Source organism: Pan troglodytes, chromosome 16 (genome assembly GCF_028858775.2).
Source record: "Pan troglodytes isolate AG18354 chromosome 16, NHGRI_mPanTro3-v2.0_pri, whole genome shotgun sequence".
In the NCBI taxonomy this organism is placed as follows: Eukaryota; Metazoa; Chordata; class Mammalia; order Primates; family Hominidae; genus Pan; species Pan troglodytes.
The window spans coordinates 69942563-70085952 of NC_072414.2; the positions used below are offsets into that span (position 1 = coordinate 69942563).

The 143390-nt window shown below is 47.7% G+C and overlaps 3 protein-coding genes and 1 non-coding gene across 7 annotated transcripts; 2 read left to right on the forward strand and 2 right to left on the reverse strand.

Annotated features, from left to right (window-relative positions):
• Window positions 1–347: 347 nt before the first annotated feature.
• Window positions 348–83118, reverse strand: TBC1D2B (TBC1 domain family member 2B). 3 transcript variants are annotated; one of them, XM_054667067.1, is made up of 14 exons: window positions 82685–83118; window positions 59348–59501; window positions 50192–50360; window positions 35323–35486; window positions 30583–30821; window positions 29479–29862; window positions 23169–23279; window positions 21863–22056; window positions 18142–18636; window positions 14322–14439; window positions 8642–8827; window positions 6957–7078; window positions 3537–3697; window positions 348–426 (listed from the first exon to the last, which is right to left on the reverse strand). In XM_054667067.1, the coding sequence occupies exons 1-14, from the start codon at window positions 83042–83044 to the stop codon at window positions 359–361; spliced, it is 2925 nt and encodes a 974-aa protein (XP_054523042.1). In that variant the 5' UTR covers window positions 83045–83118; the 3' UTR covers window positions 348–358. The 3 variants fall into 3 exon arrangements, with proteins under 3 accessions (XP_054523042.1, XP_016783191.2, XP_016783192.2); XM_016927702.3 differs by having other exon boundaries at window positions 348–3697; XM_016927703.4 differs by lacking the exon at window positions 82685–83118 and adding an exon at window positions 71430–71651 and having other exon boundaries at window positions 348–3697.
• On the forward strand, window positions 43849–43913 carry MIR1827 (microRNA mir-1827). The gene has a single exon (NR_035693.1). It is a non-coding gene; the product is annotated as a microRNA mir-1827 (primary transcript).
• A 14984-nt stretch (window positions 83119–98102) lies between the features above and the next one.
• SH2D7 (SH2 domain containing 7) lies at window positions 98103–109888 on the forward strand. The gene is made up of 6 exons (XM_016927717.3): window positions 98103–98326; window positions 99680–99769; window positions 103480–103645; window positions 103935–104147; window positions 106463–107122; window positions 109027–109888. Exons 1-6 carry the CDS (start codon window positions 98151–98153, stop codon window positions 109075–109077), a joined length of 1356 nt encoding a protein of 451 aa, XP_016783206.2. The 5' UTR covers window positions 98103–98150; the 3' UTR covers window positions 109078–109888.
• Window positions 109889–110217: 329 nt separating this feature from the next.
• On the reverse strand, window positions 110218–137001 carry CIB2 (calcium and integrin binding family member 2). Of its 2 annotated transcripts, XM_510523.8 has the most exons (6): window positions 136721–137001; window positions 129265–129299; window positions 116735–116846; window positions 114808–114955; window positions 111309–111504; window positions 110218–110896 (listed from the first exon to the last, which is right to left on the reverse strand). In XM_510523.8, the coding sequence occupies exons 1-6, from the start codon at window positions 136769–136771 to the stop codon at window positions 110875–110877; spliced, it is 564 nt and encodes a 187-aa protein (XP_510523.1). In that variant the 5' UTR covers window positions 136772–137001; the 3' UTR covers window positions 110218–110874. The 2 variants fall into 2 exon arrangements, with proteins under 2 accessions (XP_510523.1, XP_009427907.1); XM_009429632.5 differs by lacking the exon at window positions 129265–129299.
• Between the last annotated feature and the right edge of the window lie 6389 nt (window positions 137002–143390).

A 143390-nucleotide genomic window follows, 5' to 3' on the forward strand; every position in this document is an offset into this window, starting at 1 on the left:
GCATGGCACAGTTGGCGGAAGGAGGCATGCCTGTTCTTTGTGGCTGGGCGGGGGGTTATCCGGACACAGGGAGTCTCCAGCTTCCGGCTTTCCCACCTCGGTGCCCCCAGCCCACACCTGCAGCTTGGCCATGGTTCTTGGGGCCTCCCAAGGCTGCCCCTGCTGGCAAAGGCATCCTGACACACCCGCCCCAGGGTGAGCCAAGGGCAGAGACACCCAGAAACGCCAGGCTGGAAGGTCAGAGCGCCCCTCCTCGCCCCCCGCAACACCAATAAGCCCTGCCCCACACTCCAAGCCCTTGGGGTGAGCCCCATCACCAGTGACTATAACTGAATTTCAAAGCAGAATATTATACAAATTAGTAGTTTATTTCTTCCTTTAGTATTACAGTTCCAAAACGTAACTTGAAGGTCAGCACAGGAGCTGCTGTGATATAAAAGGAGAGAGTCACCTGGCGCCCCCTGCAGTCTTCCAGTTGCCCAGCAGCGGTGGGACGCTCAGTGGCACACACTGGGTCTCTGTATGGCCTCCCACCTGCAAGGACTTCCCCGGGGGGGGAAGCCCCGGAACACACAGGAAGACAACACTATAGGATGGCAGGTGAGGATCTGTGCAATACAAACATGTAGCTAGAAAACCCAACCGAGGATCTGTCTAGAATACTTCCGATATCAATATACCGTAGTTGAAACCAGAACCGTCTCCAGCTGTCAGCAGTCTTGGTGGCTACTGTACAGCTGTCAGCATGACTACAGGCAGCGCCCGAGGCTACCTGGGGTAAGAAGTGGGCCCGCACATCACATCGGTGAGTCAGTGAGAGGGCCAGAGGGAAGAGCAACTCGAAGGCTGAGGCTGGCACAGATACACACAAGGGAGTCACACACATAACATAAGAACTTGTTATATAAAATAGATATGTGGAATCTAGAAACACCTTGAGAAAATAGCCTATAAAAATATAAACTGTAGTGAGAGTGTACAAAAGTATTAACAGAGGTTCAACCCATAAACAACCCCATCCATTTAAAAGTTGGCAATTCCTAGCAGGTGTGGGGAGGGAGCTCCCCTCGGTCCTGGTGCACGCATTTGGACAGGCCTTTGGGTTTCCCAGCTGGCAGGGTCCCCCTTGCAGGGGCCACGGGCTGGGTGTTGGGGTGAAGGTTCAGAGGAGGAACAGCAGCATGGGGCAGCCCCTGTCAGAAGGGCCCCCTGCCATGGCAGCCAGTGGAGGCCAGGGACCTTCAGGGCACTGGAGGGGACAGAGCAGCTCTTTCCTCAGTGACCCGAGGGAGGGGAAGTGTTAGCGCAAAAGAGTGGGGCCCCCAGTCCTGGAAGGAGGAGTTGGCTCCGTCCCGTTCCCAAACTTTAACCAGGCGGAGCTGCCCTCTCTTGCCTTCTGGACACGCATCACTTGATTCCAGGCAGGAGAACCTCTGAGAAAGTGTCCCCAGGCCCTTTCCTCCAGGAACTCTCCTGCTGTCACACACACACACTGCCCGGCAGCTGCTGACAACTGCCTGGAAACACTAACATACCACCGTGGGTTGCACGACGGGCCCCTGGTCAGGTGCATCTCTCAGGGCAAACTGGACAACACGAGCCTGTCCCTAAAGGCAGCTCTTAGCCCCAGGACATGGCAGTGTGTGCTGGCATGTTCCAGGGGCCATTGGCTTGGAAAGTAAAACCTGAGGGCCCAGCCCCATTCCTGCTGCACCTCCTCAGCAGCTGCCCCCCAGGCTGACAGCTGTCGTTTCACGATGGGCTGAGGGGTGCGGGGGGGCGGGGGTTCCAACACTTGATTCGAGCAGACTGCAATGCCCAGCTCACAGGACAACTAAAGGAGTCAGACCTCAAACTGCTGCTCTCAAAGACAAAGACAATGACAAAACCCATTTTTGATGCCTGAAAAGAGGCAAAGGCTTCTGGCTAAATATACAGGCCAGCTCTGTCTACCCAGTGAAACATTAACCAACTCCACTAAAGCCACAAAGCCGGAGCTCACTCTAGCATGTGCTGAAACACCAACTTTGCCGTGGCATTGCCAAAAAGTTGACAGGAAAAATACTTCTTAAAACTGCATTGCTTCAATTCTTAGTCTCAGTGTGTTCACAACAAAGGATGATTTCCAGTTTTTTTCGGGTAATATGAAACATTCCACTGAGACCATTTCTCTTGTATTTTCATAACACTGTGCCAGAAAACATCCTCTCACATCTACGCATCAGGGATGGTCTAGAGGGATTAAGCAAAAACAAGCTCCTTGCTCAAAGCCTCTCCCCAGCCTTCAGAAAGGCAGTCCTCTGAGTTCCCAGAAACTGTTGTGTCAGAGGCAACAGTGCCCCTGCATCCTGGCAGAGAACAAGGATGCTTCCAGGCAGTGGTGGGGTGGGCACATATCTGGGAGAGCTCGCCCAAGCCTGCCCCAAGCAAAAAAGTTTCCCAGCCCCAGGCACTGGCAGCCGGCCTCCTGCACAACCCAGGCAGGTGGAGACACCAGGAGCACTGGCCATCCCCGAGGAGGCCATGGTTTTCAGCTGTCCAAGAGCGTTCATGCTGCGGCTGCACCACTGCCCTGCAAAGCACCCCCGAAAACATTCCTCCATCCCCTCAACCAAGGCCAGCCCAGGCGTGGGCCTGCTTTGCAAAATGACGGTCCCCTGTTTACTTGGAATCCCATCCCATCGTACTTGGTGAATGATTTCCACAAGTCAAGAAGGGCATTCCACAGAATCTCTCAGAGCCATGCCTGGCACGGGGCAAACTGGGGACAGAGCAGCCCAGTGATCTGCAAACACAGGCTGGCCATGAGAAGTGAGGGTGGGTGTCTGGGCAGCCAGGCCCTCCCCATGCAGGCTGGAAGACACATGATGGAAGGGTTGCGTGTGGAAGAGCAAAGGCTATTCTAGAAATGGGGCATGGCTGGCAGCTTAAAGCCACTGGTGGGAGGTTCACGGGCTTTCTACAGTGGCCATTTCTGAACAAGGGATGTGCCTGCTTTTCTAAGGCAGCCCCTTTTCATACCAACCTTATGCCTGAGGCAGCAACCCTCTGGCCTACAGGTGCCTGAAGCACAGCTGGCATCCTTTATAGCACTGCCATTCAAAACCACACACCACTGCCCACTATGTACAGGAGAGAGAACATGGGGAGATGCCCAGCAAAGCAAGGTTTCAGAGGGTCAGAGCACCGACAGGCTGACGGAGGCTGGAAACAGGCTCTTGCAAATAGCCACTGGTAAGCCTGAGGATCCACCAACCAGGCAGAAAGCGTGACTGAGATACGTGTAACCAAAAGCATGGCACGGAAATGGCTGTAAACAGATTAGACCTCCCACCCCTGCCCCCCGCACAGTGGGAAATGAGGAAGGGCAGCCTGGCTTGGGACATCTGCCCAGCAGATCCCCAGAGGCCACACACGTTACATTCTGGCTTTTAAGTGCACTTTCACCCTTTGGGCACACTTTGGTTGTGAAGGAAGGAAGAGCAGCATCCCGGAGCCCACTCAGGTATCCTCCTCCTCGTCACTGACCAGCTCACCCTTGTCAGGGCTGGTGTCCCGCTCACGCAGGAAGTCCTCACGGATGGCCTCCAGCTCGGTCAGCTCCAGCCGGACTTTCTCCAAGTGGTAGGCGCGTCGGTTCCGGATCTGGCGTAGGGGGAAAGGGTTCAGGTCCCCAAAGGAGATACTGATCAGCTTCCTGGCAGGGCACAGGGGAGAGACGAGAATCAGCGGCGCTCCAGAGAGTGCTCACACACAGCCCTCACAGGCACAGCAGGTGGCCTGGGGCAGGGTGGGAAGAGCGCTGGCCAGGCTTGGGGCCTGATGTAGGGGATGAGGCCCACCTTCTGTAGAGAGGTGACAAAGCACAATGGCCCAGCCAGGGGCAGGCTCAGAATGACGACCTGGACTCCAGCTCTGCCACATGCTTGCTGTGTGACTGAAGTCACCCCCCTTTTCTGGCCTCTGATCTTCATCTGCACACTGGGGTAACAGTAGTGCCACCTCCTAGGGTGTGGGATTACTCGTGTTCCCACACATAAGCGCTGAGAAGAGCTCCTGGCACTTGCATGGTGATGGCAGGTATGTCTTCATCCTTGGGCAGGCATGAGGCCTGGCACCGGGCACGAGTCCGGGACGTCTGTGTCCCAGGACTCATTGACTGGGAATGAACACAGGCCCAGGCAGTCCTGGCGATGACTGTCAGACCCAGTCGGCAATGTGACAAGTGTCCAGATGCAGTCTACAGAGAAATGTGCAGCTTGTGGGTTTCACATCCCCAGGTCAAGGCTCCAATTTTCAATAAAAATGTTAAGGTTATGATCCACTTGCTCCTAACCACTGGTCAGTGGCTTAATAAAAACAAAACCAAAAGCTGTCCTGAGGCCTGGCTATGGATTTGTAGCACTAATGGGTCAGCCACACTGGTCTCTGGGGATCACAAAATAGGCCAGTTCCTAGGGCCACCTTCTTCCCCTCTCTGGATTCTGCCAGGCCCCAAATGCTTTGTATCCACCAACATGGGCTCATGCGCTTCCCTGTCAACCAAAGGCCCAACAGACTCACCAGCCCCAGGAAAAGCTGTGATGAAACAGAAATGCCCCGAAGGACTTCCTGCCTGTCCCCATCAGAGCAGGCCATTTGCTCCTGCTGCTGTCGGCTGCGTGGGCTCCTTTTAACACAAGGCACACACGAGGGTGCAACCTTTTATGTTTCAAAACACCCACTACTACCTGGACATGCTTAACTCTCGTCCAGAGGCTTAAGGTCAGAAAGGCCAGCTTTATTTAAATTCCGAATTCCCCAGTGTGTGTTCTGGAACATGGGAGCACCAGAGAACAGAGAACGCCCAAGCACAGGGGTCCCCGCATGTGGATTTCTCGGGTTCCGCCTCCTGCCTGGCTCTGCAGACCGGGCTGCCAGCCCCAGCAGGCGGGAGGAGGCTCCGTGTGAACGGGGCACAGGGTCCCCACCACCAGTCCTTTCTCCCCAACAGCTGTCAGCTCACAGCCCCCACAAACCCCAAACCTACGGCGCCCAACCCTCCTGTGCTGCAGAACACGAGCCCGAAGTATAATTCTTCATTTGCTCCTCAGTCAGGAGCTGACAGAGACCCCTCAGCCCAGGCTGGCACCCAGGAAGCCAGACCCCACCTCTGCCTCAGGCCTGGAAGGTTCCTCTGGGAGATGAGAAGGTGCCCCATGGTCAGCTAAATTTGGGAGACGATGCTCAGTGCCTTAAAAGGCTCCTAGAAGTCCTGCTGCACAACGTGGTTCAATCCTGTGTAACTCCCGTCTCCTGAATGCAGCTGACCACACAACTCCCTCCCTGTGTTTCTGAAGGCCGATCGCTGTGCTGCAGGACTGGCCTCCTTGCAACCACTAGTCTGGGGAGCTCATTAAAACACTGAGGCTCCAGCCCAGAGGCGGGTTATGGGCCCCTGCAGTCTTGATAACAGCGGGGAGCCTGCCGCCGCCTTGGCACTCCTTAAAGCACCTGTTGGTGTGGCGACCCTGCTTTCTAAAGCAAGCTGCAGGAGACCGTACCGCGAGCCGCTCAGAAGGAGGCGCTGCAGGACCATGCAAGGCCCAGCAGTGTGGGAGGGGCCAGGTCGGCCTGCGGTGCCAGGGAAGGGCGGGCACTCGCCAGAGCCACGCCCACTCACCTCCGCTCCTCCTGGCAGTGCCTGGGACCCAGTACAGAACTGAGGGCAGCGGCGCTCCCAACACAGCCCTAGCTGTTGGCATGGGCGAGCTCACTCCCTGTCACTCTCGGCAATCCTGACCCAACACGAGATGAACAGAAACCCTCCAGGCTCACCCCAGGACTCAGAATCAAACTTTCCCCAGCAAATATGATTCCCATATCCTTCCTCATTTGGCAGAAATCAGGGCACTGTTGTTGGTGCTATTAGTAAGCCTGAAACTATTACAAACCCACTCCCCAGTAAAAGACTCTAAAAATAGTGACGACCTCCAGGAAGCCTGGCATGGCCTCAGCCAGCACCTCAGCTCCCACTGTCCAAATCGGCTCTCAGGGTCAGAGCAGCCAACAGCTGCAGTCCAGGGGACATACAGACGAGGATGGCCCAGAACAGGCAATGACTGTGTGGTCAGGGAGGGTTCCTGAACACCTGGCCTCCCAGGCCAGAAACTCAGGGGTCCTCCAAGTCAAATTCCTCCCTCCCTCTCTTCAATCTACCCCCCTTCTCCATCTGTGGGACCACCTCTCTCCAGGCCACCACCTCTCCCCCTAGAGCCCTCTAACAGCCACCAGTCCTGCCCCAATCTGACCTATCTGTCTCTTGCCTAACCCTGCAGGACTTCCCAGCACTCAGGATGAAGCCTCAAGTCCTGAGCGAAGTCTGCAATCACCCTGACAGCCCAGCTCTGCTATGGCCCAGCCACACTGGCACCAGCCGGGCTGAGCTGCCTCCACACTTCCCCAAACACATGTGCCCCACAGCTCTGCGCCACCACTCCTGAAGGACCCCCTGTCCCCATACTGTTTCCTTGCTGCCCCTTGCCCAGCTTATTTGGCCTTTCTCCGGCCTGGGATCCCTCTACCACAGCATGGATCAAACGATGTGCAGCAGTGTCCCCAGCAAGGTCTTCCAGGACAGGCCTTACTCTCCATCTGTCATCCTCAGTGCCCAGCACAGACCCTACCACGAAGCAGGTACTCAGTAAATGCTTTCTAGACAAATGAAACTATTGCTGTTGGTTGTTGGGATTTATGTTTGTAGGATAAAGGAAAGAATCCTCATCTCAGTTCCTCCTAGGTAAGGCTACTTGGGGCTCACACCCCTTGCTCTCTTTTCCCTGGAAAGCAAGGCCCTCTCCAACACTGTACACCGGGGATGGCTCTGAGTTGGAAGACAGCAAGGACAGGCTGCTCTCAAGGAGGCAGGGGCCAGGCTTCCTGCTCTCCTTGACATCTGAGAACTCCCCAGGACTCACCTAGCATCAAGGATAGTGCGAGTGAAGTAGCGGAGATACTTAAATATAGACATCGAATCTTGCAATTTCAAAATCTCCTCTTCCTTGTACTTAAAAAGTGCCAGAGCAAAACGGAAAATAACCTGTGGAATAAACAGGGAAATCTGTTAGTGGAAAAACCCTGTGGGTCCAGGCACAAGGCTGGACTCCAGGGGGGTGCTGGCCCTACTGGGGACAGGGGGACATGGCTTGCACGGTCCCCGCCCTGGGGAAAGACTATTGACCTGAGGGGCAATTTTCACTGGCTAGGCCAAGACTCCTTTATTACAGGAAAATAAACCCTGCTGGTTTTCAACAACACATCAGCCCAAACCAAAAATCTCCTTATAGGAGATCTTTGTGGAATCCTTTCATACTCAGAAAACACTTCTAGTCAATAAAGCATAAGGAACAAACATAAGGAATCATTTTAAAATAAAACCAAAATCAAGGTTTTCTGATTCTGAAACTCTTAGAAAGTCCCACCTACAGAGGCTGTTTCCATCTCAACTGGTGCACTTTTGAAGATAGCGAAGGAGTTTTTTTTAAATTTTATTTTTATTTTTGAGATACAGTCTTGCTCTGCCGCCCAGGCTGGAATGCAGCAGTACAATCTTGGCTCACTGCAACCTCTGCCTCCCAGGTTCAAGTGATTCTCCTGCCTCAGCCTCCTGAGTAGCTGGGACTACAGGCGCCCGCCACCACACCCAGCTATTTTTGTATTTTGAGTACAGATGGGGTTTCGCCATGTTAGCCACAATGGTCTCCATCTCCTGACCTCATGATCCGCCCACCTCGGCCTCCCAAAGTGCTAGGATTACAAGTGTCAGCCACTGTGCCTGGCCTTTCTTTTTTTTTTTTAAATTTGTGTTTGGGGTACATTAGAGGTTAGAGGGAATGGACTCCTGGTAGTCTTGCAAGTTCAAGCAGCTTTGGAACAAACTGCTTTCCCCGTATCTAAGGGCCTGTACTTTCTCTAATTTAGTTTGTTTTCTGGGTCTTGCTGTGTTGCCCAGGCTATATTTTAACTCCTCAGCTCAAATGATCCTCCTACCTCAGCCTCCCAAGTAGCTGAGACAATTGGCACATGCCACTGTGCCCGGCTAAGGTAAAGAATAAATTGAGAAGAGTAACTAGAAGACTAGGGAGGGGCCTCCACTCCATTACAAACACCTGTTTATACAATTAGGGTTTAATATGTAAATATATTCCTTATTCAAAAACTAATTTTTAAAAAACATACAACAGAGCGGGTGGGAGGCTCATGGGCAGTAAGGCTCTGAAGTTGGCTCCCCCAAGTTAGTCCCCCTCATTAGCCCCCCCAATCCCCTGCTTATTAGATCTCTGGGCCTCCATCTCCTCCTCCATATGATGGGGTAACACCACCAGCCATTTGACAGATGGTGAGGCTCAGGCTCAAACTGTAAGCCACAGCTCCCAGCGCCTATCACAGGGCTTGATGTGGGTTGAATGTTTCTGATACATGAACAAATGACTGTGGTTTCCTGATACCCTGGACCCAGATCTAGTGCAGGCCGTGCTGAGATCCCTTGGGCACCATGGTAACCCTCATAAGTTCCAGGTGAGCCAGCCGCTCTACCGCCACCAACGCTGCTGACGGTTGTCAAGTGTGTATATCTGAAAATAGCTGAGCTGAGCTAACTCACCTTTGGTCCTTCATAAAGGAAAGAGTCCCATATTTTAAAGAGGATGTCACTAACGACACTATCCACAAATACCACCAGAAACCAGTTGAAAGTGATGAGAGTGTAGTCGACTTTGTACTGTTCAAAGTGGCCATGCAACCGAGGCAGCTTCTCACTCATAAGGTCTCTGAACACCCGCTGGTCCACCTGGAGAGGGAACAAAGGGGAGAAGTGTATCAGGCCTGCCAGGTCACCGGGTAAGCAGACGAGCAGACGCGCAACCTGAGAGCCTGGGGGTGGAGCCCAAGTGACAGCAGCACAACTGTTCCAAATGCACCGTGGGGCCCATCACGGAGCCAGACTACTATGTTCCAGCAGCGCTGACCTCGTGCACTGCAGGTACACACCGAGTGTCCGCTGAACAGCATGCTTTCCACAGGGCATGGGAGTAGGGGAGTCTGTAACCTGAAACCAACTCCTGCACTCAAAATGCCCTGGGAAATAGGCCACTGCAAGCAGCAGGTGGGACAGTCAGCCTTGCCAATCCACAAGTAAGTACGTGAGATGTTGACACAAAGGGCCACAAACTAGAATCCTGGGCAGATGGGAGTCTTGAGTCAAAAAGGAAGCAGCATCACCACATCCATTCAACAAACATTTGCTGGGCTGCATGTGCAGTGGGGGTGGCGAGGACTCCGGCGTCACATGAATCTGAGTCTGAATCTCGGCTCTACCACTTACTAGCTGGGTGGCTTTTAGCAAATTATGCTCTAAATGGCTCTGTGCCTCATCTGGAAAATAGTTAATTACCTCTCTCTTACTGGACTACTGTGAGGATTAAATGAGGCTTATATAAACTACCTGCGCACGACAGACGAGCAATACCTGGTTACTGCCACTCTGTGTCAGGCACGGGGCCAGTGCTGGGCAGAGCGTTGAATAAAGTTCAACCCTGACCTCCAGGAGTTAAAAGATGAGAAGGGAAGGCCAGACACGTGGACCATCCTAACCATGGCCAGGCCCTGGTAACAATGTGTTCATACAGCCCTGTGGAACCATGGACAAGTCCCCGCCAAGCACTGAGGAGAAACCGCTCCTACAGCTAGAGCTCAGGCTTCCAGGCAGGAGGGCTGGGAGGTGAGGCAGCACAGCCAGGCAGAAGTTGGTCACAGACACCCCTGCGTCACACTGAGGAGTCAAGACGCTATCCTGTCAGCCAGGGGCTTTCCTAGCCTTTGTCTATGACTCACAAAAAAACATGCATCTTCAACCATCACCCACTCCACGTGAACCGGTATGCACGTGTACAAAACAGAAACAAATGTTTCACAAAACAATACTTAATCTCACACAGTGGACTACACTTTGATGCTTTTAATTCTAATCAATTGGATTTTATGGGAAAAAAATAAAAATAAAAACCTAGTACCAACCTACTAAACCAATTTCTCTATCCATAGTGTAAAAAACAACTATAGTCATCCCTTGGTGTATACACAAAAAGCTGGCCCTCCGTATAAGAGGGTTTCACATCCTGTGAATACTGTGTTTTCAATCTGTGTGTGGTTGAAAAAATCCACATGTAAGTGGACCCATGCAGTTCAAACCCACGTTGTTCAAGGGTTAACTGTACATATTTTCCTATACTTCATGCCCAGCCAGGAGCTGCCTTTAAGGAGCTGTAAAGTGGCAAGGGAGATGGACAGCTCACTGTAAGACCAGCTAATGATGATGTAATTCATTCAGCCTGGAGTATCCAGCTGCAGACGTCCAAGAGGGAGGGGCATATCAGCTGGCCCTGACATGGGAAAAGATCCTTGTACACATCTCTTCTCCCAACTAGGAGGCAGACTGTGCCTCACTCTTAAGGCTGCCCGGGTGCTTGGCGGAGGGCTGGTGTGGAGCAGGCTGCCAGGAAACGCTTGCTCTGGCCTCTGTTCAAGCTCCCTCCTCCACTGAGCTCTGGAGGACATGGAATGACTGTGTCATTCATCTCTGTGTCCTCAGCACCTAGCAAGGTCCTGGCACAGAACACGCACTCAAAGGATGGAATGAATGGAAAAGCTGACAAGCATGTGGACTGCAGTAGCAGTGGGCACGGGGCTCGGGCACTTGGTTCTGGCAGGAGGCAGTTTGACAGTGATTGGCAAAGCCCAGTGCTCAGGGTTGACAGCACACACAAAGCTATCCGCATTTTAAGAGCCACCTTACGCAATGGCCATCGATAAGTGGGAGGATAATTAAACACATTCTAGCACCCACCTGATGGAATATTAGGCCACCAAATAGGATGGGTACACAGTATAAAATGACATGGGAAAATGCTCATGCTATAATGTGAACAAGCCAGGATACACTGTGCTCTCAATTTGGATACCTATGTGAACTAGGGGGAGAAAAGCAAAAGGAAATACATCAAAATGCTAACCACGGTTCTCCAGTTGGTAGAATAACAGGCAATTTTCATTTTCTTCTTAACATCTTTCTATATTGCCTGACTTCTGTTTAGTGATCATCTATTACTTGTATAGTCAGGGGGGAAAAAGTCTCCTTAGATTTTACATTTATGTTTATGTGACAATGTGATGCAAATTTTATCTTAAATCCAGACATTTAAAATAGGTCTTCCCCTATAACAATACTACCAACTTTTATTGAGTTTTTACAATGTTCTGAGCATTACATTCAACTTTTTTTAATGCATCATCTCAATTCAACCTCAAAAGTCTATGTGAGGGGGGTATTACTCTCATCTTACATATGGGGAAACTGAGGCACAGAGCTGTTAAATGATGTGTCCAAGCTCCACAGCTCACAGGAGGTAGGGCCTGGGTTGTGACCTACTACATGTGACCCTCCCCCCAAGTTCCTAACCAATGTGCTTGACCACACCTCAATGGAATTAAGAAAGATCAATGCTTCATTTTCCTTATTCTGAAACATTGAGTCATTTGATATTTTAAATTTGAGTCTTTGAAAGCTATTAGCTTTCAGGTGCCCATGAACACACAAAACTTTCTTTACTGACCCTCTAATCCCACCCGACTGACTGCTGCCTCTTCCCGTTGCTGTTCATTTCCTATACACCAACGCAACAGAACAATACATTTCTTGGGTAATTAGCAAGTGAAGCAATCACAGGGAGACCAGATGAGCTTCTCCTGGGATCCACTGACATCTGAGAAACTGGGACAGGGACCTGAAGGGGGCAGCTGTGGCGAAAGCCCACCCTCTGGGAAGGTCAGAGCTCCAGCTCTCTTGCCATCCTCCTGTGATGTTCTAGGAGGCCGTGGGCAGAGACAGGCAAGTTTAGGCCCAGAGTTGCTGAGGCCTGAGTTCAAACCCCAGCTCAGCCCCTCATCGGTGGCACCTCAGGCAAAATGCTTATTAGTGTCTTCGGCTCCCAGTTTTCTCCCAAGTCAAATAGGGATACTGATGGCTCAAGCGTGCAGGCTCTGTGCAGTTGTACAGCTGCTGGCACGGGGCCAGGGCTCAGTAAATGCCAACTCTCTTTCCCTGGTCAAAGAGTGGCTCATGTAAGTTCAAACATTTACTGTGTGGGGTGCCAGGCATACAGGAAAAGGAAAAAGAAAGAAAAAGGAAAGACAGGGCCGTGGCCCTCAGGTACCACTGACTAGCTGGAGGACAAGCAGGCACACAAGGATGATCCAATCAGGTGGCCACTGTCCCGGAGGCCTGCACCCGAGCAGCGGGAACAGCAGCAGGGGCCCATGCCTGCCTTGGGGCGGGAAGGACCACTCACAGAGGAGATGGCCTGTGTGCTAAGGCTGCACAGGAGCTTCCCAGGGAGATGAGCGATGGGATGTTGTTCCAGTAGAGGGATTATGTAGGAGAGTACCCAGAGGATGGGCATGCCCAGAGAACACACGCCCCATCAGCGGGCAGGAAGGAGGGCCCTGGCAGCGTTCGAAGGCATCTTTACCCTGAGGAGCCCCAGACACCAGCAGCAGAGGGATGAGACTGAATACCTGAGTGAGACAGAGGTTAAACTGGAGCTGTGGGTGAGTGACAGCAGGAAGAAAGGAGAGAGGCAACTGCAGTGATGGAGACGGGCCGGTGGCCCCACTGTGGTGAAAGGGACAAAAAGGGGACACAGATGTAAGCTTCCAGGCAGGCGGCAGCACTAGAAATGGTGACGACAGGGATACAGGGGAAGGAGGCAGGAGTCCAGGATGGCTTGAGTTTCCAGACTGGGGAGCTAGAGATGTGAGGAGCACAGGCGGAAACAGGAGGCAATAATGAGGACCCTCCCTCCAAAGGCAGAAATGCGAATGCAAAGAACACTTGCTCAGGGTCCAGCCAGGAAAACAGAAATCCCTCTAAATATGTGTCACAGAGTGAATGTCATCCAGGGGCTGGCCACACTGGTGAGAGAAAAGCTGAGAAGCCAAACAGCTGACAGTGAGGCAGCCCAGAGTTATAGCAAGGGCAGAAAGCCACCCTGCGGGGGAGCAATGAAGGGAGCCGGTGGGGTCAGCTGTTGGCACAGAGGACCCACTGGACAGGAGCTGGGCACAGAGGAGACAAAGCCACCTTAAGAGGCAGTGCCCGAGATGGGGAGAGGGAAAACCCCTTCAGTCCCTCCTGTCACCCTTCAGTCTCCTGCCAGCACCTCCCGCTGGCCTGCGGGGCCAGGCCTTGCGACACCAAGTGGTGCAGGAGAAGGGCAAGGAGAGGCTGTGAGCAGGCAGGCCAGGCGGGGGCACAGACCTGGAGAAGAGACACGAGACAGAGCAGGCACACACGGGGACAGCTGTGGCTAAGAGAGAAGCTGCCTGAGTCTGGGCCACATGAGAAGGGCTGGCTTACGGGGAAGCCAGTGCTGGCAGCCCAGCCCAGCCTAGGGATGATTCAAGGGCCAAGGATCTGGTCCAGGGCCAGGACTGTCCCAAGCAAAGGCAGAAACACTGGGCTCTCCCAGCCCTTATCACTCTGCCCTGGCCCCTGGCGTCAGACTCCAGGTGTGGATGGCATGAAATGCGCCACTCAGACTCCCACTGCAGGAGGTGACTGCAGGCCCCGCTGCTGCCCCTCTGGTGCATCACCACGTTCATTCCCAGCAGCAGGGCATGGGTGCGGCAGCGGCAGGAATGCAGCCCATCTGTGGAGGCAGGTGCCTTGGTCACTGCCCTTGGCTTGAGGGCTCCCCACTGGCCCTGCCCAGACTTCCTCAGGACTGCCTGGTGGTCACTGCACAGGGTCTGGGACTCTCCTCCCCATCCTCCTCCCTTCCTGGGGCTCGAACTTCTCTGTCCCTTGTCCTCCACAGGGGCTTCCCCCCGCCGAAGTCTCTGGTTTGTCTCATTCCAGCCTGACATTGCTTCTTGAGAGCCTGAGCTAACACACCAGTCACCCAAGCACACCTGGATTATGACTCAGCCCACTGGTAGGCCTGTGTCCGGGGAAGACAGTGCAGAGCAGTGAACACAGTGTTAGGCCTGCAGGACGGGTCTGTCTCTGCTGGTTTGCAGAGGGCTGAATGAGCCCAATTCGGCCTCAGTCACAAACAGCAGGCCATGACTGGGGACAGCCTCTGAGATGTGGCCTGCTGTCTTCAGGAATCAGTCTCTGAAGTCACATACACAAAGCAACCCCTCACCCTGACCGCAGGTTTAATTCAGGTCACATTTCAGCTGCAATTCTAAAAGTGGTGACTAAAACACAGAATTTTCAGAACTACCTGGGATCCTAAAAGAGTCTTTGTATAATAGTCTCGAGGCATGAAAACTTCCACTATGGTAACGAGACACCAAAAAGCATCTTCTTGTTCCAGGTACAGGAGGGCCACTGCCACCAACCTACAAGCAAAGGGAGGACAAGATGAGAGCCCAGGCACAGACAGCTGCTACCACAGTCTCCACAGAGACCATCTGCTTTAAGCCACTTTTTCTCTCATGGCCAAAATTATTTCTAGTTCTCCAATAAAGAATAATAAGGACCTGGCTTAATGGCTCACGCCTATTATACTAGCACTCTGGGAGGCCAAGACAGGAAGATCGCTTGAGTCTAGGAGTTTAAGACCAGCCTGGGCAACATAGCAAGACTCCATCTCTAAAAAAACAAAAAACCAAAAATCAGCCAGGAGTAGCGACGCACACCTGTAGTCCTAGCTACCCAGTAGGCTGAGGCAGGAGGATCACTTGAGCCCAGGAGGTGGAGGCTACAGTGAATGATAATCGCACTACTGCACTCCAGCCTGTGCAACAGAACGAGACCTTGTCTCATTAAAAAAAAAAAAGGGGGGGGGGTGCATTTCCTAAAATTTGAGAAGCAAAGCTACTTTTCCCCACTTTCATTTGGTTTTTGTTCAAAGATGAAATTGTTTCCCAATGATCAGCCAGCCTTATTAAAAAAAAGTTTTCATTATAAGATTTTTGCGGCTGGGCGCAATGGCTCACGCCTGTAATCCCAGCACTTTGGGAGGCCGAGGCGGGCAGATCACGAGGTCAGGAGATTGAGACCATCCTGGCTGACACGATGAAACCCTGTCTCTACTAAAGATACAAAAAAATTAGCCGGGCGCGGTCGCGGGCGCCTGTAGTCCAAGCTACCCGGGAGGCTGAGGCAGGAGAATGGCGTGAACCCGGGAGGCGGAGCTTGCAGTGAGCCGAGATGGCTCCACTGCACTCCGGCCTGGGCGAAAGAGCCAGACTCCGTCTCAAAAAAAAAAAAAAAGATTTTTGCAAATGCAGCTGATTCTTTGAGTTCATCAAGAAGTTCCAAATAACCCTTTTATGCACAAAAATTCCAGATGTGAATGTAAGTAACAAAGAATACAGAATGGTTTAAAACAGCTTTCCCAACACCATCCTGCTTCCAGGCTGAAGGAATAAAATGGGCTGCAGATGAGGGCACCCCAAAGGAGCTAACAGCGCTGTGCCCACTGCATGCACAGCAGGGGAAGAGGACCATGTGTCTCACTTGCTTTGTTGTTCATACCGGAAACTGGGGTCAGCTATTTACATGCTGTCACTAATCAACAGCCCTGGTGTGGCTCCAAGCGGGAATCTGGAGCAGCAGGATGGAAAGGAAGAAGTGAGAGAAAGGCCTCCCTCTACTCAGCTGAAACCCAAAACTTCTGCCCATCACACGAAGCTTATGAGCAACACTCATGGGAAAATCCCTGAAGCCATTTCTCAGAATATTTTTCTTAGATAAAACTATAATGAACTCATCTCAAATTAAATGGAAAAAAAGTCCAGGAAGGGGATGTCTCAAGTATGCAGGGATGGGATGGAAAGGAGAATGGTGACCACTGGCAGAGACAGAGGAGAGAAAAACAAGACACGCAAGCAGAGACACCAAATTGAGAGACAGGACTCGATGGCGCCAGGAGAAGGGGTAGAGAGTCTGAAAGCGACAGAGCCTTTGAGGACATTACTTAAATTCACCAATATTCCAGATGACAGGTCTGAATCACCATCATCTAGACAAGGCTACAGTTGTCCTTCTAAAGTTCTGGGTGCTCAGAAGGCATGGACATGTACCAAATACTGTGAAGAAAAAAATCCCAAAGAATTACAATTCAGTGGTTTTAACGGTGGTGAGGGCGGAGGTGTAGACAGAAAGCTTTAATTATCTGGAAGTGTCATTTATGTAGGAAAAAACTGATTCCATGACAATGCCAGATAAATGGAGCATTACTGTACCCCAAACAGGCATATTCAAGTCCTCACCAGGACCCTGAGTTTCACAGGTTTCCAGCTTCCAGGAATTTTTAGATTGAGTATGCAATGTGAATGGTGGCTTTAAGCAAAACAAAACTGCTTTATTAGGCAGGATCCTACTTACAGGCTTTTTAAAAGTGGAGACTGTCTAGGAGTAGCTATAGTCCCTTTCACCTTCTGAGGGCACATAGAGAGGCTGCCCTATCCTCACCACCACAGAGACAATGACTTACTGAAAACCATTTGGTTTCAGGTCTTAACCAAATAACATTCCAGCTTAAAATCCTTTCTTCCTGCAGTACTCTCATTTCAGACACAAATAGAAAACCCTTACCTGGAGGTCAATACCTGGCATGGAGCAGGAGCAAAAAAGGCCTGTGGGCAGCCATAACAAACGTCAGCACTCAGAACTCCAGCTCATGCATGGCTTACAGAATTCCTAAGGTACACATGCAGAACTTTTTCATTCTTACTTTATACATATCTTTTTTTTTTTTTTTTTTTTTTGAGACAGGGTCTCACTGTGTTGCCCAGGCTGGAGTGTAGTGGTGTGATCACAGCTCACCGCAGCCTCAACCTCCTGGGCTCAAGCGATCCTCCCACCTCAACCTCCCAAGTAGCTGGGATTAGAGGCACATGCCACCATGCCCAGCTAATTTTTTGTTTTTTTGTTTTTTTAGACAGAGTCTCGCTCTGTTGTTCAGGCTGGAGTGCAGTGGTGCAATGTTGGCTCACTGCAACATCTGCCTCCCGGGTTCAAGTGATTCTCTTACCTCAGCCTCCCGAGTAGCTGGGATTACAGGCATGTGCCACCGTCTGGCAAATTTTTGTATTTTTAGTAGAGACAGGGTCTCACCATATTGGCCAGGCTGGTCTTGAACTCCTGACCTCAGGTGATCCGCCTGCCTCGACCTCCCAAAGTGCCAGGATTACAGGTGTGACCCACCGCACACAGCCAATTTTTTTGTAGGGACAGGGTTTCACCATGTTGCCCAGGCTGGTTTCAAACTCCTGGGCTCAAGCGATCCTTCCACCTTGGCCTCCCAAAGTGTTGGGATTACAGGTGTGAGCCACTGCACTGGACCTTTATTCATATTTTTAACAAGCTTGCTTACCTACTTTCATTACACAGAAATATAAATGGACAACTGCAAGGACAGCAGTAAGCAGAAAGCGCGCCAGCCAGGTAAGAAGCAGTCAGAGCAAAGTCCAGTGACAGGAAGAGCTTTGTGGGGAGCAAACCTCAGTCCTCCTGAGGTCTTGTCCCATCCCTGCACAGCTCAGGAGGATGAGCCTACATCACCCAGAAAACATGAGAGGCTTTTCGGCGTCCTCTGCCTATGGAAGTAGGGAAGTAGGCAAGACCTGTTAAAAGTTCTAGTTTAAAAGGAAACAAGTTTAAGTCCAGGAAGGACTAAGTTTCAATCAGCTGAATAATTGTTTGGGGCAACCTCTTGATTCACAAAAAGATCCTGTATACTGCATAAACAACGGGTGACCACCAATTTCCACTCCATGCATTACAAACTAATAAAATCAAACTTCTGATCAAAACCCGAGTGCGATGAGAACAAACAGGAAAAAATGAGACTCCAAGTAGTTTCAAATGAATTTAACTCTTGTGTTCTTAATACTTTCTAAAAGCATGTTTTTTCTCTCAGTTCTTCTAGAACTGGGGATATTGTGTAATGAAAACTGGCTTGCTGCAACTACTTTTTTCTCTTAAAATATTGACTTTTCTTGGCCAACCAGGAAGGGAGGGAGCTGCCAGGCAGCACCGGTGCCTACAAGTTGCCTAATGGCAAATGGGAACATTTTGTGCTGTGCACCCACCTGTTTAGGCCTTGACAGTAGCCGATATCTGGATTCCGCCAGGAGAAGGCGAGGAGGACATTGCGTAACTTCTGTATGCCTTCTGAGGTGGGGCAGGAGTAATGTTTGTTGTTGGGCAGAGTTCGCAGCAAGTCCAGCTCAATCTGCTTGGAGGCTGGGTTCTGTTTCTCCAGCGCCTTCTGCAGCAAGGTCTGGAAGTGGCCAGGCTCAGTGTTGTCCTTGAACTTTCTGGTGTGACGGTCCACACACCACTTCCACACCTTGGAACGGTGCTCGTGGGGAATGCCCGCACGGATGAGGTTTTTTAACTCTGGAGAGCACATCATCTCCCTGTTCACTGTACTTGCAAAATAGTTTTCCCACTTGACCCCAGTGGAGACTTCCTGGTTTTCTGTGAGGTAGAGAGTCTTCAGATCCAACGCGCGGACCTTGGCAACCAATTTCTCTTCCTCATCATCCTCAGGTACAGTCCTGAACCCATAAATATCATATTCACTGTTGATAAAAACAAAAGGAAAAATTAAAATGACAAAGTTTTAACAACAAAGACCAATGCAACAGAAATAGAGAGTCTAGAAACCAAATCAGGCACACGTGGTACTTTGAACTATGAGAAGCATTTCAAATCAGTGAGGATATAATCGACTTCTCAGTATATAAAGCTAGGAGGACTGGCTATCTATATGCAAAAATTAAATTAGATATCTACTTGACACTATACAGGAAAAAAAACAATCCCAAACAGTTTAACACTGAAAATATGAAACACATGGAAGAAAACGCAGGCAACAGCACAAAAACAAGATTGATAAATTTGGCTACATTAATGTATGTGTATGTTTCTTTATCATATATATACACTACATATGTATAACTTTATGCTTAAAAATATCATTTTAAAAGATTTAAAAAAACCAAAGAATGTATTTATAAGCTATTAGGGATAAGGATGTTCACGTCCCTGTTAGTGGAACCTGTGGCTGTTTTACATTACATGGCAATAGGAATGTTGTTAATGGAACGTTAATGCAGTTAAGACTACAGAACTTAAAACAAGGAGATTATTTGGGATATCTGGGTGGGCCCAAATATCCTCATGAGCCCTTCAAAGTGGAAGAGTCAGTCAGAGAAACGTCAGGCAGGAGAGACGGGAGGTGTGAGAGGGGCTGGACCTGCTGCTGCTGCCCCGAAGATGGGAAAAGGGGCCACAGGCCAAAGAATGCAGGGGGCTCTAGAAGACGCCAACCACAGCTGACAGCCAGCAAGGAAATAGCGACCTAGTCCTACGAATGACTGCAAGGAACTATATTCTGCCAACAACTTAAATTATCCCAGAACCTTCAGAAAAAAATGCAGCCCTTAATTAAACTTGGATTTTAATCCAATGAGACCCATGTTGGGCTACTGACCTACAGAAATACTAAGTGACAAATTTGTGTTGTTTTAAGCCACTATGTTTATGATAATTTGTTGTACCAGTAAAAGAAAACTACTACAAAGGCCTTTCACACACTGCTGCTGAGCGTAAACTTACTCAAGCACTTTGGAAATCAGATCTAGCAAGCAGAGTTAAAGGTATGTATTTTCTGTACACTAGGAATTCCACTTCCAGTCTGCACCCTAGAGAAACTCTCTCACGTGGGCACATGGGAATATGGACCATGATGGTCCTTGCATCACTGTAACAAGGAAAAATGGAAAGAACCTAAATGTACTCCATGAGGGGAAGGAATAAAGACACCATGGTAGATTCATACAATGATGTTCTACAAAGAAGGTAAACATGCTCAGTCGTGTGCATCTGTAGTCCCAGCTATTTGGGAGGCTGATGTAGGAGAATTGCTTGAGCCTACCAGGAGGTCGAGGCCAGCCAGGGCAACAGACTGAGAGACCTCATCTCTTAAAAAAAATAGCTCAGGAGTAACTTGTATCAACCTGGATAATTTCAGAAAATAATGTTGAAGGAAATAAGTTCAAAATGATATGTATCTGGGATTAGTATGTAAAAAGGTATCATCAGTCAGAAATACACACTGAAGTATTTACAGGTGGAATGACGTGACGTCTGGCATTTGCTTTAAAATATTCCAGAAAAGGCTGGGCACGGTGGCTGACACCGGTAATCCCAGCACTTTGGGAGGCCGAGGCAGGCAGATCACAAGGTCAGGAGATCGAGACCATCCTGGCTAACACGGTGAAACCCTGTCTCTGCTAAAAATACAAAAAATTAGCCGGGCGTGGTGGTGGGCGCCTGTAGTCCCAGCCACTCAGGAGGCTGAGGCAGGAGAATGGCGTGAACCCGGGAGGCGGAGCTTGCAGTGAGCTAAGATTGCGCCACTGCACTCCAGCCTGGGCAACAGCGCGAGACTCTGTCTCAAAAAAACAAAATAAAACAAAACAAAACAATAAAATAAAATAAAATATTCCAGAAAAAAACTGTGGGGAGTGAGGAGGTAAAATGAAACTATATTGGCAAAACATTAACAATTGCTCAAGTTAGTTGCACACAGGGGTATATGTTACATAATTCTGTCTACTTCTTTGTATGTTTTAAATTTTCCATAAGAAAAAGTTGAAAATAAACCAATATACGTGGTTATTTCACTTATATATAAAATTTGAACACACAATATAAATAGTAAGAGCACAAAACGCTTTTGCATGGGAAGAACACACAGCACGTTTAGAAGCGCTCCAAGAGCTCACAGAAGTTAACAGCCACCACGATGAGCAAAGCAGCAATGCCCAGCGTACAGGTGGCGCTACTGCACCTGGGAACCCGACTATCCAGGATGAGGGCCTGTCCTCACCACTCACAGGCTGGGTGACTCTGGGCAAGTTATATCACTTCCATACTCCGCTTCTTCACTTGTAAAGTAAAGTGAGGATAAAAACACTCACCTCACTGAACATTAAGTACAACTCTGCACATAAAACCCTTAGCACAGTTCCTGGCACATGGCAAACATCCACAAAAGTGTTTAGTAAAGATGGTGTTGGGTACTTTCTGAGCATATTTCTGTCATCTGAGTAGCCCAAACAATGCAGGCTGGTGCTGTAAGCTCAGAGAAGGGAAAGGTCATGTCAAACTGAAGCAAGGCTTCACCTGGGCCTACAGGGGTGGGGCAGGAGAAGCAAGGAGACTGCAGTAAGCAAGGCCTAGACACAGGGCTGGTCCTGAGTCGTGGAAACAAGAGGCTGAACTGCGTGAATCTGTAGATTTCTCCTGGTTCAAGTATTTCATGAGTCTCATATTTTTTAGAAGACAGGTTATGAGAGGGTTCTTAATCCAAGATCCATCATTGGCTTCCAGATTTAGTGCTTTCCCCAAAAATATATGGGGTGTGTGTGTGTGTGTAAGCTCAGTTCCCCACTTAAGGGTCCCTTTGTTTTGAACCACCTGTGGGTAGGGCTATGTTTTAGGAGAAGGTTCCTATTCCTTGGAAGACTGGCTCCTCCTGAAGTAAGGAAGGATCAGAAGGAAGGCTCCCTTAGACGAAAAATAGGTCTTGCAATCAGAAGACCTGGGTAAGTCCCCGCTCTATGACTTGATTACTAGGGGAGAATGAAGACATTACCGTTCTGCTGACCTGACAGCATTTGTCATGAGCACCAAATGAGACACACAGTTGTGTACGGCTCTCTGCGAATGGTTCCTGCTGTTGAAAAAGGGACTTCAGAAATGGGGTGCACTACCCCCAACAGTCACTAGCACATTTACCTGACAAGATGAGGTTTAACAAATGCTTGCTCCGGCTGCTCTTGGCTCTCAACCTGCAGAGCATCCTCCAGCAACTGGGCTATGACCTCCCGGGTGGGCCCCTGGTCTTCTGAGCACACGGGTGTCTTCATTTCTTGGAGCAATATCAGGTATTTACTTTCTATCTGGCAGAGCTTGGCTTCCAGGCTAGAATACTGCAGAGAATGTGGTGGTTACCTCCATTCAGACAGAGACACAGGAAGAGCAATCTTTAGGTACTCAAATGACCAGTGAACAACAAACCCAAAACTATTAGGAAGTGAGCCAGAGACAGACTGTAGCAAAGACAAGAAATTAATTTATGCCACAGACCACCTTTCATGTTTAAAATGGCCTGCAGTGGGTTCCTCTCTTCCTTATAGAAGGAGTGCTGATAATCAGACCTCTGGATGCCAACAAATGCATCACCTCTGGACAGAGGTGGAGAGAGTAGCAGAAACCAGGCTACATGCCAATTACTGAGGTCCAGCTCGGTGCCATCTGGCACATGGCCCATGAGTGGCCACTCCATGCTATACCCATTCTTTCTGAGGACACTGTGGTCCAGGACTAGCTCCCATCTGCCACCTTATCAGACAAATCAAATATACCCTAGAAAACATGCAGGAATAAGGTCTGGGAAGATGCTTCAAGTTCTGTTCAAAAAAGTATATCAGGTATATAACAGCTGTTGACAAGTATCATTTGATTACAGCTCATTTGATGACAGCTGAAATGTTTGTGGTCCCATTACACTTTGTGCAAAGCCCCTTCCAGCCATAATCATATCTGACTTTCACACCAACCCTATTGGGTTCACAGAGGAGGCATTTACCTCACCATCTCCATAAATACAAAACTGAACAGCATAAATCAAAACCCAAATAATCTTAATTTAGGTGACCTTATAATTATGTACTTACTTTGTTTTCTTCAAAATCTATTAAAAATGCTTATGAACAAAGGTAACACACAAAGAAAGCAATACCTTATGTTCTTTTTTTAACTAGAGAAACTGAACACATTTTCTGTAGCTTCTCATTCTTACTTATCCAGTTTATGTGAAAAACTCATATCTCAGGGCATTTATCTTTGTCTTCATCAGAGATAATAAAATGAGACTAACTATACAGCTCTATGTACTATATGTATTTTAAATATATTTTGTTATCAGTAACCACATCTCTCCAAGCCTGGGAGTTGAACCGCTTTGTAAAGCATGCTTATTTTTAATGGTTTCCTAACCTTACTTCCCACCAGGTAATAGAATCCACCTATCCTGACCCACCTTTGCCATCAGATCCCTCTCTCTCCTTTCTGCATTTCTTCGTAGAGCTGAGAGTTCCAAAATCTCCTTATTTAGAAATTTGTTTTGGGTTTTGTACCCCTGTAGATTATCCTGTTAGAAAAAAAAAAAAAATCCCTGAATTCACATTGGTTGAATATTGACTAATTAATTACCCTATGTAGTCAGTAGCTTGCTGCTTCACCAATCAAATAGCCCTGCTAAGTTAGAGTAAGTTCTAAAGAACTAGAAGTTGTTAAAAGGCACTTCCTAATTAATCTTTTTGGCCATTTACAGTAGTAGAAGGCAGGCAGGCATGACCGCCGTAACGGAGATGGAGAAGATATTTTTATTTAATTGTGGTAGTTTTTCTCAACTGATGACAGGAGAAATAAATATGACATATTCCTAAATCTATGCAAATATTTTATCTATCCATATTCCATATTCATTGAGGTGGTTAAAAAAAAGCAATACCTTACTTTTTTTTAAACTAGAGAAACTGAACATATTTTCTGAAGGTTCTCATCTTCACTTATCCAGTTTATGTAAAAAAAGTCTACATACATATACAGCCCATAGCTAAAAATCACTCTTAATAACAAATCCTATGACCTAAAACGTATAAGGCACGTAAGAGAACATATTCTTCAACACTGAAAAATTTCAAACTTACAGAAAAGTTGAAAGAAAAGTACAATGAACACAATATAGCCTTCACCTAAATTAGCCAATTGTTAACCTTTGCCTATTTGCTTTCTGTCTATAAAAGAACATAACAAGCTGGTGACAAGTTCTGCCGAGTCCAACTTTGAGAGCAGGTCGGGGCAGGACACATGTCATATTGGCTTCAGCCCTTGAAACTCCAAGCAAGAAAGCTGAAAGGATCCAACAGCAACAAAAAGCAAACCAAAAAGGGGGTGAAGTGTTTTCATGTAAAACACTGAAAATGAAGCTCAGAAAACTTCCTTAGACTTTCCTAATAATAAAAACAATGAACTGAAGAAGCTGCTAAGGATACTAAACCGAATCACCTCTGAGCAGTGACTTCTAAATGTTCTTTACAAATTTAGTCTTTTATAAATGTGTCTCTTCTCCCCCAGCTTCTGTTTCTCTTTTATAATCTGACAGGCTGGTGTGTGAGGTTCCTAATCTCCCAATCACAGAAGAAATTATGTTCAAGACAGCTCAAACGGCAGGCCAGGGTAGTCAAGACAGACTCTGGTGATATCACAAGCAGGAGACTGCTGCCGCTCCCCAGAGATGCGGCTACAGAAATTCCCCATCGCCAAACAAGAAACCACCACGGGATTATACCACTTCCCCCATAAAATGCAGAAGAACTTAAAATGGTTCAATGTTCCCTTTAATCACTAACATTTATGGAGCACTTGCGATGGGTTACAGGTGCCCCGTGCTAGGCATGTGAGATTCCTAATCTTGTTTAAAACTCCAACTCTTAGGCAGCCATTCTCACCATCTTTATTTTTGAGGTGAAGAATTGAGCCATAGAAAGCTGCCCTATTACTGTCTAGCCTGCAAATCAGACTTCTGAGAGCCAGACCAGTGGGCTCTTAGCTCCATGGTCTCAGGCCCGACTCCCACTAGAACTTCGATAGGCATCATACTCAGCCTGAGCACATTCAAGTACTTGTCACGTCATGACAAGTACTTGAAATGTTGAATGTTGGACTTCCTTTTCTCACCTGAATCTCCTTTCTACTGGTGTCTTAAAAGCTTTTTTTTTTAAAGAAACAAGGTTGGCTGGGAATGGTGACTCATGCCTGTAATCCCAGCACTTTGGGAGGCCAAGGCAGGAGGATCACTTGAGGCCAGGAGTTTGAGACCAGCCTGGCTAACATGGCGAAACCCTGTCTCTACTAAAAATACAAAAAAAATTTAGCCAGACGTGATAGCGCACACCTATAGTCCCAGCTACCCTTTCTGAGGCATGAGAATCACTTGACCCCAGGAGGTGGAGGCTGCAGTGAGCCAAGATCATGCCACTGCACTCCAAACTGGGTGAAATAGTGAGACTCTGTATCAAAAAAAAAAGGCGGGGGGGAGACAGGGTCTCACTCTTGCCCAGGCTGGAGTGCAGTAGCATGGTCATAGCTCACTGCAGCCTCGAACTCCTGGGGATAAGTGATCCTCCCACCTCAGCCTCCTGAGTAGCTAGGACCAAAGGCATGGCCACCACACCCAGCTAATTTTTTTTGTAGAGATGAGATCTCACTATGTTGCCCAGGCTGGTCTCAAACTCTTGGCCTTAAGTGATCCTCTTGCCTCGGCCTCCCAAAGCACTGGGATTACAGGTATGAGCTATTGCATCTGGCCAAAGGTCTCATATTTGGAAACATTAAGCAAACATATTACTAAAAGGCAGGTCAGCCAAAGGAAAGCTGGCTAGAGGGCAACTGAAGAAAACATTCAACAGTGATGGATAATAGAGACTGAGTGATACAAGGTGGGTCAGTGAAAGCAAGTAACATCAGCCGCCATGTATGTCTTTAACTTAAAACTTGTGTTACAGTCTAAGTAAGTCCTGATCATTTATATTACAGATACTTTCTCTAGAACGATGATGATCACAGCAACAACACCTAACAGTGAAGACCTTATGAGGAGCCAGGCACTGTGTGAGGGAGGGCTTTACATGGATTACCGCCTGTAACCCTCACAATACCTATGAGGAAAATAAGCACTATGTCACAGACAAATACACTGAGGCAGAGACATGAATTCACCTGGCCAAGTCAGAGGTCCTAAGTGGTGATCTGGGTTTGAATCCAACCTGGGCTGGCTCCAGAGGCCATGCTCAATGTAAAGCATCACCCCACGCTGTTCCACATCCCCTTCCCTCCTGGTGCTTGCTCCAGTTGTCATTTTGCTTTTCTGTTTGTGCCTCTAAACTAAACTGTGAGGCCCAGGAGTGCAGTGCCTGTGTACCCGTGCAGAGTAAAAGGGTGGGCACACAGCTGGATGCATAGATGAGCTGGAAGAAGGAGAAGCTGTAGGCACGGAGGTATTCATGGAACAGCAAACGCAGGAAGAAAGACAAGGATGAAGTAAGTGATAACACAAAGGATGGACAACACTGAAATCGCTAATGAAAGCAACATGGAAGTGCTGGGGCCACAATGTTGAATGGAACAATCCGAAAGTCCATATACTTCAAAAATGGAAGAATTACGGAAACACAGAAAAGGATTGGAAGGAAACATGGAGAAATAATGACTTAAATCACTAGGGTGGCAAAATCCTAGGACCAATGTTTATTCCTGCCTCGGAATACTATAGAAACAAAAAGCATTAGACCACACCAAAAGAAGTTAACAAATTCCAAATGGCAGAAATCTTTACAGGCAGCATCCACTGACAATAAAGCATGAAAACTGGTCAACAACAGCAATAGCAAAAAAGATATATAAACATATCTTTAAAATTAAAAATATATAAAATATACTTTAAATAAATACATCTTAAATATATATATTTTTCCACTTAGACATTTAAATTTGGAATCAGAAGTAGGAATCAATATTTCTTCCTCAACCATACCCTGTCTAGAGCTGAAGGGCTATGAGGGAACACACACGAGAACACCCACTTCTGTCAGTGCGCTCCCTCTTTCTCCCTGGAGCCTTTCCAGTTCTCCCAGTGCCACTGCAGAGGAGACCTGCGTGAGGTGTGAACACCTTCTGCATTGCAGAGGGACCCCCAGCACTGGCAATAACAGAGCAATGTCAGAAAGCATGAGGTCATGGATCCAGGCAGGCCTCAACTGTCTCACCTGGAATCCACCTAACAACCACTTTGCCTCTTCATCATCTGTCGCCACATCACCTCACAGTTGTGATATGTTGGGGCCACAGGCTTGTTAAGTTGTTAAAAATTGCTAAACTTGTTAAGTTGAGAAATGTTGGAGGAAAAAAACTTCATGGCTCAAAACCACTCCACCCATTATGCTGCAAAAAGAAAAGAGGAGGGAATGTCCTGTTCTGATCAGCGCTGTATCCCGATCAGCTCCATTAGCTGTCTACAGAAGGAGCTGCATAGTCGCGACAGCCACGAAGCATAACCTCCACGCACACCCTGGCTCGCTCCCCGGGAAAACCTGCTCCACACGTCTCCCCCACTGTCAAGTGTCACGCACGCCCTGGAAACCCACCACTATAGTATTGTTCTACGCACTACAGAAACAGACACACTTGCAAAATAAAAATTTCACCTGTCTGCTGGATGCAATGGCTCATGCCTGTAATCTCAGCATTCTGAGGCCAAGGCAGGCAGATCACTTGAGCTCAGGAGTTCAAGACCAGCCCGGGCAACACGGCGAAACTCTGTCTCTACTAAAAATATAAAAATTAGCTGGGTGTGGTGACATATGCCTCTAGTCCCAGCTACTCAGGAGGCTGAGGCTGGAGGATTTCTTGAGCCAGGGAGGTTAAGGCTGCCGTGAGCTGAGATTGCACTACTGCATTCCAGCCTGGGCAAAAGAGCAAGACACTGTCTCAAAAAAAATAAATACATAAAAATAAAAATTTCTGTTTTCATTAAGTAATCCCAAAATGTGTATTATTGATGGGTATATATTTAGGGTCATGTATATTCAATGTTGTGTACATTAAAAAACCCAACTTCCATTGGCAATGCTAACCAAGACCTCTTATTAAAAAAACAAACAAACAAAAACCACAAAGCCTATTTTTTTTTTCTTGCAACGGGGTCTCACTTTGTCATCCAGGCTGGAGTGCGGTGTGAGGATCTCCGCTCACTGCAGCCTTGCTCTGCTTTCCAGGGCTCAAGCAATCCTCCCACTTCAGCCTCTTGAGTAGTTGGGACCACAAGCGCAAGCCACCATGCCTGGCCATTTTTTTTTTTTGTATAGAGACGGGGGTTTCACTATGTTGCCTACACTGGTCTCAAATTCCTGGGCTCAAGCAATGTGCCCACCTCAGTCACCCAAAGTGCTGCTATCACAGGCGTGAGCCACTATGCACAGCCAACTTTTTTTTTTTTAAATAGTAGATATAAGTGTAAAGTATTGAGACCAGAGGTTTTCTTGTTGTTTTGGATTTTCTCATTCATAAATCCTCTGGGCCTCACATATCCAATGGGTGTTGTCAGTGAGAAGTGGTCACTATGGGGACCATGTACATATTCCAGCCATGCTGCCATGATTCCGGTGTTTTTACTTCTGTTTTGGAATTATCTTCAGGGTCCCTAGCATGCCCATCATTCCCTCACTCAATGCATCGCCTGAAAGGTACTGCTAGGCATGAAGCAAATACTCAGTAACAACCTGGACAGTAGCAAACCTCTGCCCTCCAAGGACAAGCTCCATCCAGAGCCAAACACCCTCAGAGACACATTATTTGCAAGATGAGGGTGGCCAGGTGAGGGACGCCTTGGGGCTAGGTGAGACCAGTAGCTACAGACATGTCTGGGGTCTGCTGGGGTCAAACAGGCTATACTTGATGCCCCATGTCCTGGGGGCCACTTGTCCACCTAAAACCTCTCCCACAAAGTCTCAAGAACCGGTGGCAGCATGAATGTTATGATCCTCCCTGTGGCCTCCCCTCTGAATCATTAGGCTTCTCTACAGGCAAGAAGAGAAATGCAGGCTGCCCCCACCTCTCACAAATGCTGTGTGTTCCTCCTACTGCATCAGCTGGTCACCACCCCAGGCATGACTAGGAGGGTCACTTCTGTTCAGGCAATAGCCTCCCAGCCTAAGGGCTAGCCCAGAGAAGGACACAGGGAGGAAAGCTGTCCTTCCTACTAAGTGTCAGGACCCTCCCATCTTGGGTGTTGGGGGCACTGACTCTGAACAGGCCCTCTTCCCAGGCCTACTTGGAAGCTGGAGTCCGCTTCCCCAGCTAACCCCATACTAGCTGTTAGGAGCAATGCTCCCAAACCAGGCATCCACTAGGTCCTGCAGCAAGGTGTGCAAATTAAGTTTGTGTGTGATTTCACGCACACAGGAGGCAAGAAACAGCCTCCATATGATACAAGGGATAATGAAGTACTAAGGGTGGTATATATAGAAAGAGAAGTCTTAGTTGCCTGAAAACAAGGGAGGGGAAGGATTTGAAACTGTTCAAAGCAACAGCAAGAGTTTCCTTTTCCAAGGAAGCACCACAGAAGATTAATGATTATTTGATGGTAAGTCCTGTTACACTTGTGGGGAAAAAAAAAAAAGTGTGCAGCTGTTCTGCCATCACACCAAATCAGCTCACGGAGGCCAGGCCTCTGGGGTGACATCGGTGGTCTCTCATGCCAATCACCAGAGCCCCTGCCCCACTCTTACTTTCAGCCTGTCCAGTTCCAGCTGGTCCCTGGCAACAGGCACAACCGAAGGGGAGCTGGGCGCCACGGTGGGAGGAGGCACATTGCCCTCGCCCTCGCTGAGCTTGATGATGACCTCGTCCTTGGCTTGGATGGTCTCCATGAGCATTCCCAGCTGCTCGTTGAGCTCGCCCACTTTGCTCTTCAGCGTCCTCACTTCCTGCTGAAGACTCTCCTTCTCCAAGCTGAACCTCTCCAGCTGGCTGGTAAGGCCCAGAATCTGATCATCCTTTTGGTGCAGAAGCTCGAGCGTGTCCTTTGGGACCCCCTCACAGAGCCGGCTGCTTGTGAAATACTTGTCATACTGGGATGACCGGACTGTCTGCTGGAGCAGTCGAACAAGCTCCTGGGAGCCAAAAGGAGAATGGAGTGAAGGATGAAGAGAGCAAGGAGAGGAGGAAAAGCAGAAATCATGACATTACATGGAGTAATCGACAGAGTTTGAGGAAATATAGAAACTTTACTGGAAACATTTTAATACTGAACTTCCTCTTGAAGGATCTCAAAAATAGAGGAAAAAAATATTTACTCCATAAAGACTGTCTGTAGAGAACAGTAATAGGAAACAGGAAATAACGGACATGTCCACTATAATTAGCAATGGTATCCAGTAAATGTCATGGGTATTAAAAAACCTGTGCTCTAAGAGTCACTGAACTGCTGAACAATTAAATGTAATTAGATCTGATTAGTTCAAGAAACCGTTGTTGAATAGGATGCAGAAACTCTTTTTAATGACTGTTAAAGAACTCTGGGCTGAAACTGTGTTTAGGGAGATTCAACCTCAGGGGCAGGACTGGGCTGTGGGTGCAGACAGCAACCTCCTCTGTCCTCCTTTGAGAGATCTTCACTCTCCTTGCAAATGCAAACACCTCTGAACCAATGATCAAGCACAGCAGCTGTGCCTAGATGACCGCCATGGCAATATGAAACCTCCAGGGGAAAAGCAACTCCTGGGAAACAAAGCTGTCCCCAGAAAGACTCAGGGAAACATAAATTGGGCTTTACTCCTCCCGTCCTTGGCCTGCTGAGGTGGGGTAAGACAGAAGCCAGAAGAAGAAGTTACCTTCTGACTGGACAGGTCTTTCTTTAACTGTTCCAGCTCTTCCTGCTGGCTCTGGACCTGCAGTTGCATTTCGGAGGCTGGCTTCCTGATGCTGACGCTGCCACTGCCTGATGTGCCTTCACTTGAAGGGTCACCACTGCTGTGACGATTTTTGTACGATCCAATTATGTCTTTCAAAGGGCGCTTTCCTTTGTAGGGGTTACGTCCAAAATCAAAGGGGAATCCTGAGCCAGTTACTCCTACATAAAAATAAAACTTGTATTTTATTATTATTATTATTTTTTTTGAGACAGAGTGTCGGTCTGTTGCCCAGGCTGGAGTGCAGTGGCGCAAAGTCGGCTCACTGTAAGCTTCGCCTCCCAGGTTCATGCCATTCTCCTGCCTCAGCCTCCCGAGTAGCTGGGACTACAAGCACCCGCCACCATGCCTGGCTAATTTTTTGTATTTTCAGTAGAGATGAGGTTTCACTGTGTTAGCCAGGATGGTCTTGGTCTCCTGACGTTGTGATCCTTCCTCCTCAGCCTCCCAAAGTGTTGGGATTACAGGCGTGAGCCACCGTGCCCGGCCAAAACTTGTATTTTAAACAAAAACCACATCTTCCTTTTGGAAACTATAACAAAATAAAGCATCCCCACAAATCATCCTCCAGGGAGTTTGGCATTCACCACCTTGAGAACTACAGGAGATTGATGACTCTGCCCCCACCGCATTCTAGATAGTAACCAACATGCTTCAGCCAGAGATGATTGATTGCCCCCACTGGATCCTTCCTTGGAAGACTGTATCACAGGATCATTTTTCATGGAAAACTAAGACATACTAAGCATCCTATTTTTGCTAATTTGTCCTTAGCAAAAAAGCAAAAACACTCAAATGTATGTTGGTTTTTGTTGTTGTTGTTTTTTTTTAACATACAAACATTGCTATACTTTGAATGTGTCCCCCAAAGTTTATGTGTTAGAAATTTAATCCTCAATGTAACAGTATTGGCAAGTGAGGCCTAATAACAGGTGATTAGGTCATGAGGACTCTGCCCCTGTGAATGGATTAATGTTGTTATCACCAGGGTGGGTTAGTTATCACCAGAGCAGGTTTGCAATAAAAACAAGTTTGGTCCCCTGGCTCTCCCTCACTCTTGCCCTCTCTTGCTCTCTTTCTCTCTTGCCTTCCACCAAGGGACTATACAAAACAAAAGCTCTCCCCAGATGCCAGTGCCATGCTTTTGGACTTCTAGCCCCAGAACCATGAGCCAAATAAATTTCTGTTCATTATAAATTACTCAGCCTATGGTATTCTGTTTTAACAGTATAAAACAAACTAAGACATGCATGTTTTAAAGCATAACTAGATTCCCCTTCTTAAAAAATGGGTATTTGGGGATAGGCATGGTGGCTCACGCCTGTAATCCCAGCACTTTGCGAGGCCGAGGCAGGTGGATCACCTGAGGTCGGGAGTTCGAGACCAGCCTGACCAACATGGAGAAACCCTGTCTCTACTAAATATGCGTGGTGGTGCATGCCTGTAATCCCAGCTACTCAGGAGGCTGAGGCAGGAGAATCACTTGAACCCGGGAGGCAAAGTTTGCAGTGAGCCAAGATCACGTCATTGCACTCCAGCCTAGGCAACAAGAGCGAATCTCCATCTCAAAAAAAAAAAGAGTATTCGGGAATACTGTCAGGCCAGGCACAGTGGTATGTACCTGTGGTCCCAGCTATTGGAGGCTAAGGCAGGAGGATAGCTTAGGCCCAGGAGTTCAAGGCCAGACTAGGCAACACAGATACTCCATCACTAAAAAAGAAAAAAAAATACTATGGGATCTAAATAAATTTTAGTGTAGATAGATTGAAATATATATACTCACATTATAAAGAGGAGACACAAGGGAGCATATAAGTGTGATTTATATAGTTAGGAAACAGGCAGAACCAACCTGCACTGTTAGGAATCAGTACAGTGGTTCCCTGGGGCAGGGTAGTGACTGGAAAGGGCACGGGGATGGCAGCTGGTTCCTAGGGTGCTGGCATCGTCCTCTTTCTTGAAGTGAGTGGTTTCATGGGTGTATTCAATTTGTGACAATTCACTGAGCTATACATTTCTGATTTGGGGACTTTTCTGTATGTTATACATCAATAAAAAGTTTACTTAAAGATAGGGGAAAATACAAGGAAGGGTAGTTCACTTTCTGTGAATAACATGGACAAGTTGGAGGGCTGATTATTGGAGCCATTTCAGGAAATACCCATGAAGAGAGTAAGATCAAAGTCTAGTGACATCTTTGTCTCTCCCTCTCTATCACATAAACTCCCCTCAAAGGGGATGAAGGGCTAGGCACAGGGCTAAGAAGGCTGTCATCCGTCAAGAAAACAGTCTCCAAGGTGCAGGGAGTTTCTCCTCCCGTCCCAACTCACTAAGCACTCCCGATTCTTCCTCCCCAGTCCTGCTCACATTCATCCTTCTATTTCACCCTCAGTCTCTACTGGAAGTCACAGCCAACAGTACTTATTTTCAATAACCCAAATCCCCAGTTTTAATCTCTTTTTTTCCAGGTAGCATTATCAGCTCATACTGAGCCCCTCTTCTGGGCACTCCCACTGGCCTTGCCATGCATTAGGTAATTCAGCACATTCAGCGTGGCCACATTCTACACCATGTCACACTGGGCCAGTGGGTTCTACACCAGGATCCTATGGAGCACAGGTAAGCTCCCTCTCACAGCAAATCATGACAGTCCTTTTCCAGGAGACAGAAAAAATATTTCCTTTCCTAAGTGCTTACTCTCACAATAAAGGTTTCCTCAAATCCTGCACCCTATTCCTGCTGGCCCATGCTAGAATCAGGCATAAGGTGGAATTTCAAAATTATTTATTGTTATTTTATGTTTAAAACACCAATATTCTCCTAATGAATTAATAAATCTAGGACTGTGGCCAGGCACGATGGCTCACAGCTGTAATCTCAGTACTTTGGGAGACCGAAGTGGACAAATCACCTGAGGTCAAGAGTTCAAGACGAGCCTGGCCAACATGATGAAACCCTGTCTCTACTAAAATAAAAAAATTAGCCAGGCATTGTGGTGGGCACCTGTAATACCAGTTACTCAGGAGGCTGAGGCAGAATCGCTTAACCCGGAAGGCGGAGGTTGCAATGAGCCGAGATCATGCCACTGCACTCCACCCTGGGTGACAGAGCGAGACTCCATCTCAATAAATAAAATAAATAAATCTAGGATTGTAAATGAATGTTAAAAGCATCAGGCAAAAGGCTGATGGAGAATTTTATGAATGAATCAAGATGACAACCCTAAATCCTGACCAATCTTAATATCAAAAGAGAGAAACCAGACATGATGTGGCTTCAGATGCGATACGATAGGAAGCACGCAGCATCTCTCCACCAAAACAGCATTCCTGTCGAATCAGAAGTCAACCCTGAATCTGGGCAGCCCTCCGGCTCTAACTGCCAGTATACAGGAATTACATGGGACAGAGAAGCATGTTAAATGACCCCACAGAAATACAATCAGCAAACCCAGATGTGGGAGACTCCTCAGCACGAAGACCTGGTTTCTTCAACAAATGTGGCAAAGGAGGGGGAAGGGAAAAAAAGCCAGGGAGCTGTTTAGATTAAAAGAGACCTAAGAAGACATCAATTAAATACAATGTGTGGGTCTTGTTTGAATCCTCATTTGAACAAACTGGCTGTAAACAGACACTTAGGGAACAATTAAGGAATTAAATAATACTAAGGATTTATTGTAACTGTAAATATAATAAAGAAGTTGTGGTTATAATTTTTTTTTTTTTTTTGAGACAGAGTCTCGGTCTGTCACCCAGGCTAGAGTGCAGTGGCGCGATCTCCACTCACTGCAAGCTCTGTCTCCCAGGTTCACGCCATTCTCCTGCCTCAGCCTCCCAAGTAGCTGGGACTACAGGCGCCCCCCACCACACCCAGCTAATTTTTTTGTATTTTTAGTAGAGATGGAGTTTCACCATGTTAGCCAGGATGGTCTCGATCTCCTGACCTCGTGATCTGCCCACCCTCAGCCTCCCAAAGTGCTGGGATTACAGGCGTAAGCCACCACGCCCGGCCAGTTATAATTTTTCTAAAAGATTCATTATCTCTTAGAGGTACATACTATAGCATTTGCAGATGCAGTTGCAGATTGCAATTAAATAATATTAAGGATTTACTGTAACTATAAATATAATAAAGAAGTTATAGTTATAATTTTTTTTAAAGAGTCATTATCTCTTAGAGATACATACTGAAGTATTTGCAGATGCAATGGATTAATGCCTACAATAATAATCCAGCTGACAGTGGGTGCAGGGAGGTGCAGGAGCTTAGAGACGGAGAAGGAAGAAGAGAGACCATAGTTCACATTGTAGAAGCTGGATGATGTGTACACCAGAATTCATGAGACTATATTCTCTTCTTTTGTGTACATTTCAAATTTCTATAAAGTTTTTTAAAATCAGTATTTCCATAAAGAGGATCATGACTTCCAAGTCTGCTATCTCCCTCAAAAAACTGAGCCATTGGACTAGACAGTCATTTATTTCTTATAACGTTTATGAAATAATTTTTTAAGCTTTTATGTTTTAAGTCCGACAAAGAGAATGCAAGCCCCCATTGGTCCTTATGCTTCTCGAAATACCTGCTAATAATGTGTCTCCACATCACTGGTGGTTAACAGATGGCAGTACAGAGAATGACAGACAACAGGAAGTACATTGATACCTTTGTTTCCTTCAGGGGTCAGCTTCTTCTTTTCTTCCTGTACTATGGACTCCTCTAGGTCCTTAGGGGTTGGGTCTAAAAGTTCCCACTCTTCATTGGTATAAAACACAGTCCTCCGACTATCATTATGTCCTCTCCCAGGACGGAAAGAAGACATCGAATTCCTATTGGGAAAAACAATATGTGTTATTAACAAAAACAAAAGTAAAACAAAACGTAATCTCATGTATATAGGATTGGCAAAAATTTAAATATCTAATGATACCAAATGTTGGTGAGGATATGGAGAAATGGGGATTCCCTTTTTTTTTTTTTGAAATGGAGTCCCCCTCTGTCACCCAGGCTGGAGTACAGTGGTGCAATCTTGGCTCACTGCAACCTCTGCCTCCTAGGTTCAAGCAATTCTCCTGCCTCAGCCTCCCTGAGTAGCTGGGATTACAGGCTGCACCACCATGCCCAGCTAATTTTTTTAAAAATTATTTTTAGTAGAGATGGGGTTTCACCATGTTGGCCAGGCTGGGCTCGAACTCTTGACCTCAAGGTGATCTGCCCACCTCGGCCTCCCAAAGTGCTGGGATTACAGGCGTGAGCCACCTCACCCAATCGAAATGGGGATTCTTATACACTGCTGGTGGGATTATAAATTGATATTATTACCATGCAGAGGAACTCAGCAAGGTACTGTTAAGTTGAAGAGGTGCCTACCCCTAACACCCAGTATTTGCTAAAAGAAATTCTTACATATGTGCACAAGGAGACACAAGCAAAAACATTCACTGCAGCATTGTTCATATTAGAAAAAAATAAAAAGGTACAACAACCTAAACATTCATGAACAGGAGAATAAACTGTGGCATATTCATATAGTCAAGTACTATACAGCACTTAAAACTAACTCATTCATCCACCAATTATTGATTGAGCCTACAACATGCCAGGCAATATTCTAGATGCTTGGAATATTCCAGTGAACAAAACACAGCAAGATTATTATTCTTGTGGAATGTACATTTCAGCCAAAGCTATACGTATCATAGGGATAAACATTTTTTAAACACTGAAAGAAAAAGAAAATGGAAGAATTATAGGTACAGCATGATACTGTTTTATACCTTCAGATTATACTATTAACAGAGACTACTTATGGATACATATATATGTAGCAAAACTATTTTTTTAAGTCCACACATAAATTACAATTATCAAATACAGAATATTGGCCACCTCTGTAAAGGTAAAGAAGAATAGGATCAAGAAGAGAGGATTTAGCCAGGTGCCATGGCTAATGCCTGTAATCCCAGTACTTTGGGAGACTGAGGTGGGCATATCACCTGAGGTCAGGAGTTTAAGACCAGCCTGGCCAACATGGTGAAACCCCATCTCTACTAAAAGTATAAAAGCTGGGCATGGTGGCACGCAGCTGTAGTCCCAGCCACTCAGGAGGCTGAGGCAGGAGAATTGCTTGAACCTGGGAGGCAGAGGTTGCAGTGAGCCAAGATTGCACCACTGTACTCCAGCCTGGATAACAGAGCAAGACTCTGTCTCCAAAAAAAAAAAAAAAAGAGAGAGAGAGGATTTTAGTAATGTTCTGTTTTTAAAAATGCAGTAGAAATATGACAAAACTATAAAAATGAGTCATGGCTATCTGAGTAATCAATATACTTGTCTGTGTGCTAAAAATATTTCATTAAAAGTTTTAAAAAGTAGGTTAAGATTTCTGCTTCCAGTGAAGATGGAATAACAAGGACTAGATTTACCCTCCCCGGTGAAAACTAAAGAACTGAAAAAAAACTTAAAAATACAGGAAACCATGGTTTTCAGACATTGGCCATCAGGCAGCACAGGACAGTGATCCTGAGAGAGGGAAAGCCAATGAGGTAAGCCCACCTTACTGCCTGGAGACAGTTTCCAGGCCAGGCTGCAGGCAGGGAAAACCCAGGAGGAGCCCAGCATCTCTCTGAGATGAGAAGATAGAGTGGAGACTCTCAAGGCAGTTGCAGCTCATAGAGCAGAGTACTAGAGAGAAGAGAGCTGCACAGAGGGAGTGTCACGGAGATCTTAGATGGTATCCCCAAGTCTTCAACTGAGTACTGATTGTGGCTTCGATGTAAGAAAGCTATCCGAGGACAGGGAGAGAACCAACTGAGAGAAGCAAAGGAAACCATCCCTGAGCCTCACACAGGACCGGGAATAGTGCCTAGTCTCACCAGTCAGAGTGGAAAACCTCATAATTCACAGGGCATCAGAAAGATTACTGAGAAAGGCTACTGATGGTATCCCTAAAGCCTGTGCTCATCCTACCAAGCAAAGCTTAAAAGCAAACTTCAAAAGGATCAAACTGTTCCAGAGTCATTTAATACATCCGAGAACAAAGCCCAATAATATTTATAGCAATACAAAAAAAATATATATATATATCCAGCACACAAAAAGGTAAAATTCACAACATCTGGTATTCAATTTTAAAAATGACCAGGCATGCACGAAGTGGGAAGTACAAGTCACAATGAGGAAAAAAAATCAATCAACAGAAACAGACCAGAAACAACAAAAGATAAAATTAGCAGACAGGGACTCTAAAAGTTATAACTGTATTCTTTATGCTCTAAAAGCTAGAAAAAAAAGAATAAACATCTTAGAGACATAGAAAATTAAAAAAAAAAAGATTTAAATAAAATTTCCAAAGATAAAACTACAATGCCTACGATGAAAAACATGCTAAATGGGAACAAGAGCAGAGTAGGTATTGTGGAAGGAAAGACTAGAAAATTGGATGACCCTGCAATAGAAACAACCTAAAACAAAACAGAAATATGACCTAAAATGAAACAGAAAAACAACAAATGAAAAAAAGGAAGGATGGATGGACCAATGAGTCGGTCACTGAAGGAGACGAGAAGGGGAAGAGATGGAATAAAAGTATGTGAAGAAATAATGACCAAAAATTTTTCTAAATCTGATGTAAACCATCAATCCACAGACAAAAGAAGCTCAACAAACTTCAAGCACAAAAATCATGAAGAAAACTGTATCAAGGCATATCATAATCAAATTGCCTAATACAAATAATATTTAAAGTTTTAAGTATAACCCTAATTTGCAAAAGAAATAAAGGAAGTCAAATTTTTATAGTTAAACTGTCAAAAGGTAAGAGGCATGTGTTCATTATGAAGAGACATCTTAACTTAATTCATTTGAGCAGTCGGTAAGTGGAGTGGTGAGGAGAGGACATGCTCACATGAACCACCTTACTTATAGGCACACACACATACATACTTATATTCTCTTACTTAATAGATCCATCCTTATCCCTAAAGCAATAAAAGGAATGAAATACGAAAACACCAAACAATATAGGTAAGTCTCCAAAACGTTATGTTAAGTGAAAGAAGACACACAGGAGACTATAAGGAGTATGATTCCATTTATATAAAAATTTTTAAAACTCAAAGCTATAGTGACAGAAAGCGGATCAGAGGTTGCCCAGGGCCGGGTATTAAGGGAAGGGATCAACCGCAAAGGAACGTGAAGGAATTTTTAAAGGTGTAGAAATGTTCTATTTTTCTCTATTATGGAGGTGTTTACATCGCTGTGTATAATTTCTTAAATTCATCAGCCTATTCACCTAAAATAGGTGAACTTATTGGAGATAAATTATAACTCAATGAAGTTATTAAAATAAACATGCAAATAAATAAGGAAGAGGAAGAAATGTATCATTTGGTGTTTTCTGAGGTGGATTAAAGGAAAGGGGGGAAAAGGTGGCTTTACCTCTAGTTTGAATCAGACAGATGATATTCTCATGTAAAACAGTCATTTCTCAATGTGTTTTTTAAAGCATATTGTTTTTCCTTTTTACTTGTACTTTAAACATTCAGAAGAATACAGAGAAATTATATAACACGCTTATGTTCTCATCACGCTATCACAGTATATGGATGTATGGCCTTTGGCTAACTGCTTTAACAAAGAGTCACCAGAAACCAGCAATTATGCCTGTTTAGAACTGACACTCACTTTCTCATAGTTTATTTACTTAGGACCAACACGGAGCTGGTAAACGACGTATAGCATCTTGCACATGCTATTTATTTCCTGTCTCTTCTAGAGCCTGGCACTGTGCCACACATCTTCACAGACAACTGCATAGAAGGATTCTAGTCAATTCCCCATGGTAACCCAATGAGCAAGATACTGTATAAAGTCTGATTTTATAAAAATTATAAAATTGCAGAGAAAACTATTTCAAAATAGCTGCTCAAAAAGAAAACTCTCATAAATGCTGGCTATACTTCTGTTCATTTTTTTGAAATGACTGGTTCATCACTTCACAGAGCACTGGGGCACCGCTGGACCCACTGCACCATGACTTTTCAGTGGCCCTGCCTACAGCAAGGATCTCACAGGAGCCTTCCCTCAGGTGGCATGTGACTACCACCACCGTCAATTTTAGGAGCTAAATTCTCCTTACCATTTGCCCTAGCTGTCAAACTGTGCTCCTCAGCTCTGGTTCCTAAAGGGTGAATGCAGGAAAGAGAAATAAGAGCAGGGACACCCCCACACGGCCTGGGGAGAGAGAACAGTAATTTCAGTGACTTAGAACTGCCACACACCCTCCTTCCTCCCACCGCGGTTTTGGGTTTCCAGCCTGTTGCAAGCCTGAGTCATACACTGCCGTGCTCTCACCTGCAGCTGAGGGACAGCCTTGCTGGAGGTGCGGTGCTACTTGTCAAGTCCTGGATAAGAGAGAAATGGAATCAGGCTCAAAGTGAAAGCCTCTTGAAGCTGAAACAGTACATAGCCAATTCCTGTTTTTGCTCTTATGTGGCAAAACCCAATTCTAGGACTGTGCAACAAGGGGGTCATTACAGTGCAGACTTCTCAGACACACTCACCCTGTCTGCTCTGGCCCACAGAGGCCTCGGTGGCAACTACGTGTCCTGCCTGTGTACTCCATGAGGAGTTCACAGCTGGTTTAAATGGAGGCGTTTTTTTAGCTGGTGTTAGAGGCTGTTCTATGACAGTATTTGCTGTTTAAATACCCCAGTCTCATTTGACAGATCTTTGAGAGGCCTACTGTGTTCTCCCAGGCAGCGTGCCAGGTGCCCACCTATAAACACTCAGCTGCTCTGATCTGAAATAGAAAGTGAGGCACCACCAAGCAGCAAAACAGCACCTTGTTAGGGGCAGTGGTCAGCCTGAGCTTTTTAAAACAAACACCAGCAATCTGTATCATCGTTAAGAAAACCTCTTTCCGGTGGAGGTCTGCACAGTTTAAAATGTCTAACTAAAACAGTAATAACTTGTTCGACATTCATTTGGATTCTGATAACCAGCTAGAATTTACAAGTTGACAGAATTGTTGGGAAATGTTCCATCAAATTTCTTCCAAGTTAACCCCTCCACAAACCGCCTGCACAGCCAGGTTTCAGGCAAAACCACAACCTCTTCAGCAGGTGGACGACACTGCCAAGGCAGAGGTTTGCACTTGCCAGGACTTTGTGCACAGGAGGGAGGCAGGCTACCACTGCTTCCAGCTCCTTCCCTCCCTCCAGACTACAGGCCCTGTTAAGGGAAACAAAGGTGGCGGGGCAGGGAGGAGGTTGTGTGGGGGGGTTTCCTCTGACTGGCAACAGCCTTCTCAATAAAGCTGACTCAGTATTTCCTCCTCTACAAATTAATTCCTCAAATATATTCTCACAAGGGCACAGAGACGTATGTACAAGAATATCAGAACAATGCTATTTGAAATGACAGAAAAGTAGAAACAAGCAGATGTCCATGGCTAGGAAACTGCTTAAATAACTTAGGGCACATTCCTATAACTGAATTCTGTTAGAACAAAAGCTCTAGTAAGGGCTAACAAGTTTGGACATTCCAGATAAGTGCCTATATAATGTGTCAGCTCAAAGGGGCATGGCAGGTGGCCCTACACTCTCCACCACTGCTGACCCCTCCTGACCCATCTGCTGGTGAGAGCACAGCTTTGGTGCAAGTGGGCCTCATGACATGGTAAATACAGAGAAGCCATGTCTGAGTGAAGAGTGAGCATTCTAAGTCCCTGAAGTAGCTATGCACTGACATAGTGGATACTGTACGATCCCTCTAAGTCACATACACACAGAGCGAAGTTCAGGGTGCAGACATAAGTAACTTCAGTTCTAGTGGTGACTTCTGGGAAGTGGACTTAAAAGGACTTTCATTTTTAACTGTGTACCCCTCAGCAATGATTGATTTTTCTTTTTATACGCATGCACGCTTATTGCAATGAAGTACAAACACACAACTAAGAAGGCAGGCCAAATGGGGAAGCTGTCAGGTGGCAGGCCTGCAAGCCAGGTCACTTGCTATGGTTTGAATATCTCCTCCAAAACTCATGTTGAAATGTAATTATCATTGTGACGGTATTAAGAGGTGGGACCATTAAGAGGTGATTAGGCCATGAAGGCTCAGTCTTCACGAATGGATTAACACTGTTATCTGGGGAGTGGGCCTAGATTCAACTACAGAAGAGGAGACAGCAATGTGGCCAAGGAAGCAGTGATTTACAGCAAGGCAGCCACAGGCCAAGGAATACCAGCAGCCACCAGAAGCTGAAGGAGGCCAGGAACTAACTCTGCCCTGGAGCCTCTGAAGAAAGCAGTCCTGCCAACACCTTAACTTAGGCCTAGTGAAGCTGAGTTTGAATTTCTGGCCTCCCAAACTATCAAACAATAAATAGGTGCTGTTTTAAGCCACCAGTGTTATGGTCACTTGTTATAGCAGCCAGAGCAAATTAACACAATTACTCTCTAGTAAGCTATCGTCCTTCAAACCAAGGACTTCGAGAGGCTGCTTTCTGTTGTGGTCCAGGCTTCAGCTGGCATTCAAGTTTGGAGCATTAACGTCCAAAGTCAGAATATATTTACTTCTGATATGATGTCTTTTGGTCCTGAGGACCTGGAAAGGTGTCATCAGAAAGACCGTTTCCAAAATACTCTAGACATTTACCTGGACAGATGAGTACATCACCCTTCCAATTCTAAGACATCAGAGCAAACACCTAATAAACATGCACAGCCTCAAAGAAACCAAACATCTAAGAAACAATATTCTTACTGTAGAACTTTCAGACAGGTACAGCTCCACAGGTTCCCTACTGTCCAAAGGGCAGACACCCCTACCCCTTCACCCTGGGAGTCCCTGGCCTCCTCAGCTCCTCTTCTATCCTCACCCCCTTAGCACCCTACGCACCTGGCACCAGAACCCATGCCACTCTTGAGACACACCCTGTTCTGACTTCCTTGCCTCTGCATGGGTGTCCTTGCACTTGCATTCCCCTTTGGACAGTCCCTCTCCATCTCTCAAGCCCTTTAAGCCAAAACTCATCTTCACAGCAAAACCATCACCAGCCTCTCCCACAACCCACACTGCAAAGAATAAGCACTTCTTCCTGGTGTGCCCAGGTAGGCCGTGACATACAGGGTTCAGCCTTGAACCGCACCCTACAGCCCCTGTGGCAGGACTCACGGGCTTGCCTGCCTGTCTTCCTGAAGACCCTTAAACAGCTGACAGTGGGGAGGGACAGCCTCTTACACAAGGGAACATCCTCAGCCCCATCCCATAGTGGAGGGGAGAGGAAGATGCAGCAGGGAGGGAGGGAGGGCCAGCTGCCCAGCCAGGCAGTCCTGCAGAACGGGCTTCTCAAATGCAGGTGATGACCCACTGGGGGCCAGGACATCAATTAAGGAGTGAGGAAATCAATTTTGAGGGTCATGATAAGCATTTTTTTAGTATTAGAAGAGAAAATACTATTTAGCTTTACTACATGTAGCAGTGGAATTTTTCTTTCAGTTTTATTTACATAACAACAGTATACATTTACATACAAAGATGTGTATTTTCTGCTGTCAGTTCCCAGTCAAAAAAGTGAACAATGCTGTGTCAGAAGGTAACATCCTGCCCAGGAAGCCAAACAGAAAGAAAAGTGCTGAGAGGAACTGTCGTCCTGCTAGGGAAGGGAGTGTGGCACAAGGGCAGGTGGGTGTGGGCAGACCCCCCATGAGTATAAAGGGCAGAGGATGAGAAGCCCCCAAGCAGCGGGAGCAGGAGCAGCAGAGCACCTCTGCCCCTGGAAGGGTCTGGAGCCTTCCCTCATCACTCTTCCTCAAGTCGGTGCTGGACACCCACCATGAGCCAGGCAGTGTGAGGTGCTGGGGTAAACCAGAGACAAGACAGATAGGGTCCGTGCCCCATGGAGCTCCCAGCCTTGCAAGAGAGCTGGACCACAGACAAGTACACAAAGAAATACAGAAACTACAGGGCTATGAAGGAGAAGCACGGCAGTGAGGAGTGGGAGGAACAGAGAAGGCTTCTCTGAAGAATGAGCAGAAGTAACCAGAGAAGACAGAGCCCTCCCTGCAATGGGACAGCCTGAGGCAGGGCCTGTTGGGAAGACACACACCTGAAGAACTGAAAGAAGTCAAGTGGGCCTGCAACAGAGGAAATGACAGGGGTCAGACCCCACGGGACCCTGAAGGCCATGTTCAGCAGCACAGCCTTCAGGCTAAGGCAATGAGAAGCCTCTGAAAGGCTGAGGCAGTCGATTGAATTGATTCAGGTCCCTTAGAATTGGGTCCCTGCAACAGGTGGACCCAGCACAGGCACAGGATGCAGACAGGTGCCCTTCCTCAGCCCCCAACTCTAAATACAACCGGAGACATGGCCCAATTGCTCCCTTGCTGGCCCTGGACAAGACATTAAAGTTCTCTGAGCCTCGGCTTGCCATGCTGAGTCATGGTGAAAGGTCTCCGAGTCTACGGGCCAAAGCCACTGGTCCTCTCATGACCGCAGTGATTTCCATGGAACAGTGTCATACACCGACGGCCCTTCTGATATGTGGGCCCCTGGGAGCATGTGAATGGATCAAGACCAAGAGGACTACTGGGACATAATTGCTAAGCACGACTTCATGCTCCTGGGGGCTATCAGAAAAGACCAGGTGTCATTGCACCACTGCAGAAACACACATACACCCCAGCCAGCTTCCCGCAACTGCTGAAACTCCATGGGCCAAAGAGCAAGTTGCCTTCCTTCCTGCTTCCTTCTCCAGAAGGCCTGGCTTAAAAAATGTCTGTGTGAGGCAGCAGCATGGTGACTACATGCCTTGTCTTTCTTGGCAGACATAGCTGTGCCTTCCAACAAGGAAAATCACAAGTACCACATTACGGCTCCGGGACAGGAACAACTTCCCCTAATTCACCAAACATCCGGGTGCTTGCTTTGGGCTGCGCCGGGCCCTCTGCTACGAACTGGGGCTGAAGAGAGGAGTCACTGTCATGACTTTACGGTCCTAGACACTAAAACCATAATAGATTCTTGCGAACCCCCGCCATGCTCACAAATAACTCTTTCTACCAGGCCTGAGGGAGTCAAGAGAGAAGCAAAAACAAAGGATCAGAGCGGGGCCAACTGCAGGGCCTGCAGAAGACCTATGGGAGGCAGGCCTGGAAGGATGAGCACACCTTCCCGGCTAGCTCAGCCCTTACACCTGCATTGAGAAAGGCACCCCATCCACCTGACTCAAGGAAGTGGAGACTCACTTCACCTACTGGCTCAAAGGAGACAGGGTAATAACAGTGGCAGCAATACCAGCAGGCCTGGGTTGTGTAGCCACCATTTACTGAGCACTTACAATGACACTGTGCTAGGCAGTTCTTATTTATAACCTTAACACTCACTCCCACCCATCCAGTAGAGGAGAGGCTTACTACACACACACACACACACACACACAGACACACACACGCAATTTACTGATGGAGAAAATAAAGCTCAGAGAAGTTAAGTCACTAGCTCAACATCACACACCCAATAAGTAGCAGGACTGGGATTCCAAAACCTGGGCTGACTGTAATATCCACAATGTGACCCCACTCTTGAACAGAACTAGAGCTGGACCCCAGGAGCCAGAGGTCCACATCAGGCCCAGCCTAGCACCCAGAGATGGGCGCACAGTCCAGGCCACAAAGCCACAGAACTTTGCTGACTGCTGTCAGCGCTGCTGCAGCCTAAGCACACCTCCTACATACACTGAAAACACGCTCAACCGCCACACAGGCTTCCGATGCACACTCACACGTGTGCTCAGGCATGCGCTTTCTCACTCGTGCTTGCGCACTCCCACCCCTGAGTATGCACATACACACATGGACTGGCCAGAATTTCAGCAGAGACCTAGTTCCTTCACCTGGTGTGATTTGGACTGTTGATAAGTTAAATGAAAAATGTGGTTAAAGCAGGAATCCATATAAAAGGAACTTAAAACAAACACATGCACCTGTAAAGGTGTATGTAAATGTGCACTCATCTGCCAGTCTACTGATACACACCAGCCAAAGCCTCTTCTTGGAATCTGGGGATACTGGGCGTGGTGACACGTGCCTAAATTTCCAGCTACTCGGGGGGCTGAGGTGTGAGGATCACTTGAGCCCAGAAGTTCAAGGGTTCAGTAAGCCAAGATCGTGCCACTACACTCCAGCCTGGGTGACAAAGTAGAGACCCTGTCTCAAAAAATGAAAAAAGAAAAGAAAGGAAAGGGGAGAAAGAAAGAGAGAAAGTGAGAAAGAGAGAAAGAAAGAGAGAGAGAGAGAAAGAAAAAGAAAGAAAGGAAGAGAAAGAAAGAAAGAGAAAGAAAAAGAAAAGAAAGAAAGAAAGAAAGGGGGGGAGGGAGGGAGGAAGGAAGGAGAGAGAAAAGGAAGGAAGGAAGGAAAGAACGGAGGGAGGGAGAGAGGAAGAGAGAAAGAAAGAAAGAAGGAAGGAAAGAAAGAAAGAAAGAAAGAAAGAAAGAAAGAAAGAAAGAAAGAAAGAAAGAAAGAAAGAAAGAAAAGGGAGGCAGGGAGGGAGGAAGGAAGAAATCAATCTGGGGATACTAACTGCAGTTCTCTGTTATCTTTCTCGGGCAAATCACATCCATTAAGACATCAGCTAACTTTCCCAATTTTGTTTGTTTCTTATTAAAAAGTGGAACAAGGCCTAACAGTTGTGAAACAATCTAAGCATAAAATCTTACAGGCTTTTAAGTTTTTTTTTCTTTGATTTTTCACGATCATGTCACCCACATCCTCATGGCAATTTTTTTAGTAACTCACCTTTATCAAATTTTCCCTAAGCATTCAACTTATTTTTCCTAGAAACAACAATTCCTTTTTATATTTCATGGGTTTAGTAAATATCTCATTGAATTACATAATTACAATAATAAGTACAACGGGCATTAACCAGCGAGGAACAAACCCAGCTGATTCTTGGTAGGTCTGTAGCTCAGCTGGTGGGGGCAGCAGGGACACAGGTGCCCTGAAGTGGCCCATTTGGTCTCATGCAGTCAGTCAGTGAGGACCATGGCTCTACTGAGGAACCTTAAAATGTCAGTTCATCAGGGGAGCTAGTTAAGAGAGTTTTAACTATACTGATAAATAGAATAAAAGAATAAACAAACCTTCATTTATCTTTTAAGCCTTGACCATAATGTTGATAGCATTTTGAGCGCATTAAAAAATACAATTTTTGAGCCATTCATTTATAATACAGTAATCTATTTTAGGGTCATTAAAGTCTGTCTGTGCACCTAAGGCATTTTATTTAAAACTTCATAAAGCATGCCATAAGTAAAAACAAACAAAAGAAAAACAAAAAACCATAAACACTTAAGATTCATATGCCAGTCAATAAGCATTAGTGTCTACAGAAAGTGGTCCCAAAAACCTCTGTGAAGAATGGCTTTGTCATGAGCTGTGCCTCCACCAGCAACAGCAACAACTAACACTCACCTAGTACTTCCTAAGTGCCAGGGACTGTTCTAAGCAGTTTACACATATGAATTCATCATCATGCTATCAATCTCATGATGTATGATTATTATCTTCATATTACAAATGAGAAACAGAGGCACAGAATATTAAGTAACTTGCCCAAGTTATCCAGCTACTAAGTGGCATAGCTGGGAGTTGAACTCAGGCAGCCTGGTTCTTAATCACTGTGTTACACGGCAAAGGCACAGCTGATAGAAGATAACTCCTACACTAGATTTTTCACCCTGAATGTGATCTGTCAGCTGTGACAGGCAGAAGTGACAGGCGTTCACTTTCCTAGGCAGGAGGCACTCAATCATCATCCATGTTCCTATGCTCAAGGACATGGAAAACACCCAGCATTACAGGTCTATTTCCACCTCATTCCATTATCTCACTTTGAGGGCAGATGACACAGCTTAGGTATGAAAATCTGGCAAACCAATAGTCCCCCAAATGTGTTCTTATGATGAAAGTGGGAAGGAGCACTGGGTCCCCAGTTAGGAGACCTGGGTGTGTGTTTCAGCTCGGCCACACACTTGCTATGTGATCTTGAGCAAGTCACTTTACCTCTCTAAGCCTCAACCTTTCAACATGTGGAATGAAGAGAGGCTCTCAGTGGTTTTCTGACACTTTTAGGAGCACAGATCCCTTTCTTTACTGAGAAGCCCAATACTTTGAAACAGAGGAAATCAGTGGTTCTCAAGCTGCAGGTACCTAGGGAAGGCAGCCCCACTGTGCCTCCCGGCTGACCCCTCCCCATCCCCTGGGTGCTGGGAGATGACTGGACTTAATCAGATGGCACAGGGCAGACAGGCACATGGTGAGCAGAGGTTCTGGGATGAAGAGGAAGGCACAGAACGGCCGGAACACAGAGGCTCACAAAGTGCTAATACTGGGAAGCAGCTGCCCAAGGAAGAGACTAATGTCGTATCGTTGAGAACCTCAAATATCAGACCAAAGAGTTTGGAGCTGCACTTGCAGGCTGAGGGCTATCAGCGATGCTTCTGACGTAGGGAGATGACATGATCAGAGCTGACTGAAGAGAGAAAACAGCGAAAAGCCGATGAATGGGAGCAGAGCAGGACCAAGAAGGTGGGACTGCAGCCACAAGCCAGGATGAGGAAGGAAGGCAGGGCCCACTACAGTGATCACCCTCACAAGTGCTGGTCTTCTGAGGTCTGAGTACCCCTGACATTCAGCTCCAATATAACCTATATATATCCTATATATCCCACTCAGCTTCAATATAAACCTATGCCTTAAAAACTAAAAACACACAGAAAATAACTTTATCATACTGAATTCAACCACGAAGGTACAAAAAAGAAAGCAGTTACAGCAAAAGAGGCTACTTTTTAAAACAGTGTGTCCTTGGATGGTAGCTTCTAAGAACACCCCAGCCCCATCCTGAAAAACCAGTGGGACCCCTTATGGAGCTCAGCTGGCCAACTGCATAGTGACCACTGGCTTGGACTCTACAGGACAGCAAGAAACTTCCAAGTCTCCCACAACGCACTGCCACTACAACCTTTCTCTTTTTTCATTTTTTCTTTTTTTTGAGACAGGGTTTCACCCCGTTGCCCAGGCTGGAGTGCAGTGATGCGAACTCAGCTCACTGCAGCCTCGACCTCTTGGCCTCAAGTGATTTTCCCACCTCAGCCTCCAAGTAGTTGGGACCGCAGGCATGCACCACCACCCCAGCTAATGGATAAACAAAATATGGCACATTCATATATGGGAATATTATTTGGCCATAAAAGGAAATGAAGCACTGATAGTTGCTACAACATAGATGAATCTTGAAAATATTATGCTAACGGAAAGAAGCCAGACACAAAGGTATGCACGGTGCCATTTATATGAAATGTCCACAATAAACAAATTCATAAGCCAGGGGCAGTGGCTCATGTAATCCCAGCACTTTGGGAGGCCAAGGTAGGATTGCTTGAGCCCAGAAGTTGAGACCAGCCCGTGCAAGATAGAGGGACCCCTGTCTCTACAAAATAAATAAATAAATAAAATATTAGCCGGGCATGGTGGTGCACACCTGTAGTCCCAGCTACTCTGGAAGCTGAGGTAGGAGGATCGCTTCGTTCAAGGCTGCAGTGAGCCATGAACCACGCAACTGCATGCCAGCCTGGGTAACAGAACAAGACCTTGTCTTAAAAAAAAAAAAACCCCCACCAAAAAACAAATTCATAGAGATAGAAAGTTGATTAGGAGTTGCCTACGGCTGAGGGTTGACAGAGGAGAAGGGGTTGGGGGAAATGAGAAGGAATTGCTAATGTAATGAGTTTCTTTTTGGATCGATGAAAACATTTAAAAATTGATTGTGGTGATGGAAGCACAACTCTGTGAATATACCAAAAATCATTGAATTGTACATTTTAAATGGGTGAATTGTACAGTGTGTGAATTGTATCTCAATGAAGTTCTTCTTTAAAAAACAAGTCAACCATAGTGGCACATGCCTGTAGTCCCAACTACTCAAGAGGCTGAGGCAGGAGGATCACTTCAGCCCAGGACTTGAGACCAGCCTGGGCAACACAGCAAGACCTCATCTCATAAAAACCAACCAAACGAACAAAAACCAACCCACCTCTACTCTCACTAGCCCATGCACAAACAGAGAATGGAAATCCAGAGCACAGGACGTGGCCAGCCTAGTGTCTTGGAGAGGGGACTAGGCCCTAGGCACAAGAAACCCCAGCTCTGCAGCCTGGAAGAATTGTGACCTCAGACACATACTCTCCTTCAGCCAGTTTCAGTCTCTGTAAAATGTCAGCCATATGACCTACTTCACAGAGTTGAGCAATTAAATTAAACCGTTTAAGTGTGAAACTGTTTGGCACAGTGTCAGACACAGAATAAGCATGTAATACAAGCTAAAACCACAATGATCTATGGGAAAGTATGATGTAAACAACAAAGGCCTTTGTAAGTGTAAGATAGTTTTATAACTTCATTTATAAAATTATAACATACATTATCAGAAACAACCCACTTTCAATTTCATATGCTGCTTTCTAAAGACTCACTTGAGCTCATTGCCCCACTGTTTCAAAGAGTAAAAATTAATGGAATTTGGATGCCCTGGGGCGGGCTGATTTGCAGCTTGTTCTCCCACCAGCTCTCCAGGCACAGTCTCCACAGCTAGGACATTTCTGGCTTTTTCTGCAGAAGCATTTGGGTGTGGGTAAATTAAATCTGAAAAAAAAGGTAAACAAATGTCAGTTACTCAAAGCTTCCACATGAAACTTGACATCCCACATAAAACACTGACTTGACATACTATATAAAAATCTAAACTATGTAATAGTATATTTTTAATGTATACTACATAAAAACATAATCTGTGGGTAACTCTGATGTTCTGAAACCATCTTCATCTAAACAGATCCATGTTTCTCAAAGGAAGGTTGTGACATGCCTCAAACCACCAAGTATTAACAGTGTTGGCCCAGAGAAAGCAAAGGCTAGAATTTTCCTCCAGTACTGCAGACCAATAACCCTCACCATAAACCCGTCATCAAAGTCCAATCACCTGTACTGATAAGAAACAATTTCCAGGATAAACTGTTATATAAGAAAAGCAAGGTGCAGATCAGATTATACAAGGGTCCCTTTTCTCTAAGAAAGTGGGAGAAATACAAATATAAATGTATTTGCTTGTAAAGAGTGACACTGAAAAAATAAAGTTTGCACATCACAGAATAGCAGTTCAGTAAATTCACAAGCAAACATACTGATGCTAAAGCATGATGAAACTTCACAACACATCTTTAAAATGTAAACTTTTGAAATAGTTAAGGTGGAAATGATATGATGGTCAGGATTTACTTCAAAATAGCAATATTTTGTTACTTAACAAATACATAGTAATATTTGCTTCAGGTAACATGTTATTTGCTTGAAAATAACAAAGCAGGGTATCAATGAAACGAGGGGTAATTACTGTTCCAACTACCTAATAAACCTAGAGGTAATATTATGTTATTCTTCGTATATGTTTAAAATTTCCCATAATAAAAAGTTACTTAAAATTTTTTTTGTTTTTGATAAAAACATTTTTCTTTTTTTTTCCCCCATAGACGGAGTTTTGCTCTTGTTGCCCAGGACGGAATGCAATAGCGCGGTCTCGGCTCACTGCAACCTCCTCCTCCTGGGTTCAAGCGATTCTTCTGCCTCAGCCTCCCAAGTAGCTGGGATTACAGGCACCCGGCACCACACCTGGCTAATTTTTGTATTTTTAGTACAGATGAGGTTTCACCATGTTGGCCAGGCTGGTCACGAACTCCTGACCTCAGGTGATCCACCCTCCTCAGCCTCCCAAAGTGCTGGGATTATAGGCATGAGCCACTGTGCCCGGCTGATAAAAACATTTCTAACTACAAATACTTTGTATTCTTCCAAATAACATAATCTGCACTGGTATTTCAGTGGTAGAATTATCCCATGCCGAATGGCATAATCTCTCTGAGAATAGGACATGCTTATAAACAGAATTCAATATTACTTTACAATAATCAATTTGATCTACACTTATTTTTAAAATATCTCTATATCAACAAAATCAACCATCTCTTTCTGTGAAATCAGAATTGACTGCTGACCACCGATATTCAAGAAAAATTATTTTCTCTTCTTTTTTTTGAGATAGGGTCTCAGTGAACACGACTCACTGCAGCCTCAACCTCCCAGGCTCATGCAATCCTCTTGCTTCAGCCTACCAAGTAGCTGGGACTACAGGCACGCACGATGCCCAGCTAATTTTTGTATTTTTTTTTTTTTTTTTTTGGTAGAGACAGGGTTTGCCATATTGCCCAAGCTAGTCTTGAATGCCTGAGTTCAAGCAATTCTTCCACCTTGGCGTCCCAAAGTGCTGGGAATACAGGCATAAGCCACTGTACCCAGCCAAGAAAAATTCGTTTCTAATCAGAGAAGCACACAATCGGAGTCAGCAAGAACAGGTCTCTGGTAAAGGTCACTGAGCACTGGTAAAGGAAACAGAGAGCAGGCATTCCTGGGCTGCGCGGGCTTGGAGAGCAACGTCCTGAATGCCGCATGATGGACCTGCACTGTGTAGGCAGGTTCTGACTTGACCACAATCAGTGTAGGAAGGGCTTCAAGAACACACTGGGGAAGTATCTTGGGCATGGCATGAGTAAACAAGTGCTGTGTATCTATCAGGGTAATTTGGCTCTGGCCAGGAGAGTCAATGCATGGCTTACAGTAGGGTTCTGACTAAGAAAAGCAAGACGGTGTGCTGGGAACAGAAGAATTACAGACTTGGTAACAGAGTATACACTTTTTTTTTTTTTTGAGACTGGGTCTCACTCTGTCACTAAGGCCTGGAGTGCAGTGGTGTGATCACGGCTCACTGCAGCCTCTTGAGTCAAGAGGCAAGAAGTTACAAATAACCACAGATCGCCAGTTCTTGGTTTTACTATCATGTATTAAGCACTAGGCACCGAGGGCACAACAACCAATGAGACAGAGCTTTCCCCGTAAAGGAGAACACATCCAGGAGAGAGACATAAGTAAAACAGTAACATGTCAAGCTCCAAGTCACCACAGAATAAATACATTGAGTCGTTGGGATCCAGACCCTTCCTCTGAGTCTTAGGGTTCCAGGAGATGCCTGGGGGACTTCTAGAGGGAAAAGAGGATGGGGGCCCCATGCTCAGCTTCATCCTCAGCAGTTCCTCCTTCACTCTTTTATATACTGGGGTTGCCTTTAAGATTTCATTTGGAAAAGAGGTTCCAGTAAACAAAAGAAAAAAAAGTTCAAACACCACTAATCCAGTCCAGTCTCCCTACCTACTTTCTCCATCAGGACACTAGAGTCCAGAGCCAGGGCCAGAACCCAGACACCTGCCCCTGCAGTATACAAATATTGCAAGGCAGGTAGAGATGAGTGTACCTACTAGAGGAGAGCACAGTGTCTGCAGTGGGGCGCAGGGGGTGCTCAATGTTGGTGACAGCATGTGTCAGTCTACAGGCACATGGGGTAAAGGCGCAGCTCAAACTCCTTTACTTCAAAGGCTGGTCTTACAATCATCATCACAATTCTAAGCCAAGTCAGGAAATAAACACAACAAACTGTACAGATTTCTGTTACAGGCTGAGTCCAGCCTCTTCTTCCTGTGTGGGCTAGTAGCAAGGTGATGAACGGCCCCTCTGCGAGATTGGACTGTCAAATGCTCATGTGGCAAAGTGCCTATTACCAAGAAAACCCCAGGCCTTGCAGCAACCCACAGCCCATACTGGAAATACTTCCTGAGGAACTCAGAGGCCCCAAGGAGGGGTGGAGAAAAGGGACCAGAGACCAGGGAGGAACATGTTGGAGGAAAATTTCTAAAAGTAATTATCTGACTTGAAAAAGAAGCTCTTTTCCAGCTTAATACATTTTTGCTCTTACTGTTATTTTTGTCTGGTTTTTGGTTTTTAAGAGACTACGTGAGATTTACTTAATGAAAAGCAGAGCTGCTGGCTTCTCCTCAATACATGTCCTAACATTAGCATGCAGGGAACCGCCTCAAGGAGGACACTAAGGGAAAACACAAACTAGGACATGGCAACATTTCCTCGAAGATTTTAAGAGGCTGGACTGGTGTTCATGAACATGTCTTTTGTCTTACAGCTTCAGTGGGGAAAGAAAGTCTGTGCCTGACGGTTTTTGGTGTTTAGACCTCTGTCTTTTTTAAACATTTTCAAATGCCTAAATGAAAACTCTGAGGGAGTTTCCAACTGCATTGTTCCCATTTCCTAGGTTCTGATTCCAGCACTGCCTCTAAATCCAGTGTGACCCCGGGCAGTCTCAGTCTCCCTGGTCTCCAAGAGCCCTTCCCACTTACTGCATTCTAACACATGATGCTCAAAGTCTCCTCCTAACGGGACTCCCCGCACAGGGGCGGCTCCTGCCTACAACCGGACTGCCTCAGTGACTCTTCCCTCTCCTCTCCTGCTGTCTCAGTCAGGCCTAGGTGCTCCGCCAGCAACCTCTGCAGAGCACAGAACTGTGTACAGTGGGAGAATTCTCATAAAACTCAACCCAGGCTTGCAGCTGCATCCAAGAAAGGAGAAAAGAACACTGGGAAAGGGTTGTACCCATATGCATCAAAGCACACAGCAAACGAAAGTCTGGGTGTCAACACTGGGAGTTGGAGGAAGACAGGGTGGGCTTAATCTGAAAAAAATTTTTTTATTTATCAATGTGAGTTTTAATACAGATTGTGAAGGACCCAGTCAGGAGGAATAGAAATATCTTCCAAGTGAGGACATAGCATGCATCTAAGTACCAGAAAAAAGGGGCAGCCAACCACCAGGTCCTGAGAGGCCCCAGGATGGGCCAGTCCATATGTCTGGTTAATTGCTCATCTGCCTGTCCCCTACCCCCATCAAGGACACAACTCTGTGAGAACTGAACCTCTATCTGATTTGCTAACAGCTGCATATCCAACACCTAGCATACAGGAGTGACTTAATAAATATTGGTTAAATGACCAAATTAATCCATAAAAGACAAGAACTTGCTAACATGGCATGGGACAAAAGGCCAATTGGGCAGAAGGCAGCAAAGGCCCCTACAGTTGAGTGGGTTTATACTCATCATACTTCCTGACTTTCCTCTCTCCTGCCACCTTGCCTCTGACAGATGCCCTGAATTGGGGTGGGGGTTTCCCTGGGGTGGGGGTTTCCCTCTTTTCCTTTCCCATTCCTCCCTGTTCTCCTGCAATCTGGCTCAGCCACCACTCCGCCCCCATTCACAGCCACATCAATCCCTGTATTCACCTGCACCAAGTCCCACCAAATCTAGGCTGAGGATGTCTCTGCTGACACCAAATTGCAAGCCTGTTCCAGATAGACTCCTTTCCGACCCTCTCTAGCAGGCTCCTCCGAGACAGAACTGCAATCTAACCCCACTCAGCATCTCCCTCACATCCTCCCTCCCACAGTCACATTCTTTCACAACCTGACTTTCACAGAACATTCAAACCAGAAGGAACCTGGTTCAGAGAGCATCTTGCTTTACAGATGGGGAAATTATGATGTGCTCAAGGTCCCATAAGCTCTCCCCATGCTGCCTCTCAGATAAAACACTGGTAACTACCATGACTGATACTTCACAAGAACGCATGGTATTTTGCAGCATTTTACAAGGATTACACAAAAGCACAGCTTCCTTGATCTCTGTATGGAATCACGACATTAAAGGATGATGTGTAATTCCTGTGGCACTGCCAACGCGGGGCCTGCATTCCACCTGATGGCTTTCCTTCTGGCAGCTCTCTACACCCTGCATCCTGCACCGAGAGCACTGCTCAGGCTGCCTGAGGACTGAAAGTTACAGCTACTCCTCCCACGCCATCCCCTTGCACACAAGCTGTTAAAAGTGTAACAGTTCAACTAACCAATGCAGCTGCTTCAGGGGAGGAAATGTGTGGTCATCCTTCAAACTGTCTTCACAATACAATTTTCTGCAAGAAATACCATCCATATTCAAACAGGCACTTGGGTATTTGAGCCTGCTATGACCATGAGTGCTTTAGTACTCATGAACTTTCAAGAAGTTTTTTAAAAAAGCAGGGTGTTGTTATCCCTGGTTTGTTTTCTTATTAGTTTATGTGGGGAATGAAGTAAACGGAATGTGCTAGACATACATCCTGTAATGAGGCTATTAGCCATTTATGGGCACCTCCTTTGGGTTCTAGCTACCTCATTCTCAACAGCTATAAAGGTTTATAGACACCTGATTGTATCTTTATGCAAATTACTCTTTTGTGTTGAAACTAGGTCTTTATCCAGACACAGAAGACAATGTAGAATGGTATTTGAGGCATGGCATGCCTTCAGAGGGCAGGCTACAAAATAGAGGGCAGACAGAACAGATATTGACTAATAATAAAGCTGCAAGTTCCAATCACACAGGAAAGTCTCTTACTCAACACAGATTCTAGAAAAAAAATTAATGTAAGCAACTATGTGACAGTGCTGGCTCCTTAATGAATATTCAATCCAGCTTTTCCTTACTTATAGACCTTGGTTTTGATCGTGGCCATATGCTCAGCTAAACTACTTGGCTTCCCAGACTCCTTCCAGCTAGGAATGGCCATATGACAGTTCCAGCTAATGATGCATAAGCCACAGGTTTCTGGGAAAGCATTCTCCTTTTGATGTAAGTGCCACCCCCAGGGGCAGCTAGCATGAGCAAGAAAGCTAATACACTCTAGCAATGGAAAATACAGAGTCAGAGACAGCTTGGGCCCTTCAGTGGCACTAGTGAGTAGCTATGCCAGCCACAAACTGCTTATCATGTGAGACAAATTACTCCCTATGTGTAAGTCCTTATTAGTAAGGTTTCCTGTTAATTACAACTAAACATAATGCTAACCCTTTCAAAATGATATCATCTCATATATATGTATACAATATATATGTGTATATACACATACCTATGGCTCTTTACACTTAACAATGCAGTTTCCCATTTGATCTTTATAACAACTATGAAGAGGGGTGAACAAACTTCAATTCCCAGAGCCACAGTTTCCTAACCCTGTACTACAGGATACGTGACTTACTTAGAGTCTGACAACTAGTAAATATCCCCAAGACTCACAGGCCCACAGGGCTTCTTCCACCAGGTAGAGCTGCCTTCTAAGATATCCAACTAGCTATCAGTGCAAAACGTTAATCCCCTATATCTTTCTCCATATTGACTTTAGGTGCTAGGAGGGTCCTGATGGGTGACGCCCACTAGACTACAAACCAAAATGTTCCAAACAACTGGGTGACTACGAGACAATACTAGGAAAAGTTTTATTTTTAATGCAAATCAGTTATAAAAACATTCTTCTTTAATTCTTACTAGAGTAGGCTAAGCTGAGCAGATAACGACAAGCATGGCTTTAGAAACTTCACAGAGCACTGCCATATAACACATCACAATTTATCTTTGAACCAGATTTTATCTCTGACGATAAAACAAAAGGGGCTAAAATACAGCCTTTTCTTCTTGACTTCCTGCTTTAGATTTTTTGACTTCCTGAACCATTATAGTCTCACATACTGCTCTGGGGCCCAAAGTTTCATTCCTTGTTCTTCGAAACTATCTAAAAATTAACAGAAGTCTAATGTTACAGTCATTTCTATCTATAAAATCTTCAAAGGCACTCCACTGCTCTTAGGTTAAAGTCCAAAATCCCAAGACCAGCAGTCTAGGCTCTCCCCCAGCTCTGGCTCTGGGTCCCAGGTGTGCCCCCAGGTTCAGCTCGCTCCCCACAACTGCTTCCAGCCAGTAGCCATCCTGACCGCAGCTCTGGGAAGGCACCGCAGTTCAGCCCTGTCATCTGACTCCCCTCCTTTCTACCTAGCTAGTTCCTGGCCATCCTCCAGGCCTTGGCTTAGATGCACTTCCTCAGAGAGGCCCTAACTGCCAGAAACTATGCACAGCCCACTTACAGCCCATGGTACCAGCATGCACCCTTCCCTCACATTTCTCTCATTTTTTCTCTGCACAACCACCCTGCTTGACTAGAAATTCTGTGAGGAGAGGGACAAAGCTCATCTTGAGTGCCGACTTTGCTGAATGAATGAGTAAATGTCAGATGGCATTTAAGCAAATGCTAAATTCCATACCTGGAGTCCCCATATCAAAGGAGGAGAAACAAATATGGGCTTCAGATGTTTTCTCTGGCTCTCTAATCACAGCATTTTGGCTTAGAAGGAGGAAGGACAGCTGTTATAAAGAGACTATAGGGCTAGGCACTACTTCTTTGTCCTCCTTTCGGTTTAATATCCCTGAGTCTTTGCTAGAAAGAAGCACTTGGTGCCCTCAGAACAAAGGAACTGAGGCAAATCAAGCACCTCCTGTGCCAAAGGCACTGGCTATGCTCATGAACACTGCCTGTTCCCACAGGGTTTCCAAATGTTCCAAGTGACTGAGACACTCAGTTAGGAGCTCCTTTTGAGTGAAAAGCACTATAAGAGTGGCTTTCAAAACAACTCAGTTAACAGTGACTCGACCCTGAACTAAACATAAGGGTGCATAAAGTTGAAAATAAAGGCATGATCTCAGAACCTGGAATAGTCAGAGCGCTAAGACAGTCGTGAAAGTGACTCAAAAACTCTCACAGAAAACGTATCAATAGGTACAAAGCATATATAGTAATTTATCACTGATAAGAGGGTTAACCTGCTGAAAAATACTGGGACAAGTAAAAACAAGACTGACAAATTTGGAGATGAAAAATTCATCTAAGAATGCCTTTGTTTCTGGAGTAAATCAGCCACATGTGCCAACACCATCCTTGGTGGGACAGGCAACTCGGATGCAGCCCTGTGTTCTGCTGAGCAGAGGGTCCCACGGGTTTTAGGAAGTGAAGAAATCTCTTTATGAAACTGTTAGAACTAGTCCTTACTGTTGTCTACTCCTTTTAATGTACGCTCCGTGTGTCTTCCAAAAATACTAATACAATGGCCTGGGCTTTTTAGACCTTACTTCAGAGCTCAGGAGGCTGTTTTGTTTGTTTGTTTGTTTGTTTTTCTGGACGTGTTATTTTCCCTGTATGAAGAGTGGGGGCCAAAAAACAGTCCCATCTCCACAGTCTTTGCAGTGGGGTAGGATGGGCAGCAAATAATTGTTGTTCTGTTCTTTCTAGAGGTTATCTCCATGCTGCAAATGGCCAGGGATTACCCTGAGTTATAGAAATGCCATGAATCCAGGATAGAATGAAATCAATGTTTGAAGGTTAAAGTCTTCCTAAGAAACACTAGAGAATTACAAGTGGAATGATCCGAGAATACCTTCCTAGTGTATACAAACACCTGTCAATCTTGGCAAGTCTGCCCAAGCATGACTATCTAGGCATGAGTGCTTCATCATTAGGTGTAGTAGAAAGGCTGGCCCTGCAGTCAGAACTAGACTTACAGCACCACAACTTACCACATGCTGACCTTAGTCGTATCTTCCATATGCTTGGCACTGGCCCTGCCTGATTCCAAGGCTGTCACTGGGCTTGCATAAGCTTTGTACATGGAGGCGCTGGGTAACTGTGGAATGCTGTCCACTCATAAGGTAGCATCATTATTATTTTCTTTCTAAATTCATTTTCATTCACTGCTAAGTTCATGTGTGGTATCGAATGGCTTACACAAAGAACTGACCCAGCTCCCCTTTATTTCTGCCTTACCGGTGTTATCTCTGGCTACAAGACCCTTAGGAAAATCCCCGGGAGTTGGAGAGGTCCTGCTGTCCCACTTGACCATGTCAAGACTGTTACAATATTCCCATCTCTTCTGCTGAAGCTCCTGTAACCAGTAAGTCATGAGTTGACGATTGGGAGCCTAGAAAGAGGGAGGGGAAAAACATGTTATGGCCACCAGTAATATGAAGAGTTTAAAAAATATTATGTCTCATGAGTAGACTGTTCAGCTTGCCATGTGAGAGTTAAGATGAACAGATCAAGGAAACTTCAGTTACAAGATTAGTAGCTTTTGCTCATGATGAGTTGGTCGAGCAAATAGCAATTGTAACATGAAGAATTGAACCCAATTAACAAGAAGTCTTTTTAAATTCTAAAATTAAAGAATAATGCAGTATAACATTTTCCTCAAAACCGTTTAGGAAGATGTGATAATACTGCTGCTCTTTTACTCTGAGCAACTACAAATTCCATCTTCAGAAATAAAATCTGACATAGGTATGAAAGACGGCCTTGCCAAATCACATCAAATAATGATATTTAAACTCCATCAGCATCTGAGAGTATACAAAGAAAACTGCAGATTAAAAACTAGCTGGCACTCCTATTAAAATGGCTAATATTTCAAAAAGTTGACAATGCCAAGTGCTGACAAGGGTGCAGGGCAGCTAGTACTTTCATAAGCTGCAGGTGGAATGCAACATGGTGCAGCTACTTTAGAAAACAGTTTGGCAATTCCTTATAAAGTTAAACATACACTTACCAAGTAACCTGGCAAGCCCATCCCTACATATCCACCCAAGAGGAATGAAAACATATTCACACAAAGACCTGTATGTGAATGTTTATAGAGGTTTTATTCATAATTGCCCAAAAAAATGAGAACTTTGTCTGGAGAAAGGATTAAAAAAAAACTGGTACATCTATACAATAATATACTATTTAGCAATAAAAAGGAGCACACTATTGATTCCTACTACATGGATAAATATTAAATGCATATTGCCAAGTGAAAGAAGCTTGACCCAAACGGTTATATACTGTATGATGCCACTTATGTAACACCCTGAAAAGGCAAAAATTGTCAGGACAGAAAACAAATCTGTGGTTGCCAGGGCTTGGCAGGGAGGGGAGCAGCTGACTACAAAGCGGCAGCACAAGAATTTGTGGGTGACAGAACTGCTATGTATCATGGTTCTGGTGGTAAAGTCATGATTCTACACATTTGTCCAAAATCACAGAATTATATACACAAAGAGTGAATATCATTAAAAAAAAATCAACCAAGATGGGAGAGAGGACCCAGAACAATGAACCTAAATATAAATAAACTAGACTGCAGGTATCGGTCAAGGTCTCCAGGCTGCCCCCAGCAAAGGAGTCCCAAGAAGAAGGAAAGCTGCCATGACACGATTATGGGAACTTCATCAACACTGGCATCCAGTGACATGTGCAGACATCAGACACAGTGGTTCCCAAGATCAGAGGCAGTGAAGAAAATGGCTCTGCAGGCCTGACAGCAAGAGATAGCCCTAGACCAAACTACTACTACCTACAAGCAAAGGATAACCTGTGGGTGCTGTGGCCACAACCTGGGTCTTTTTAGTGATACTTGCATACCTGGCCCCAGTTAAAGAAAATGATCTTTGGGTATTTTCATTACAGGATCTTTGGGTATTTTACAGAAAGTTCTTCCAACTATACCAGCCAAGTTGCCATTTCATCCATTCATTTAACCAACATTTGCTGAGCACCTATCAGGTACCCAGACCTGGGGCCTGGCCTAGTGAGAAAGACAGGAAAAAACAACCAGTAGTTTCCATGTTGCATTAAGTGCTATGACAGAAAGCAGAGCAGGTGATGCGGGGCTGGCGTGACTGGAGAGCACTGGGGAAGGACACATAGCCAAAGAGGGGAGGTGCAGCAAAGGACAAGGTACTCAAAGTTCAGGACACCTGCCATAGGCAGGTTCAAAAGCTTCAAAGTATAGGTTTAATGTCTATCTTCTCCAAGAAACAAACTCCAAGTTGTCTCCATTTCTCTAGCATCTAGCTCAGTGTCAGGCACATAGTAGGTCAGTATTTACTGAATACATATATGAAGGAATAAGTGAATGAATGAATAATCAGAAAATGATAGAGGAGAACTTGGTCTTAAAGGGGAAGCAGGCAGTGGCCAGAGGAAAAGAGATTCCAGGGAGAGAGAGAAGTGTCTACAAAAGCACAAAGGTCAGAGAGCAAGAGTGAGGTGAGGTCAGTGAGTGGCAAGGACCTGGCCCTGAAGGGACTTGTGTGCCTTCCTAAAGAGATGGAATGGGGAACTTAGCAGGGCACTGACATTATTAGACAAAGGTACTGCTGGTGAAAATGGTGGTGAGGGAAAGGCAGGTGCACAGTTTGCATAGGAGGAGATTAGTTCAGGCCAGAGGCCGTGAGCCCACTTGAGAGATCCATGAATTGCAGCCTGGAGTTTGGGAGGCAGGCTGGTTGCAGTGCAGACACAGGAGCTCAGCCTGGCCCTGGGGCGGGGCAAAGAGCACACAAGCATTTCCACAGGAAGGGAGAGGAGAGTCACTAGGCAAGTCAGGAACTGAGAGACACAACCAGAGCCAAATTCAGAGCCCAAAGCCCACCCAGTCCCCCTCTTTTTTTTTTTTTTTTTTTTTTTTTTGCAGATGAGGGGACAGAGGCCCAGAAAGGGAAGTGACTTGTCTAGGTCATACAGGGAGTCAATACTGTGAGCCCAGTCTGCCAAACCCCCAACCCTTAGAGGCAAGTGTGTGTTTGGGTGGGGGAATGTGCGTGTGTGGTCCTCCCACCAGCTCCCTGACTACCTGGCCCCTCCATCCCCATGCCACAGGTGAGCTAAGCACCCTGGGAGCCTTCTGCTCCAGCCAGGGAGGTGCCCAGACACTTCCTCTTGTTCAGCCTGCATACGCAGCTGTGTTTCTATTTATGCTCGGGAGCCACAGGCTGCTAGAGAAGCTGGCACATACTCACTAGGGCATATCTGAACCAACCTCTCCAGCTGCCTCTGACAATGCAGGCACCATGAAAAATCTGCTTTTTACAAGAAATCCTTTTCACTTTAAATCTTTGAGTATTAAATGTAACTGGGAAACAATCAGTAACCTCTGAGTCATCTCTCACTAAATTCCTGGGGCAAAACTTTTAGATCACATGCTTTCAATGACTGATATTTTATCATATTGTAGAAATTTGGTCAATAAGATGGGCAAAATCTGGTTAACAAGTCAGTTAATCAAGACACTGATTAACTGGGTTTGTTTCCTTTCAAAAAAAAAAAAAACCTAGACAGGCTGCTATAGTAGCTCACACCTGTAATCTCAGCACTTTGGGAGGCCGAGGCGGGCGGATCACCTGAGGTCAGGAGTTCGAGACCAGCCTAGCCAACATGGTGAAACCCCGTCTCTACTAAAAGTATTTTTAAAAATTAGCCAGGCATGGTGGTGGGTGCCCGTAATCCCAGCTACTTGGGAGGCTGAGGCAGGAGAACTGCTTGAACCCAGGAAACGGAGGTTGCAGTGAGCCGACATGGTGCCACTGCACTCCAGCCTGGGCGACAGTGAGACTCTGTCTCAAAGAAAAAAAAAAATCTAGAGATCACTAGAAGACTTTTGACTTCAATCCCCAATTAGCTAGTAAAAGGCTGGGGGCAAGACTGTCTGAAATGGCTCTGGGGCATGTGCTTTGACAGAAAAGCCCCAAAGGGCCTTTTCTGAAGACAGCTGAAACCCAAAGACAGAAACACACACAGGTTCTAAGACTGAGCACCACTAAAAGCACAACACAGCAAAATCAGCAGAAATCCAAAAAGCCTCTGCGTTTTTTATCTGGTATCTTTTAGCAAAGGACTAAATGGAGATTCGGCTCAGGCCTAATTAAATGTATAATCACAAACCAGCCTCTTTATCGCCCCAGTCCCAGGAAATTGGTTCAGATCTGCCCTGTACCAACACAGTAGCCCTAGCCAGAAGTGACTACTGAGCACATGAGAGATGGCCAGTGCCACATAAAATCTTTTGGATACACTGAATAAATACAATAGTATTAAAATTAATTTTACTGGTTTAATGTGGCCAATTGAAAATTTAAAAGTATATATGTGGCTCACATCTTATCTTTACTGAACAGTGCTGGTCTACACTACAATGGCAAATACATTCCATTTTGAGAGCCAAGGTTGGTGGGAGATCTGGCTTGGCAGGAAACAGTACCTCAGGATTATAACATAAGCCAAGGGCATGGGGTCCATGGGGGTGTGGGGCAGCCAACACCATTGCCCTTCTACAGCACTTTACAACTCAAGATAACTTCTCTCTTTAAACAGGCGCCTCCATATCTCCAACCACCCCGTGGTCCATTAATGTCCAAGGAGAGGCCAACATTCTTTAGGAACCCAGGCATCTGCTGGTCTGGCCCCAGCTATAGTGCCTTTATTCAGTGCTCCGAAAGTGGGGCGAGTAGGACCTTTGAGTGATCTGGCTGCACAGACAACGCCTTGCTAGGTCTATCACCAGGAGTTCCCTCCGCCGAGCCTCAGCTCAGCTGGTGACAATGAGCCAGTCAGCGCAGGAGCTAATGGCCAGGACCACACAGCATTCACCAAAGACACGCCCGCCGGAGAAGTGAGGACCGGGAAGGATCACCATCTGCCCCCCACCCCTCAGAATGACCAAAATGCTGTGGTCCCAAGTTCTGGAGAGCCAGACAGGCATTCCACTCATGCTAGAAGAAACAGTGACAAGGCAGAGCTCCACAGATCAGCAGAGAATTGGGAGCCAATGCCAGGCAAGCACCCAGCAAGAAGCCAGGTGCTGGTGTGTGCTGTCTGATGCCTTACCCAGGCCAGCTCCTGAGTATCCCCTAATACCAGTCTCTCCAGCTCCTTCCTCCTCACCCTTCAAGGTCCAATGCAAAAGCCACCTCTTCAGAGCAGGTTTCCCTGACCTGGGTGTGCATTTTGTCTCCCCTAACACCAGTCTCCTCAGCTCCTTCCTACTCACCCTTCAAGATCCAATGCAAAGGCCACCTCTTCAGAGCAGGTTTCCCTGATCTGGGTGTACATTTTGTCTCCATTCTCTGAATAGGGAGCTCAGAGAATCTTGTAGCCCAGGTAACCCTCCCATGGAGGTGAGGGCACTCCCTGCGTGTTCCTCACTAACCCAAGTTCCTTAAAGGCAGAGACCAGACCTGCTGGTCTCAATACGATCCAAGATGCCTTGCACAGTGTCCTGAATATAAACACTCAAATATCTGACTCATCCTCTCATGTTCAATTGTTGCTACTTCCTCGACACTGCTGAAATCCCAGGTCAAATATGGCACCAATCCCAATATGAGACCAAGCTGAACATCTTGGAAAGCCATTGTAGTTGTCTCCTACATGGCTGCATGAACGTCCTGGGTGAGGGAGAGGGGCAGACAAGGATTGGGTGGGCACAATTCTACATGACAGCCATCTGCTGCCTTTGGGTGCCAAGACATGAGGCACCAGCTCGGAGAATAAAAGCAAGCCATCCACATTCTGCTTGAGGTGGGAATGCAGTCCTTGACAGCTGGCTGAGAAGTACCATGTGATGCCCCAGCTGCTCCCACAAGCTGCTGTCCCCAGGTCTCTAGTAGCTCAAAACCCAGAAGCCCACTCTTGTGTGAGACAGGCCCTGGCCACCTGTTCCTCCTCTTGGGCCCCAGAGACTCCCCTCAGCCTCCCACCAGCTCTCAACTTGATGCTTAGACAAGTCCCACAATAAAGTTGTTTGATTACAAGTTAACTGATTTCAATACACGTATATTATGGGCCCACTCTCAGCAGGAAGTACATGATTGTGAGGACAGGGGCTGGAGTAGCAACCCAGCAGCATCTACAGGGAGTCGGGCCTCATCATCTCCACTAAACAACAAGTTTATCTAAGCTTTTATTTCCTTTGGTAAACAATGTCCACCTATCAAAATTTACCACATTTTAGAAGCTATAACAATGTTCGCATTCTTTGACCCACAATTCTATTCCTGGGAATGTAGCTAAAGTAGTCCAAAAGAGGAAAAAGGGACAACACCATGTACATAAAGTGTTCATTTGCTTGACAAATGTTTATTAAGAGCCTAACTTGGGCCAAGTCCAGTAGTTAGCACTAAGAATACAGAACTGGATATGATCTGGTTAATTCCTACCTCTGAGATATTCACCGCAAGCAAACATTTTCCTTTATGCCAACAATAAACAGTGGGAAACAAGTTTATAATTACAATCAACATAAAATGCCTAGGTATCCAATTAAGAAATCCAGAGGCCAGGCGCAGTGGCTCATGCCAGTAATCTTAGCCCTTTGGGAGGCCCAGGTGGGTGAATCACTTGGGCTCAGGAGTTTGAGACCAGCCTGAGCAACATGGTGAAACCACATCACTACCAAAAAAAAAAAAAAATTAGCCAGGAATGGTGGCGTGTGCTTGTAGTACCAGCTACTCAGGAGGCTGAAGTTAGATGATCCCTTGAGCCCAGGAGACAGAGTTTGCAGTGAGCCGAGATCTGTACCCAGCCTGGGCGACAGAGCAAGACCTATCTCTTGGTTGGGCACTGTGGCTCACTCCTGTAATCCCAGCACTTTGGGAGGCCGAGACAGGCAGATCACCTGAAGTCAGAAGTTCGAGACCAGCCTGGCCAACATGGTGAAACCTCGTCTCTATTAAAAATACCAAAATTAGCCAGGTGTGGTGGCACACTCCCGTAATCCCAGCTACTCGGGAGGCCGAGACAGGAGAATCGTTTACACCCAGGAAGCAGAGGTTGCAGTGAGCCGAGATCACGCCACTGCACTCCAGCCTGGGCAACAAGAGTGAAACTCTGTCTCAAAATGAAATCAGAAGACCCTGTCTCTTTAAAATATAATAATAATAGGCCAGGCACAGTGGCTCATGCCTGTAATCCCAGCACTACGGGAGACAGAGGCAGGCAGATTGCTTGAGCCCCGGAGTTCAAGATCAGCCTGGGCAATATGGTAAAACCTCGTCTCTATTAGAAATATAAATTTACCAGGTGTGGTGGCACACTCCTGTAATCCCAGCTACTTGGGAGGCTGAGGCAGGAGAATCATTTAAACCTGGGAGGCAGAGATTACAGTGAGCCAAGATTGTGCCATTGCACTCCAACCTAGGCAACAAGAGCAAAACTCCATATCAAAAACAAAACAAAAGACCCTGTCTCTTAAAAATATAATAATAATAGGCCAGGCACAGTGGCTGACACCTATAATCCCAGCACTTTGGGAGGCAGAGGCAGGCAGATCGCTTGAACCGAGGAGTTCGAGACCAGTCTGGCCAACATGGTGAAATCCCCTCTCTACAAAAAGTACAAAAATTAGCCAGGTGTGGTGGTGCATGCCTGTAGTCCCAGCTACTCAGAAGGCTGAGGTGGGAGAATTTCTTGAGCCCAGGAGGTTGAAGCTGCAGTGAGCCATAACTGTACCACTGTACTCCAGGCTGGGTGACAGAGCGAGACCCTGTCTCCAAAAATATATATATAATTTATATATATATTATATATATAATAGCATTAGGACAACTGGTCAAATACCTGGAAAAAAAATAAGTGATGCCCTGGGTGAGAAACCTATCATCAGAGAAAATAATTTCAAATTCAATTCATGATTTAATAAACTAATGAATTTAATAAAAACCATTAAATGAATGAATTTAATAAATTTAATAAAAACCATTAAATTAGAAAAAAAAGCCTGTATAATTAAAATTAAGTTTCTATCTCTTTCTGCCTCTTACAACAACAGTTGTATAGATTTCCACCAAATTATAAAGGTATGGAAGGGATGATAGGACTTAAATCAAGCAATGTGGCACAGCAGAAATTCACATGGGAAGGTTTAGCTAAAACTGAAGTATAAACAGCAGCCACAAGACTCTATGCAGAAAATGAATGCCATGTACACCATGATGCACTAGACGAGGAAAACAAAACACTCTTTCAAGACCGAGCCCAAAACTGAAAGCTAGAAGGACAGACACTTCAAACTGTAAGCCCCGGAGCTGCTTCTCCCATGGGCAACCCTGCAAGCCGTCTCCAGGCAGCAGGGAGTCACTGATTATAAGAGGGCTGATTAGTCTCCCCAGCAGCACAAGAAACTGCTGCCCTAACACTTCTATTCTCTTGGAAGGTAAAGGGCTTTCTAAACCCACAAAGAAAGCAAAGCAAAGAAAATATGTGTCTAAAACACTACAAATAAATTAATAGACAATGACGAACTGAAAAAAGACCAAACAACTTCAAAGTCACTAAGCATGGTGTAGAGTTTCACACCACTATAGCTTTGCAGGGCTCTTCACTCTTCCTGGACTGTGGGAAGTCCTGTTTCTCTGGTGAGATCCCATTAATCTTTAGTTTAAAAAAAAAACAACATATTTTAGACTTATATTTCAAATAATAACAATCTACATCTGCTGAGGAGAATTTGGAAAACACAGGAAAGCAAAGAAGAAAATAAAATGAACATAGCTGCATCACCAGAAATAACCTCCATCAATACTTTGGTATTTCCAAACATCTTTCTACCCATAAATGTATAGAAAATTCTCTACCCATATATTTTCTACCAATTTTCTAGCCAATTGGTAGAAAACCAATTTTCTTGCCAATTGGTAGAAAACCAATTTTCTTTATAAAACTGTATTAAAATTATATAGACTCTTCCATAATCTATATTTGCATATTATATTAGACACCATCAATTAAACAATTACTGTGTGCCAGACACTATGCTTTCGCTTTATACACACTGTCATTTAACCCTCGTAACTAACTCTCCCCAAACAGTATCATCTGCTTGCCCATGGACCCTGGAGCCTAACTACCACGGTTCAAATCCCAGCTCTGCTACTGGCTGGCTATGTTAGGTATGTTACATAAATTGTCTGGGCCTCGGATTCCTTGCTGGTAAAATTGAAATAATAATAATAGGAACCTACTTCATGGTATTGAAGATTAATGAGTTAACATGTGTTAAGCTCAAAAGGGTGTTTGGCACAAAGTACTCATTAGGTATCAACTATCTATATTATCATGTTTACCCATAACCCACTTAACATGTGTTAAGCTCAGAAGAGTATTTGGCACAAAGTACTCATTGTGTATCAACTATCTATATTATCATGTTTACCCATGATAACCCACTTAACATCTGTTAAGCTCAGAAGAGTATTTGGCACAAAGTACTCATTGTGTATCAACTATCTATATTATCATGTTTACCCATGATAACCCACTTAACATCTGTTAAGCTCAGAAGAGTATTTGGCACAAAGTACTCATTGTGTATCAACTACCTATATTATCATGTTTACCCAAAATCTCATAGCCACTTGGCACAGTCAAAACTCAAACCTGAGTCTGCATTACTTGCTATCAAGGGGAAGGATGAGAGAGCATGTCCAAGACAAAATCAATCCTCTCAGCATTTTAGCAGAAATCACAAGTTCCTCTATGGTTTTTCTCAAATATTGAAATGCTGATGGCCTCAATCAATAGCAAAGTTCAAATAAAAGCCTCTAGGCTGGCTTCAGGGACAAATAAAACTATATCAGATGCTGGTCCCCACATCAGTAGAGAAGGTCCTCTGGACATTAAATCTAGAGGGGTCAGCATAGTGTCACTGGGAGAGGGCATGACCATCAGTCTATGATGGCCAACATGGTTCCACTCTTAATCACAATTCTGCTCTAAGGGTGTTTCTCAAAAATAGACTGCTGTGAGCAATAACAACACCACACACAAGCAAATATGGAGAGGACAGAAACTTCTCCAGCCTGATATAATAGAATCGCCAGGTCTCCTATTCCTAAGGACTCCCTTGTCAGTCTCTCAGATTCATGCATCCTGACAGTCTCAGAGTCATCTACCCCTGGGCCTCTGGGTCTCCAGATTCATCTACTCCTGGGCCTCTGCAACACCTTCCTAACTGGACTTGCTGTCTCAGTCTCTCCTCTCCAAACTCTCTTCTGACACCAAGCCAATGAAGTCATATATGTCGCATGCTTAAAACTCTCTCATGGCTTCCAAGTGTCAAGAAATCTGGCCCACACTGCCCCACACTCCACAGAACTATAACCTTTCTCCCACACAAAAGGCCCACAAAAGCCTTCACAATCTCTGCTCCTACTGCACTAACACCTCCCTAACAAATTCCCACTCACTCAAGACCCAGTTCAAACATCTCATCTGTAAGGCCAGCCAACATCCCTTATACAACCAAACGATCATTCCTCCAACACGCTCTATGTGATGCACACCATCTCAATCACCCACTTAGGGTTATGAACTCTGGGTTCCTTCCCAAAGGGTCAGGTCCTACCATGTTTATTAGCCAAAAGAACAACATAACCAACAATCACGAAGGAGCCACAGGAAGGAAAATATATATACAGAATAGGTCAAGTCTGCATACCTTCTAGAAAGCAATTTAAATTACATGGATAGTTTTGGGTATCCATTTCTGAAAAGAATGCAATGGCTGCTCATAATGAAGGAATTTTTGTTTCTTAAACTCAAGGAAGGATATCTGGATCTCTAAGAAATGTCTAAAGTAATTTCTTCCATAAGCAATAAAAAGCACAAGAATATTGTAAGCAGCCTGGTAATACAAAACAAAATTCAAATGGAAAACAGACTATAACCCCGAATCTGATAAATAACTCTAGGTTCCAAATTTTTTCCTGAGTGTTTCAAAATCATGAGCCTGGAAACAATCTCAAGGGATCTGGCCCAGCACCAATGGAAAAAAAAATGTATTTTTTTCCCCGGGAAGGTTTTGAAATCTTCTGTTTCAGCCCAGCAACAGAGACTAAGAAGGCAAATACTGGATCTCCTGGCTCCTTGGAAAATGGAATGCAAGGTCACAAACCTCCATTCCTCTACTGAACATAACAAATTCTCCTTTCATATCTTTTAAAATTGCTATCTTAAAATTAGCAATCATATGTCTTACAAAATAATTGTATCTTATTAAAATAGTTCTAATCTAGCCCCTTTCAAAGGCTGAGCACACACCTAGAACCCATAATCAATTTCCCGGAAGAGTCTACGTTGAGGTGGGCAGTCATTCCCTGGGAAGATGCCACATTCATCATCCATTCTGGTAGGTGGTGGTCTGAGGAGTTCTGCCATCTCTAACACTCAAGCACCCCTTTTAAAAAGCAAACACCTTGAGAGAAAAGCCATTTCTTAAACCCATATTCAGCAAATACATTTTTAAGCAAATACCATTTAACAGAGATTAGCAACTAAGGGTAATGGACTAGAAGAATAGGGCCTACAACTAGAACAAAGAAGAGCAAATGTGAGTTCACAGGAAAGTGGGCAATGAAAACAACTGGGCTTGTGAGGGATCTGGCCACATCAAAGCCTCTCACAGCCCAGGCCACCCAGCTGGGCTGAGCCACAGATTTCATCAAGACAAGGGCAAGGACAAGGCCACTCTCCGGACATGCTCGTCCCTACAGGAAATGTAGAAGCCTGTCAAAATACTTTCTGTTTCAGAGAGAAAGGGAGCACGAGGCCTCCAAGTGACCACAGGGCTACATTCCTATGGTTCCCTCTCAGCTCTGCCATTGCACAATGTGAGAGAGCCAAGGATGAGCTCAGGATAAATAACAACTCCTGCAGCCACAGCCTGTAGCCTATTGGATGGTCTTGCTCCACCTCTGCCCACATTGGCTTCCACACACTATGCAATACCACATTATTCTGCTTGATGTTTTTCAACTAAAACTAGGGCAAAAGAATGACAGACTTAACATGAAGTTTTAGGAAACGGAGTTGGGACAGGTTCCCAGGCTCCACCCACCAGAGATTTGGGAGGCAGTGGAGCCAGGTACCAGGAACCCGCCTAGTCTTTCAGTGAATTTACAGGCATGTTTGGGAACCACGGTGATTTCTAACAGTGTTTTAAGGTGGAGTTGGTGTCTCAGGAGTATCAGATGGTCGTCCTATATCATTGTTACCCACTTCTCTCTGGTGAAAAGCTGAGGGATCTGAAAGTACTTACCAGCTCTTTGGTGGTGGTGATCATTGCAATTCACCCTCCCAGAAATACCGAAAGATGCCAAGTGAACACTGTTCCCTCCTGGAGCCTCCCTCTGAATGCTCAGGAAGGAACCCTAGCACGTAGGGTCTGCCAGCCACCATGATCAGCAAAGGAGACAGAAACCTTGGGGCCAATGGAGAATTGGGCCAAAAGCCACTCCTCTGCAGCATAGAAACTCAGAATGCAAAGAAGATATGCAGCTATAAACCACAGAGAGTCAACTCGAGGATGGAGGGCTCACACTTCACTGGTCTTCACCCAAGCAGTTTAGTTATTTCTAGTCCACTTAGAAAGCCACCATCATACAGGGTCAGTCTTTTCTTCATAGCCAAAGAGAACATTCATCATCAGGAGGAGAGCAGTGTTTCACAGGGAAGCCACAGAGATCTGCAGCAGAAGGGCTGGGATGCTGGAAAGAAAGGCAGATTCCTGAGGCCCACTCTGGCCTGCCAACTAAAGCAGAATCTCCAGGGGACGAACCCCACAATCTGCATTTTAACAGAACCCAGGAGGAGTCTTTTCCACACAAAATTTAAGAACTGCAGTTCTGAGGGAGATATTTTCCTTTAAAAGACAGAAACAAAAAAAGTCTTATCAGCATGTTACCTCTACGACAGTATATACAAGAGAGCTGTGTAAACAGTATAAAAAGTGGTTCACTTCTAAGGCCAGAGGGTATGCCTTACAGAGCAGAATGAAAAGATACAGCCATCTGCCAACTGCCTGTTTTCCTTTGACGAACCAAAGAGAAAACCAAAGCCACCTCCAAAGAGAAGCCCTTTCAAAAGGGATGCACCAGGCCTCAATCTCTGCCAGGGAAACATCACTGATGCCTCCTATTAAGTCAACCCCCACTGGAAGTTTATAACCTATGCTGTTAATTTCCAACCTCCATGTGACTAAACTTCTTAAATCTGTGCCCCAACACAAAATGGTTAAAGGTACAATTTGAGTCTCCATATACAACTACTAAAAAAAGAATAAGCCCAATTTTCTACTAATGGATTAAGACAGATATATAAAGCAAGTATCATCAAACTGCTGGGTTTAAAATGGTAAAATATCGTTCATGTGTTTGGAGAAGGAGAAGGTTTCAGTGGTAGGGTAGCTAGCTGTGGGACTCAGTTTCCTCTCTGTATCACACATGGGAAGGGGGCTGATCTCTGAGGGCCTCTCCAGTTCTAACTTTGGGATAATGACCCTTGAGCAAAAATAATGAATGCCTTCCTCCAGCTCCCAGAGCCACCTATTGACAATGCCCTAATCACACCCAAAACAGACACAGAAGCTCCCTGAGGCCAGAGGCAAAGCTTGACTCCTGCTCAACAAAGTCTGTTTGGTGAATGGCCAGTTGGCTGCATCCATTTAGAAAGCTGGCCACCTTCTCTGCAAGCACAGCCTCTCCTGAACACCAGAGAGCTGGAGAGGAAAATGAATACTGGGCTTGCTGCCTAGAAATAATTCCTATAATCCAAGATCAACATCTCTGATAACATTAGCCTGCCCACCTCCAGGCCACGGCCAGGCCTGCCATCTGACACTCAGCGACACAAGTCCCAGCCCAGGGGCAGTCTGCTCAAGGAAAGTCTGCTGGTACAGTAGCACTGGCCTAGGAAAGGGGCAGAAAGAAGCAGCACACGGGATCTCAGCTACCAAATCCCCACTTCTCACACTGGATTCTAGTTCTCCCAGGCAATCTCTGCAAAGGCTAAGAAAATGGCCAAGCATGCAAACTCATTAGAAGATGGTGATTCCCAGCTTACAGGGAACACATGTTGCTGATCAAACAGGAACTAAGTCTCTGAGCAGCTACGCAATTATACCAACATTTACTAACTCCCTTGTCCCATCTTCTTCAGGGAGCTTTCTTGATAATCAGTTATACAGAACTCTCCAATTCTGCAGTGTTCACCAAAATTATTACACAAATCACAGATTTCTGGCCCTGGGCCATATCCAGATTAGTATTTTACATATGGATGCCCCCTCCCCTTCATTTACTATGGAGAAGTGCCAGACTTCTCAGAATCAAAAAACTTGCAGACATATGATATTTATCTCAGTGCTGAATACTACAGACAAACATGGTCCTCTTCAATGTTTTTTTCAAAACTCTTACAATTCTTTGATTATATCAGATGCTAAGCTATTTTTAAAGTTAACACTACAGTTTCTTAAATCAATGGAAAATTTTCACTGCTGTATTTGCAGCAAGAAGCATAGTGCTTAGAATATGATAGATGCTCAAAAATATTTGCTGAGTATATGGACACTACAAACGTCCGTTTCACCATGAAATGAAAGCACACACCACACACACACACACACACACACACACACACACACAGAGGATATGAGGGCCTAAAGCATGCATTTAGCCAACAAGCATCTAACAGGTGCTGGGATCCTCTAAGTATGAAAGGCACAGTAGTGAAATACACTGACAAAATCTCCTAGGAGGTGATGCTCTGGTAGGACACAACAGCAGACACTCAAAGACTAGACCAGGAGCAAAACCATCCTGAATCTGTAGCCGACTGAGGGCCTCCTGTGCTGGCTGGTGAGTTACTGCCTGCTGGACAATCACGAAAGCCACAGTCTCCCCAGGGATCCTCTCAGCTTCTTGCCCCTCACATGGCCTCACATATCCGAGTGCTCAAGATGTTTACTGAACTGAGCACTCCAGGCAAAGTACTTCACAGAACACTAGTTACAAGCCACTAACTAGTCACCACTACCCAGTTTACCATTTCCACATTGCATTCACTCTGTGAAAGCAAACAAAACCCAGCTGAGGGCTGGCCTGACAGGATATGGGTGAACACCCGATCAAATGTCATTAAGATCCCACTACATAAATACCAGAACCGAAAATTGCTAATGAAAATGCCTCTCCCTCTCCCAAACTGACAGTCACTTCTACAATGGTGGGGTCTTTTTCTTTCTTTAGAGGAAGGGGGTGTTACTGTTTGTATTTTGTTCTGACTGGAGGTGGGAAGTCTGCACCCCAGTGGCTCAAAGGTAAAAGCAACGGATCGAGGAGACTGGTCCACCCCCCTCAGACGTGAGGTGGGAGCTGGTACATCTGAATACTCCTTCCATTTCTCAAGAAATCGTCATCTCCACGGAGGAAGGAAACTGGTAATGTGCATATGAGCAAAGCAAGTGCAGCAGGAGAGAAGTCAATGCCGGGGGCCATTAGGAATGCTTCAGGAAAGGAAGTCCACCAGGGCAGGCCGGCCCTAGCCACACACACACCTGCCAAAGCGAGCTTCACCCATCACAACACCCACCACTCAGAAACAAAATTAAGAAGCAACTGCTCAAGATAGGTTCAGCTTTGCATTTATCTACTTTTAAATCTGTTTGCCAGTACATAACATATAAATACATCAACCCTTCGTACCCAACACGATAATCCTCTAACTTAGTTACATAAAAATACTAGGCATGACCAAACCATCAGTGCCACAGTCCAAATGTGTGTCCCCGCAAAATTCACGTGTTGAGACCCAGTCCCCAAGATGATAGCATTAAGAGGGAAGCCTTGTGGGAAGTGATTTAAGTCATGAGGGCAGAGCCCTCTGGAATGAGATCAGGGTCCTTATGAAAGAGGCCAGAGTGGTAAAAGGAATTTGAGGAGAAAAATACATTTAGATAGATAGATACATACATACATATATACAAACATACATAGATGGAGGCCCCAGAAGGAACTTGTCTGTCCCCTTCTGCTATGAGGACACCACTAGAAGGCACCACCTCTAAAGCAGAGTGAGCCCTCACCAGACACCAAATCTGCTGGTGCCTTCATCTTGGGCTTCCCAGCCTCCAGAACTATGAGAAATAAATTTCTGTTGTTTATAAGCTACCCTGTCTATGGTATTTTTTCACGGCAGCACAAATGGCCTAAAACAATCTATCTGGGAGCAGAAGAAAGAAAAAAAAAACCTATTTGTCAAACCCTGCTTAAAACTCTTTACTGACTCTAGCTCTTAAGATGAAGACCAAAATCCTGCCCTGGCCCAAGGCCTGCCTCTTCCAAAGGCTATGTCCCCTTCACTCCTAGTTGCCACCAGGCACTCCTTGAGTCCCACATGCAACCAGCACCCCCACCTAAGGGCCTCTGCTTATGCCATTTCCTCTCCCTACAACACTTTACTTCCTCCTCTCCACCCCCACCCCCACTCCAGTCAACACCAACTCATCCTTTGAGTCTCAGCTCAAATGTCGCTTCTTCAGGAAAGTCTTTCCTAGCCCTCCACCAACCATAAACCAGATCAAGATCCTGAACTATACATGCATTGCATATCTTTCCTTTCAAACTTCCTAGCACTGGTTGGTGTTTGTTATATTTTATTAACGTCTGTCCCCCCCACCTACTGAAAGCTCCAGGAGGACAGGGACTGTTTGTCTTGTCCAGTCATATCCCCAGTGCCTAAGCACACACAGTGAGTGAATGAGGGGGAAGCTCCTGAGGCCTTCCTAGAACACAAGTCAGTGAACTACAGCCTGCGGTCATTTCCAGTCTCTGCCTATTTCTGTACAATCTACAAGGCAAGGGCAGTTTTAACATTTTTATTTTGCTATTTTATTTTTTTGAAACAGGGTCTCCCTCTGTCACCCAGGCTGGAGTACAGTGGAGCAAACACAGCTCACTACAATGTCCACCTCCTGGGATCAAGCAGTCCTCCTGCCTCAGCCTCCCAAGTAGCTGGGACTAAAGACATGTGCCATCATGCCTGGCTAGTTTGTTTTTTGTTTTGAGACAGAGTTTCGCTCTTGTCGCCCAGGCTGGAGTGCAATGGCGCCATCTCAGCTCGCTGCAACCTCTGTTTCCTGGGTTCAAGCAATTCTCCTGCCTCAGCCTCCCAAGCAGCTGGGATTACAGGCATCCGCCACCACACCCAGCTAATTTTGTATTTTTAGTAGAGACAGGGTCTCACCATGCTGGTCAGGCTGGTCTCAAACTCCTGACCTCAAGTGATCCACCCACCTCGGCTTCCCAAAGTGCTGGGATTACAGGCGTGAGCCACTGCATCCAGCCACGCCTGGCTAGTTTTTTTTAATTTTTGTAGGGATAGGGTCTCACTTTGTTGCCTAGGCTGGTCTCGAACTATTGGGATCAAGTGATCCTCCCATTTCGGCCTCCCAAAGTGCTGGGATTACAGGAGTGAGCCACTGTGCCCAGCTAACATTTTTAAATGGTTGAAAAAAATCAAAAGAATATTTTGCGAAATGTGAAAATTATATGAAATCCAAATTTCAGAGTCCATAACTAAAAGTTAAAACACAGCTATACTCATTCTGTGGTTGTTTCTGTACTACAACAGCATAGTGACAGATGTGGCAGAGTGCGCAAAACCTAAAATAGTATGTGGCCCTTTACATAAAAAGTTTGCCTCTGCTATAACAGTGTCCTTGGAGTCCTGACCATGGGCATGAAATATATGAGACCCGAAAATATGGAACTGACTGTAAGCTCTCTCCTCTGGGGAAGGGTGAGTCATAACTCCCTTTTGGATTCCTGATGTCTGTTAAATTCAGTGGGCATTCACTGAATGGCTGCCACCTCCACGACATGAGGCAAGAATGGCATGTAATACACCTGTATATTTGGGAGTTCTGGCTGATCACTTCTAAAGGGTCAGGGCTCACACCAAAACCAGTGCTTACTGGGTGACCATTTTCTATTCATTCATTCAACAAATGTCTACCTGGGCACCTTACCTTAGTCGGTTCAGGCTGTTATAACAAAAACACCACAGACCGAGTGGCTTAAACAACAGAAATTTACTCAGTTCTGAAGGCTGGAATGTCCAAAATCAAGGTGCTGGTCAATTTGGTTCCTGGCGGGGGCCCTCTTCCTGGTTTGCAACGGAATGCCTTTTTGCTGTATCCTCATAGGTGGAAGGGGAGATCATCTCTCCAGGGTCTCTTTTTATAAAGGCACTAATCCCATTCATGAAGGCTCCACCCTCATGAGTTAATTACCTCCCAAAGGCCCCACCTCTAAATATCATCACACTGGGAGCTGGCACTTCAACATATGAATTTTTCAGGAACACAAACACTAGTTTATAGCATGTCTCCTTTGTGCCAGATACTGTTGCAGGAGCTGAGGATACACACAGTCCTTAGGGAGCTTACCCTCTGGTTAGCAGGAAATAGGATGGAGACTCCCCTGCAATGAGGACTGTGTGAGGCAGTGGGAGAGGGAGATGGAATGCCACTGTGATATCACAAGCACAATACTGGACTTGCCTTGAAGGAACTTACTAATTGGAAAGCCATGAAAAGTTAAATTCCCATGACTTAAAGAGTTAAATAATGCTTCAAGACTGAGCAGATGCCCTAGGGCAGAACAGCTTAGAAGAACCAAACAGCAAAGGAGGCTGGTTCACCACATCTATTTTGCACTGAACACAATATGATTACCCAAGCCGACAAATGTTTGTCATTAAGAGAAATTTCAACACCAGGGAATGTGCATTCCCACAAAAGTGGTTAAGAATAGGGGTACACAGCTATTCAGTTACATGTGGCTCAGAAACCAGTACACATGTCTATTTAGCACCAAGCACCTACAGAGGGAGGAATTCATTTGCTGACGGTCTGATGACGCTCTCTTGCTCCAAAGACTGCAGAGATCTGGAAGATCAAGGCTGTTTAAGCTTCACCCTCGGTCAGTCACATGCTCTCCTTCCCCTAAGTGCCTCAGATTCCAGTAAAGCTCTGTGAGAAGCCTCCAGCACCCCTACACACAGATAGAGACGCACACAGGAAGCATCAGCCTCTGCTAGACCCTTGCAGCAGTTTCCAGACATGTCCAGCAAAAGGTACTAGGCATCCTGGTAAAGAACTGGGCAGTAAAATGTTCCCTTGTGATACTCACTATCCAAAAAGGACAGATATTAAATGCAATAAAAGGAAAGACTACTACTACGCCTTATCCGATCCCCAACAAAGTCAAAAAAAAGTAGACTTGTCAGAACAGACAATACAATTAGATACTACACATTTTAGACATTCACTGTTCCTGCAGCCTCTACTTTCAGAGAGGGTCTGAGTCTAGCTTCATAATGTTGGCAAAATCACATCCCCTCTCTAGCCTCTATTACCTTATAAGGCACCAGATCAAATCCCTAAGTTTGGGAATAGAGGAGTTTACCAAGAAATTCCTATATCAGCTTTCATTAAGACTTACATAGAAAAACATTTTGAAAAAGCCCAACAAAACCACAGCTTCTCCAGAGAGGGCTGAAAGACACTTTTAAATAAGAAAAACATATGATAATACAATAAGAAAAGTGCTGATTTTTCTTTACTTTTTAACCCTCTGTGATAAGAAATGGTATTTGTAAAATTATACACAACTAGCTGAAGTCTGAGCAGGGCTAAATCCTAACTTAAAATCCTTAGAAATCAGGGTCTCCTCTATGGCTGGGCAGCCCTAAAGTGAAACATTAAGGCTTAAGGGACTCAGTTCTTGCATTTGAAAGACGAAAAGGAAGATAAATTGGTAATTTCCATACTTACACCATAAAGATTTTACTCCTACAGCTCAAAAGAAATAACTGTACAATGAAATTTAATTTTCTTAAAACACACGCCTGGCTGGGTGCGGTGGCTCACATCTGTAACCCCAGCACTTTGAGAGGCGGAGGCAGGTGGATCACGAGGTCAGGAGTTCGAGACCAGCCTGGCCAATATGGTGAAACCCCATCTCTACTAAAAATACAAAAATTAGCTGGGAGCGGTGGCACGCGCCTATAGTCCCTCAGCTCGGAAGGCTGAGGCAAGAGAATTGCTTGAACCCGGGAGCCAGAGGTTGCAGTTAGCAGAGACTGTGCCACTGCACTCCAGCCTGGGCGACACAGCAAGACTCTGTTTCAAAAAAAAAAAAAGAGAGCAGGGTTTTAGAGTCGGGGTGTTTTCGCTTGTTTGTTTGTTTGTTTGTTTTTAAGGTGGAGTCTCACTCTGTCACTCAGGCTGGAGTGCAGTGGTGTGATCTCGGCTCACTGCAACCTCCGCCTCCCGGGTTCATGCAATTCTCCTGCCTCAGCCTCGCGAGCAGCTGGGACTACAGCGTGCACCACCATGCCCAGCCAATTTTTGTATTTTTAGTAGAGATGGGGTTTCACCATATTGGCCAGGCTGGTCTCGAACTCCTGACCTCAAGTGATCCACTCGCCTCGGCCTCCCAAAGTGCTGGGATTACAGGCATGAGCCACCACGCCCGGCCTTCTCCTCCCTTCTTCCAGAAAGCCTTGCCTGATTTCCATTCCCATTGTTGTATATAGCCAACACTCGGTACTATCTTATTCTGTGACCAATTTAATTTTACATGTCAAAATATTCCTCCATTGTCAGTAACCCAAAGGAAAATGTATTTCCTTTCTTTAAAAAAAGAAATATTCTGAACCTACAAAAAGATGGATAGCATAATAGGACAAACACTGATATACCTATGACCCAGTCCAAGAAATAAAACATTGCAAAACAGGAGAAGCCCTGAGGCACCCATTCCCAATCACATCCTCCCTCTTCCCATCACGGGCAACCACTACCTGGAAACCAGGGCTCATCAGCCCCATAAAGCTCTTCCCCTCGCGAAAGAGCATACATCCTTATGATCTGTAGTACTGTTTCACATGACCTTCCTAACCTTTCTATAAGTGGTATCATTCTGAACACTATCAGTGTGTAACTTACTTCTTGTTCAATTTTATTGTTTGTGAGAGTAATCCACGTTGACACCTATAGCTCTAGTACCTTTGTTTACTACTGCATAATATTCCACTATATGAATACACTACATATTTGGCCAAAGACACTGCTTGATGTTTCATATGCCATGTAGTGCCTACTATTTTCCATACCACTATGGAAAATGTGCCAGCCATTTTCCATAACATTCTCCAGAATCCTCACAGCCACCTAATGAGGAAGGTATGATTCCCACTAGACCAAAGAGGAAACTGGAGCAGGGAACTGGTGTAATTTGTCCAATATGTGTGAGCAGCAGACTCCTGCTTCAAGTTCAAGTCCATCGAAGTTTAAAGCCACACTTCTGACAATGTGCCTTGTAACCATGCTTATGTAGATTCTGATTTATTTATTTATTTATTTTTTAATTTTTTTTTGAGATGAAGTCTCACTCTGTCACCCAGGCTGAGTGCAGTGGCGCGATCTCTGCTCATTGCAAGCTCTGCCTCCCGGGTTCACGCCATTCTCCTGCCTCAGCCTCCCAAATAACTGGGACTACAGGCACCCGCCACCATGCCTGGCTAATTTTTTGTATATTTAATAGAGATGGGGTGTCACCGTGTTAGCCAGGATGGTCTCGAGCTCCTGACCTCGTGATCCACCCGTCTCGGCCTCCCAAAGTGCTGGGATTACAGGAGATTCAGATTATTTTAATGAAAAAAACTCATAGAGTTCTACAGTCATCTGGGAAAAATGTGAAACACGATGCTCTATTTTCTTTAACAAACATCCCACAGGAAATTCGTCCGACACAGGGACAGCCCGTATGTACACTGAGGAAGAGCCTCTGCCTTTGGCAAAGGTCTCCCACTAGGGTCATTACCAAGTTTATACAGGCACTCTCTAAGTAAGCCTGTGTAGGACTGCAACCCGAGTTGGTTTTCTTTGGGGAAACAGGCTGTCTGCACCCACTTACAGACAGGACAGGGGAGCCCAAGAGAACATGGGAATCAGATCCTGCTTGAACTGGCAAAAGCTGAGTCAGCAAAGCTCTAAGAACATCTCCAGGGAGCAGCTCCAGCTGTTAGCAGCTCTGGGGGTCTGAGGAACAGTCCTCAGCTCACAAGGCCAGGAGTTTGCCTACTCTGCTCTCCGCGTGGCCAGCTTTGAGAGCACTTTCATACATCCCAGCCCAACCCTGTTGCTCTGGAGAAAGCCCAACTTGGAATACGGAAGAGGAGTGAGAGTGAGGGTGGAGACTCACAGAAACCAGGCAGGGAGCAAAGCCTGGAAAAAGGATACCCAGCTCCAGGCCTGGGCCCAGATCCCTCCAGGTGCTCAAAGCAGGTGGGCCCCTAGGAGGTGACAGTCTAGTCCCCCAGAACTCCCAAGGACAGGGGAGGCCTTTCAGCACCAGGACTCCTGACTCTACTCTCCTGCTTCTACATTGTATCTCTCATTTTGTCTGTCCACTGGAGGATTAAGGGAGCCTCAAAGGAGCAAGGCATAACTGGCTGAAAAGACCTCCTCCCACCCATCCTGGACAAAGCAAGGAGGAAGAAAACAGGATCTGCCACCTACTGGCTGTGTGACCTTAGCTGGAGCATCCCCGTCCACTCTGGAGGAAAATGTAGTGGACTGTCTCTAAGGGCCCTGCCATCTGACTCTGTCTACAGTGCTAAATGCACTCTGGCTCACGCCTGGCATCCCAGCACTTTGGGAAGCTGGATGGGGAGGATGGTTTCGGCCCAGGAGTTCGAGACTAGCCTGGGCAACATAGTGAGACCCCGTTTCTTTAAAAAAAAAAAATTTAATTAGCCAGGTGTGGTGGCCCGCACCTGTGGTCCCAGCTACTTGGGAGGCTGAGGTGGGAGGATCTCTTGAGCCCAGGCATGGAGGCTGCAGTGAGCCGAGATCGCACCCCTGCACTCCAGCCTGGATAACAGAACAAGATCCTGTCTCAAAAAGAATAAATAAACAAATAAATAAAAGCACTGACATTTACTGAGCAGTTTAAAGTATAATTCATTTAATCCCAACACCCCATGAGGTAGATACTACTGCATCCCATTTTACAGAGGAGGCCGCTGCAGCGCAGAGCGGTTCACTGAGGTACCAAGGCTATGCATAGGCAGAGTTCTAAAGGAGGCCCCAGGGGTAGAAGCCTACGCTCACGGATGCCTGGGAAGGCTGCACAGGACATCCACGGGATGGTGGGGGTCGGGAGACACCAGAGACGGGCCCGAGGTTAGGCGCAGAGGGAGATAATGGGTCAAGGTGTCTGAGGAAGGAGACGGGGCTTGGTAGCCCCAGCGAGACTGGCCGAAGCCCAGATAGAGGGGAGGAGATAGGAACGAGGGCGGGATGTGGAGAAGCAGGGAAAGGCAGGCCGACGTGGGCAGGGGCGAGGAGGCCTTGGAGGAAGGAGGGTGGATGGCGCAAGCCAGTGGCCGAGGCAGGGGACGCCGGCGGAAGCGCGCGTGCGGCTTTGGGGCGCGCGGTCCCACCTTGAGCACCGTGACGGCTCCCGCGCTGTGCACCTGGAAGTGCGCGGGCGGCTCCGCGCCCGGCTCCGCCGCCTCGTCGGGGCCCTGGTAGCTGAAGCAGGCGTCCGCGATGTCCAAGTGGCCGAGGGGCAGCGCGTCCTGCGGACTCTTGAAATAGTAAAGGTAGCAGCGGCGCGCGTCGAACACGAACCAGCGGCTGCGGTAGCCACGCAAGGGGCCCTTGCCCGACAGCTTCTGCAGATAGCCACACAGCCGCGCTGGCTCCCGCGCTGGACCCGCCCCGGGCTCCGCGGCCGCCCCCTGCGCCGCGCCCTCGCCGCCGCCGCCGCCCTCCTCCGCCCGGGCTCCGGCCCCCGGCATCGCTACCGCGCGCCAACCGTAGGCGCCCGCGCCCTGCGCGCCCGCGCCCTGCGCCTCCGCGCCGCGGCCGCTGCGCCCCCTACCCCCTCCGCACCGCCCCTTCGCTCCGCACGGCCCGCGGGCGCGCAAAGCACCCTGGGACTTGTAGTCTCGCCCCCGCCCGCCCGCCGGCCGTTGCCCCCTCAGCCCCCAGAGGCAGGGTCCTGCGACCAGCACCCCGCGGGTCAGTTGCCTTCGTGCTACCTGGGCACCAAGTCCTCGCCCTGCCGGATGAAGCAATGGTCTATTTCTTTATGGCAGTGTAGGTACATGGGAGTGTGCATCTCTCAAAACCCAGCGGAGTGTCCGCTTAAAACTGCATTTCACACTGTGTATCTTATTCTAAAAACTTGATATTTAAATCTCCCTCCTGCCAGAGTCTCAAGCTAATATTGTAAAAATGAGACAGCCTATTGCCTGGTGCTGAGTGGGTGCTCAGTAAATATTTGCAGAATTCATGAAAGCCAAAGCGTTTCCTGCCTCTCCAGACCTCAGTTCATTTATTGAATTCAACATATATTTATTGAGCGCCTTCTGAATGCCGGGTACGGTTCTGTATGCCAGGCCCTGGCGGATACAGCAGTGAACAAACCAATCATTCTCCTGCCCTCGTGGAGGTTATATTCTAGTAAGGCAGGGAGGTGACACACAAGAAAGCAGATAAAAGTAATGTGTGCTATGTTGTATAAATGCCGTGATGACATGTAAATGATTACCGCTTAAAATAGCACCTAGTATTTATCAGTGCTTTATAGATTAACTTATTTGAACACTCACAACCTGAGAAGGCAAATCTATTGCTTTGTAATAAAGCAAAGAGAAAGAATGAATAAGACCAAGTATTTGCTAGCACAACAGGGTGACTATAGTCAAAAATAATATAATTGTACGTTTAAAAATAACCAAAAGAGTATAATACAGGCGCGGTGGTTCACGCCTGTAATCCCAGCAGTTTGGGAGGCCGAGGTGGGTGGATCACCTGAGGTCGGGAGTTCAAGACCAGCCTGACCAACATGAAGAAACCGCGTCCCTACTAAAAATACAAAATTAGCTGGGCGTGGTGGTGCATGCCTGTAATCCCAGCTACTCGGGAGGCTGAAGCAGGAGAATCTCTTGAACCCTGAAGGTGGAGGTTGCAGTGAGCCGAGTTTGCGCCATTGCACTCCAGCCTGGGCAACAAGAGCAAAACTCTGTCTAAAAAGAAAAAAAAAGTATAATAGGATTGTTTGTAACACAAAGGATAAATGTTTGAGGTGATGGATACCTTACTTACCCTGATTTGATTATTATGCATTGCATGCCTGTATTAAAATATCTCATTTAACCCATAAATATATATACCTACTATGTTCCCACAAGAATAAAAAATAAGTAAAAAGCAAAGTGAGAGGATGAAGTGATGGGGGGCAGGTAGCAGGCTGCTGCCCCAGAACAGGCAAGGAGGCTGGTCTGATCCTGTGACATGGAGCACAGACCCAGATGATGGGAGGGACAGGGGCAACCAGAAATGTGGGTGAAGCATTCCAGGGAGAGGGAATAGTGAGTACAAGAGCTCCCTTTATTCAAAGGAAAAAGGAAGTGTATAGCTACATAGCTACATTTGTGAAGGCCCAAACCAAATATCTCACCCTCATAGATTTGCATGTTTTATACAGACACACTGAAAGACCCAGGTGGAAAACTGACCTTTCTGAGCTGGACAGGGACACAAATTAGACTGCCTGTTTGGAGCCACCCAGGTAGGAAGGGCAGGTTCTGGGTCCTCACCCAGCCTGCCGACTCTCTGCAGGCCCTACAGTGGCACCACGCAAGCATTCCTTTCCTGGGGCCCAACAGAGGTGTGGCTGACCTCTCCACCTGTCTTTGAGCACAATCAGCACAGTGTTAAGGACTGGGCTCTGACTTCACACTGACCAGATGTGTCTCCTAGCTCTGCCACTTACCAGAGGCATGACCTTGGGCAAGTGATTTAACCTCTCTGGGCCTCAGTCTCTTCATTTATAAAACAGGGTTGATAAATACAAGTAGCTATCTCGTGCTGTTGTTATTGAAAGTGTTACGTGAGAAATGCATATGAAAGTGCTTAGCATGGTGCCTCACATAGTAAGCACTCAGCACATATCAGCTGTTATTATTATCATCTTGCAGTTAACACCGATGTCTTCCTCATCAGTCAGCAGATTCGGAGAGGGGGAATCCAACAGTCAGACCGGGCCCAGACAAGGGAGGCCAGACACTGCGGTGCTGCAGGAGTGGAGTGGGCTGCTCTCGGGAGCAAGGGGTCCAAGTTCAATTTGGGCCTCACCATGTATGTAAAAGGGGCTGTGACTAATTGGCTTGTGGGGTAGGCAGTCAGGGTGGGGTCTGACCTTGAAATACTATGGGAAAGGGAAGAGCTGGGAGAACCCGGTCTGTATTGCCATGGTACGGGGAGGCAACAGGACAGGGGAGGGTGTAGCCCATCTCTCCTAGATCTATCAGTAAGTTATAAGGAAGTGGGGGTGGCCATGACCTGTGGTCCCAGTGGACAGGACCAAGCCCCGTGAGGTGTCTCACGGGGGCCGATGTCTGCCAGGCCCAAGGAAGGCATCCTTCACAGGCACAAGCCACGAACCCCGCTCCTGGACTAAGAGTCTGGGCTGGCTGGCCAGGGCTAGGCAGATGGGATGGGACAGGGGTGCTGTTTTAAGTGGTAATCATCTACATGTCATCACGGCATTTATACAACATAGCACACATTACTATTATCTGCTTTCTTGTGTGTCACCTCCCTGCCTTACTAGAATATAATCTCCACGAGGGTAGGAGAATGATTGGTTTGTTCACTGCTGTATCCGCCAGGGCCTGGCATGCAGAACCGTACCTGCTGTCTGTGCCCCTCAGTGGGCAAGCTGGACTTCAGCCTGACTCCCCTACACCTGAGCCTCCAATCCTTCCCTGGTCACCCAGCACAGATGAGCTGGGGCCATTTTAAAATGCTTGCAGGGCTGAGTGTGGTGGCTCACGCCTGTAATTCCAGCACTTTGGGAGGCCAAGGAGGGCAGATCACAAGGTCAGGAGTTTGAGACCTGCCTGGGCAACATGGTGAAACCCAATCTCTACTAAAAATACAAAAATGAGCCAGGCACGGTGGCACGTGCCTGTAATCCCAGCTACTCAGGAGGCCGAGGCAGGAGAATCGCTTGAGTCTGGGAGGAGGAGGTTGCAGTGAACCAAGATCGTGCCACTGCACTCCAGCCTGGGTAACAGAGCAAGGCTCTGTCTCAAAATAATAATAATAATAAAAATAAATAAAATGCTTGTAAGCCACTGCCCTCTTCCTTCTGGAGGCCACACCTGACATCATATCAAACATATTAAAATGCTCTACATCCCGTAGTAAACATATACATAATTTTTGCTATAAAAATGTTTTCAGGAATATCCATAATTGTGCTCTTGATATTATCTAATTATGAGTTTTCATTTTCATTTTTAATTGGCTGATTTCTTGGCAATCATCGTGTCTATGTGGGAATTTTGGCCAAGTGAGAGAAACCTAACCTAGAAATTGTTCTCAAATGTAATGACCTTTTTTTTTTTTTTTTTTGAGATGGGTCTCATTGTGTCACCCAGGCTGGAGTGCGGTGACGCTACCTCGACTCACTGCAACCTCCCCCTCCTGGGCTCAGGCAATCCTCCCACCTCAGCCTCCTGAGTAGCTGGAACCACAGGTGTGCGCAGCACCACGCTCAGCTAATTTTTGTATTTTTTGTAGAGATAGGTCTCTGCTATGTTGCCCAGGCTGGTCTCAAACTCCTGGTCTCAAGTGATCCTCCCACCTTGGCCTCCCAGAGTGCTGGGATTAAGGCATGAGCCAAGGTGCCCAGCTCTGTTATGACATTTTTATGATGACTATAAAGGTGACATGTTACATTTGTAGACATTTAATTAGATGTTCATTAATTCTAATTTTGCTGTTTTTCTTGGGTTTTAGAGCCAATACATTTTTCTTAGGCCACAAACATTTCACAGGCCTCTCAAGCAGGCAGGCCCAGGCACTGAGCCTTTTAGTATATTAGGGGATAAACTGGCCTGGCCCCTGCCTCGGTCTGGCCAGGTCCAGAATATGGCCCTCTGAGGAGGCTGCACAGACACAGGCCTGAGTCCCCAGTGAGAGTGGTAAAGTATGGAGGCCTGAAAGCCAACAGCAATGTCTCAGGAGGGTCCCCTGGAGGGCCCTGAGTCTCTGTCTACCCGACCAGGCTTAGGAAGTGGCCCAAGCCTTCCAAGGATCCCTAGAGCCTCCAGAATCAACCCTAAAACCCTCTTGACTCTCTAGACCTCCCCCAGGCCCCTCTTCCCCACTGACTCTCTCAAGACCCTGCTGAAATGCTTTTTATTTCGTGAACAAACCCTTCTCCCCTCATTCCTAGGGCCATGAGCTGAGGAGAACTAGGCAATGGGGCTTTATCTCATCTCTCTTAGTACCTCCATCTTCAATTTGGACAATGTTTGTAGTTTATGTAAATAGATATAGCTTCAGTTCTTCCCAAGGGCCTCCTACATGGAAATGTTGGGGCTGTCTCTGGTGGCTCCTAATTCCCTGAAACCCTTCGTAAATGGTTTGTTGACATCTGCAGTTCCTGAGGTCTCTTAGATTAAACAGCGATGTCCTGTGGTCAGGGCCAGCTTTATACAGCCTGTGTACCTTCCCTGCATCTAGTACAGGCATGAGAGGTGTTGAAGGGTCTGCCCTGCATGCCCATGTAAGCCCCTGCTTCCTCGAGCCGTCCAGGAACCCAGTGACCAGAAGGAAGTAACCACTCAGGAGGAAGTAGCTGGTGTTTACTGAAAAGGGGAAATTTGGGCAGTAAACTTGCTCCTACATGGCCAGCCTCTGGGAAAACCCTAGGGGAACACAGAGCCAGTGACTCATCCTAGGTCAGTCTCCCCAGAGCTGGTAGCATGTGCCCAGAGGCCTCTGAAGAAGCACTCACTGCACACTGCCTTTGTAGCTGTCAGACTCCAGGGAGACGGAGCTGGCCGAGATGCTGACCTCCCGTTGGAGGAGTGCACAGATCTGCAGGAGGCCCAGAGAGGAAAACAGCCTTATCACCTGTATGCTGTATGTCCCCGGGCATGTCCCTGCCCTCTCTGGGCTGCAGTTTTCCACCTGCACAACAAGGAGACGGATGGCTAAGTGATGTCCAAAGGCCTGCCCCTGCCTGCTCAGAAACACAACAGTGGCCTGAGACACAGCTGTGAGGGCCTTCAGTCATTCTTCCCACAGCTCTGCAGGCCAGTGGAGGCTATGCTCTTTTCAGTCCCACTGCTCAAAGCCCTCTGGACTGTTGCAGCCATCACAACCAAGCTGCCCCCTCCCCTCAGGGCTCCACTCCATCTACAGGCTTGGCTGCCCACTGCAGTTGGTGCAAACATGACCCCTTTGAGGTGACACTTTTGCATCCTATGACCCTGGGCCCTGAAGGAGAAGCAGCCCTAATCATCACCCCCATCCGGGGCACAAATGAAGGCCTTGTGTCCCTGAGGCAGACAGAAGCAGAGATAGCTGTGTTACTTGGGGGTTGGACAATGCTGTCCTCGTAGGGCCTTGTGAAGGAAGTTGGCCTGATGAGGAGGGGATGGGGTGGGTGAAGAAGGTTGGGGGACTGGAGCTGTGAATGGGCCGAGCGTTGGAGGGCTAGGGGCAGGGCAGAGAAGAGCAAGGCCATCCTCAGAGCAGAGGATGCTTTGACCAGAGCACACAGCTGCCACAGGGAGACCCCAGACCAGAGAGAGGGCTTTCCAGGTATGTCCGCAAAGCTCTGAAAGGGGGCACCCTACACCAAGCCTACTGCCCTGGTGGGAGGTTGTTGGGGGGACTGGGGCAGGGGTAGGGTGGTGGGGGAGTGGTTTCAAAATAAAGAAGGGGGCTGGGTCTGATGGCTCACACCTGTAATCCTAGCACTTTGGGAGGCTGAGGCAAGTGGATCACTTGAGCTCAGGAGTTTGAGACCAGTCTGGGCAACATGGCAAAACCCCATCTCTACAAAAAATTAGCTGGGCATGGTGGTGCATGCTTATAGTCCAAGCTACTTGGGGGTCTGAGGCAGGAGGATTGCTTGAGCCCAGGAAGTCAAGGCTGCAGCGAGCTGAGATTGTGCCACTGCACTCCAGCCTGGGTGACAAAGTGAGACCCTGTCTCTAAGTAAATAAATAAGGAACTGTGGGAGCTTGGGCCAATCTCCCAGCCTCTCTGTGCCTCAGATTCCTCATCTGTACAATGGGGCATAATAACATTTACCCCTTAGAGCTGCTAGGGGCTTAAATGAGCCAGTAAATGCAAAACACTGGACACAGTCGCTGACGTACAACAAGTCTCAGTTTGGTAACTAATTCATTTAACAAACATCCCTGGCTCCTGCTCTTTGCCTCTGGCTGGTGATGGGTGGTGCTGAAAACTCACCACAAGACTAGGCCTGGCCCCACTGCAGGAAGCTCTCAGTTTTGTCAGGTGGGACAGCCTCAGAGAGAACAGCCCCAGCAAGGGAGCCCAGGGCTCTCAGACCATCTTGGACTGTGGACTCTGGCTTCCAGTAGGCCTCTTTTCCCTACCAAATTGGCAGTCAAATTTGCATACCTCCTGGCTCTTTTTCTGAGAGGGAACAAATCTGAGGTGCTGGCTAATCTCCCAGCCCTGGGCCCAGGGGACCGAGGCTTGGACAGATAGAGGCCTGGGTGGCTCTGGGAGCTGATAGAGGGTAGAGGGTTGGCAGGGGCTTGGTGCCAGGCAGTCAAGTCCAGCATGGGAGATAGGGAGAGTCACACTGCCCCAGGAGCAGGGGAGCACTAGACCCTGAGGAGGCAATGGGCTGCAGCTGCAGAGGCCCTGTGTCCTTCCTGTTACCACCCTGTTCCCAGGGCCTGGTGCCCGGCAGTCAAGTCCAGCATGGGAGATAGGGAGAGTCACACTGCCCCAGGAGCAGGGGAGCATTAGACCCTGAGGAGGCAATGGGCTGCAGCTGCAGAGGCCCTGTGTCCTTCCTGTTACCACCCTGTTCCCAGGGCCTGGCGCCCGGCCCAGCACAGTGTAGTCCCCTCTGCCTTCACCTTTCTGCTTCCTAGAGGCCCTCATGCTGTCCCCTTCCCAGTGCCCCCATCACTCAGCCAAATCTGATCTCGGACACTCCACCCTTCCCACACAAGCAACAGGGACTAAAACCTACTTTGAGGCCAAGTCTGGGAGGTGGGGCATTTTAACTGACAGCTTAAAGAGATGCTGTTCTGATGGTGGAAGTTCAGGCATTCTTCTGGTTGGGCGAAGGGGTCTACGAAAGGAGTTTACAGCGTACTTACGTGAGCAAAGCAATGAAGAGGGAAGCAGGAAGAAGGCAGTCAGGATACATGAAGACAGGCACAGAAAAGACCCAGAAGAAGTAGATTCTGGAGTGGGAGGAATGTTTTTAAATGTGTTTCTTATTTGGAAGTTTGACTACATTGACTATTAATTTTGAATTAATGCATTTTTAAAGTATTTAAAGAATTTGGGTAGCAGGGAAAATGGCTGGAGCAATGGCATGGGAGGAGGATGCAGCATGTATGGGGGAGGAGGATGGGGTACGAGGTTCTCGACTTGGCCCTGCCATGGACTTACTCCTTGTCTTGGACAGGCCATTTCCATTCTTGAGTTTCAGTGTCCCTGTCTTTATAATGGGAAAAAATGGGGACAGTAATACTACCTTGTATACCCGCTATAAAGATGAAAGGAAATCATGTATGTGTGTATGTGAAGTACTTGGCACCTGGTAAGGGCTCAAAATCATTAGGAATCTACGGAGGACCTCTGTTTTCCCAGCTGTAAAGTGAGGGGAAGGGAGACAGGGATAGGACTAAATTGAGGAGCAAGCCCAGGGGCCCCAGCTGCCCAAGTTGCTAGGTGTACCAGGTCTCTGCAGCTGGGCCCCACGGTGGCCATCTGGCCTCCAAAAGGCTGTAGAATGAGGGTTCTCAAAATTATGGTCCTTGGCCCCTTGTCTTCCCTATCGTCCCTAAACTGATCCCAAAATCTCGTCCCTTCTCCAGCTGTCATGAGCAAACAGCGAACAACTCTGAAGAATTTCATTTTTACATGGGACTCAGAAATACTCACTAGTGAGTCTGGATTATCTATAGCGAAATTAACTTGCGTCTTGTTCTTGCTGCTGAAACTGAGAGGTACACTGACAAGGGAGCCTCTCTGATCTGAGGGGTGGTTTTCCGCTCTGGGCTGTCAGGAGCAGAGACTACAGGCCCAGAGCACCCCAGACGGGTGCTTTATGGCGCAGATGAGGTTGGCAATGTTTTTAAGACCGTGGTAGGTCCAGGGCACTCTCACCTTTGGAGTCTCCTTCTCACTACTATCAAATATGTGTAATTTTTAAATGGCATGGCCATATTTTACAATAAAAATATATATGTCTTTTGCTTTAAGCTTTTTGGAAAGGATTATTCTTATGATTTTGCTTTTGAAATGATTTGGCCTTGAGGAATTCATTTCACTTGCAATTGGTAATGATTTCTTGGCAGTCTTCTTGCACACTTGAGGATTTTTGTGAGCTAAGATAATCTGGCCTCCAAACCATTTTCAGATGTGATGAAACTTTTATGAATACGAAATGAAGCTGATGCAATATTACATAGTATAGACATTTACTTATACATTTATTCATTGTGATTTTGCATTTTTCTCCTTTTGAATTTTGGAGCCAATACTGGTTGTTTGTTTGTTTGTTTCTTCCAGGTCTCAGATCTTTTTATAGGCCCTTGGAAAGTTCCCAGCCCAGTACCTGGCCATTGTCCTATGGATAAAATAGAACCACCTGTGTTTGGTGGGAGAAGGGCTGAAGGAGACCTCTCTGGACACTGCCCTCCCCAACCAGCAGCCATGTAGAAAGATGGCAAGACGAAGTCACTCAGTGGCCTTGAGGGACCAAAAGGATCACGATAACATTGGTGACTTCTCTGGACCAGCCATAGCCCTCTCCCCTGGTTTTTCTTGCATGCTGGGGGCCTCAAAATGACTGAAATTGAAAATATTATTCATTCATTTATTCAGTATTTACTGAGCCATAAATCAATACAACCCTTAACAAAAGCAATTTGACATCATCTGTTAAAATGACAACGGCAAATACCCTTTGATTCAGCGATTCCACTTTTGGGAATGTGTTTCATGGATGTATTTATTCTTACACTTAATCAAATCCATATAAGGTTATCCATTGCTGCATTTTCAGGAATTAAAAAAAATTGGAAACAACTCAAATGACCATCAATAGAGGACTGGTTACAAAAATTATTATGTATTCATACAATGGAATAATATGCAGCTGTGAAAATAAGAATGGCACCCCTCTCTTTAGTCTTGTGGAAGGAGTGCCAAGATACACTGTTGAATTTTTTTTACAAGGCAAGGTGCAGAATGCTGTATAGTACTCTATCTTTTATGTAAGAAGGTGAGGAAAATAATATACACACTTGGCTGGGCGCAGCAGCTCATGCCTATAATCCCAACACCTTTAGTCCCAGCTACTCAAGAGGCTGAGGTGTGGGAGGATTGCTTGAGCCCAGGAGGTTGAGGGTGCAGTGAGCTGTGGTTGCACCACTGCACTCCAGCCTGGCCAACAGAGCAAGGCTTTGTCTCAAAGAAAGAAAAGAAAAGAAAAGAAGAGAAGAGAAGAGAAGGGAAAAAGAAAAGAAAAGAAAAAATATACATACTTATTTGGATGTACATAAACCCAGGAAGGACATTCAAGGAACAACTAACAGTGGTTATCTATGGGAATGAAATGCGGTTAGTAACTGGGTGGATGGGGTTAAATGCCTGGAGGAAAAATATTTTTACTGATATCTTTTTATATTTGTCTTTTTAAATATTATGTTGATTTATTGTCTACTTGGATAATGAATTAAAATATATTTCCTGAAGGCCAGGTATGGTGGTTCACGCCTGTAATCCCAGCACTTTGGGAGGCCAAAGCAGGTGGATCACCTGGGGTCAGGAGTTTGAGACAAGCTTGGCCAATGTGACAAAACCCCATCTCTATTAAAAATACAAAAATTAGCCAGGTGTGGTGGTGCATGCCTGTAGTCCCACCTACTTGGGTGGCTGAGGAAGGAAAATCGCTTTCACCTGGGAGTTGGAGGTTGCAATGAGTCAAGATCATGTCCACTATACTCCATCCTGGGCAACACAGTGATACTCTGTCTCAAAAATAAAATAAAATAACAGCATAAAATAAACCTACTGAGCATCTACCTGTGCCAAGCACTATTCTAGGTAAGGAATACAGTGGAAAATGAGATAGACAAATTGAGAAAAAAGAAATAGGATCATCCATTCTTCACTCCCCAATGTTATAGAACTAATTCAGGCCTATTAACGAAACAACTTAGCGCTATGAAAATGTAATGTGCATAGACTAACACAGGCACATGACAAGCATTTACGGAAAAGTCCACTTAGGTGTTCGATCACCAGGCTCTGCCGGCAGCACTTGGCAATGAACATAGCTTCTGCACAGGCTCAGAAAGAGAAGTGAGAGAGTCAGTGCTTGGTTAGGGCACATTCAGTGGGCCTTCATCGAAATGGCTGGAGAGACACTACCTCTGAGCAGCTTTCTGGAGAAACCTCAACCTGCTTCCTGAAAGGGCAAGCCAGGCTGAACACCTTCAGTAGATAGTCATTTGTGGGATAATCCATTACCATCTATTTGCGCTATAGGAAAAGCAGCCTTTTGAGAGAGGAGAACTTAGGACAGGGAAGTTTTGCTAGGGACAGGGACTTCGAATTCTGGGGACTTCCCAGTCCCGGGGATGACTTGCAGCTGTGGGTGAATCATGATGGCCACTGATATCTATTGCATATGCGCTGAGCCTCCCAGCCACTTCACTGCATAGATTAGCTCTGAGAATTCCTGAAACCTACCAGGTATGTACTTTTTCTCCCCTCTATTTTTATAGATGAAGAAACAGACACAGTGAAGTCACAGAGCCAACAAGTAAGGGAGCTGGGATTCTAAGCCAATAAGTCTGACTCCAGAGCCTGAAGTCTTCTACTCCCTCTCCCTGTACCTCTGGGCCCCAGGTGGAGAAGGAGAGCAGGACTACTGCAGTGTTCTTTCTATGCCCAGGCCTCAGCACCCAGTAGGTGACCACACGTATTGAAATGAACAATGACACAAAGAGCACCGTCAAGGACAACCTTTTCCTACCCCGACCCTTCTTCATGGAGCTCACCTGGGCCTTGCCCCTCCCCAGCCCCACATTTCCACTGAGTATAGAGACCCGCCTTATTTGCCTGACTTTGGAATCTGACCTCTGGCCCGTAGCCATCCTGGGCTCTGCCTCCTTTTGTACATAAAGCCTTTGTCTTCTTAGGAAAATGAACAGGTTTTGCCCATAAAAGTATCCAGCCTGAAAGGAAGGTGGAGAGAGAGTGCATCATGGAAAATTATAGAAATGCATTTCTTTGCATTTGAATACTTATAGGACCTCATTTTTGGCAGCAAACCAACTCTGGGTTAGACCCCAGCATCCTTAGCCTTTTTGTGCCATGGACCTCTTTGTATGTGACGAAGCCTATGGACTTATCAGAATAGATTTTTTTAAGTGCACAAAATAAAATACAGAGAGCAATGGAAATAAATTATATCGAAATAGGGTTTATAAAAATATTTGTGATATTACATGATATGTTTTATTGGCACATTAAATAACAAGATCCAGAGTTGGGTCTAATTACTGTAATTTTGAGGTAATGATGAGCAAAAATGATATCCCAAGAGTCCACAACAGCTGTAGTGTAATATGAAAATATCTGTTATTTCTGTTGGTAACAAAGTAGCAGGTGCTACTAACCCTAATGAGGTTTGTTCCCAGCATCATTCACCATGGAAGGAAATGCTGAATTCAATGAAAGGTTAGGGAAAATCAAGATGTAATCTTCCTCCTCCCTGTCTTTCCCAGTTTTTTTGTTTTTTGTTTTTTGTTTTTTTGCCATGGTCTTGCTCTGTTGCCCAGGCTGGAGTGCAGTGGTGCAATCATTGCTCACCACAGCCTCAACCTCCTGGGCTCAAGCGATCCTTCCACCCCAGCCTCCTAAGTAGCTGGAACCACAGGTGTACACCACCACACCTGGCTAATTTATTTTTATTTTTATTTTTTTAGTAGAGACGGGGCCTTGCTATGTTTCCCAGGGTAGTCTTGAACTCCTGAGCTCAAGCAATCCTCCTGCCTTGGTGTCCCAAAGTGCTGGGATTATAGGTGTGAGCCATCATGCCCAGCCCCCTTTCTCATTTTAAAGAGTTCCAGTCCTTGTCAGCCCAGGCCTGGGATTTCCGTTCTGATGCCATTATATCCCTGGCTTATGTTTGTGACAGGGAAGACCAATTAGCAAGCATGCGAATGATGGTTCCCTTAGGATGTCCCCTGGCAAGAGTTGACTCCTCCAGTGTCAAGGCTGGGAAATAATGGTTTATAAAAGTGATGTTCCTAGTAGTAGACCCTCCAAGAACACTTACTGTGTGCCTATGTGCTTGTCCTTGTGAGAAAAGCACTATCTGTAGTATTTCACCCCATCCCCAGGTGAGCTAAGTATGGTTACCCTTTTCACAGATGTGGAAAATGTGGCTGAGAGATGAGAAAGAGCTCAGGAGATCAAGACCATCCTGGCTAACATGGTACAACCCCGTCTCCACTAAAAATACAAAAAATTAGCCAGGCATGGTGGCACGCGCCTGTAGTCCCAGCTACTCAGGAGGCTGAGGCAGGAAAATCGCTTGAACCCAGGAGGCAGAGGTTGCAGTGAACGGAGATCGTGCCACTGCATTCCAGCCTGGGCGACAGAGCGAGGCTCTGTCTCTAAATAAATAAATAAATAAATAAGATGAGAAAGAGCTGCCCAGATTGAGGTCACAGGTTTGCCTCATGTCCTTGCGTGTTCTCTAAACTATAAGCCTCACACACACCCTCACAGGCATTTTTATCTTGATTTCAGATAACCCGTGATGATGTTGTAATAATAACAATAATTATAATTATCAACAGGTGTGGACCTTCTGTATTTCAGAATCTTGCATCACCATCATCATCATCATCATTATCATTATCATCATCATCATCATCAAATTAATAGCTAATCCTAGTCACTATGTTATTCCACACACTGTTCTAAGGATTTAACTCATCTAACCTTCCTAACAGCAGGACAAGTTAGATCATTTGGTTAAGGTCATATAGCTAGTATGCTGGAATTTGAACCAAGGAAATCTGGCTGTAACACCCTCATTTTTTTAAACTTTTTCATTGAAGTAGAACATAGACATAGAAAAATGCATGAACCATGAATCTTCACACAGTGAGCACTCTCACTCAACTCACTCAATCCATACTCACTCAACCCACCAACCAGATCAAGAAATAGAACACTGTCAGCACCAGCAGCTTTTCGCTCCCCACCCAGTCCCCAAGGTAACCACTATCTTAACTTCTATCGCCATTGATTAGTTCTGCCTTTTTCTTTTTAGATACAGGGGCTCACAATGTTGCCCAGGCTGGCCATGAACTCCTGGCCTCAAGTGATCCTCCCACCTTGCGCTCCCAAAGTACTAGGATTACAGGTCTGGCCTGAAGGAAAAATGAAACCAAGCATCTCTGTCTTACTGCAGAATGAGTTAGACAGAGATAGTTATATATCAAGTGCTTTAAGCAGGGGAAATGACAACAAATCACTTCAGTCATATTGTAACAGTACCTGCATCCTATTTTTGAACTTATATAAATGCCCCTTCATTATCAACCATTATGCCCTTTCACTTAGTCCTCATAATGACCCTAGAGTCTAGAAAATAGCTTTGCCTCATGCCCATTTTACAGATGAGGAAATTGAGTTCTCTGCAACAATTTAGTAAGTTTCTTGAGACCCCACGTCAGTCCCAGCTACTTGCCCAGGGTGGTCTCACATCAGTGTGTGGTGGAAGTGGGAGTCTCACCAAGATCCTTGAGGCTGACTGCACCATCTGCTGCCTCACCATCCACCCAGCCTGGATTTCTGCTAGGAAACTCAGAAACGCATTAGATACTCAGGGATGTTTGTGTGAACAAATGGTCCCATTGCCCTTACTGCTCCAAAGCTTCCCACCACAGGCCTATCCCTGCCTTTCCAGGGGACCCATCTACTCCAAAGTCCCCTCTCTGTTAAAACGACATGAGCTTCTGGTTTTTCTTCAAAATCTGCAACAAAGTCCCACCTCTTCGTCTTTGCACGTGCTTTCCCCCTGCTGACAAGAGTCTACTCCCCCAGGTACCTGCTTGGCTTCCTCCTTCACTGTTCCAGTGTCACCTCCTGGACAAGGCTGACCCCGAACCCTGACTCTCTTTCTGCATAATGCAGCCCATGTGCTCTCTTGTTCTTCTGCCTTTGTCTTGGAGTGCTTATTCCATTTGACTCTATATTCTACACATATATTTGTTTGTCTCCCTCTAGAATGTATGTGCCATGAGGGCAAAGTGCTGTTTTATTCACTGCTTTATTCCCAGGGCCCAGATTTACATGGCACACAGTAAGGACTCAATAAATCTTGAGTGGATGGAAGACTTAGTTAGCACAGAACTTCTCCATCAAAATAAAAATAGCCTCCATGAAGGAAGGATACCTAGAATTTAAATCCACTGCTTTGCTCCCGGGGCAGTGCTGTGGACTTTTGCCAGGGTCTGATCTTTAGTTGTGACAAAGACCGGAGGTTGTGGGGAACAGGGCCAAACCCAGTGAGGTAGCTTATCTGCTGGCCAGGAAGCCACGGAGGGCCTTCCCTACCCCTCTCAGGCTGCTACAGTGATTGTTCCCCCATGTCTGCAGCCAGCCAAGGTGCCCCACCCCAAAGCATCAGAGGAGAGAACCAGCCACCAGCCCAGAGGTGACAATAGGGCTGCTGTGTGCTATGGGCCCTTGGGTAGGGCACGGGTTCAGGCAAATGAGCCAGAGCACACGCAGATATAGAGGCATGTGCACTGGCTGCGCTCTGCTTCTACTCCGGTGCCTGCCAGCATGGAGGACAGCCTAAAGCAGCTCAGCCTGGGGAGAGATCCTGAGGGGGTAGGGGACAGCCAGGCCCTGGCTGAGCTCCAGGAGCTTGCCCTGAAGTGGTTCATGGAGACACAGGCCCCCTTCATTCTGCAGAACGGTGCCCTGCCTCCCTGGTTTCATGGATTCATCACCCGCAAGTAAGGCTGCTTCTACCCACAGGTCCCTCATAGCCCACAGCCCCTTGGGGCTGAGAAAATGGTCTGGGAACTCTGGATCAGATTGGTTCCCATCCTTTCCCTGGGCTAGGCAGGGGCCCTTGGAGGCAGGGGGCAGGGGAACAGACTGAGGAGCGCCACATCCTCTGGTGGTGGCTTCTGTAGGCAGAGTCGGGGAGGGCAACGGCCTCTACTTTAGTACAAGTTGAGGATGGCTGGGGCTGCCAGGCTGCCAGAGGACAAAAAGAGGGCCAGGCCCTGACTTGAGGTTGAGTAACTAGGGGACCATATCTTTTATCATCCAAACCGGAACACTATTAGTAACTAAGCTAGGAGAACCGTCATAAATGGGGCCATCCCAGGCAAACCTGGACGCATGGTTATCCTAGGTATAAAGGCCAAGATACAGGTTTGGCTTTCTATTTGGGCTGGGTCTCCAAGCAGCCAAAACACCTGATGAAGGAATGACAAATCCAGCCAGTCCTTAGGTCCTGGCACAGCACCTGCACAGAGCCAGGGCCAGCTTTATGGGCACTGACTCGTGCAGCAGCACAGGGTCAAAAGGGCTGCACATTTGGTTTAATGCTCTGCTGTCACTGTCTGGAAACTCTAAATCATTTTGAACCAGGGGCCCCATGTTTTCATTTAGCACCTGGCCCTGCAAATGATTTAGCTGCATAGAACAGGCGCTCGGTATTTGGTGAGTAAGTGAGTGAGGGAATACGTATCTGGTCTGTGTACTGCCAAACCACAAGACAGCTGGAACTTTTCACCATGCCTCCAAAATATTTGGCACCATGTGGAAAATCTCTGTAACTGCCTGGGATTGAAGGGGACAGGAAGAGGAATGAGTCCCTTTTAGCTGCTTCAGACACAGCAGCATCTTCTCCCTGCAGAAGCTTGTGTATAGTGCACATCCTGCAGCACTGTACACAGTGGTTCTGAGGGAGAGACTCCCCACTAAACCTCAACATCTCCAGCTGTGTGGATTTATTCTTGCTACACAACCATCCAGGTGGAGAGTGGGTGGCCAGGGTCGGCAACCAATGTGCCTGCTAGTGAGGCTGCAGTGGGGAGTTGAGGGGGTGCATATGGCTTCAGACCCTGACCCAGCCCCAGACAGTCTTGAACTTAATCGTTTGGGCCCAGATAGGCCACATGCTGAGCCCTGACAGGCCACAGACCCATCCACAGGTCTGAGCGGCTCCTCTATAAAGGGTTGGAGGTCTGGAACCCAAAGGCATGGCCAGCAGGGATTCCGAGAGAGGCCTAAGTCAGGCTGCACCTGCTGCCATTAGGGCACAGACCCCAGCTAATGGCATGTCTTCTGCCCAGGCAGACGGAGCAGCTACTCAGGGACAAAGCTCTTGGTTCCTTCCTTATCCGCCTCAGTGACCGAGCCACTGGCTACATCTTGTCCTACAGGTAAGAGGGGAAGCCCTCTGGGCAAGCAAGCTCATCCTACCATAACCTAGCCTTGCAGATTAGTGCAGAGGCCCCACTGGCCCAAATTGCCTAGATTTCCCTGGGTCCTGACTCCTGAATCCCTCAATCATCCATCACATGCTCAGCAGACACTTCCTGAGCAGCACTGGCCATATGCTAGGGATGAAGACACGGCCTTCAAAGGAGGTGAGTGGGGTTCGGGGGAGGCTTCACAGAGGTGAACTTTGAGCCTAGGATAGAAGGAAGAATACAAGTTGCTAGGCAGAAAGGAGGGTGTGGTTGGGGTTTAGGAGGGTATCTCTGGTAGATGGAACGCCATGTGCAAAAATACAGAGGCATGAAAGACAAGGGTGCTGGGGGAGCTGCAGGTTGCTGGGTGCAGCAGAACACTTGGTTCCTTTGGAGGAATGCCTGGAAGGGAGGGTGGAAAAAGCTTAGAATGGCCTTGGATGCCTGGCTAAGTCTGTAGACCATGAAGGATGATCTGGTTCAATGTATTTGCATAGGTCCTTTAGGCAGCCTATGGAGAGAGGACTGGAAGTCAGAGCTGGAGGTGTGGGGGCACTGGGGACTCCTGCAATTGCCTGGATGTGAGATAATGAGGTCTAGGCTAGGGTAAGACAGTGGGGATAGAGAGAAGGAGACAAGGTAGCGAGGACAAAGGCAAAGATGGTGATGTCAGATCTTGTCCCAAGAGTAGGTCGGTCAGGACGGGGACTTCAGAGGAGGTAAGAAGGCTTCCCTAAGTAGGGAGGGAGGCCAGGGCTCCAGAGTAAACTTAAAAGGCTTCAGATTCTGATTCAAAATTGTCACATATTCAGACTGCCCCAGTTCAAACCCTTACCTTGAGCAAGTTACTTTGCTTCTCTGTTCCCCCGTTTCCTCATCTGTAAAATGGGAATATGATAGTACCTGCTTCATAGGCTTGATGAAAGTGTGCAATCAGTTGATACGTTTAAAACTGTTTAACACAATGCATAAAATGTAGTAAGGACTTTAAATAAATGTTAATCATTGTTAAAATATTTTTATTCTGTGTGCCAGACACTGTGCTAGGCATTTTGAAATATACTAACTCAGTAGTTTTCAAATGTCTTTTGAGCTTTGGGGATTTTTTTATTTTCTTTTGTTTTGTTTCTTCCCAGGTGAGATCTTAGGGAGAATACTAACTTATAAAAGAGACCAAAGTGGGACCGCCCAAAGGTATACAAATAGAAAAATTAACAGACTAGAGTCCCAAAATAGTCCCAAATGTTTGGTTACCAGATTTACAACAGAGGCATCACTGCAATTCCGTGGGGGAATTGTTTTTTCAATAAAAGGCTTGTTTTTTCAATAATTGGTGCAGGAGCAATTGGATATCTAAATGGAAAACAATTACTGCTACCTCATACCATACATGAAAATTAATTAATTCTAGATGGATCGTAGATCCAAGAAAGAAAAGCAAAACAATACCATTTCTAGAAGAAAACAGGAAAACATTGTCATAGGTAAATGAAAATGCCTTTGAAAATGAGAGGCCAAGATTTTTTAAACAGGACACAAAAAGCGCTAATCTTAAAAGAGTGATTAACTTGATTCCTTAAAATTAAGAATTTTTTAAAATTTATTTATTTATTTACTTATTTATTTTTTGGAGACAGAGTCTCACTCTCTCGCTCTGGCTGGAGTGCAGTGGCGCGATCTCTGCTCACTGCCACCTTTGCCTCCCGGGTTCAAGCAATTTTCCTGTCTCAGCCTCCCAACTAGCTGGGACTACAGGCACATGCCACCACACCCAGCTAATTTTTGTATTTTTAGTAGAGATGGGGTTTCACCATATTGGTCAGGCTGGTCTCAATCTCCTGACCTTGGGTGATCCACCTGCCTCAGCCTCCCAAAGTGCTGGGATTACAGGCATGAGCCACTGCACCTAGCCAAAATTAAGAATTTTTATAATTCTTATAAAAAGATAATATTAAGAGAAGAAAAAGGTCAGGGTGCAGTCTTGAAGAAGTTATCTATTAGAATACAAATATCTAACAAAGGACTCAAATCCAGAATATATAAAGAACTCCTACAAATAAATAAGCAAAAATAGATAATTCAATAAGTAAAAGCAAAAGAACTGAGCAGGCACTTTACCAAAAAGAAAAACCCAGAAGGCCCATAAGCATATGAAAACATGTTCAGCATCATTAGCTATCAGGGAAACACAAATTAAAGCCACAATGGATGGCTATAATGGAAAGACAGAATATGTGGAACAACTGGAGCTCTCATACATTGCAATAATTTTATTTTATTTTTGAGATGGAGTTTCACTCTTGTCACCCAGCTGGAGTGGAATGGCACAATCTCGGCCCACTGCAACCTCCGCCTCCAGGGTTCAAGCAATTTTCCTACCTCAGCCTCCAGAGTAGCTGGGATTACAGGCAACCACCACGACACCGGCTATTTTTTTTTTTTTAATTTTTAGTAGAGATGGGGTTTCACTACATTGATCAAGCTGGTCTTGAACTCCTGACCTCAAGTGATTTGCCTGCCTCGGCCCCTCAAAGTGCTGGGATTACAGGCATGAGCCACCGCACCTGGCGCATTGCAATAATTTTAGAAAGCAATTTGGCATGATTTACTAAAGCCAAACACAGGTGTACCCTTGACCCATCAACTCTACTCCTTGGTATATTCTCATCAGAAATGAGTACATATTCACCAAAAGATATGCACAAGAATGCTCACAGCAGCTTTATTTATAACAGCCCAAATCTGGAAACTACCTAAATGTCTATCATCAGAATAGGTACATGGTGGATTTTTCATTAACTAGAATACTACATATAAATGAGAAAAAAAAGAAACTAATTCTACTTGGACATGAATCAATCTCCAAGATATAATGTTGAGTGAAATGTGCTAGACACAAAAGAGAAGTATTATAGAAGTTCTCTAATGGGCAAGACTAATCTATGCTGATAGGCGTCGGAATGGTGGCTACCTTTGGGGGGCATTGACTGGATGGGAGCGCAAGTAGGTCTTCTGGGGGCTGGAAGGGTTTTGTATCTTGACCTGAGTGGCAGTTACATGGGAGGGTTCCTATATGGAAATTCATCAAGCTGCACATTTATGATGTACACACATCACTGTGTAGAAGTTATTCTTCTAGGAAAAAGGAAGATGAAGAGGGTAGGATCTTAGGGTGGGACTTTACAGGCCGAAGAGGGAGTGGGAGCTGGAACTCCATCATTGCAGCAGGGTGGGGAGTAGGGTGAGGTTGAGTTGTACAGGTGCAGGGTTGGATCCTGGTGTTTTGTTCATTGTGGATTTTTAAAATATATTTTGATTTTCTAAAATACTGCGCTATTAGTTTTCTTTATTGAGTTTTTTGGTGCCCCTTTAAATTTCGCACCTAAGATGAGTGCCTCACTTGCCTCACTCCAGTCACAGCCGTGCCCTCCCTGACTCCACCAGAGCAGGCTTAGGTACTTCCCAGGATCCCAGGGCTCCACGGTTTGAAAACCTCTCCGTAGCTTCCTGATGAACACACCATGGCTCCAAGTGGGGTACAGTGGCCCCAGGTCAGGCAGGTCTGTTCTGGATCAAGAGCTGGGACCCCTCACCTGCACCCAGGCACAGAGCTCAGACCCTGGGCCAAGGCTGGGCTGCCTGTGACCAGCAACCCCAGACCACAAGCACTTGTGTTGCAGGGGCAGTGATCGCTGCCGACATTTTGTCATCAACCAGCTTCGAAACCGGCGTTACATCATCTCAGGAGACACCCAGAGCCACAGCACCCTGGCTGAGCTTGTGCACCATTACCAGGAGGCACAGCTCGAGCCCTTCAAAGAGACGCTGACTGCTGCCTGCCCCCGGGTAGGCGCCCCACTTCCCCAGGGTGAGGGTGGCAGGGCAGAGAGCCCAGGCCTGGGGTATCCATCACTCAGACATACTCCTTTTCAAGCCCTCCCTATTTACTATCATCCAGGGGCACTTGGTGTGGGGTCATGATCCCTATTGGAAAAAGGGAGACTGTGGCAATGTCTTACCTGAGGTCAGAGACCTGGTGGGAATGTTGCAGTCTCTTACCAGCAGTCTCAGGCAGGCAGCTGGAGACTGGCTGGGCATGTGTGACCACGTACCTGCCGTATCCGCATGCTCCCAGCCAGAGGACAATGATCTGTATGATGCCATCACCCGGGGCCTCCACCAGACCATCGTGGACCCAGAAAACCCGCCTGCCACGGCATTTCCCACAGTGGTCCCCGACAAGGCCGCCAGCCCCTGCTCTTCTCCAAAGCCCCAGGTCTCCTTCCTCCATGCACAGAAGAGCCTGGATGTGAGTCCCCGGAACCTCTCCCAGGAGGAAAGCATGGAGGTGAGGAGCATTATGGGCCACCTAGAGTCAGGGTTGCCAGACCAGGGATGTGGGTGCCATGCTCCCAGTCAGACCCTGAGGCCAGGCCAGCCACTCCCTCTGGCTGTGGAGGGTGAGCCAGGCCCAGAGGTGCGGACCCAGCTTGGAATCACCCAGGGTTCACCCGTGCCATGGCCTGCCTGTGGCCAGTTAGATTTGGTTCAAGCCTTGGCTTGGCCATTTTCTAGCGATGCGGCTTTAGGCGAGTCACATAATTTCTCTGAGCCTCAGTTTACCATGCCTGAGGTTCTTGTGAAGCTTGAATGAGAAAATGGATATGAAATGCCTGAATATCCCTTAGTAAGCTGTAGCATGGGGTGCCTGTGAGTCAATATTTTATTCTTCTCCATAGCACCCCATGGACTCAGAAAGATTTTTCTTTTCTTTTTTTTTTTTTTTTTTGAGACAGAGTCTCGCTGCAATGCCCAGGCTGGAGTGCAATGGTGCAATCTCAGCTCACTGCAATCTCCGCCGTCTCCTGGGTTCAAGTGATTCTCCTGCCTCAGCCACCAGAGGAGCTGGGATTACAGGCACCTGCCACCACACCCATCTAATTTTTGTATTTTTGGTAGTAACAGGGTTTCAACATATTGGCCAGGCTGGTCTTGAACTCTTGACCTCAAGTGATCCGCCCGCCTTGGCTAAAGTGCTGGGATTACAGGCATGAGCCACTGTGCCCAGCCATTTTTATTTTTATTTTTGAGACAGAGTCTCGCTCTGTTACCCAGACTAGAGGGCAGTGGCACCATCTTGGCTCACTGCAATCTCTGCATCCTGGATCCAAGTGATTTCCCCTGCCTGCGCCTCCTGAGTAGCTGGGATTACAGGTGCACGCCACCATGCCTGGCTAATTTTTTTTTTTTTTTTTTTTTTTTGTATTTTTAGTAGAGACGGGTTTTCGCCATGTTGGCCAGGCTGGACTTGAACTCTTGACTTCAGGTGATCCGCCTACCTCGGCCTCCCAAAGTGCTAGGATTACAAGCGTGAGCCACCGCGCCTGGCCGAAGGATTTTTCTTTATATCAGATCACAGCATGCCAACAGCTTCTCTTCATATTTAGAATAAAACCTAAACACTTCACTGGGGCCCACAAGAGCCTCACCAGATGCCCTGCTACCCTCTGCTTCTTCACTGGAGGCTTCAGTGAGGACTTTTCATTGGCTTCTTTGGCCTTCTAGATCATCCTTGAACATACCAACCTTGCTCCCACCTCAGGGCCTCTGCACTGGCTCTACCATCTGCCTGCAATGCTCTTCCTACAAGATATCTCCATGGCTTACACTCTAACTGCATTCCATTCTCTTCTTAAATATCACCTCCTCAGAAAGGCCCACCTACATGACAGAAAATGTTGCCTTCCCCACCTGCCATTCTCTCTATCCCATGACCCTGCTTTGTTCTTTGTAGCACTGATCATGCCCCCACACTCCATTGTCTTGTGATATATTCACCCATCATATAGCACATCAAACCATATTGTGCTACACAGTGCAGCAGTAGGCTGCCCATCTCCCAGATTAGAATATAAACTCCCAAGAGTTAGTCTTGCTCACCAGAGTCCTTGGCACCTAGGACACTGTCTGGCACATAGTTGGTGCTCACTAAATATTTGTCAAATGAGTGATGGACTTGGAGATGGGCCATTCTGAAGGGAAATGCAGCAGTGAGTGGGTTTGGGGCCACTGAGGGACCAGTGGACCACAATGGAGGTGGGAGGAGCACAGGAAGGGAAAATTGGGTGGGAGTGCTGGTGACCCAAGGCCTTGAATGCCAAGGTAAAGTACGAGTCCTAGGCCGGGTGTGGTGGCTCACACCTGTAATCCCTGCACTTTGGGAGGCTGAGACGGGTGGATCACCTGAGGTCAGGAGTTTGAGACCAGCCTGGCCAACTTGGGGAAAATCTGTCTCTACAAAAATACAAAAATTACCTGGGCATGATAGTGGGAGCCTGTAATCCCAGCTACTCAGGAGGCTGAGGCAGGAGAATAGCTTGAACCCAAGAGGCTGAGGTTGCAATGAGCTGAGATTGCACCACTGCACTATAGCCTGGGCAACACAGCGAGACTCCATCTCAAAAAACAAACAAACAAAAAGAACAAGTCCTAGAGCATGAGCGCTGGAAGGGACCCTGAGTGTCATGTATCCAACCCTTGCATGTACGGGCAGGAAGACTATAGCCAAGACAGGGGGCCTCGGCTTATCTGAGAGAGTTTTTACTGGAGGGCATCTTAGTGATGGGCTGCCCCTTAAGAGTTTCTCTGTCCCTGTCTCCCCAGGCTCCCATCAGAGTGTCTCCACTCCATGAGAAGAGTTCCTCCCTTCTGGAAGAGTCTTTTGGAGGCCCCAGTGACATCATCTATGCAGACCTGAGGAGGATGAACCAGGCACGGCTAGGCTTGGGCACAGAGGGGTCCGGCAGGCATGGGCCAGTTCCAGCTGGCAGCCGGGCCTACTCCCCAGGCAGGGAGGCCCAAAGGAGACTCTCAGATGGAGAACAGAACAGGCCTGATGGCCTGGGGCCTGTCCTTTCTGGGGTAAGCCCAGACCAGGGTCCCACAGAGTCTCCCACTTCCTGGGGATGTTCTGATGCCATGGGATCCCTGGGGGCTACCTGGAGGCAGGAGTTTCCAAAGCTGAGCCAAGAGGCTCAGCCCTCCTCCCAGGGCAGCTCTGCAGATATCTATGAGTTCATCGGGACAGAAGGCCTCCTGCAAGAGGCCAGGGACACACCAGACCAAGAAGGCAGCACCTATGAGCAGATCCCAGCTTGCTGGGGTGGCCCAGCCAGGGCCCCACATCCTGGGGCCAGTCCCACATATAGCCCATGGGTCCATGGCTACAAGAGGATCTCAGGGACCCCAGAGCTCTCAGAGCCTGGGAACACCTATGAACAGATCCCAGCAACCAAGAGCAAGGAGACTGGATGGACACACAAGGTGAGCTCCATGATGGGGTGGGGCGGCTCCCAGCCCTTAGAGAGCACCTGGTGGTAGGAGACAACCTGTAGCCCCCAGGCATAGGCAGGTCAGGTCACCGCCACTGCCTGGGAGTACACAGAATTTTCCAGCCCTAACATCTACCTAGAAGTGGTGGTGGTGGTGGTGGGAGAGGCAGCTGCTAGATTTGGATGTAAGACAGGGGCTTCCAGGCCCTTCTAAGGGCATTCTCTACAGCAGATCAGGGTTCCCATCCCCTCCGTCTCAGCCTCTGCAGGGGTCTTAGCGCCTCTGGGAGCAGGAGAATGGCCCCTTTGCTCCTACTCCCTCGCCTTGTAGCTTTGGGCAAGACAAATTCCAGGACAACCAGTTAAACCTGAATTACAGATAAACAACAAATATTTTTGAGGCCAGGCATGGTGGCTCATGTCTGTAATCCTAGCCCTTTGGGAGGCTGAGGCAGGTGGATTGCTTGAGCTTGGGAGTTTGAGACCAGCCTGGGCAACATGGCAAAATCCCATCTCTATGAAAAAATACAAAAAATTGCCAGGCATGGTGGCCTGTAGTCTCAGCTCCCTGGGGGGCAGAAGCAGGAGGATGGCTTGAACCTGGGAGGTTAAAGTTGCAATGGGTCAAGATTGCACCACTGCACTCCAGCCTGGGAGACAAAGTGAGACCCTGTTTAAAAAAACAAACAAAAAACCAAACCAAAACAAAACAAAAACCATTTTAAAGTATGTCTTAAATACCACAATTATTCCTTTGTTTATCCGAAATTTAAATTTAACTGGGCATCTATATTCTTGTTTAGCAACCCCACCCAGGACCTCCATTTCCTCATCTGTAAAATGGGCTGATCCTCTGCTTGTATCCAGGGGTAGGTGCCCAGAGGATAATGCTAGACACCCTCTCCTGCTCAGAACACAGCCCAGAGAGGGCTCTTGATGAACAGAGCTATTATTCTGAGGATCTCTGGGGTGGTGGTGGTGGTAGTGGTGATGGTAGTGTTGGTGGCAGAGGCAGCTGCTAGATTTGGGTGTAAGCTGGGGGCTTCCAGGACCTTCTAAGGGCTTTCTCTGCAGCAGACCAGGGGTCCTTTCCCCTCCCTCTCAGTTTCTGCAGGGGTCTGATAAGTAAGGAAGAGAGGGGACCAGGAGTGTGGAGAGCGGTGGCCAGGAGTGGGGCTGGTCCAGGGTTCTCAGGGAGGCAGATGAACTCTCTGGAGCCCTCGGTCCCAACTACACTCTGCCTATACCCAGAGACAATAAAACCTGAGAGTCCCTTCCCCATGGGCAAGTCCTCTGATCTCAGTCAGGGACACGCGGATCTTCCTGCCTGGGCTCCTGGTGGAAAGATCTTCCCGGGAAGTGCTGACGGCTCCTCCCTCAGGGCAGGGCTGTGCCCACACACCCCATGGATAGCAGCCTTTGAGATCCTGACTCTCTGGGGACCACAGACCCGGCAGTGGAGACCCTCAGAAGCCACATCCCATGTCTGCTCTTTCCCTGCGGCTGCCCCATGTCCTCTCCCATCTCTGTGGGCCTGGGTACAGCTTCACCCCACCCTACCTCGGACACCAGTGCATCCTGAGGCCCCCAGCTGTGGGTCAGGGGAGACCAGGGCACTCCAGGGAGGTAAGGTGAGGCTCGCCACCCTTTCTACCCTCCTTCTTCCCCTTCTCTCCTTAGCCAGAAGAGGGTGAACCCTGCATCTGAAATTGGGGAGCTAAAGGTGGGATTTCGGGCACTGGGAGAGGCTTGTGGAATCAACCATCAGAATTCCAACCTGGCCTCATGTCCTAGGCTTGGGCCCCCAACCCAAGGTCAATGAGGGGTCCTCGGAGCCTGGGTCTTTCCCTCCCTGTCCAGCGACCCCAGGCCCCAGTATCTCCTCCTTCCTTGCAGCCTGACAAGCTTCGGAGGCTCTTCTTCACGTACAGGAAGCACAAATTCTGAGGGCCTGGCATCCAGCAGCCCACCAGTGGGTTTCCTGGTACCCAGGCCATGCCAGGGGTTATCGCAAAGGCCTCAGCTCACTCGAAGGCACCCTTTGGATCTTGAGACTCATCCAGCCTGCTACAGAACTAGGCTCCGAGACAGCCGAGGTGTCTGCCTGAGAGCAGGTGGAAGAGGACCTTGCAGGTGCCTGCAGCTCCTGGCTATGTCCTGCTTTCCTTGTGCCTCCCATCCATGCACAGGAGGGAATCAAGACTGGAGAGGAATGAGATTGGCCAAAGGCAGGGGTCACCACCCCCATTTCCCAGATAAGCATGCTGAGGCCCAGGCAGACTGACTGAACCTGCCTCCCACTACTGAGCACTTACCGAATGTGTGGCAGGCTGTGTGCTAGCACAGACACCTTTCTAACTGGCCAAGTGACATCATGCAATTGCTACCGAGAACAAAACCAGTTCCCCTCCTTGTGGCCCCATCAGCGAAAAGGAGGGGAGGGCCAGAAGCCACATCCTCTGCTTCAGGCCTCTTCGCTCCAGCTGTACCCTCAGGTCAGGCTGGCTCTTCCTGGAACTCTGTCCCTCAGGAAACTTCCTGTTTTGTGTGTCACTTCCCTTCCTATCCACATGTCCCCTTCTCTATAAGGGTGGACAGCTGGCTTGCTACCCCACTTCCAACAACCCCCGGGCCTGGGATGCAGAAAACAGGACTGATCATCTCCAGAGAGAACACCATACGTGCCCCTCCTCCCTGCCCTGACCCTGGGTAGAGCGGGCTCAGGTCGCATTTGTGGGAAATCTACTCTTAGTGACCACTTGGCTATGCAGCTTTTCCTGAAATATAGGCCTGTAAGAGTCCCTCCCTCCTTGGGGGTTTAAGGATTGAGACTGAAGCAACTGTCCCTGTGCCTGAGTGGTTAGCACTCCCAAATGTTAACCAGAGATACTATCAGGGAATTCATGGAAGGTTCGGGGCATGGATGTGTTTTCCTCCCGATGGCACACGCACTGAAATCAAAGTTAGTGCCTAAAGCAGGAGGCACTGCCTAATGCCGAGAGGTGAGATGTCAATGGTGGGATTTCAAGGATCAGAAGCAAAGGTACCCTCAAACATTTCCTAACATTAGCATACATGGAGAGCAAAGGGATGCAAAAGTGTTTTACTACCAGGAGTTCACAAATCTGTGGACAGCACACCAGTGAGGATTCCACGGTGTTGGGGAGGCAGGCAGGGTGGTACTCATGACCCAGAGGCAGAGACAGGAGCAAGAGCCCTTGGGCCCACTGCACCCACAGCTTCACATTGTGAAGGAGGCCGGGAGAAGGGGAACAGGCAGGGGTGGGAAGCAGCCCAACCTTGGGTTTTGGAAAAAGATTGCATAGCTCGTTAAAACCCTGACCTCTTTTTTTTTTCCGCTCTGTCCTGGGTGACCAGGGTGTCTGCCAGCACTTGGACACGTCAGACCCCACCACCTCCTGTTGGGTTATCTGCCTTTCCCTCTGGGGGGGTGGGGAGCATTTCTGGAGTAGGAAAGGACTGGGGCATGGGGCGGGGTGCGGAGGGCCTGGAGAGAGGCCATGGGTCCCGGGGCTGGACCACAGCGGGGCTGTGGGAAGGGTCCTAACCTTCACAGGCCCCCTTCCTGGTTAAGGTTTTTTTTTGCTGAAAGGGCCACAGGATATATTTGTGGTGCAAACCCCAGAGGCTGCCACTGCTTTCCTGGGGAGCTTGGAGGCCACACCCATGTGACTGCAGGGCAGGATGGTGGACTTCTAGGCCCCTGCAGCCTCGGCAGTGTCCTCAGATCCGGATGTGGAAAGTGCTAGAAAGAGAGAAAGGGCAAGAGAGGGTGAGAGGCCCTGGGTCAGGTAAAGGCTCCTCAGGGAAAAGCACAGCAGGCCCCAGCCCCATGCTGGACAGTGCCTCATTAGGGAACCCTGCATAGTGGATGCAAGTAATCAACACTGGGGGAAGACGGAGGAACAGCGGTGCCCAGGGAGTTCTGCCCCCACTTATCACTGAAGGGGCCCCCAGGTCTTCAACCTTCCCCCTGCAGGGGACAAAGGCCAGTCACACGTCTAGGGCAAGGGTGGCTTGAATGTGACCTCCTGCTTCCTGGCCGCACACCACTGCTCACAAATAGCGAGTGATAGGGGCCTCAGCCCCAACATCCCGGCCTGCCCTGCCCTGCCCTGCCCTGCCCTGCCCAAGCCCGGCCCCTGTAGTGGCAGCACCTGAGGAAGTCAGGGGCCTTGGCAATCATGTCCTCGAAGTCAGCAAAGCCCAGCTTGCCGTCACCGTCCAAGTCAGCCTCCTCAATGACCTTGTCGCACACAAGCACCACCTCCTCCTCATCCAGCTCTGACTTAGTGAGCCGGGCCAGCGTCAGCTCCAGGTCCTCCTTGCAGATGAAGTTGTCAGTGTTGAAGTCTGTAGGGCAGGGGTTGGACACGTTCAAGTCCGGGCTGCGTGCACCCAGGGACCCCTACACTATAGCTCTTCCTCCTAGCTGGCCCCACTACCTCCACCAGCTTCTGATGTCCCCAGAGCATCTCCATGCACACTCTTGGGATACTGGATCCCTGCCCCTAAGACGGCTTACCCACCAGGCATCGCTTAAACACCCACATCCACCACCAACAACAACCCCACAATGACTAAACCACATCCTGAAGCAGGTCAAAAGTCCAAATCTGAGGTTTCCTGAGAACTTCAGGCTTAGGCCAGATAGCCCTTCCTGGCCTTAGCCCACAGTGGACCCTGTGTTCCCTTTAGACTTCTAGAGCTAAGGAAACTAAGGCCCAAAAAGGCCATGTGATTGAATCAAGGTGGGAGAGCCACTCAGAGATGGAGCAGGGATTCTGACTGGGGCCTATGGGACTCTAAGACCCATGTTTTCTAAACTGCACCCCGTTGCCTCAGTGGTGTGTGACCAGAAGACACGGTGGGTCAGGAGACTCAAAATCAAAAGACCCTTAGAGAGGGGCCTGTGCCTGGCCTTTGTGCACACAGAGCAGGGAACATGGTTTGATTCTACCCAGCAAAAGGCACTACCACTGCCCCAAAGCACAGCAAAATGGTTCAGAGGACCGAGCCATGCCTGGCCACATCAAAGTGAACTCTCTCTTCTTACATTTTGAGCCCAACTACCAGATCTGCACATGTGCTGTTTCTTCTGCCTGGGGTCCCTTCCCAGCAAACTCCTGGTCATCCTTCAAATTTTGGCTCACACATCACCTCCCAGTGGCGGGGCTTTCTAGCGATAAAGGTCCTCTTCCCCGCAAATGAGCTTCTGTTGCCCATTGGCAAACTCCGACATTATAGGTAGTGACAAAGACCCATCATGTGAGCATTATATGCTCTTTCTCATTTAATTTTCAAAACAAGACTATGAGGCAGGCACAACTGAATCTCCACTATACACATGAAGAAACAGAGAGGTGGCCAGGCGCGGTGGTTCACACCTGTAATCCCAGCACTTTGCGAGTCCGAGGTGGGTGGATCACGAGGCCAGGAGATTGAGACCATCCTGGCGAACACGGTGAAACCCCGTCTCTACTAAAAATACAAAAAAAAAAAAATTAGCCGGGCGTGGTGGTGGACGCCTGTAGTCCCAGCTACTCAGGAGGCTGAAGCAGGAGAATGGCGTGAACCCAGGAGGCGGAGCTTGCAGTGAGCTGAGATCACACCACTGCACTCCAGCCTCGGCGACAGAGCGAGACTCTATCTCAAAAATAAAAAAAGAAACAGGGAGGTGAAAAGGAGAGGTACCTGCCTGAGGTCACATCCCGGTCATTGTTGGACCCTAGAGCCCAAGCTCTTGGGGTGACTCTGCCCTGTCTATCTCTGCAGAGGCCTGGGCACAACTCTAGGGTATGCGTCAGGGGGTATTCATCTCTGCCCATGGCATGGGACATAGCAAATCTCTGGAAAGATTTGCTGGCTGGCTGGCTGAATTCCTGTGGCCATTTAACCTGAGTAAACTGAGGCTCAGAAGTGAGATGATCCTTGTTGCAAATGAGGCCCCAGGCCTCCCCAGCGCCAGACTAGGAGGGCCCTGGCTGCCTCTCCCCACTCCACCGCCAGCCTAGAGCAGCAAGGAAGCCACAGTTCTTCCATGTGTTCCTGTGCCCACCCGGTCCATGCGATCTGCACGCCCCTGTCTTGGGCAGACAGCAGCCCGTCCCAGGAGCAATGCTATGGGGTCCAAGACCAGGCGGATGTTGGGTGGAATCTGAGAAGCTTTTTACATGAGCCATGTGGGCATAGTTTGTGGAGGGCAGACTGGCAGGTATTTTCTTTCTAATATGCAAGCAAAACGTGGGTGCACAGACAGAAACCAAAGTCCTCTGAAATAAACATGATAACTAGAAAGTGAAACGTCAGTCTGGGCATGGTGGCTCACACCTGTAATCACAGCACTTTGGGAGGCCGAGGCAGGCAGATCACCTGAGGTTGGGAGTTCGAGACCAGCCTGACCAACATGGTGAAACCCCATCTCTACTAAAATTACAAAAATTAGCCAGGCATAGTGGCGGGCACCTGTAATCTCAGCTACTCGGGAGGCTGAGGCAGGAGAATCGTTTGAACTTGGGAGGCTGAGGCAAGAGAATCGCTTGAACCCGGGAGGCAGAGGTTGCAGTGAGCCGAGATCACACGATTGCACTCCAGCCTGGGCGACAGAGTAGGACTCTGTCTCAAAAAAAAAAAAAAAAAAAAAAAAAAAAAAAAAAAAAGAAAGTGAAATGTCAGCCCCTGATAGGCCCTGCTGCCTTGGGATCCAGTGTCTGATCAAAGGTGCTGAGGACAGGAGCTTTGACCTTGACTCTTCAGGTCCAAGTTGGGTCCCAGCCCCTTCCTAGGCCTTAGGCATCTCAACTGAGGTCTATCTGAGGATTTGACACCAGTCCCCATGGGTCTGTCAGGCCAGCACAGGGGGTGAGCTCGTGGGTATGAAGTTTTCTCCCTGTGGCTGTGGGAGAAGCATGAGTCCTTGGCTCATGAGTGCCCGCCGCCCTCTGGTGGCTGGTGAGACAGCAGGCCTGAGGGCAGAGCTGGGCGGGGTGAATCCAGGTGGCCCTATCTCAGGCAGTATTGGGGGGGGCTCCAGAGGCCCCCCTGCAGGCCTGGCCTTACCACCATGGCCTAGGCAGCCTCTCTGGCTCCTCCATTTTACACCTCAAAGCTGCTGAGTGATCCTTCTAGAAAACAGAGCTGCCCTTCCTCACTGGAAACCTTGCAGTGGCCCTGGTGTCTGGATCACTAGGTCCAAACTCTGTGGCTGGCTCCCACAGCCTGGCCCCAGATTCTCTCCAGACTCATACCGCCCCCTGTCCCACCACCTTCCAAGTTCCTCCCATCTCCTTATCAAGCTCTGCGCTTCCCTGTGTCTGCATGGGCTGCGCCCTCTGTCAGGTCTGCCAGCCCCCTCTTCTCCAGTCCAAGCCTCTGCTAGTCCCTGCTTATAGGTCATGCCTGGGACCCCTCCCACACTAACCACCCGACCTGGGGTGGGCGAGTCCCTCCCTCCTTCGTTCTCAGAACCCTCACAGATGTCTCTCAGGGACTGATCATCTCCCTTGGCCACCCCACTGGACAGGTACTCTTCAGAGGACAGATCAGCTTCACTGTTCTTGGTGTCCCTAGGGCAGGAGCCAGCAGTAACCAGACAGGCTGAGGGCCCCACATGTTCCCCCCCACACATTCACGACCCCCTCCTCTAGCCCTGGTTACCATAGATCTTGAAGGCATAGTTTGCCTTGAGCTCTCGGGGAGCCGACTCGCAGAGCACGGAAAACATGTCCACAAAGTCGTTGAAAGTGAGGTTCCCCTCACCATCCTCGGAAAACGCCGCCACGATCCTTTCTTTGAAGGGATTCTCCTGAAGAAAACACACACAGCAATCACTGTGGGTGCAGGATAAGCAGGAGGGCCCCGGAGCCAGACTGTGGACAGCCTGTGTGACCCTGGAGGAGTGACCGAATCCCTCTGAGCCTCGGTTTCCCCATCTGTAAAAAGGGAATAATAATAACACCTTCTCAATTGGGTTGTGATGGGATTAAATGAGCTAAAGTATGTAAGGTGTTGGTACCAGGCCCGGCATGTGTAAGAGCTCAGGAAGCATTCTATTGGGTCATGTCACATCATTAAGATGGGCACAGCCAGGGACAGTGGTGCACACCTGTAGTCCCGCTATTTGGGAGACTGAGGTGGAGGAATCACTTGAGCCCAGGAGTTTGAGGCTTCAGTGAGCCATGATCGTCCCACTGCACTCCAGCCTGGGCGACAGAGCAAGACCATGTCTCCAAAAAAAAAAAAAAAAAAAAAAAATGCTGAGCACAGCCAGTGTGTTCTCACTGGAGGCACTGCCTCATCTGAAGCAGAAGCACAGATTCGTCCTGTTACCCAGAAGAGCACACAGAGGCTCTGCCTGGATGTGTAGGGCTCTGTCCCCAGCAGAAGAAGATGACAGCCCAGGGCACTGGTGGCCCTCAGCTCAGGCCGTGTCAGGCCAGGATCGTGGGAGGTGGATGTGGGGTCAGATAACTGGACCAGTCAAGCAGCAAGAGCCATACAGCCAGTTCAGGCCCAGGCCTGCCGTCACTCTGCTCCTGTGAATTCTCCCCTAGACCACCTTGGATGCTGCCTCTCCCAGGGAGCTGTACACGGATGCCTTCCTAGATCCCCAAATCACTCATCCTGCAGCCCTTCCATCCCAACTGAGCTAGCGCTTGGCTAGCGCCATTCCGTGCCCAGCCCAGGCCAGTGCAGGAGGCTCAGAGACAGACCACTTGGGTCCTACCCATGAGTGTCTCACCCGCTCCAGCAACCCTCTGAGCCTGCTCTTGAGCCCCTTGCTGGGCCAGATGGGGTGCTGGTCCAGGGCTGAGCCTGGGGCCCATTGTCTCTCAGGACTGAGGTCACAACCAGAGTGCAGGCCCCAAGTGGATGCCATATAGCACTCTGACTCCACCTTCAAGCCACACATCCCAGGCCTGGCAAGGGGCTACTGACGAAGTCCCACTGCAATGGGGAGTTGTGCCCCAAATGCCTTCTTAATGCTGAATGCACTTTACATATTATGGATAAGGAACTCATGAAACGAAACATTCAAATATATATGGTCTGAGGATCAGCAGCATCAGTCTCACCTGGCAGCTTGCTCGAAAAGCAGAATCCTGACTCTACTCCACATGTACTGAGCCTGAATTGGCATTTGGACAAGATCCCCGGGGAGTTTAAAATTAAATTTTAACAGGTACGTTAAAGTCTGAGAAATGATGCTATGGATGACCACCATGCTGACCTCAGTGAGAAGCCACAGCCAGACAAGGGGGAGACAGAAAAGTTATCTAACAAAGCAGACACAGGTCTGCCAAGTACAGCAGGCTTGGGGCCACTTAACAAAGGGACAAGCAAATGAGCACAAGCCCATGGCCTGCAGTGGGGTGGCCACTGATGTACAGCACCCTTACAGAGCCCACATAGCTTATTTATTCAGAGTACAGATGAGGAAACTGAGGCACAGAGAGGTTCTGTGATCTGCTCAGAGCCACGCAGACACAAAGGGTAGAGCTGGGTTCAGCCCAGACCTGGGGGCCTCTGCTGCTGGTCCAGAGGCACAGATCCCCTGCTCGCCAGCAAGAGGTCCTGCACATACCCGGAGCTCTGGCATCTGGATGATGAGGCTCATGGGCACGTGGACGATGGGGCTCTTCCTGTAGTCCATTGGGACGAGGTTGGGGGCCAGCTCGTAGAATCGCGAATGCAGCCTTGGAGGAAAGCAGAGAAAAAGCGCTGGAGGGGGTGCCATCCCTAAGCCCCAGCAGCCCGGTGCTGTCCTGCCTAGGCCTCTGCCTCTGCAGAACATCCTCAGCCAGGACCAGGTGAGGGGCCAATGGGAGGCTCTCTGCTCTGCCCACAAGGTATGAAGTTGGGAGGGAGATGAGTTCTGCCCAGACCTCTGTGCTGATAACCAGGTTGTGTCCAGGCCTCCCTATTTCCACCACACCCACCCCATCAGCACCACCACCATCACTCCTTGGGCCTGCGTCCAAATCTTTTAATTTTTTCTCCTTTGGGCTCTCATAAGGGTTTTCTATGCTGAGGATACTGTGCTAAGCACTTAACACATCACCTAATTTAATCTTCCTCCACATCACTGTGCAGACAGATGCATCCTGACCCCAGTTTACTGCTCAGCAAACAGGGCTGAAGAGGTTAAGAGTGATTTGTCTAAGGCCACATAACTAGAAAGCATCAAAGGCCATAGGTTGAGCCCAAGATGGGAAATCCAAGCAGAAACTCTTAGCCACTCTTCCCCCTTACACTCCTGAGGGTCCATCAAAGCCTGGGCCCACTTCGTGGCCCCACCACCCCAACTTAAGCCCTGAGGGTTGGGTCTCTCTGGGAGAGCTCTCAGCAGTCCTCACACCCTCAGGAAGCCCCTATGAATGGGTCACCCATAACCTCTCTAACTGGGGGCCATTGGGACCCAGCCTGCTACCCTGGTGGGCCTGGCCCTCCCTCCTCACTGATGGGTCAGGTCCCTAGCTCCTGTCCCAGCCTCCAGGAAATCAAGCCCACCTCAACAAGCTGCATGGACCCTCAAAGGTGTAAGGCATCCTGGCACTGTCTCACTTGGAAGCTCCCTTCCTCCCCGCCCCCTGCCCATTATTCAGTCTTTCTTTGCCCTATGTCCACTTGTCCAGGTCCCTGTCATGCCAGAGAATAGCCCCCCATCCCAAGACAGGTACAAATTGTATTTAGATGACATTGTGAGCTGCGTGTGGTGGCCTATGCCTGTAAACCCAGTGTTTTGGGAGGCTGAGGTGGGAGGACCACTTGAGGCCCAGAGTTTGAGACCAGCCTAGGCAACACAGCAAGACCCTGTCTCTACAAAAATGAAAAAAAAAAATTAGCTGGATATCGTGGCTCAGTCATAGCTACTTGGGAGGCTGAGGCTGGAGGATCACTTGAGCTTGAGCCCAGGAGTTGGAGGCTGCAGTGAGCTATGATTGCCCCACTGCATTCCAGCCTGGGCAACAGAGCGAGACCTTGTCTCTAAAAACAAAAATTGTGTCCATTAAGTGCTGCCATGGGTGGGACAAGTGTAAGGGGCATTGACTGGGGGCTGAGGTAGGTAACCTGCCTAAAGTGATGTCCTAGGCTGCTGGCGAATGGATTAGGTATGACCCTGTATCTCCCAGGCTTGGGCCGGCCCTGCCACCCCCAAAGCCAGATCAGCCCAGGTCTCCTTTTAAGTGGCTTGACCCTGTGACACACCCCAGGCCCACCTTTATCAAGCCATTCAGCACAGCCACCCAACCTTCCTTGGGTTCTACCAGTTCTTGTGGTCCTGCTGCCTACTGTCCTTAGCAAGGCACCTGACTACTTACCCAGCTCAAACAGATAATAACACCAGCTATCATTTAGCAAGTGCTTACTCTGTGCCAGGCCCTGAACTAATCTTCTCTGTGGATTGCTTTACTCATTTTAATCCCCAAATCACCCTGAGAGGTAGATATTAGTCTCCCATTTTCAGGTAGGGAAAACTGAGGCTCAAGAATCAAGTGTCTTCCCCATCCTACATGGCCAATGAGCAGTGGGAACAGGACTTGAACCCAGGACCTCTGGACACCAACCACTTGGCTCCTCCCTGCAAGTCAAGCCCTGGTAAGCACATCATCTGCTGGTTCAGAGCCTGTCCAGGGCAAATGAACAGTAAAATGCCACATGCCCACTTTGCCAGTCGCACATCCCTATAAAAGGGTCTGAAATTACAAGGATGTGCCATGACTTGGAGACAGAGCAGGAGGGGAAAACCCCTAAACTTGTACTTTGGGTGGGAGGAGGCTCAGCAAATGCCAGGGCAGTGGGATCAAGCTGAGACTCTCCACAAGAGGGCACTCAAGGACTTTCTTTGCTCCTATTTCTTGCATAGAAGAAAACTACTTTTTTTTTTTCTACACTGTCCCCAAATAAGGAACAATCACTTGTTTCAAAATTCATGTATCTTCTTTCTTTCTTTCTTTCTTTTTTTTGAGACGGAGTCTCGCTCTGTCGCCCAGGCTAGAGTACAGTGGCGCGATCTCGGCTCACTGCAAGCTCAGCCTCCCGGGTTCAGGCCATTCCCCTGCCTCAGCCTCCTGAGTAGCTGGGACTACAGGCGCCCGCCACAATGCCCGGCACAGTTGTTTGTACTTTTAGTAGAGATGGGGTTTCACCGTGTTAGCCAGGATGGTCTCAATCTCCTGACCTCATGATCCGCCCACCTCGGCCTCCCAAAGTGCTGGAATTACAAGGCATCTTCTTTCATAATTCATGCATCTGGTACTTTGACATATCCATTGTGCTTCCAACTGCTACATTTCCCACTTGAGCTTGACCCCACCTCACGTGTGGCGGTGTGATGTTGGAGTGTTTCTAGGGGTTGGCCTATACCTCTGAAGTTTTGTGGGATGGCTGCAGCAGGAGCATGAAGTCAGGCTGAGGTTGGAGCCCTGCCTACACCTCTCATTAGCAGTGTGGGTAAGTGGGTTAATCCACTGAAGGATAAGTTTCTCTATCAGTAAAGCAGGGGCTATTCTACTGTTCTCACCCTGGATGTTCATAAAACCACTGGCCTTCAACTGGCAGCTTTTAGCATGCTGCCTGCCACGTCAGAGGCTCCCTGGAAGGGGTGGACTAGGGAGAGAGGCTATGGGTGCTTGGCAGGGTTGAGGAGGTATCCTCTGGGGTGGGAAGGCCAGCTTCTACCCTGGGACACAGATCTGTTCTAAAACAGTAACTAAAATCACATTGGAATTTTTCTTTAAAGAAAAATCCAAGGAGAATTTGAAAACCCAAATCACTGTGAAAGAAACTCTAAGCATTGTCAAAGAACCACATCTCTGTCACCTCTCCCCCTATAAAGGGCACTGAATTCAAGAAGAGTTATATATTAGTCCTACTGTAACATCCAGGACCAGAAACCATACTTACGCTACTTGAACTGCCCCCAAGTATGAGGCAAGAAATGTGAAAACTCTCACTTTATTTTACAAAGTTAACAAGAACCCTGATACAAGAACCTAATATGTAGCATCCAGAATGGACCAATGGCACTTGCATAGATAGATGAAAAAGTCTTATAAAATAACATACTGGGGGCCAGGCACAGTGGCTCATGACTGTAATCTAAATGTGCTTTGGGAGGCCAAAGTGAGAGAATTGCATGAGGCCAGGAGCTTGAGACCAGCCTGAGCAATGTAGTGAGACCATGCCTCTACAAAAAAAAAAAAAAAAAAAAAAATTAAAAATTAGGTGGATGTGGTGATATGCATCAGTAGTCCTAGCTACTCGGGAGGCTAAAGTAGGAGGATCTCTAGCCTGGGCAACAGAGTGAGATCCTGTCTCTAAAAAAAAAAAGATACGTAAAGAAAGAAAAAAATAACATACTGGTAAATCAAATCTAAGACTTTAAAAGAATAATATGTTAGGATCAAGTAGGATTTATTCCAGAATGCAAAGATAGTTCAGTATTTGGAAATCTGTGGCTACAAATCATATTAAGCAAAAAACATTTGGACCAATTTGATAGATGCATTTATGACTGTATATGTGAATACAGAAAAATATCTGAGAAGTTATATACTACATGTTTACACTGATAGTCCCTGGGAGGTGGGAGTAGAGAAATGTGAAAAGAAGGAGGCTTTTACTTGTTATTTCACCTACTTCTCAATTATTTGAAATTTTAGAAGTAATTAATTATTTATTTATTTATTTTTTGAGACAGAGTCTCGCTCTTTCGCCCAGGCTGGAGAGCAGTGGCGCAATCTTGGCTCACTGCAACCTCTGCCTCCCGGGTTCAAGTGATTTTCTCATGCCTCGGCCTCCCAAGTAGCTGGAATTACAGGGGCATGCGACCACACTCGGCTGATTTTTTTATATTTTCAGTAGAGATGGGGTTTCATCATGCTGGCCAGGCTGGTCTCGAACTCCTGACCTCAAGTGATCCACCACATCATCCTCTCAAAGTGCTGAGATTACAAGCATGAGCCACCGCACCTGGTCAAAAGTATTTTAAAGTATACGTTATTTTGTCAATAAAAAAAACTTAAAATTCTTAGTAAAACAGAAACAAAAGGAGTTTCTGCTTAGGAGCAGAAACAAAAGGGTATCTCCTTCTCTTTTTTTTTTTTTTTTTTTTTTTTTTTTGAGTCTTGCACTGTCACCCAGGCTGGAGTGCAGTGGCTCAATCTCAGCTCACTGCAGCCTCCGCCTCCTGGGTTCAAGCAATTCTCCTGCCTCAACCTCCTGAGTAGCTGGGACTACAGGCGCCCGCCACCACACCCAGCTAATTTTTGTATATACTGGGGATATACCCATCAATGTGGGATGCCTATAATCACCATTATTATATAACATTTCTCCCCAGGAGCACTAATCAATGTACTATTCGCCATCCAGGTCCATGAGTTCTGCATACGTGAGTCAACTGAAGACAGAAAATATTTGGAAAAAAGAAAATTGCATCTACACTAAACATGTATAGATTTTTTTTATGTCATTATTCCTTAAACAATACAGTATAGCAACTCTTTACACAGCATTTACATTGTATTAGGTATTATCAGTAATGCAGTAATGATTTAAAGTATACAGGAGGTGCCGATTTAAAGCATATAGGAGGGGCTGGGCACGGTGGCTTACACCTGCAATCTCAGCACTTTGGGAGGCCGAGGTGAGCCAATCACTTGAGCCTAGGAGTTTTGAGACCAGCGTGGGCAAAACAGTGTCACCCTTGTCTCTACAAAAAATATATATATATAAATTAGTCAGGCATGGTGGCATGTGCCTATAGTCCCAGCTACTTGGGAGGCAGAGGTGGGAGGACCACTTGAGCCCAGGAGTTTGAGGCTGCAGTGAGCCATGATCACACCACTGTACTCCAGACTGGGCGACAGAGATCCTGCCTGACAAAAAAAAAAAAATTATACAGAAGGATGTGCAAAGTGGATAAGGTTATATGCAAATAATATGCCATTTTATATCAGGGACTTAAGCATTTGCAGTTTTTGGTATCCTTGGGAGGTCCTAGAACCTATCTCCCACAGATACTGAGAGAGGAATGTAATTAGTTAAGACAGTAAAATAGTACACTTAAATACTGGAGAGGAGGCAAGTTACCATTTACTGGAAAACCAAAAATAATTAGCTTAAAGACTATTTGAAATAGAAAGAGTTCAGAAGCCTTTCTACACAATAGTTTTTCTATTATGTATTAACATTAGCCTTTTCAAAAGTAGGATTTGGCTGAGTGCAGTGGCTCATGCCTGTAATACCAGTGCTTTGGGAGGCCAAGGGGAAAGGATTGCTTGAGGCCAGAAGTTTGAGACCAGCCTGGGCAACACAGTGAGACTGTTTCTATAATTTTTTTAATTAAAAAAAAGAATTCACAATTTAAAAGAACAAAAAAAAAAAACACAACTAAGTATAAAATTGGTATAAAATGTACTAATTTTGAAGTATCAAAAAAACCATGAAAGTTTAACAAAAGATATAAAAATATTTTAGGTACTTAAGATAACTATTGTGCATTCCTGATCGGAAAGACTTAATGCTGTAATGATGACGATGCTCTGTTCATTTTTCTGTAAAATGAATATGACCCTAATCAAAACCTGCAAGTGATCTATTTGGGATCTAGCCAGCCCAATTCAAAAGTTTGTTTGGTTAAGTGTTTATTCAAGCTACTGGCAAAAAAAAAAAAAAAAAAAGTTTGTTTAGAAGAATAAATGTAGGAGTGTTGCAGGGGAACCCTGAAAAAAAGAGAAACTGGGGAAACATTTGTCCCTATCAGGTATTAAAACAGTTTAAAGCTATAATAAGGACAATGTATGAAATAGACATTGGCATTTACAAGGCAGACTAGTAGAAGTGGTAGATCCCAATGTAAATGAGAATGAGCCCACGACACAGCATTTGAAATCAGTGGGGAAAAGATTAATTCCTCTGAAAGTCACAAACCAGCAATCCACCAGTCATGCCTAGTTTCCATATAGCATTTTAAAATAATTAAATTACGTTGAAATAATAAATTTAGAATTTTGCTGCCACCATATACAGATTGAAAGATCTTACACTATAAACCTGGGTTTCTTAATCAAGATGGTCTGAATTCCCCCAAGGCAACAACTAGCTGGGGCTAAGGAGCAGCTATTTCTGCAGGTGTCTGTTCTAAAGAGTTCCCACCCGACTAGACAGCTTCATTTATTTACAGTGCATGCTGGCCCCCCTGACAGGCAGCTGAGCTTCAGACTCTCGGGTTATTCACTGAATGATCTGGGGTCAGAAGACAAAAAGCATATAACAGCAGTGGGAGGAAAAAGCAAAAGTCTTAAAAATATCCATTATCTTTGATCAGGAAATTTGTTGGAAATACCCAGACATGTGCAGTTATGTGAATGGTACCACAAGAATATTCACTGAAGTACAAATTAAAATCATGAAAAGTTGGAAATCTAAATGTTCAACTCTACAAATTAAGAAATATCCATTAAATGCAGCCATTTAAAATATTATATCAGAATATCTAATGATATTGAAAGTTGTTCGCAAGATGTTAAATGAAAAAAGCAGAAGCTACAGTATAATCCCATTTTTTTTTTAAAAAAGCTTGTATATATTTATATACTCACGAAAAGAAAGACTAAAAGGAAGGCTGGTCACTAAAATGTTAGTGATTATCTTGGGTAGTAGGGGGACAGTAAGATCTTTTTTCTTATCTTTTTTTAACTTTAAAAATTGTGATAAATGGCTGGGCAGTGGCTCACGCCTGTAATCCCAGCACTTTGGAAGGCCAAGGCGGGCAGATCATGAGGTCAGGAGTTTGAGACCAGCCTGACCAACATGGTGAAACCCGTCTCTACTAAAATACAAAAAACAGCCTGGCCTGGTGGCGCGTGCCTATAACCCCAGCTACTCAGGAGGCTGAGGCAGGAGAATTGCTTGAACCCAGGAGGCAGAGGTTGCAGTGAGCCGAGATCGCGCCATTGCACTCCAGCCTGGGTGACAGAGCCAGACTCCGTCTCAAAAAAAAAAAAGAAAAAAATTGTGATAAAATAACAGAAAATTTACCATCTTAATTATTAGTTTTTCTAAATCGTGCTAAAATGCACATGCCATAAAGTGTACCATCTTAACCATTTTGATGGGTACAGTTCAGTGGCATATTAAATATGTTCACATTATTATGCAACCATCACCACCACTGATCCACCTCCAGAACTCTCTCCATCTTCCAAAACTGAAACTCTGTACTAATCAATAAGTTCCCATTCCCCCTCCTCCCAGCCCCTGGCAACCACTATTCTACTTTCTGTTTCTAAGAATTTGACTACTTGGCTAGGCCTGGTGGCTCATGCCTGTAATCCTAGCACTTTGGGAGGCAGAAGCGGGTGGATCATTTGAGGTCAGGAGTTCGAGATCAGCTTGGCCAACAAGGTGAACCCCATCTCTACTAAAAATACAAAAATTAGCCGAGCGTGTTGGTACACGCCTGTAATCCCAGCTACTTGGGAGGCTGAGGCAGGAGAATTGCTTGAACCTGGGAGGCAGAGGTTGCAGCGAGACACAGACTTTAAAAAAAAAAAAAAAAAAAAAAAAGAATTTGACTACTCTAGGTACCTCATGTAAGTGGAATCGTATATGTCATTTTGTGACTGCTTATTTCACTGTGCATAATGTCCTTAAGGTCCATGCATGTTGTAGCATGGGTCAGACTCCTTCCTTTTGCAGGTTGAATAGTGTTTTATTGTCTATCTATACCATGCTTGGTTCATCTATTCATTTGCTGATGGATTGCTTCCACCTTTTGTGAATAATGCTGCTATGATTGTGGGTGTACAAACATCTCAAGACTCTGCTTTCAATTCTTTTGGGTATATACCCAGAAGTAGAATTGCTGGATCATGTGGTGATTTTATTTGTAAGTGTTTGAGGATCCACCATACTGTTTTCTTTAGCTTTCTTATCTACTTTTACAATTTGCCTAAGGAAAAGCAATTTTAAGCATATATATACTTTTTTTTTTTTGAGATGGAGTCTCACTTTGTAGCCCAGGCTGGAGTGAAGTGGCATGATCTCGGCTCACTGCAACCTCCGCCTCCTGGGTCCCGGTTGAAGCAATTCTCCTGCCTCAGCCTCCTGAGTAGCTGGGACTACAGGAACACACCACCATGCCCAGCTAATTTTTGTATTTTCAGTAGAGTTGGGGTTTCACCATGTTGGCCAGGCTGGTCTTGAACTCCTGACCTCATGATCCACCCGCCTCAGCCTCCCAAAGTGCTGAGATTAAAGGAGTGAGCCACTGCGCCCGGCCAATTTTAAGCATATTACAAAACAATACCATCTGACTTTTTTTTTTTGAGACAGAGTCTTGCTCTGTTGTCCAGGCTGGTGTGCAGTGGTGCAATCTCAACTCACTGCGGTCTCAACCTCCTGGGCTCCAGCACTTCTCCCACCTCAGCCTCCCAAGGAGCTGGGACTACAGGCACACACCACCAGACCTGGCTAATTTCTGTATTTTTTTTTTTAGAGACAGGGGTCTCACCATGTTGGCCAGACTGGTCACAAACCCCTGAGTTCATGTAATCCACCGGCCTCGGCCTCTCAAAGTGCTAGGATTACAGGTGTGAGCCAACGTACCCGACCACGATCTGACTTTTTGATAAACACATACAAAAGAAAAACACTGGCATAATATATACCAAAAGATTAACAGCCTTATTTCTGGGTCATAGGCTCACAGGTAATTTTTTTTGTCTTCTCTTGACTGGCTTCATTTTCTAATTTTTCTACAATCATTATGTATATGTGTAGTAAGTAATTAAAATAGGTTACACAAAGTTTTTAAAAGGTTGAGAAAATAAACAATAAAATAACAAGTAGGCAAATACCTTGGAGTGCTGGCTGGGTGGGCCTCTCTGTGTACCAAGGGGACAAGGACTACTGTCCCACTGATTAAAGAGCACAGCCTAATTAGGGCACAAGGGAAGTCGAAGTGCTAAGCTCTTACCTATAAAAAGCAAGGTGACTGAATAGGGTGGGCTGCCCACTCGGGCTCAATGTGGGAATGCAGGAGCTGTGTCCTGGGGAGCAATCGGATCTAGCTGGGTGGGGGCAGGGCAGAGGGAAGGAGAATTGGAGGCGGGCTATCTGTGACTCGGTATCACTGCCCCAAAGTTGCCACAGAGCTGGGCCCCAACCTGCAAAGAAAAACCTCCTGCTCAAGTTTCCTCCTCGCCATCTGGTCAGTACTCAGGGAGCAGCTTACCAAGAAAACCATCCTGGTGGGGGTGGGGAGTAGCAGCCCTGAAAGGCCCTTGGGAGCAGGGAAGATGAGCATGGCCTGGGGCTGGATAGCCTGGCTCTGCAGCTGACCTTGCCCTCTCTGGGCTCCAGGCCTCAGTTTTGTCACCCGGACCTGAGATGTGAACAGTGGAGAGGGCTCTCCTGGAGGGGCAGTCAGTCATGCTGGCCTCTCCACAGAGAAGGCTGGAGAAAAGCGAAGGGGGGTGAAACCGGAATTGAGCCATCATGGTCATGCCTGTTCCCTCTAGGGACAGGCAATCCCGAATCTGTCTTGTCTTAACTACCCTTCCCTGAGGGTGGACAGGTGGGCAGCAAACTCCAGGTAGCTCTTTTCATGTTTAATAACACCATCACCCAGCCCTCCCGGACACAGGGGCCTGTGAGAAAACAGCTCCTGCAAGCAATGTCATCCCCATGCTGCAGACGGGGCCTCAGGCTTGGGTTTTGCTCTGGTGTTGAATTACAGAGCCTAGGGTCCTGATGCGTGCAGAGGGGTGCAGGCCAGGGCTGTGGGGAGCCAGGACGCCTCTCCTCAAGCCCTCTCACCTGCCTGGAGCCCCTCATTTTCCAAGGGGCCAGGGATACCCCTGATATGGTTTGGCTGTGTCCCTACCCAAATCTCATCTTGAATTGTAGTTCCCATAATCCCTACGTGTCATGGGAGGGACCTGGTGGGAGGTAATTGAATCATGGGGGCAGTTACCCTGAGGCTGTTCTCATGATAGTGAATTCTCATGAGATCTGATGGTTTTATAAGGGGCTTCTCCCCCTTTGCCCAGCACTTCTCTCTCCTGCTGCCATGTGAGGAAGGATGTGTTTGCCTCCCCTTCTGCCATGATTGTAAGTTTCCTGAGGCCTCCCCAGCCATGTGGAACCGTGAATCAATTAAACCTCTTTCCTTTATAAATTACCCAGTCTCAGGCAGTTCTTTATAGCAGCATGAGAATGGACTAAAACAACCACCAAAGGCCCATCATATTGGATCGGATTCCCGGACTGGCCTTCGAGCTCCTCTCTCCTCTTCCCCACACAGGCAATCTTGCTGCTGTCAATGAGACCACGGGAGGATGGGGGTGGGAGTGGGAGCAGGAGAAGCTGGCCTGTGTCTCACCTCTGCTACTCCCCAGCCTGGAATGTTCTCCCTCAGCCAATCCTACCTGTCTTTCACCCACACACTCTTCATATGGTCACTGGTGGCTAACAGGTGCCATGCTCCCTGTTAGTCCTGCCTGATCGCAAGTCTGGTGGGGAGCTGGGCCCCTGGGTCCAGGAACCCAAGGAGCCCCTAACAGGCTGTTAGAGCAGCTGGGATAGCACTAGGATGGCAGGGTGTTGGGGGTGCTTATAAAGGAGATGATTCTGGAGTTGGGTCTGGAAGGATGCATAGCAATGCTGTGGGCAGAGGAGAGGCGAAGGACACTCCAGGGAGTGGAGATAGCCAGTGCAAAGGCCGAGGCAAGGGGCTTTTGTTGCCAGAATGAAAATGGCCGTGGGCCTCAGAAGGCAGGCAGCTTGGGCTTGGCATCTACAAAGGTAGGGAACCCGAAGCTCCCTGCGAGGCTCAAATGAGGCTCCATGCCAAGAACTCTGAAAGGTAAAAGGTGCCACAAGAATGCCAGGGGTGACAGCTTTGTTATTCCAATACCGAGAGCCATCCTGTCGAAATGGGGACCTCACCCCTGACATCTCTCAAGCTACAGGGCAAATCCCACTTATCAAACACTATACCCCAGTGTTGCTGCCTCTCGGCAATGCTATGAGGGTAGGTTTCACTATCCCTATTATACAGAAGAAAACTGAGGCTCAGGGAAGGTCAAATGGTTGCCCAAGGCCACAGATGCCAGGTCTACTGATGCCAGGCCTGGAGGCTTTGCCCCTTGCTCAGACTCTCTAAGGTGGTGGAAGTGGGGTATCCCCTGCCCATGCAGGTGACAGGTTGGAATAGCAGCCTGGGTAGAGAGGAAAGCCGAGAGGCACTGCCTGAATGAGCAGAATGGCTAGGGCAGTGACAAGCTGCAGCACAGCTCTCTTGGGAAGCTGCAATGGGCTCTGGTCCCAGCCTGACCATCGATCTCCAGGGGAAGTGATCCTGGGACTTTGCTGGCTTTTAGTGCCACCTGATAGCCCAGGCAGAGGGGCCTAGTGAGGCCCGTGGGGCAGTTTTCTTGGTATTCAGTGATTCCTGCTCACCCACTGGTCCTGGGGTTCTGAGGCTGCCGATCCCCTTCATCTTTCCCATCCAGGTCCACCCCCACCCCCATCAACAACAAGGAGAAGGGCTGTCCTGGGAAGAAGCAGAGCCCTGATGAATAGCTCAGGGGTGGTGGCCATGCCCTCAACTTTTAGACGTCCTAGGAGTGGAAGAACATCAAAGCTAGAGCCAAAGGGCCCTTAGGGACCCCTGGTCTAACAGACAGGGACTCCCTGCTATACCAGGACCCAGGATGCAGTGAAATAGCAAGGGACCTGGAGTCAGAGGCTGGGTCTTGAGTCCCTCAAGTTGCTAAGCTCCATCTGTCAAATGGGGTTAAATGGATTCTCTTGTTACAAGGTCACAATGAGGATTAAATAAGAATGTGCCGGAAACTACCCACCTGAAAGCTCATAGTAAGTAGATGTTCATTCCCCAGCAGGAGGATCTGGGCCCTGGGAGGAGTGGGAAGCTCTAACTCCATCCTAGCCCAGTGGCCGAGTGGGGACCTGAATGTGGCTCCTGACACATGCTGATGCTCTGCCTCAGCCCCAGGAGCACAGCCAGCCCATGTGGGGTGCCCCAGCCTCACCCCGGCCCCAGTCCCAGTCCCAACAGGGTGAACGAGAAGCCACACTTACTTGAGGATGTCCTTCTTATTGAAGAAGGTGCAGTCCTGTTGAGGGAAAACACACAACACACAGTCAGTGTGCGGCTCCCAGGCTTTCTTCCTCAGAGGCCTCGATGCCACAGGGCTCACAGGGGATAGCTCCAGACTGGGGACAGAAGAGTCACTACTATCCCTTTCCACCTTGCCCTCACCCACTGGGGACAGCTGGCTCTAGTAGGTATAGAAAATGCCTCCCAAAACCTTTGTCCATCCTGGGCTAGGCCTAAGGAGCTTAGTGCATGGTGGGGGGCTGTAGCACGCTTTAGGGTACACATGTAGGAGGAAGATGGATGCTCACAGGTATGCGTGGCTGATTTGAGTGCCAGTGGGATACACTGGGGGATGACAGGGAGGTGGCTGGGAGACAACTCCGAATGAGGACCCACAGGGCCACCTCGTGTAGCTGCATGGGGTGCCATCCTCACTGTAGCCCTGAGCATGGTGCTAGGGGGGTTGTGCAGTCCCAGGCTCAGAGACCGAGAGTTCCAGGCACATAGACTGGGGAAGCATCAGTATATACTTGGTGTCTGAAGCCAGAAAGGGATGAGGTCACCCAGAGAAGGGAGTGAAGAGGCCAGGGAGATATGGGAGGGAGAAACGTGGGCAAGGGGAACCGGGTAGCATCTGGGGTAGAGGTGAGGGTAGGGGCTGCTGGGGACCCCCAGGTAAGCATTACTCCAGGTGGGGGCAGCACTTGGCTCCTAGGGCCATCCAGATGACAAACTCATCTCGGAGGGGTCCTGTCTTTGTTTAGATGAACTGCCTCTATCCACAGCTTGGCCTGCCCAAGGTGAGTATCAACCACTGGGAGTCAGTGACAATGGCCACTATGCCAGGCCTTGGTGAAAAGTATAGAGGTGAAGAGGACCCAGCACTTTGTAAAATGCCCAACCGTAAAGGGCTTTTGTGCACCTCCCCTGCTGTTTAGCTCCTCCACCTTGGTCCACTGTTACAGCATGAAGGAAGAAGGCCTCCTAGGTCTGCAGAGCCCAGAGCCCGTAGGGCCTCCTGGGGCCATAAGCTGACCAGAGCCAGCTCTGATGAGGAGTGAATGGCTGAAACTCAGGCCTGCAAACAGCCAGGCTTGCCCTGAATGAGACCTGAAGCTGCTGGACATCAGGGCAATTGGATTGCGTGTTGAGAGGCCCAAAGAGAGGACGCCTGCAGGATGCACACAACATCTGGGGTTTCCACTGGGTGCCTTCGGGAGAGCTGAAAAGGGGAGAGCTGGTGGGAATTTCCAGGCCCCATTTGGCCCAACAAGTCTGTCCTTCTAAGCTGCTGCTCCCTGGGAGTTAGACTAAGGGTCCATGCTGCCTTCTTGGAAACACGAGGGGTTCTCCTGGGGGTCTCAGCTTTGCTTTTGACAGTGGTTCCTCTGTAGGAGCCCAGAAAGGCTCAGGCTGGGGAAGCAGTGCCCCCTGCTCCTCACCCAACACAGACAGAAAACTCCCTACTTAGCAGGCCTCAGGCACAGACAGGCTGGAGACACAGTGGGCTGATTTATCAGCAAACTCCAGAAACATGGAGCAGAATGTGGACTTCCCTCCACCCCAGGGCCGTTTCCATGGTCTAAGGTGCCCAGTGAGAAGGGCCAGGGCTCTCCCACCTAGCCTGGAGGAGGCAGTCAGCAGAACTGGAAATGGGGAGAGGTCCCAACTCCTGCTCTCTTCCCCCCGATCTGTCCTCCTTCCCCTCCCCTCTTCTCTCTCCTATCCCGTGTGTTGGAAAGGAACTATCCAGGTCCTGATTCAAGGGTTCTCCTGACAAAAGATGCAAACACTTCCCCTATAACCCTGCTCCCTGTCACAATTACTTACACCTCCCTATATCAATGGTCCTCAAGCTGTGGCTCCTGGACCAGCAGCATCAGCCTCACTGGGAACTTGGTGAAAATGTAGATTCTTAGGCTCCACTCCAGATCTCTTGAATCAGAAACTCTGTGGGTGGGGCCCAGGGATCTGCACTTTAAAAAACCCTCCCAATGATGCTGATGCATGTTGAAGTGTGAGGAAGACTGCTCTAGAGCAGAATCACTTGGGAGGCTGTTTAGGATACCTGTGTCCCCCATCCCTCAGCAGACCCCAGACAAATTGTAGAGAAATCCCCAAGGATGGATCCAGGCATCGGTGGTTTTCAAAGCCACTCAGGTGGTCCCAACGTGCAACCCAGGCTGAAAACCACATCACAACCAGTACATGATGTACCATGCACCTAGCACCTGGGGCTCTAAATATCCAATTTTTCTTAATCCGTATCATTAGACAATGGGGGTGGGCATTATCTCTCTATCTTAAAGATGGGCAGCTTGAGACTCAGCAAAGTTGAGTAGCTTGCCCTAAGTTGCACACACAGCCCAGGAGGGCTGGGAATGGAACTTAGGCCTCTGTGCTTCCCTTTCCCCTGCTCCCCCATCTTTTTTTTTTGAGACGGAGTCTTGCTCTGTCACCCAGGCTGGAGTGCAGTGGCATGATCTCAGCTCACTGCAACCTCCGCCTCCTGGGTTCAAGTGATTCTCCTGTCTCAGCCTTCCAAGTAGCTGGGATTACAGGCATGCGCCACCAAGCCTGGCTAATTTTTGTATTCTTACTAGAGATGGGGTTTCACCATATTGGTCAGGCTGGTCTCGAACTCCTGACCTCAGGTGATCCACCCAACTAGGCTTCCCAAAGTGCCGGGATTATAGGCATGAGCCACCATGCAAAGCCTTCTTTTTTTCTTTTTAAGGGGAGTAGACCTTGGGGCCCTCACTGGCAAGGAAGCAGAGGCAAGAAAAGATCCTCTGTGCTTCTTGGCCACTGCCTATGACTACAAACAGAGCCATGACCACTGTACACCAACCACTCCATGTCCTGCGTCTGCTGTGTATTCCTACACTTATACATAGCAGGTGCTTAATACGGGCTTGTGGGATGAGTGACCAGACTTTTCCATGTATGCCTTCCACAGCAGTTACATTATTTCAGTGGCTGCAGAGTCACTGCCTAGTCTTAATCTTTCTTCTCTTTCTGAACATTTAGTAACACCTATTTCTTGGTTTTAACATCACTGACAAAGCTGCCATGAACCTGCTCATCAACTGATGTTTCACTTTTTCTTCTGTTCACTTGTTTCCCTGGGACTCACCCCAAGGAGGCAGTGCACAGGTAGTGAATATGGCAGGTGTTCTTAAAAGCTTCTCAGGGCTCAGGGTGGCCTAGAAGTGTGGCAGGGGAAAAGGTTTGGTAGTCAGGGTCAAATTCTAGTCTAGCTTCAGACCCTTAGGCAAGTCATTCTCCTTTCTGAGCCTCAGTTTCTGCATCTGTAAAGTGGAAATAGTGCCTCTCTGAAGGGGACAGTGTGAAGAGCAAATGAGATAAGGTACAGGAAGTCTATAGGCCCCAGCTGATAGGAAACAGTGCAACAGCTCCATCCACCACCCAAGGTCCCAAAGGCATCTCCCCAGAGTCGGTAGCTCTGCTGTCTTTCCCTTCTCTGGAGTCACCAAACACCCTGCCCACCACTACACCCTCAGCTGCCCTGGGAGCTACAGCCCCATGTCTGAAGGAACCCTTTCTTATACTTTTGGAGAGCAAGTGCCCCATCACTGCTTAGTTCCTGACAGTACACAGGGACACAGGGACAGGTGTTCCGGCAAAGGTCAGGTCCGGGTCATGAGGAGTGGAAGGGAGGGAAGGAGAGAGGGGGCCTAACCCAGGAGTGATGGGCCCTCAGAACATTGGCAGCAGAAAACAGGACAGGCTGGGCTTTTACAGTAGAAGCCCAGATGTTTTCCCAGTTAAGGCTTGAGTTCTGCCTCTGAGCCTATATTCACCCTATTCCCCAACTGGAGTGCCCTCTCCTCTTTCTCCAGGTTGTCCAAACCCTTTCCTTTCTCCAAAGCTCAACTCAAGGGTGACTTGTTCCAGGTAACCCACCTGCCTCCCATCTCCTACATGCCTGGTCTGCCTGTGCCAGCTGTCAGGAGCCGAGCCATGGGCCCTCCCAGCTCTAATGGAAATGGCTCTCCATCCAGCTCTGCCAGCTCAGGCCTCAGCACTGCCCAGGGGACCATCACACGGCTCAAGGTCAGTCTCCAGTGATCTTAGTTGATCCCCACAAGAACCCTGTGACATGAGCACAGCTGGGTTAGTAGTTCCCATTTTAGAGGTGGAGACACTTAGGCCCAGAAGGGAACAGTGGCTTGCTAAGGCCCACAGCATCAACTACCCAGCTGACTTGAATCTAGGGCTTCAGAATCCTTGTCTAGAGTTCTTTGCTCTCCTGGAGCCATGCCTTAACAAGTATTTGTTCATTCATTTGACAACATCCTCCAAACATCTCTTTTGTGCCTGGACAGAGGCCATACAAGAAGGAAGATGGAGTGTAAACAGTGAGGTGCCCAGTAGAAACCATTCTGTGGCCACACAAGGGACCGGGGATGTATATGTGTCAGGCTCCCTGAGTACTCCCAGCTGAATGGATTGGTGGGGAGAGAGTCAGGGAGCCCGTCCCAAAGAGGTGAGGCCTGGCCTGGACAGAAAGATGGGCCAGACTAGGTTAGCAAAGGAGCAGGGAGAGCAGCAGGAGAACAAGGGCCAGAGGTGAGGGAGGGCTTGGCTAGAAGCCCTTCAGTGTGCCTAAAACTTGGGGTGCAAAGGGAAAGGGAGTAAGAAATGAGGCTGGAGGCCGGGCGCGGTGGCTCACGCCTAGAATCCCAACACTCTGGGAGGCCAAGGCAGGTGGATCACCTGAGGTCAGGAGTTTGAGACCAGCCTGGCCAACATGGCAAAACCCTGTCTCTACTAAAAATACAAAAATTAGATGGGCATGGTGGTGGGTGCCTGTAACCCCAGCTACTTGGGAGGCTGAGGCAGGGAAAATTGCTTGAACCTGGGAGGCGGAGCCGGGATGCAGAGGTTGCAGTGAGCCGAGATCACACCACTGCACTCCAGCCTGGGTGACAGAGCGAGCGAGACTCCCTCTCAAAAAAAAAAAAAAGGAAGAGAAAGAAAGAGATGAAGGAAGAGTGAGAGAACTAAGAGGGCGGCTGGCTGGAGGGGGATGGGCAGGAGGGGCGCAGGAGGGAGCAGTCAGACCTCCAGTTTGCAGGAGACTGAGCAGGCCTAGCCCAGGGCTCTGGCTGTGGGGATGGAGGAGGGGACCTCCAGGTGACCCACAAAAGAGGCTGAGTCACAGGCCTTGTTCTTAACTGAAAACATGGGCTGAGGGAGAGCAGAGAGTTGAAATGGCTGGAGGAGCAGCAGTGGGTGTTGGGGAGGCTGTGACCCCTGTTTTGGAGTTTGAGGGGTCTGGGGGATGGCCGTACAATGCAGAGGAGTGGTCTGGACAGAAGCTTAAACGTTGGGAATCACCGGCACCGGGAACCAAGAGGGTGCACCCTGCCCAGGAAAGGTTAGACTACCAGGCTGGGAGGTCCCAAGAAACCCTAGGTGTCACTTAGGGGAGAGGGTGCTGTAACTCAGGCTCACCCCCACTCAGCCCTGGCTGACACATGGCTGGCTGGAGAGCCAGAGGGAAGGAGATGTGGGGCTCTCAGGTTTCACAGCTCTCATTTCTCCCACCCCGCCTGGCAGGGTCTAGCTAGGCTCTGGCAAAGGATCAGAACCTAACACTGGGACTGGCTCCGATGAGTAACCCAATGCCAGGCTGGTTGGAGTGGGAACCTGGGCTCCCCACCCCCATGAAGCTACTCCTCACTTCTGAGCATGGCTTGCCTGCTTGCCCCTGCCCACTCCCAAGCCTTTATCCACGCTGTCCCCTCCACCTGGAATGCCTCCTCTGGGCCCCACTGGGCAAAACCCCACCTATCTTCCCAAGGCCTGCTCAAGTGCTGTATCGTTTCTGGACTTTGTCCCCCTTCCCTGCTGGCCTCCCGCTGCCCACTAGTGCCCTTCCCTAGAACACACTCCACCACCTGCCTCTATCACAAGGGCCACACACTGGAGGTGAGAGTCTGTCTCTGAGTGTCTGAGACTGAGTGCCTTGGGGACAAAAAGCACACATGGCCCAGCCCAGCCCACTCCCAACTAAAGAAGTGAGCCTAGGAGTCAAGATTCGAAATCCTGTGTGAGTCCTGAATGGCTCCTCAGCCTCTGTTTACACGTCTGTAAAATGGGCTAATAATCCACCTCACTGTGATGATCAAGTGAGTTGATGCATAGAGGGCATCAATTACTGTGCCTGGTACACAGCAGGTGCTCCATAAATGTGTCTCCCCTCTTCCTTCCCAGGGCCTCACCTGGGGAGCTGAGAAATCCATTACTGACAACTAGGGCTTCTAGGAGGAGAAGGGGCCTTTGTTTTACCTTCACCCACATCAGAGGACCCACACTTCACATCTGCTTTCCTTCACAGCCAAAGTAAGCACTGATGAAGGCAACAAGTGCCTATGGAGACCCTGTTGGTGTTCCTCCTGCCCAGTTACACAGGCCACAACACAATCCTGCCCCCTCCGCCTGGGGAGTCAGGGGAGAGGCATCAGATGTGGGACTTGAAGGGTGAAAGAGATCCTTTGGAGGGGGGAAAGGCATCCAGGCCCAGGAAATGGCATGGGCAGAGGGAGAGAAGGAGGGAGGAATGAGCCTGGTGAGCTGGAGCAACTGCAAATGGTTTTAAGGCGGCTGCCATGCAGAGGGCAGGGAAGGGACCTGGGGAGACTGGGGCTGCAGAGATAAGCTGAGCAATTGGCCAGGGCTCTGGGTAAGCCAAGGGGTTGGGCTTCATCCCGCAACCACAGCAAAGTTTTTACCTGGGTGGGACGGTATTGGGATTCCAGATCTGGAAAGCTGGCTCTGGAGGCAGGAAAACCTAGAAAGGTCTAAGGAGGTGGCTACTGAGGGCCTAAGGGAGCTGGGAGAGGTGGCCCTGGAAGGCTGCTACCGGGCTTGCGTTCTTGCTCCAGTTATCTCCATGCTGGGGTCAAAAGGAGCGAACCCCAGCAGATAAACACAGTCCCAAGGGAAGACCGCATGTGGAGACTGATGCACCCCACTCCTAAACCAGACAGGACGCCAGCTCTCATTTTTGCTTTACAGAGACTCGCTCTCCTGGGCTCCTTCCTGGGGCTGGGGGGCAGGGAGCGGGGAGGGCGGTCCTCTGTCCAGCCTAGTTTACTGACTTCCCTCTCCGGGCCAGGTGGGCGCTGGAATGGGTGGCTGGAGAGGGGTTCGGGTCCTGCCTAGGGCGAGAGTACCTGGAGAGACGCGCGCCTGAGAGGCTCTTCCAACTGGAAAGAGCTCTTATTCCACCGGTGGGGAAACTGAGGCACGGCGAGGGGAAGTCACCGGCCCAAGGTCACGCGGCGACCTGAAGGCAGAGGCAGGGTTTGAACCTGGGAGAGCTGGCTCTCGGGAGGCCTCGGCCAGCGACCGAGAAAAGGGAGGGGCGGCGGGGCCTGCGTTGGGGGCCGGGCGCGCCGAGCTCACCTGGTAGTTGTCTAGCTGCTCTTCGGTGAAGATGGTCTGCTTGTTCCCCATGGTGGCCGCCGCGCCGCCGCTCGCCCGCCCGGGCTCCGCCTCCCATCAGCGGCCGCCAGACCCGGAGCCAGCGCCCCGTGCCCGCGGCCCTCGGCAGCCCCGCGGCTGGCAGCGGCCCACGGTGGCCGGACCCTTCCCGCCCCGCAGCTCGCCCGGAGGAGGCGCGCGGGGGTCTCGGAGGCGGAGACGGGAACCCGGAGCGGCAGCGACTCCGCCCCCGGCGGGAAGAGGGGCGGGCACCCGGCTCCGCGGCTGCAGCGCGCCCGGGTCCCGGCAGGAGGCGACCTGGCCCTGGGAGACGCTGCCCGGCACGAACCCTTGGCTCCCGCGGCCGGAAGTGCTGGGGGCGCGCGGGGGTCTCGGAGGCGGGGACAAAGACCCGGAGCGGCGGCGACTCCGCCCCGCAGCAGGAAGAGGCGTGCGCCCGGGTCCCGCCGTGGGAGTCCAGGTCGCACGGCGTGAGGGTGCGGGGCCTGGGAAAAAACCCTGTCGAGGCGGGCAGTGGGGCGAGTGGCGCCCCTTGACCTGGGGCGGGGGCGGCAGCGAGGACTGTGAGTGCGTGGATCTAGCTGGGGCCGGGCTCCGCCACCGTCTCGCGTCGCGACCTTGGTCAAGCCCTTACCCGGGCCCTGTCCCTCTGGGGAGAAGGAGGGGGTCAGTCAAGCTGACATCTGAGGCCCTCCCGGCCAGGCCTCGGGAAGCCCATCTGGCCTTTGGCCGCGGCCTAGGCAGGGCATCTCAGACCTTCTGTGTTCCTTAGGGAGCAGGACAGGATTTACTTGGCTTTCTCTGAGCCCTTGGTTACAAACGTGAGACTTGAGAGGATTTAAAGGACTTGACTGTGTCCACAGAAGTGTGACAAAGGCCAAGACATTTTTTGGAGCTTTTAAGCAGATGCCATTGTAAGGGAAGCAGGACTTTACCTCTGCCCTCCTAGGGTCTTTGGCTGGGCTTGAGAATTAATTTGGCATAAGACAGATTAAGGGGAGAAAAACAGATTTAATACAAGTTTTACATGACGTGGAAGCCCTCATAAGGAAATGAAGACCCTGAGAACTGGCAAAATCTAAATACTTTTTTTTTTTTTGAGATGGAGTCTCACTCTGTCGCCCAGGCTGGAGTCCAGTGGCGCGATCTCAGCTCACTGCAACCTCCGCCTCCTTGGTTCAGGTGATTCTCCCACCTCAGCCTCCCCAGTAGCTGGGACCGCAGGCGTGCACCACCATGCCCAGCTAATTTTTTTTTTTTTTTTTTTTTTGAGATGGAGTCTCCCTCTGTCGCCCAGGCTGGAGTGCAGTAGCGCGATCTTGGCTCGCTACAACCTCCGCCTCCTGGGTTCAAGCGATTCTTCTGCCTCAGCCTCCCCGAGTAGCTGGGACTACAGGCGCATGCCACCACACCCAGCTAATTTTTTTTTTTTGTATTTTTAGTAGAGAGAGGTTTCACCATGTTGGCTGGGCTGGTCTCGAAATCTTGACCTCAGGTGATCCACCCGCCTCAGCCTCCCGAAGTGCTAGGATTAGAGGCCTGAGCCACCACGCCCGGCCAATTTTTGTATTTTTTTGTAGAGATGGGGTTTTGCCGTGTTGCCCAGGCTGGTTTTGAACTCCCAGGCTCGAGCAATCCACCCACCTTGGCTTCTCACCCAAAGTGCTGGGATTATAGGATGTGAGCCATCATGCCCGGCCTCATCTGTTTTTTAGAAAAAGAAGGATGATCAAGAGTGTCCTTCTTGCATCTGCTACTTTTCAAGTGCCTTTAACTCAAATACTCAATATGCCAGAGCAGCATATGTTGTGGTGGCATGTTCTGAACTCCTTCCCCATCTACCAAATGGAGTCACCGCTATCTTTCTGGGGTCCAGCCCATACAACTGTTATTTCTAAACTCAGGACAACTGAATCAGTAGGTATTATCTCCATATTATAGGCAAAGAGTTGGGCTGAGAGAGGTTCAGTAACTTGCCCAGGGTCCCACAGCTGGGAATTAGTAGAACCTGGACTGGACCCAGGCACTGGCTCAACATACCATTCCACAACTGCCAGTGGACTTTGAAGAGATCAGGATTTTTTTTTTAATTTTTATATATATATATATATATATATATATATATATATATATATATATATATATATATATAAAATAGAGATGGAGTCTCACTGTGTTGCCCAGGCTGGTCTCCAACTCCCAGGTTCAAGTGATCCTTCTGCCTTGGCCTCCCAAAGTACTAGGATTACAGGCGTGAGCCACCATGCCTGGGCGAGATCAAGACTTTATGCTTTAAAATGCGTGGTTTGTTACTTTAGGATAGTGGTTCTGAAACCACCTGGGAGCATGTATCAAAATTACTTGGGAGGCTGCACCCCTAGAGTTTCTGATTTAGAAGGTCTGGGGTGGCTAAGAATGTGGGTATCGAAAGGGTTCCTGGGTGACACTGATGCAGCTGGTCTTGGAACCATACTTTGAGAGTGATTGCTTAGGCTGCTGAAGCTTGTGGGTTCTGATGGGAACAGGGCTTCAAGTTTGGCAGATGATCCCTCATGCTTTTAGTTTTCTTTTATATCTGAGGCTACTGGTTGGGGTTTTCCAACCTTACTTTGCCACTCCCTGGTGAGAACAGCAGCCATCAGCTGAACAGACATGTCACCCTGTTAAAATCACAAGAGTCTTCAGAGGCACCATCAATTGCTATCAGAGGGGTAAGAAGCAATTCATTAGCCTGGGGATTGGTGACCAGCCTTCAGGGGTCACCTCACCATCTTTTCATCATTGTGGACACATGCAATAGGGGCCTAACCCATGGGAAAGAAGGCAGGATGTGTCCCCAGAGATTCGGAGAATGTGGAATTTTAGAGCAGAGAAGGCACATTTAAAAGATTCTCTCTTCTGTACCTCCCCTTTTTCCTGTGTTGGAGTTGGGGAAAAGGAAACCATTTTGAAGCCACATAACCACTATTACACAGGTTTTCCTTCTTCCCATCTTAGATTCCAGACTGCATGAAAAAGCCAGAGTTCTGTGTGTTCAGATCCTGCTCTGGCGCATTCTTGTACAATTGCTAACATGCTGCTTATTTGCATACCAGGTGTTCCAGGTAGAAAATCTGGAACCTATACAAAGAGGACTGTGTTTTCAGTCCCAGGAGCCCTTCCTCTCATAGGAGAGAAATAGAGATAACCAACTGGACTAGAAAATTCCTCTCAAAAATCCTTTTAGGCCAGGTGCGGTGGCTCACACCTGTAATCCCAGCACTTTGGGAGGCCGACACAGACGGATCACCTGAGGTCGGGAGTTTGAGACCAGCCTGGTCAACATGGCGAAACCCTGTCTCTGCTAAAAATACAAAAAATTGGCCTGGCGTGGTGGCGTGCCTGTAGTCCCAGCTACTCAGGAGGCTGAGGCAGGAGGATCACTTGAACCCGAGAGGCAGAGGTTGCTGTGAGCCAAGATCGTGCCATTGCACTCCAGCCGGGGCGACAAGAGCGAAACTCCATCTCAAAAAAAAAAAAAAAAAAATCTTTTTAGATCATTATTACCATTGCCTATCTGAAGCTCTCTGTCTTGAGCAATGCTGTGAGGAGGGGCAAGGGACACAATTCCCATGTTACAGATAAGAAACCTGGGGCTCAGAGAGGCCAAATGACTTGCCTGATGCCACCCAGCTGGGAAGTGGCAAAGCAAAGCTCTAACCTCGTTCTCTGATTCCAAATCCTGTGCTTTAGCTGCTCCCTGATGTTGAGTGTGGTCCCTGAGGAGCAGAGTGTGTGTGTTTGCTGGGAGGGAGGATGGGCCGAGGGAGAAGAATAAAACATTACTGATTACTTATCTAGTGCCCAGAATTGTATTGGATGTGCTATATTTACTGAATTTGATTATTCCACAATAGCCTCCTCAGTCTGTGGAGTTTCATATTATTATCCCATTTCATAGATGAAGAAATAGTTTCAGAGAAGGTGACTTGCCCAAGGTCACATAGCTGGTAATAGGTAGATTTAAATCTGGGCCCTGACTCTTTTCTTTTCTTTTTTTTTTTTTTGAGACAGTCTTACTCTGTCGCCCAGGGGCATGATCTCAGCTCACTGCAATCTCTGCCTCCCGGGTTTAAGTGATTCTTCTGCCTCAGCCTCCTGAGTAGCTGGGACTACAGGTGGGAGCCACCACACCCAGCTAATTTTTGTATTTTTAATAGAGACGGTGTTTCACCATGTTGGCCAGGCTGGTCTCGAACTCCTGACCTCCTCAGCCTCCCAAAGTTGGGATTACAGGCATGAGCCACCGTGCCCTGCCAGACTCTTCTCTTGATCACACAGTCTAGGACAGGGAAACGTGGTTACCAGTGTTTAAAGGGGGCTGACTCCTTGTCAATTGCAGTCTTGTAAATAACAGGAAAAGGCAGCAGGGGTGCCAGATACTCATTAAATGTTAGCTTATTTTTTTTTCATTTCTGATTCACACAATGAAGTTTATTTTAAAATTTGGAAGGAAAACAGGAATAAATGCTACCAAGTGCTTCTCTGGGATGAGAGGTCATCTTGACCTGCTGCCCAAGTGCTCGTTTGTGATGATGATGCACTTTGTGATCAAGATGACCTCTCATCCCAGAGAAGCACTTGGTAGCATTTATTGCAGAACAACTCAATCTGCAAGTTGTTTTTCTAAGACTTAGAATCTAGGTAGATCTTTTTATTTGTTTGTTTTTGTTTTGTTTTGTTTTTTTGAGACGGAGTCTCGCTCTGTCGCCCAGGCTGGAGTGCAGTGGTGCGATCTTGGCTCACTGCAAGCTCCGCCTCCTGGGTTCATGCCATTCTCCTGCCTCAGCCTCTTAAGTAGCTGGGACTGCAGGCGCCTGCCACCATGCCCAGCTATTTTTTTGTATTTTTAGTAGAGACGGGGTTTCACTGTGTTAGCCAGGATGGTCTTGATCTCCTGACCCTGTGATCTGCCCGTCTCAGCCTGAATCTAGGTAGATCTTAATGACAGAGATGGAAGATCCCTGGGCCCAAGGTCTGGGTGGGACCATCTCTTAAAGTAAACGAAGCCTGCAGCCTGTCTTCTAGCAGCTCTGTGGGCCCTGTAAGTCATTCCCCAGTCCTCCACTCAAATCCTTTACTATCCCACCTCTACTTTTTATCAGCTCAGGACCCCACCTGCTATCTTGGCTCATGGGAATCTTCTCTATCTTAGGGGCAATTCAAATCTTACTCTTATCTTTACCTATAAAGCATTGTCATCTTGGCGTCTTCCCTGACATGGCTGTAATTTATAGTGTGTGAGCAGTTACTAGGTCTGCCTCAGTCTCTCTCTCTTTCTCTCTCTCTCCCTCTCTCTCTCACACACACACACCCTGCAACCCCTTGTTTAACCTGGCCTATATCCTAGCACTGAACAGCTTGTCTCTGTTTCTCTAGCATTTTGCACATAGTAGGTTCTTAATGAATATTTGGTGGATAAATAAATACACACCCTGGGACTGTTTTTTTTTTTTTTGTCCTGAGGAGGGTTATTTTTCCCTCTCAAACACTAAGAAACAGGAGGGCTGGGACCACATGTTCGTCTGTATCCCCAGACACAGAGGAATCTCCCAGGGTCTAGCACATGGTCTTAGCAAATGTAAAATCAACACCCTTTAAAAGAGTACATTTTCCTGGACCTGTTCATACATTTAATCAACTAGATCCCCAAATATTCTGACTTGAAAAAGATTTTCTTACTGGAGGATTTAGTGACCAGTCGTTTAGTGCAGAGCCAGCAGAATGAAACCCCTTTCTCTCTTCCAGGAGCCTGACCTGCCCTAGAGCCTTCCCCAGAAGCTACTCTGGATGTGAGAAGTTATTGGATGGCTCAAATGGGACCCCAACTGGATGGTGACTGTCCTGTTGTTGAGGGAGGAGGGGGTCAATTTCCTCCACAAATCTGCTTCTTCTGGATCGTGTCCCACCCACCTCTTGGATGCCTTTGACATCTTTGGAGGCACCCTTGATTTCTCTCCTTTCCTCAGACCCCTCAGTCCATTAGCACAGCCAGTCATATCTAGAAGCCAGCCACTTCTTAGCACTCCATTGCTATCACTGTGGTCCACGCCCCCCTCACCTCTCTCCTGTTATGGCCATATCTATCATGAAATGACCGAAACCAATTCATCCACAACTAGGTTCATTTTACTGCAGATCTCAGTAATCTCCAGTAATGAGTGGTAGGTAGGGATGTTGTGTTTCCTTCCACAAACCTTGCTATGAGGGGGTCTGAGGCAAGCAAGTCTCAGACTGAAGTCCACACCTTGTACCATCACTTATCAGCAAGCAGGTCCCCAACAGTCATATAACCTTCTCTATGAGCTCAATGAAGGCCTAGCTCCCTGACCTTTTGCATATTTCAATACGCTTTCCTCTTGAAAGATTTAGTTCAGGCTGGGTGCAGTGCTCATGCCTATAATCCCAGTACCTTGGGAGGCTGAGGCAGGAGGATCACTTGAGCTCAGGAGTTTGAGACCAGCCTGGGCAACATAGTGAGAACCCCATCTCTTAAAAAAAATACAGAAAATAGCTGGACATGGTGGCACATGCCTGTAGTCCCAACTACTCAGGAGGCTGAGGTGGGAAGATCACTTGAGCCTGAGGGGTT

Bases quoted from the DNA above. Each gene is read 5' to 3' on its own strand.
- TBC1D2B (XM_054667067.1), bottom strand. From the start codon at position 83,044: ATGCCGGGGGCCGGAGCCCGGGCGGAGGAGGGCGGCGGCGGCGGCGAG. The intron at 35,487-50,191 runs GTGAGTCTTTAG...TTTTCCCAATAG, and splicing joins CAGTGGGGCAATGAGCTCAA to GAATTCGATGTCTTCTTTCC. The intron at 29,863-30,582 runs GTAACTTCTTCT...TTTGGCTCCCAG, and splicing joins AAGACCTGTCCAGTCAGAAG to GAGCTTGTTCGACTGCTCCA.
- SH2D7 (XM_016927717.3), top strand. From the start codon at position 98,151: ATGGAGGACAGCCTAAAGCAGCTCAGCCTGGGGAGAGATCCTGAGGGG. The intron at 99,770-103,479 runs GTAAGAGGGGAA...CTTGTGTTGCAG, and splicing joins GGCTACATCTTGTCCTACAG to GGGCAGTGATCGCTGCCGAC. The intron at 107,123-109,026 runs GTGAGCTCCATG...CCTTCCTTGCAG, and splicing joins AGACTGGATGGACACACAAG to CCTGACAAGCTTCGGAGGCT.
- CIB2 (XM_510523.8), bottom strand. From the start codon at position 136,771: ATGGGGAACAAGCAGACCATCTTCACCGAAGAGCAGCTAGACAACTAC. The intron at 129,300-136,720 runs GTGAGCTCGGCG...TTCCCTCAACAG, and splicing joins AGCAGCTAGACAACTACCAG to GACTGCACCTTCTTCAATAA. The intron at 116,847-129,264 runs GTAAGTGTGGCT...CTTTCCTCCAAG, and splicing joins AATAAGAAGGACATCCTCAA to GCTGCATTCGCGATTCTACG.